This window comes from Musca autumnalis, unplaced genomic scaffold (assembly GCF_047663935.1).
Source record: "Musca autumnalis isolate F117 unplaced genomic scaffold, ASM4766393v1 scaffold_1, whole genome shotgun sequence".
Lineage (NCBI taxonomy): Eukaryota > Metazoa > Arthropoda > Insecta > Diptera > Muscidae > Musca > Musca autumnalis.
The window spans coordinates 300,166,638-300,310,816 of record NW_027411644.1 but is presented as its reverse complement, the minus strand read 5'-3'; the positions used below and the strand labels follow the sequence as shown (position 1 = coordinate 300,310,816).

At 37.7% G+C, this 144,179-nt stretch overlaps 4 protein-coding genes across 8 annotated transcripts; 2 read left to right on the top strand and 2 right to left on the bottom strand.

The window, feature by feature from the left end:
* The first annotated feature begins 31,489 nt into the window (after window positions 1-31,489).
* Trc8 (TRC8 ring finger protein) lies at window positions 31,490-67,375 on the top strand. Of its 2 annotated transcripts, none has more exons than XM_073961972.1 (7): window positions 31,490-33,010; window positions 44,534-45,104; window positions 45,177-45,717; window positions 60,834-61,008; window positions 62,293-62,489; window positions 62,562-62,756; window positions 66,624-67,375. In XM_073961972.1, the coding sequence occupies exons 1-7, from the start codon at window positions 32,620-32,622 to the stop codon at window positions 66,954-66,956; spliced, it is 2,403 nt and encodes an 800-aa protein (XP_073818073.1). In that variant the 5' UTR covers window positions 31,490-32,619; the 3' UTR covers window positions 66,957-67,375. The 2 variants fall into 2 exon arrangements, with proteins under 2 accessions (XP_073818073.1, XP_073818074.1); XM_073961973.1 differs by having other exon boundaries at window positions 31,491-33,010; window positions 62,308-62,489.
* An 8,484-nt stretch (window positions 67,376-75,859) lies between these two features.
* FipoQ (F-box/LRR-repeat protein FipoQ) lies at window positions 75,860-110,854 on the bottom strand. 4 transcript variants are annotated; one of them, XM_073961976.1, is made up of 9 exons: window positions 110,505-110,841; window positions 110,283-110,426; window positions 96,847-97,276; window positions 84,509-84,833; window positions 83,825-84,443; window positions 83,598-83,765; window positions 83,211-83,318; window positions 76,251-76,346; window positions 75,860-76,180 (listed from the first exon to the last, which is right to left on the bottom strand). In XM_073961976.1, exons 3-9 carry the CDS (start codon window positions 96,928-96,930, stop codon window positions 76,045-76,047), a joined length of 1,536 nt encoding a protein of 511 aa, XP_073818077.1. In that variant the 5' UTR covers window positions 96,931-97,276; window positions 110,283-110,426; window positions 110,505-110,841; the 3' UTR covers window positions 75,860-76,044. The 4 variants fall into 4 exon arrangements, with proteins under 4 accessions (XP_073818077.1, XP_073818078.1, XP_073818076.1 ...); XM_073961977.1 differs by having other exon boundaries at window positions 96,847-96,905; window positions 110,505-110,788; XM_073961975.1 differs by lacking the exon at window positions 110,283-110,426 and having other exon boundaries at window positions 110,505-110,854.
* An 11,803-nt stretch (window positions 110,855-122,657) lies between these two features.
* On the bottom strand, window positions 122,658-129,065 carry Rnb (BTB/POZ domain-containing protein Rnb). Its single transcript, XM_073961947.1, has 9 exons — window positions 128,988-129,065; window positions 128,628-128,909; window positions 127,592-128,530; window positions 127,318-127,524; window positions 127,119-127,260; window positions 126,736-126,951; window positions 124,079-124,283; window positions 123,941-124,016; window positions 122,658-123,872 (listed from the first exon to the last, which is right to left on the bottom strand). Exons 2-9 carry the CDS (start codon window positions 128,883-128,885, stop codon window positions 122,892-122,894), a joined length of 3,024 nt encoding a protein of 1,007 aa, XP_073818048.1. The 5' UTR covers window positions 128,886-128,909; window positions 128,988-129,065; the 3' UTR covers window positions 122,658-122,891.
* Window positions 129,066-136,341: 7,276 nt separating this feature from the next.
* LOC141392345 (uncharacterized) lies at window positions 136,342-141,795 on the top strand. Its single transcript, XM_073965296.1, has 3 exons — window positions 136,342-137,191; window positions 138,347-139,468; window positions 140,603-141,795. The coding sequence occupies exons 1-3, from the start codon at window positions 136,342-136,344 to the stop codon at window positions 141,793-141,795; spliced, it is 3,165 nt and encodes a 1,054-aa protein (XP_073821397.1).
* The last annotated feature ends 2,384 nt before the right edge of the window (window positions 141,796-144,179 follow it).

Below are 144,179 nucleotides of genomic sequence, written 5' to 3'. Positions count from 1 at the left end.
CGAGAAATGGGAATCAAAAGCGATTGACATTGCTGTTATCAATTCCAGTGAGTTGTGTAGCCATCTGTAACCAAAATGTGAAACTATTATCATATGTTTTTGGCAAAGACATAGAACTGTAAAGATTGGACATAGTGCATAATGCAGTTCAATTTTGCATTAAACCATAGAGGGTGTTTGTGTATAACATGCAACTAACAGAACACGACGGCAACAAAAACAAGTATAACATAATTTTATGTCACCATATTGGAACATAACATTATGTTAGACCTCCAGCACCATCTGCCGATGTATAGTAGCAATGTAAATGTCCCATCTTGTTATATTTTATGTCTTTGTTTTTGGAAAATGCATTTGTTCGAGTCTTTATTGCTATACGTCTTTGTTCGTCACAAAGATGTCAATATTTGGTCTGTTCCTTTACTTTGAAAAATGGTAACAGTGGCAAAAAATGGTAAAAGTGGTGAGCTGCGATCATATAAATTGTATGCTTTATTAAGTAAGGGAACACTTTGCGGGTAAAAAGTGGTAAAAACTGGTAACCTCTGGCACGTAAAGGAACACGACTATTAAAAGATAGGAAAAGTCAATTGTGAAAAATTAACTGTAGAGGGAGTTAACCTCTGTTGCTACGATATCATAGCAACATTCTGTTAAACGAAAACTGTTACTCATTGGAATATTGACAAGAAAAACATTGATTTTTTCATTGAATGAACAATAAAAAAAGAAAAGAAATAAATTTCAGCCACAAAACACGACGTTAATGTTTTCTGCCGCGAGAAATGGGAATCAAATACGATTGGCATTGCTGTTATCAATTCCAGTGAGTTGTGTAGCCATCTGTAACGTCTTTGTTCGTCACTAAACAAAAGAGTATCAAAGACGTATAGCAATAAAGACCCGAACAAATGCATTTTCCAAAAACATATGGTAATAGTTCCACATTTTGGTTACAGATGGCTACACAACCCACTGGAATTGATAACAGCAATGCCAATCGTTTTTGATTCTTATTTCTCGCGGCAGAAAACATTAACGTTGTGTTTTGTGGCTGAAATTTATTTCTTCACTATTTTTTATTTAATAAAAAAACAAAAGTCAACGCCGTAAAATTTGAGTTTTAATGTTTTTCTTGTCAATATTCCAATGAATAACAGTTTTCGTTTAACAGAATGTTGCTATGATATCGTAGCAACAGAGGTTAACTCCCTCTACAGTTAATTTTTCACAATTGACTTTTCCTATCTTATAATATTGACATCTTTGATTTTGCGTTCCCGTACACAAAATTTATATGAAAATCGTTTACGACTTTTACCATGGTATAAGTAAAGAGGTAGATTTAAATGAAAAAAATCTATAGAACCCTTGTTTTTCTTGAATTCCTAAAACTTCAAAATAAAAGCAACAAGTGGGTTTGTTTACAATGCATTTTTTGAGCATTTTATAAAAAACGCGAAAAATGAATGAAGAGTTAAGTTTTCTCCACATAATCAAGTTGTGAATATGATATACTGATTGTTTCAATGCAAATCTCAACAATTTCTTCCATGGTATAAGTAAAGAGGTAGATTTAAATGAAAAAAATCTATAGAACCCTTGTTTTTCTTGAATTCCTAAAACTTCAAAATAAAAGCAACAAGTGGGTTTGTTTACAATCCATTTTTGGAGCACTTTATGAAAAACGCGAAAAATGAATGAAGAGTTAAGTTTTCTCCACATAATCGAGTTGTGAATATGATAAACTGATTGTTTCAATGCAAATCTCACCAATTTCTTCCATACAAATGGTCTAAAAACTATTTTAAAAATCATTGAATTCGATTGTTTTTAAAATTGTTTGGGATATTATTCAAACATTACACACACATAAGGCCTCGGCACATACGGCGCGTTGAGCGTTGCGTTACAAAAACCACATGAAAACTTCAAGAACAAACTTGGCATCACTTACACATTTTTCATGTGGTTGTTGTTTTCAACGCGCAACGCGTCGCACAACGTACCGTATGTGCCGCGGGCAATACACAGTTTGGTTATATTGATTTGAAGTTTTAGGCATACTCGAATGAAAAAATTTAAATTGACAAAAAGCTTTGGCTAACCTTTCTTATTAAACCATGATTTCTTCCATACAAATGGTCTAAAAACAATTTTAAAAATCATTGAATTCGATTGTTTTTAAAATTGTTTGGCATATTATTCAAACTCCACACACACATACACAGTTTGTTTATATTGTTTTGAAGTTTTAGGCATACTCGAATGAAAAAATTTAAATTGCCATAAAGCTTTGGCTAACCTTTCTTATTAAACCATGACTTTTACAACTTTTACGACTTTTACCACTTTATAAAGTACGGGAACAGGCCAAAAATAACAAAATTATAAAATAAAAGTAATGTTTGGTTTACATTCGGCGTCTTTTCGTGATTTCGAAGCTGTTTCGTGATTTCGCGCGAAATCATGCAAAATTTATCATGATTTTGCATACAAAAATGAAATCATCTCATTTCGTGATTTCCGCGAAATCAACATCGAAATCACAGTACACATGATATACAACCCTGTTTTTGCCTTAAAAGTACCAAAAGTTGCAACACTTTTCACGTATCACAATAAACAAGGTGGATGCTCAATTACTACAACAACAAAAATTAATATCAAAATTTGTAAACAATGTGAAACAAATATTAAATTAATTTGTTACAATGCTATTTTTCATTGTGTTTTCGTACTTTTTTAATGGTAATGTAAGAGAAAAGAGCGATTTGTCAAAAATTGCTTCCCCATACAAATTTTAAAAAAATACGGGAACGAAAAAATTACGGTAATTGCAAAAACTGCAGGAGAAATGTCAAAATCAACGTATCAGCTATAGTATTTAGATGATAATGAAAATGTTGCTAGTGTCTACTATGCCAAAATTGTATGGCAGAAAACAGGAGAATAGGGTGTTATTCGGCGCTATTTTTGTTTGAAGAGAAGTACAAAACTTGCTAGATTTCGGAGTACAGGAACGCATTTTTAGCACTAAACGGGAAAATTGCTGCAAGTATTAATATTTTGCAAGTTCTGAACACAAATTTTATCTATCAAAAAATTTTATTGTGATGTCTCATCGATAAAATCAATTTGTATTTTTTCATTTGTTAGTACTATACACAATTTATACGATATATAGATAATTTTACGATAATTTTCGAAATAAAGTTGTATTTTTGTTGACTAATTCAATTTACAACAACTTGTTTTGAAAATTCATGTTCGATCAGCTGCACATATGCATCTACCTTGATTATTGTGATATGTTTCAAATCAACAAAAAATTAGTATAAACACCGGGGTGTATTTCAGGATTTCGTGAAATCCAGTGGATTTTAGAGCGCAAGTGTAAACTTGGCACAATTTACGAAATAAAAATACTTAAAGGAGTGCATTTGCATGTCGAAATCTGAACTGGTGATGGGAAGATAATAGAAAAAACCTTTTGTAAGATGAAAGAATATCAGTTGCGGAGAACGGAGGAAGTAATCTTTTGCGTTTCAGCGGTGGTGATTACATTGCAATTTTGGATGTAAACTTTTTGCTGATCAATTAATTGTAGTTATTTCGTGAATTCGTTTGAATTAATAAAGAGTTTTGTTTGTCCATATTTCAATAGAGCATTTCCATTTTCCAAAGAAGACATGAAAATGTCGTGCCAAGGGGTTGGTGAAAATGACATGTCAAAGCCTTAAAAAATCCGACATCGATTTGTTCCCTTTGAAGAATAACCAGCCCAACGCTACAAATTATAACAAAGAAAATATTGAATATTACATAGAACGTCTGATATTTTATCAAATTTTATATTTTTGCATAGTTTAATAATAAAAAAATTTTATTGCAATATCATACTTTTATACCCTACACCACACTGTCGTAAGAGGTCTCGATAACACAATAATCTGCTAAAAATCGACGTTAAACGGACAACTATCTTAATTTAGAACACTTTCAACACTTTTCTAACATTAATTGACAATTTTAAGACTTTTATGACGATTTTCGGCCAAAAACTGTTTGTATATTTTGCATATTCTGCATATTTTTGCATATTTTGCATATTTTTTGCATGTTTTGCATATTTTTTGCATATATTTTGCATATTTTTTGTATGTTTTTGATATGACCCCAAATATCGAAAAATTGACCCCTAAAACGCCTAGATCCAAAATTTGAGTCCAATCAGATGAGAAATAAAAAACATGCAAAAATCCGATGTCTAATAATAACTCTCGAACGGATCAACCGGTTTGAACCCAATTGTAATATAAGGTGCAAACTAAAATCAAATTCGAAGATGGAGCGATCTATTCGGGTACCTCCCCCACAATCCCACGGCAGCGGGTTCTTCCGGATTGACACGAAACCACACAACATCCGCGTTCCGTCCAACGATTGCCATCTCAATGTACAAATGTTTGTATTTGTATCGGTTTTCTGTGTAGAGGGAAGCATATCACTGAATGCCTGCTCCGAATTCTTTTTGTTCGTGCCTGGAAGGAAGAAAACCCAGGACCAATCTATATGTACTCAGTTTTTCATATCAGCATCCACAACACTCAAACTTCGGTGAGATGCAATAGATGTCGGGAGTGGATGCATCTCCGAGGTGAGATCGAGGAAATATGGGAATCTCATGATTCGCAACATTATCCCGGTTTTGGAAGGTCATAACCGTCTGGTCTTGGGGGACTTTAATGCTGATCATGAGTTGTGGTATTCGGTCATCGGAAACGACCAGAGGGCTATAGTGCTGACTGAGAAGATTGATAGCTCTATGTTTTACACGGTCAATGAAGTCGCCCTAACCAGAATTAGCAGAGAGTGTTAAAGTTCGCCAGACATAACCAGCATGTCACCTTGTCTGACAAATGACATCACCTTGCAACCCGTCATTTCTATGGGGTCAGACCATCTCCACATGATTGTCTCTAGCAGCACACCACCCAATTTCACAAGCTCTGAATGCCTCCGAATCTTCTGAAAAATTGCAACATTGGAGCCGAAATAAATTAATAGTGGACAGGGACGTACGCAGGATTTCATTTCGGGGGGGGCCCAACTTGACCAAAAATCATGAAAAATTCAAATGTTGTGTAGCCTTACGTAAAGCTATTTTAATGGTTTATGGCCACTTATAAGAATCAGAAAAGCCATTTTCATGCAGTTTTTATAATACCCTAGACAGACGGCAGATTTAATTTGCATTAACAATTTCCTAATTTGAATTAATTTTTCACCCTGACAGACGATAGTTTCTGCATTTATGAAACAGCTGTTTGTGTTGTTTGTTTGTACCCAGCAGACCATTTCATAAAGCTTTACAAAAGTTCGCCAAAATATACGAAACAAATACACTTTCTATCATTGACATTTTCACCACGATGAAGCAAAAATAAATTTAATTTTTTCGCGATGTTTTTGAGTCTTTTTAATATTATAAAAATATTGCAAAACTTTAAAAAACATTTGAAGAAGATATAATTTTCGATAGAATTGGTATGGTGGGTAATGATATTTTTTGTTAAAATAAAAAATTTAAAAAGAGATTTGTTAGAAGGCGCGAAAAACGATTAGCTGCTATTCTACTCACAAAAGACCACTACTTATTTTGAAAAAACGCGAAAATTGCTGATTTTTTTCTTTTTTATTTTCTTAAACATGGAAATTTGACAAAAGACAATTGATTTTCAACAGCATTGCCATATTGAAATTGCTAAATTCAGTTTAAATTTCCTTTGATTTTGTGCATTAAGAATGTGGATAATGCACGAATTAATTTGAATTAAGGCAGTTAATGCAAATTAACGCTGCCGTCTGTCTAGGGTATAAGAAATCTATTAAACCTTGAGTTACCTTCCATTTATTTATTTTTTTTTTTTTTTTTTGAAAAATCGTTCAATACCCACGTATAAAGCACTGTTTTTACTAAAGCAGTTTGCGGTACCCACTGTAGTTTGAAAAAGAGTTAACCGATCAGCATATATTTTTGTGGGATCATTACGAACATAGTAATCTTGTCCATTATCGAAACGGAATTAAAAAAATAAATGTTTAAACATTTTGAACAGCTAAAATCAAAATTTAGATTTTAACAAAAAAAAAACTGTAAAAAAATGATATTTTTGTCGGACTCCGTCAGCAGTTATTTAAGGACTGTCTCGGTTAATCACATGCTTTATGTGTATAATAGTCCCACAAAAACATATAAAGACCGGAGCATCTGGTTTCGAGCACCGCTTTCAAAAGTGCCTCTTCGAGGAAAAGACGTTTTAAGATTCTATGCTACATACAAAGCTCGAAAGCTCATATCTCAGTAAATTTTTGTCCGATGGACTGGAGATTTTGGCACATATTCTAGTCTACATGTACTTTAAAATGAGCCAACAAAATTTAGATTTTTCGAATTTTATATGAAATATTGGTACATAGTATATAAATTCAATAGAATGAATTCATAATATTTAGGATACAATTTTAAATATTTGCAGAGTAGGATATTTAGAATATCGAGCCACGTTGGTACAGTTTTTAATCATACAGGTCCACGTTATGGTTTATCGCAGAATTTTACAACTACAAAGAATTGCCGTTGTCGTTGCTATAGCAACATTTTCATTATTTCGATGATCTTAGCTTAATTTTTAAGAATATCGTCTGTCGTTGTCGTTGATATGTTTCCAAATGAACACATTAAGAAAAATTTAACAGATTTGGAGATATGGTGCGAAATGTATACATGAATACAAATTATGGAATTTTTAGATATATTACTAGCTGACCCGGTCCGCGTTACTGCCCCGTTTTTGAGGTCCCGGTATAAACATTTACAACTACAACTTTTTTCTACAACGGATTTCTACTACCAACACAACAACTAATGATGTAGACCACAATACCAATGTCATGTTTACCAATGGTCAAAACAGCTGTGGGGGAGGTCACCCGAGACCACTTCCTCCCGTTATACTATGAGAATTTGCAATGAAAGCTGTTATTTCGATATTTTGAAGAACTTTGGCTGATTTCCCAATCGATTGTTTTGGAATTTTGGTCAAGTGCCATTTCAAATTATCGGAATTTTACTGTGAAAATTGTGAAGTTGACCGCAATGTCTAACTTATTGAAGCCAGTGTTTATAGCGCTTTTAAAGACACGCGTACTAACATTAAGGATATTATCTGCAAATATACATTTTTGAAAAAAAAAAAATTGTGGACCGCGATATTTCACTTCCGCGATGACCATTCAGGGTCAGGGCAATAATTACCATAGCATTCCAAACAATTTTGAAACAATAGGTTGAAAAATATCTTCGATTTCACGTTTTATTAAAAAAATTTGTGTGGGAGGTACTCTGGTCACTCCACTGACCACTATACAAAGTAGTTAAAAACCTATTCTCAGACCTACAAATTCCATATACAAAATTTTATCAAATTCGGTCCAGCCGTTTCGGAGGAGTTCAAAGCCGAACACCGTGACAGGAGAATTTTATATATATACTAGCTGACCCGGTTCCGCGTTGCTGGCCCGTCGTTTTGGATTTCCGTGTAAACCTAAGTAATCTATCTACAATTTATCTATCTAATATTGATCCTTCAAGATTTTCGAATCGAATTTACAATAAGTCGATGTTTTGGTATAACCCTCATGAAATGGTATAAAAAAAAACAAATTGCGTTTGAAAGAGAAAAAGTTAGATGATATCGAATCCGACTCACAGCCGATATGTCTGAGGAACCTCTACTTAAGGCGAAACATGTCATGTCACATAGTGGTGGTTGTGTGGGTTCGCATCGTCGGCTTTCCTTTTTCACTCGCATCATTGGTCATTAAGCTCGTTTCTAACGAAAAATTAATTAAAAAAGAAAAGTACTTTTATTATAGCCTCGACCATAAGATGTGTAAGGGTATAATTAACTTTATTATTCTGTTTGCAACACATCGGAATATTCGTCGGAGAACCTATAAAGTATGTATATATTCGTGATCAGCATAAAAAATAAATCGATATAACGATATCCGTCTATCTGTTGAAATCAAGATGCAGCTCGCGATTTTTAACATAATTTAGTACAGAAGTTTCTATTTATTACTTTGATCATGGTTGGTATTAAAAACTGGTTGCCATAAAATGGCAATAATTTAGTATTTAGTCTCCCTTAGAGGCATAAAACATTTCTGCAAAGAATTATAGGCATATGCCCACCTTTTGATAGAGCTACCCTACAACGGTATCTCCTGAGTTTCGATATTTTGGAGGTTTTAGTCTCATTATCCCACCGAAATGGCTACAATTTGGTATTTAGTATTCAGTGTGGGTATAAAACATAAAATATTTGGTACAGTTGCAGGTTTTCACAATCTTCATGTAACGGTAGCTCTCTATCTTCGGTATTTTCATGTTTATATCCACATTATTCATACGAAATGGCTATAATTGGTACTTAGTCTCCCTTGGAAGTAAAAACATTTCTGCAGAGAATTATCGGCATTATCCACGTTCTAACACAGCTACCATAGATAGGACGGTACCTTCCGAGTTTCGATATTTTGGAATTTTTAGTGTCATTATCACACCGAAATGGCTACAATTTGGTGTTTAGTCCTCATTGTGGGTATAAAACATTCCCGCAAGAATATTAGGTAGACGTTTTGTATGTAGCCTCCATTGAACGATACCTTCCGATTCTCAGTATTTTCAAGGTTTTAGAGGCATTATTCAACAGAAATGGTTATATTTGGTATTTAGTCTTCCTTGGAGGTATCAAATATTTTAGCAGTGAATTGTCGGTATAAATACACTTTGGACATAAAACGATTTTGGCGATTTTGAATGTTTTAGCCACATTTTTAAACCGAAATGGCTGAAACCTGATTTCAATATAACTTATGCTGGTGGGTATAAAAGTTCGGGACGATCAAACTTAACGTCGTCAAACTCGTTGTTAAAAAAGTGCTGTTTCATTGAACATGTTATTATATAACACTCCTAATCATCAAAACATCAGTGATTTATAAAAATGACTTCAAAATGATGGTTGGATTTATCTAAAATTTTAAAAACGTGGTCTTGATCGAGTTATTCCAAGCACTGAAGTCAATGTTCATGCCATGTTTGCTGTCTTCTTCTTTATTTGCACATCCGGTATTCGGATATAAAGCGATCATACAATATAATAAATATATTCTTTATACATTTTATTTTATATACTTCATTATACCCTACACCACTATGTGGTAAGGGGTATTATGTGTTAGTGCATTTGTATGTAACATACAAAAGGAAGCGAGATAGACCCATAGTTCCTTCTAGGGATATACATAGAATCACTTTCTGAGTCGATTTATGCATGTCCGTCCGTCCGTCCGTCCGTTCGCAACATGCAGGTCGCATTTGTTGACCGATTTCGCTGAAAATTGGGGTATACCATTTTTTTAGCCGTCGGAAGATCAAGTTCGAAGATGGGATATATCGGTCCACGTTTTGGTATAGCCCCCATATAACGGTACCCCCCGATTTACGGTATTTTGACTTTTTCAGCTACATTTTCAGACCGATTTGGCTATAATTTGACATTTAGGGTTCTTAAGTGTCAATAAACATATATAACAAAACTTGTGGACATAGGTCCACGTTTTGGTATAGCCCCCATATAACGGTACCCCCCGATTTGCGGTATTTTGACGTTTTTAGCTACATTTTCAGACCGATTTAGCTATAACTTGACATTTAGGGTTCTTAAGTATCAATAAACTTATATAACAAAAGTTGTGGACATAGGTCCACGTTTTGGTATAGCCCCCATATAACGGTACCCCCCCAATTTACGGTATTTTGACGTTTTTAGCTACATTTTCAGACCGATGTAGCTATAATTTAACATTTAGGGTTCTTAAGTTTCAATAAACTTATATAACAAAAGTTGTGGACATAGGTCCACGTTTTGGTATAGCCCCCATATAACGGTACCCTCCGATTTGCGGTATTTTGACGTTTTTAGCTACATTTTCAGAACGATGTAGCTATAATTTGACATTTAGGGTTCTTAAATGTCAATAAACTTATATAACAAAAGTTGTGGACATAGGTCCACGTTTCGGTATAGCCCCCATATAACGGTACCCCCCGATTTACGGTATTTTGACAGTTTTAGCTACATTTTCAGACCGATTTAGCTATATTTTGACACTTAGGGTTCTTAAGTGTCAATAAACTTATATAACCAAACTTGTGGACATAGGTCCACGTTTTGGTATAGCCCCCATATAACGGTACCCCCGATTTGCGGTGTTTTGACGTTTGTAGCTACATTTTCAGACCGATGTAGCTATAATTTGACATTTAAATTTATTAGGTCTATAAATAAATGTACCAAATTATATCGAAATCGGTTCAGATTTGGATATAGCTCCCATATATTTTTCCGCCGATTTGGCGTATTTGCTGCACCAAACACGCTATATATGTCCGATTTTGATGAAATTTTGATTGTGTAACTGAATTCGGTCTCAAAATAAATGTCCCAAACTACATCGAAATCGGTTCATATTTGGATATAGCTCCCAAATATATTTTCGGCCGATTTGACGTATTTGCTGAAAACACGCTATTTACGTGCAATTTTGATGAAATTTGGAATGTGTGACTGAATTTAGTCTAGAAATAAGTGTAACAACTTATATCGAAATCGGTTCAGATTTGGATATAGCTCCTATGTATATTTTCGCCCGCTCTGTCTAATTTTGATGAAATTTGGGATGTGTATATATATGTATATAAATCAGTTCAAATTGATACATATCTCCTATATTTTACATATTCACAGTGGTGTAGGGTATCATATAGTCGGCCCCGCCCGACTATGATCCTTTCCTTACTGGTTTTATGTTATGTTAGTGATATTAATTCTCTATTTCTTGCAGCGTGTATTAGATTTCTTTCATTACTGTATCCAGTCCAATCCTGGATGTTTTTAATCCAAGATAAATCTTTTCTGCCTCGAACTCGATTTCCTTCAACATTGCCTTTAATAATGGTCTGGAGAAATTTGTACTTATCGTTCCTCATGAGATGTCCTAGGTATGCAATTTTGCGGTCGATCCAAATTCATTTTTCTTAAGACTTCTTCATTTGTGACCCGCGCAGTCCAAGGTATTTTCAAAATGCGACGGTATACCCATATTTCGAAGGCTTCAAGTTTTTTCTCATCAGCTTTTTTTATTGTCCACGCCTCTACTGCATATAATAATGTGGACCAAATATAACATTTTACGAATCTGGTCTTTGTCGAGAGACTCAAGTCATGGTTAGTAAGAACTTTCTTATATTTGTAGAAAGCACCTCTGGCTAACTCCACACGACGTTTTATTTCTTTTGACATGCTGTCTTACTTACTAAATTTGTAAATCTAATCAGTCTAATCTGTCTCCAAAACACCCATTAATGGCAGAGGCCACAAATGCAATTGTATTAAGTACCAATACGTCTAATAATCTCTGATATTTAGCGATTTGTTAAAACCCGATGTTGGGGAGGTCCCCCGCACCCTCCATTTTCGGTATTGTACCACCTTTTGAACCTACACACAATTTCATCCAATTCGGTCCAGCCGATTCGGAAGTTTAATTTAGAAAATCATGTCAGTCTTAAAGAACCCTACATACATTTAGATAAGCTCTAGATGCACCGCATTGCTGTCCCATCGCTTTAGTGACTAATGTAAATTTTTTAGACGTTCTAGTTATTTACCCATCTTTGAAATTATGTTTTGCCTGATTTCTCAATCGATTTTTTGGAATTTCGTTCAAGGGACATATAACGTTATTTGGGTTGTACTGTATTCCAAAATGTGGGGTTGATCGCGCTTTCCCAATTATTGAAGCCAGTGCTTATAGCGTTTTTGTAGTCACGCTTACTAAAATTAAGGATATTAACTATAATTATACATTTTTAAAAAATTGGGCTGACCGCGATATTCCACTTCCGAGATGACCACTCAGGATCAAGACAGTTATTACCATTGTATTGCAATCAATTTTTAACCAATACGTTCAAAATTATCTTTGATTTCACGTTTTCTTAAAAATTTGTGGGGGAGGTACCCTGGTCACTCCACTGACCAGTATAAAAAATAGCTAAAAACCTATTCTCAGACCTAAAAACTCCACATACAAAATTTCATCGAATTCGGTCCAGCCGTTTCGGAGGAGTTTAATTTCGAACATCATGGCAGTCTCGAAGAATTTTATATATATATAGATAGATATAGATAACATTTGAGGCAATAAATGTAGTTTTTCCAGTTCATTATTTCTCCAGAGATATAGCCCCGAGTTGCTTTAAAAAGTCAATATTTAACAATGTTTAGATGAGGCCATAAAATCCAAGCTGGATCTGACTCAACAAAACGCAACTAGGGCTGTTATATTTTGGGTCTGTACTTTCACAAAATCCTCACTTCGAATTGTTTGCACAAGATTACCTTAAAAATGTTGCACAAGCTGGGGGTGAATTTTTTTTTTTTTTGGTGATGAATGTCGATTAAGATAATATAATATTTGTGGTAAATATTTTAAAAGCACCCCAGATGTCAACATAAGCAATAACCAATTGTTATGTCTACATATCTATACATAACCAATTACGAATGTACAGAAAAACAAAACATAGTTTAATTCTGAACCAAGTCCGAATAAATGCCAAAAATGGCAATGAAACGGGACAAAATCGATTAGCTGCCAAGGAAAACCGTACCTAAAATATTCTGAGGAACATTTTTGTAGAATATTTGGATGCTGAAAAATCTTATCTTGTGGTACTTTCACTACGGTTCAGAAACAATGGACGAAAAGGACATTAAAGGCATTGAGTTAGAAGAATGAAATGCTCTACAAAAAGATTCGCCAATCGATTTGACTGAAGACATGTCACCTCAAAACGAAGCTATGCCAAACAAAGATATGGAGCTATCTTCCCAAGTATTATAGGTTAAAAATCAAAAACTTCATCGCGCAATATCTTAGAAACTTGACCTATGGCGAAAATTCCTTTTCGGTTCTTAGTATACTCATTAAGGGCTTTCATCTCCAAATGAAATTTTCCACCCCCCAAAAATGCTGCTGTACAGTGTAATAAGCTAATTAATGTTTGAAATGGATCTTATTTTGAGAGACACTCCTCTCGATATTTATCGCGTCCATAAGTTATTTTAGTTGGTCACCGTAGTATTTAGAGCTTTGTCAGAAAGCATTAACTTGTCCACGAAAAATAGGATATCGCTGTAAACAAGACTACAAAATGTTTAAAGGATCCTCGAACAGTATTTAAACTGCAATTATGTTAGACTTCTATGAGGGACCTGAAGATGTTGTCCAAACATATTCTCTTGGAACTTGATCTACTTTTGGAAGTAATTTTGCGAGTGGACCGAGATAGTCCATATTAGGTTCGATTTTAGACTGAATCGGTTTGTCACTTCGACCATTTTAGTTTGTATTTTTTAACTTTTATGGCAGAGGTACCGATATGACTTAAATTTAATTTGGACAAAACATTACGAGATCCATATCTTGGACCAAATCGGTTGATCCGTTCTAGAGTTATCATGAGTTCCAACCTGCCAGAAAAACAGAGATACAGACGGACGGTGGTAAGTACTTCCATCTTGTCTGAAACGAATTTCGTCCAAACATATGTGGAGTGTAAAATCATAATTTTGATGAGACATATTTGTATCATATCCTAGTGTATATAATCTCGTAACCTTAAACTCTGTGGCTACAATTATACTTCGGTGATGATAAGGAAAAAATAAAGTGAAGCACAAAACACACATTTGTCTTCATAATTTTCTCGTACTGTTTAGCAGTCAATTTGTCTAAAATAGAATAACAAAATATTTGCGATGGCAGTAAAACAAATGTTGTTATAGAATGAGTTTTAAGCCTTGAGAGCTCTATATAGTTCAAATATGACATAAACTTGGAGTATATTTATTATGGAATTCGCATTTGATAGTGGAATGATATGACATGAAGAAGTAATTCAGATTTCATTGGATGTTTCTCTCAAAAACAGCACACAAACAAATTTTTTTAAATATTTTCTTACAAAACTTGTTAATGATGAACATTTTCTGCTCAGAAACTTAAGAAAAGTGTACGTTTTAATTTTAAATCTTCAAACATACAAACATTTTTATGAGAAAAAATATAATAACTAGCTACAGTAGCTTAACAAATTTTGTTCGGCCAAACCATTTCGGGGGGGGCCCGGGCCCCCTGTGCCCCCCCCCCCCCCCCTGCGTACGTCCCTGATAGTGGACAACGGTTGGTCACGTCGCTCTGTTGGATTTCATATCTAAAAATATATCATTATGATTGACCATTTGATTGATGGGTCTGGTCTCCATAAATCACCAGGTGGCCTGGTGCTATTATCATAATTAATACAGTGCTGCCAAGTTTAATGGGCACTCGGCAGAGCGAAGATGGACACTCGGCATTCTTTCTATTCTTTTGGAGCCTTTTGAATTGTCAACAACTCTACCTCAAATAACAACGCAAAGACTGTTTGTTTTAAACCGCGTTAATTTACTTAAATAAAACCCTGAATGTAACAGCATAAATTGGAGACCAACAGTGTTTCACTCGAATAGAAGTGGGTTTAGGCCAGATTTGTATTTTGGTGTGAAAGAAACCATTTTCTTTGTCTTTGCCATTTCACCAAAGGCTCCTGGCTAACAAGCATTCGTGGAGTGCCGTGGTTTGGGACGTTGTAGATAGTGTTGTTCTTATCGTGGCTGTTTGGTTCAGCGCTATCTGGTACTAGCTGTGTGGTGACAACGGTGTGCCGGCCTGGAAGCGTGAAAACTTTTACACCCCAAATTGAAGTAAAAGCTGTTGAACACTTCTTGATCGTGCTGTTTTTGGTCGCATCTGATTGGCGTGAGCATAATCTGTGTGTGGACAATTGTGTGCCTGCCTGCAGCGTGCAAACTATTATTCCCCAAGTTGGGGTCAGAGTTGCAAGACCTACTGATCGTATTGGGACTGATCATCTTTCTTTGGAGTATCCGACGTTGAGCACGAGTGGTGTGCCAACATCTGTGTGTCTGTCTGGAGGTGTGCAACTAACTATTCCCCAAGTTGGGGTCAAACCTGCGAAACCTTTCCTGATTTTGTTGTGAGGGCGTGCCTGTGTGTGGCCAGCTTGCCAATTGTACCGTCTGGTAGCCGAGAGGACGGCCAACACCGAGTGGGAGATCGAGCAAAGGAAAATGGCAGGTTAGAGAACATTCAACGGTTAAGTCATTCTCGAACCCTGGAAAGCTGTATTCCAGGTTATAGATAGGCCAAACATTAGCCCACTTTTAGAAGGTCATAACCGTCCGGTCATGAGTTGTGACATTCTATCCACGGAAACGACCAGGGGGTGTAGCTCTCCACAATTATCTCCATCTGCAGACCGCCGATTTCATCAGCACTGAACGCCGCACTTTCGTCAATCATGGGAAAGCTAATTGGGCGAGTTTCAAAGAGTTCACTAATCACGGCTTCAGTGATATGCGCAACCCTTCTGACGTTCGAGACATCATCACTGATGCAGCCACTTGCAATATACCTGCTGGTCGAATACCCAAAGTGAGACCAAAGATCCCAGCACGGGCGACGGGATAAGGAAATGAGCGTGATGAGCTTCGTCGAAGAGCTGACACTGGAAGTCATGAGCATAAGCGGAACAAGTGTTGAAATCATCTGAAGAGCTGCAACATTGTAAGCGGAATAATTGAATTGTGGGCAACGACGTTACTCTAACTGATCTGAAGAGGTTAATTAAGTTAATTCATCGGCAGTTCGTCTAGCACCCCGGGAGTGACAGGGTGAAGAGAAGAGTACTACGTCGCATTATATCTCTTCCTGCCGCAGATGAAGCACCCGAAACAGATCGCCGGGAATCGAGTATATTACTATAGTTCTCAACATCGCTCCCGAAGTCTGGAAAATGGGCAGGGTTGTCCGGCTACTGAATTCAGGCAATGTTGCCAGCAAAAGAGAATCATACAGGCCGATTTCGCTTTTGACGCCCGTAGCAAAGACCCTTGAGGCTTTAGTCATCCCCAGCATCAGAAAAAGCTATATAGTTGCCGATCATCAGCATGGGTTCCGAAAGGCAGCACAGCACGACAACAGCGCTGCAGGCCATCTCCACCCATATTAGTAGAGGACTCAACCAGAGCAAGCTGTGTGATAGAATAGTGACGATGACTTATCAAGAGCCTTTCATACTACCAAGCACTCCACGCTCCACGCTGTTTGAGGGTATCGAGCATACTATCTTCCATACATGTTTGAAACTTTGAGTAATCAATCAGTCGTACGTGGAATACAGGAACAAGCAGTGAAACAGGGAGTTCCCCAAGGTGTTGTGATATTTCCAGAACTGTTTAAAGGCCTAGGTACATAAGCTGCCCGCCTGCTTGCCTTACTTGCTTCGGATAAAAGAATAACAAAGAAAAGGGCAACCCACTTCGAAATTTTCTCGGCCTTCTTTATTCTTTTTTTTTTTTGTTATGTCAGAAATGAAGCAGGAAAGCAAGGCGATCAGGCAAGGTTGCTTATGTACTCAGGCCTTAACCCATACCTCTCCTGCCCCCTCCAGACGGCATTGAGATCTAACGAAAGCGGATGATTGTACGATCTTGGCTTCGGGTACCTTCCCTGATGTCATTTGTGAAAAGCTGAACTCCTATTTGACTGATCTTAGCACCTTTTTCCACGCGAATATCCGCCACTAAATCTACGGTTACTCTGTTCACCACATGGACGGCAGAAATGAGAACAGAGTTGAATGTCGTAGTCAATGGTCGCCGAATTCCGACTACAATTCTGGGGTAACATTCTACACCATGTTCATGTCGTCCGCGCATGCCATAGCTATCTGCAACAAGCTGAGATATAGGAGTAATCATTGTTGACCACATATAATATGTAGGTTTGTGGTAAGCTATGCGGCGTCAGTATAGTCCGCGGTAGAAAAATATTTAAACTTGACAGAATGCCGCTCTGCAACAGGGTGCCTCCTCATGTCTTCATGAGGAGAGAAAGATTCGTCCAGTACAGCCACACAATGGCATGCTTTCTTTACAGTACTTCCTCGAGTGTTACCGTGAGAGCTATCCTAATCACCATATATTTTTATGATCTTGAAAGAGAGGTACGTTACAAAAGAGAACCCCTAGATCAAGAATCCTAGCAAGTAGGTTTAAATCAGTGTTAATCACCTCTGGGCTCGCGAGCCGTGTCTGTGTGAACACACACAATTTAATTGTGGTGAGTTTGAACGTTACTCTCACCACCGATTATCTTCTTTGTTTTAGCAATGAATTAACGCACACGATGTTTATCTAGAGAGGGATAGATAATCTCGTGTGTGTGCCCAACACAAACGGAGCGGTTGCATTTGTAGTTGTTGGTGAACACTGGTTTAAAGAGCATTCTCACGGATGTAGTCGCAGATGCCATAAACAACTATTGTGTGAATGCCGTCCTCGGAGAACAACCCCATCTATCGCAGCTGGGGAGTGTCAGGTGCCACGACAAACCAGAGTAGTTTTGGTTCATCTACGCTCGAGTTGTTGGAGCCTTCTAAATTCCTATGCGGAACTAACTCCAGTAACTGTGGTTACATCCCATTGAAGCAGCCACATTCCTAAAACTGGAGATATACGCAGAGCCCTCCTCAAGTGTAGCCTGTTGTTTCAAACATTCCATTATTTACTTCGACCAAAAATTGATTTCCCGCCAACTCAAAGTTTACCAAAATCAGCGTCGCTTTTTTAACCAGCATAGAGCGTGATTCCAAAATGTGACCTATGAAAAATCGTTGGTAGAAATTATGTTGCAGCACCTTCCCATGTAAGTGCCACAACTGTGCAGTGGTGGAATATTTTTTCTTGAGTGTTATTCTAAGCTATTGAAATGTTCTCTTCATTCGACGACCAGACACAGACGCTGCGGATTCTCTCGACATAACACTTAATACAGTGGTTGGCAAAAAAGCAGATGCATTTTCTGCAAAAACATCAGACGAAAGAAAAAGCTTCTTGTCTGGCAACCTATCCGTTGGGTGAGAGATGAATTTAAAACAAACAAATTCTCAATTTTCTTTTTTCAACATCCCCAACACCGATGTTTTCTTTTTGTTTCTTGAGCATGGCTCAACGAATTGCCAATGCACCTCTGCAAACGATTCACTTGAACATTTTCCTTTTGGACGAGACGACATATTGAATGGTCTCGAAACGAATTGATTGTGACTGGGCAAATACGAATTGGAGTTTAGTTGTTGAATTAAGAAAACGACAGATTAAACATTTAAAACGTTGTTGTTGTTATTGCGATTGTTCATTTGCCTTTGCAACACAATTTCCAATTTCATTTGAATTGGCAATGGCATCGGATATAGGAGCCTAAGCCAAACTGGCCAACCATTCCAACCAACTGCTCGCTACTATTTCGACAAGAGCGATGAATGATTTTGATGTGTTTTCTGAATTAATGTAAAAATGCTTAATTGTTGTTGTTCGCTCGTTCGCTGTTCTCAATGCCAAATTAATGGTCAATCTGTGTTGGATTAACATGGAAAGATTGAATTGGTAACAGGAATACGTGTATACCAGTAGTGCATGGTGGTGACCTTTTTCTTTTCCATAATTAGAAAATTAACTGGAATTTGATGTGATCGAAAACAAAACAAGAAACATCGACTGGAACAATGTTCTGCATAAATATATTTGGGTATGTAATTTTTTGAGGATGGCCTTAATTGTTGTTGGTTTTATATGGTAACTGAAATTATCAAATTTAAAATCCTTCGAAAACTTGCTTATGAGGTTTTACTCAAACAAAGGGGAAATTTGTTCTTCCATAATGGCATAGTTCGAGTCTTATAAGTTCGGCTATATTTGAGATCCCACACAAGATAAAGCCCCCAATCGGCGGACTTTGGCATCAATTGTTGGCTTCATTACTAAGCATGCTGCCAATATCATCTATATTTTATATTTATTCATATTTCATAACTTCGAAGTCCGAGGACCACATAAACGGAATTAAGTGACCATTAACAATTCAAATATACATAATAATTTTAAATGGAAATTACAGTAATCTAACAACAAAATGAATAATACATGACAAAAAAAACTTGCCGGACAGGATAAGACATTAAAACAAATATGCATTGGAATAACTATGTATATTAACTACTACAGCTTACTAATGGCAGCCCAATTAGCGAAAATACCAGTTAATATTACAACAATACAAAAAAACTACTAAGGCCGTCGGTAGACATCTATCTACCCATGCGACGAAAGAGTAGGTGATGGTGATGGCCCGGATCACATAGTCCACGTGCCAGCCACGATATTTCATCCAGTCAGAAGTTCCTATGATTTCATTACCTACTTCTGGAAGCTTTTGGCTGCTGACTTCGATTTTCCCTTAAAACCAAGCAGTCGCATTTTCCAACGTTGACGTTGAGTCCCCATTTGTTGAAATAGTTGTGAAGTGTGTCACACTTTCAGATGTCTTTCTACTGTGTTCCCAAAACGTCTTTGCATCGCCTAGGAAATCAGCATTCCTCCTTCATGTGGTCCTGGTATATCGCTGATTAAGTACTGGTCCTAGAAGTGATCCTTGCGGCACTCCTGCCTTGAGGGGCCGTTGTTCAGACATCTTGTCATCCACTCTCACTCGAAAGATTCGATCCTTCAAAAAACTAGCTACCATGCGACAAGTTTGATGATCTAAGTCAAAGGTTTACATTTTGTACAAAATGCCATTCGGCCAACCTGTATCGAAGGCTTTGGCGAAATCGAGGCTCACCGCAAAGGTTTCTTTGTTCTTTTTAAAACATCCCATATGAGTGTTTTGCTTGAAATCCAAATTGTCAATCTCTCAAAATTCTACTGATCTCGATGACCCAGTTGATGCGTCGCACCAGGAAATGTTCGAAAAATTTCCGAAAGGGAAAATAGAGAAATTGGCCCATAACTTCCACGCCAACGGGCATCAGCTCCAGTTGTCGGGTACGGTACCACAAGTGCCTCTTTCCAGGCTATCGGGAAATAACCAATGTTCAGACAATGGTTCAACAAAATAATGAGGAAAAGAATGACGGCTTTTCCTGCCTTCTTTAACGCGAAGTTCGTAACTTTGTCGGTGCCGCAAGACTTTTTTGGTGTTCGAAGTGCCATAGCACTGAGGATGCATTTGCATGTAGTCCGTTGCTAAATTCAACCATCGGCGTGTGATTTCCTACCCTGCTGACCATCGAGGATAGGTCAACTAGTCTCTTCACCTCTCCGTACGTGCGGCGATTATCTCCGCAACGCCTTATATTATAATGTGATGGTGGTGAACTGTCAACACATTACTGATGTCAGCCGACAGATCGTTTCTGTTAGGAGAACGCATACATAGTTTAGCTATCGATACTTGTCGGTAATTCTGTCGTTAACTAGTTACAACATCGCACTACAGAGCACCTTGCATAAGGTCAGACATGGTTGATAAAACAGTTTTCCTCATGTAACTCTCTCCAATCCGCGAATTAAACATCCTACTTTTCAGCGTCTCATCAATCCATACTCCTAGAATGGTGGTAATTCCTGTGTTGCGTGGATGGAGCGTGGATCTATGGAGCAGAAGCTGAGAAAAGAGGGTACAAATAGCAATTGTTTTGCTATTTTGACCATTAAGACCTGTTCCTTCAGGGTTCGTATATTCTAGAACGATGTTTATTGAGATCTGAGGTACATTTTTGTAGTTGGTTGTTTGCTTCAAATTTGATCGGTTTAATAGCTGTATAACAAAACTTGAGGAAAAATTTAAAAGAAATTTAACCATGGCGATTTTGACCCTGCAGATGAAGTTTGATGGGTTATATGTGTTCACAATTGTTGTTATTTAAGGCAAGAGCTACAACTTTGCCTCTGAGATAAATTCAAATTTCCTAATGGTTTGGAAGATATAGTCCTGACTAAATGACACCCTTTTTACATCAAGGCCTCAAACCTTTGGAGGCCTATAACCGCGAAAGTTGATGAGATAGGGAAAAACGGCGAGACACGTGTCTTCTCATTTTTAGTGTTCTATCACACTGTGGAGTCAGAATATGGTTAATAAAACATGACTCAAAAAAATTACACACAGTGTTATTCTATGTACATATTCTGAAAAGTTGGCACCTTACTCCTATTGCATATCTTAAATTATACTTACTTAGTTGGTCCATTACAGAACATTTGTTCCATAACCCGACCTAAGAAAAGATCTCCGAATCTCTCTGTTTGTTGTTCCGCTGTTTGGAATACCGCCCCTTTTCATTTCTTCATCCACTTGTTTGCTCCACCTAAGCTTAGGTCTGCCAATTCTGCGTGCACCGCAATGTAGGACGTATTTATACGCCTTTTTAGTCGGTTCATCATCGCCCATTCTTATGATATGGCCTACCCAACGCAATCGTTGCATTTCGATACGTTTATCTATACTGATGTTGTTGTATACCAGATACAGCTCACATGGTTCATACGACTTCAATATAGATCTTTCAAAGAATTTTTCTATTTTAACAGAGGACTGAGTATCAATTAATGTCATTCTACAAAGCCGAATGAACTTTGCAGGGATATCAAATTCAGACACGGCTTGGAATACCTTTGAACGTAGGTGGCTGTCGAAGGCTGCCTTATAATCGACTAGAAGGTGGTAGGTATCGATCTGCATCTCTTGGGTCTTCTGCAGGATTTGCCGCAGGGTAAATATGTGGTCAATGGTGGATTTACCAGGCCTAAAGCCGCATTGCTATGGCCCAATTATTTCGTTGACCATGGGGTTTAGTCGTTCGCACAGTACCCCTGACACTATCTTGTAGGCAATAGGGAGAAGACTTATCTCCTATCTTGTGGACAGGGCACAGGATGCTCAGGTTCCAATCGTCGGGTACTCATTCTTCCTGCCAGATGGTGCTAACTAGCTGATTATGGTAAGCCATCGGCTCCTGCTGCCTTATTATTCTTCAGCCGGTTTATAGGTGTCCTTACCTCATCTTGGCCAGGCGGTATACATTCAATACCATCTTCTGGGATTGGATTTGTGGTATCTTGTGGTTTGGGAAAATGTTCTTTCCGTATCCTGAGCACACTATCAGTATCAGTTACCAAATTAACTTGCTGGTCTCTACAGGAGGATGTGCCTGTACCAAAGTCATCAGCTTGATGTGCCTATATGCCGCATTTTTCTCATCGGTAGCAGCACGACACTCCTGGTCAAAACATGGATTCCTTTGTGGAGGTCTCTGGTATCCAAGTATGGATTTTGCGGCTGCTTGCATGGAGTGGAGTAGAGTGGAGCACTAATATGTTACCAGGACGAGGATTGTTTTCTTAAGCAATTGAGCTAGTTGAATGGAATATCCTGTGATTATCTGTTGTGTCCAACGATGTCAAACTTCCGCGTTGTATCTGTTCGTGCTTTATTTGCAACAAGGTAGCGTTCCGAATCTATGTTTGCTCCTCGGAACGATCGTACATCCAACGCTCGATGAATGTCTTCCATCTATCACAACGTAATCAAGTTGATTTCTTGTTCTTTGATTCGGAGACCTCGATATTCAAATGCTTAGATCTGGTACTGCTAACTACGATGTTTTTTTGCCGCTGCGAAGTCTATCAACCTCATTCCATTGTCAAATGGATATGGAGACTGAATTCCCCGACTGTTGGGCCATAGATATTCTCCTTTCCAATTTTAACTTTAAAATCGCCTAGAATAATTGTAATGTCATGGGTAGGGCAACGGTCATAAGTTTCTTCTAATCGCTCGTAAAATATATCTTTTGTCTGATCGTCCTTGTCTTCAGTGGGAGCATGATTTTGAAGAATTTTGCTTTTAATAGAATTGTAGCGGGTCTTTCATTCACTGGGGTGAAGGGTGACAAAACAGGGAGGTCAGTGTCCACTTGAGTGAAAGAGGGATCAAGATAAATCCCAGGCTTTGCAATGTTAAAGCCGGTCAGGACCGTCCCTTGGTATCTTTCACCCCCTACGTCACCCATATCTTAAATTACACTATGCAACACTGAAAATGCAAACAACTTCTAGTATGAATTTTTTGAAAATACATATTTAGACTACAAAAACCCTAGTAGGGTTTTGTCCTGTCAGATCCAGTTCGGATTTTATGGTCTCATCTAAACCGGGCTAAATCTACACTTTTTTTGCACTTATCAGGGCTTTATCTCAGAAACGAATAGGAATTTGGCCTTGCTGTCTTTAGCAATATTGTAGCCCTAAACTGGTAGAACTTATCTTTTGATAAAACCACATAAGAAAAACTCCATCTAGGGCATCAAAATCTATAAAATATAGAAATTTTTACATAATTGCTGAAATTCTGGTCAGTATCGGCTAAACTATTGGGAGTTGAACCAAGTAACCTTTTGCAAAAATCTTCCAAATAAAGTTCTCAACAATTCTTTAGAACATTCTGAAACTCTAAAATGCTTACTTCATGTTGTTTCAGCGATATTCTGCATCATATCTTTTACAACAAGTATTTCAAACACAGTTCACACCAACAGTTTATTCTCGCATTTCGGATTTCACTACATTATTGACATTTTTATTAAATCGTCGTTGAAAAATGTACCCAGCTAGCATTTGGATGATTACTTTTTCAAAAATCACATTGCGGAGTCTTTTTAGAGTCCTTTTTGTGATCAAAAACTGATTAAGTCACTTGTATGATCAGAAAGGGACTCGAAAGTGACTCCCTGTAATGATTAAACAGAGTTCAATTTTATATACAACAACAAATGTGTAACAATCACAAATGAATCATTGAGGCGTGTAAAATGTGACTACTTTTTCGTTATTTATTGTCACATTTTGATCATCATGAAGATTGAAAAATGCTTCATCAAAAAAGGGCCATGCAAGTGTTTGAAAAGTGATTATAATTATGTATCTTCTGATCATATTTTGAACAGTTAGGTGATTAAAAACTGATTGTTTTGTTTTACTTTTGTTAAGTTGTAAATAATTCTTATATACACTTTGTACAAAACTTTGATATAAATGTAACGTATAACATTAAGAGTATAGACAAACACAACACATGTTCAGGTTTTGCCAAGTAAAATGAAGAGACAGTACACTAATCACCGCGCAACAGAAAGGATAATTAAAAGGAATAACAAAGCAGAAAAGACAACAAACCAAAGGAAAGAAACAACAAAACAAAAAAAGAATAAAAAGAAAATTTTTTTTAATTTATTTCGTCTAATAAAAAGACTCATAAATGACTCCATAAAGACTCATAAACGATAATAAACATGACTCTAAAAAGACTCGAAAAAGACTCCCAAATTAATCAACAAATCACCAATAAATGATTTAAATACGACTCGAAAAAGACTTTATATACCATCAGAAAATGGTCAAAAATTACTCGAAACTAATGCAGAGGAAGACTTAATTGTGATTTGTGTAGAAGAGTCGCCTGATGTTACGTTTTCCTCCCGACAAAGGAGTCATTTATGATCAGAAAATGAGCTCTTATTCCAGTTTTTTAATCGTTCAGTCGGATCAAAAAGGACTCGAATTTCATTAAAATTTCCACAAAATGCTGGCTGGGTACTGAAAACAATGGGATAGAGGCATTTTACAACAATGACATGTTCTGTAGAGTTGTGTATTACATTCCAGGGAATATTTTTCCAAACGAAAATGTCCAGAAAAAATTAACGGTTTTGGAGATACGGTGCGAAATGTATAAAAATTGTGTCATTTTTGCATATATTTTGAAATTTGAGGCAATAAATGTATTTTTTGAGTTCATTATTTCTCATCTATAAATTTGCTCAGAGGTCAGAAGAAGATTTGCATTGGTTTCAGAGATATAGCCCCCAATTTCTTTGAAAACTGAATATTTAACCATGTTAAGATGGGGCCATAAAATCCGAGCAGGATCTGTCGTTTGGGTCTGTACTTTCAAAAAATTTTCAGTTCGAATTGTTTGCACAAGGTCACCTTAAAAATGTTGCACAGTTTTACATATACTTTACATAAAGTTGAATTAGGCCGGGATGTCCTCCCCGTCCACACCTACAGTCCATTTTTGTGTCACACAGGAGCTTGAACTCCTGTAGTAAGGAAATAGTGGTAAATGACAATTTTTGTAATAATCCTTGGAATAGCCTCCTTACCACAGCAGGTACCTGCTACTCTTTCAAGAGTTAGGATAGCTTGACACAGTTGTACATATACGCTATTCTATATGTTTTTATTTTGACGCATTAGACAACCCATGGCTTAAAGCTCAGTTGGTAACATTATTTAAATATTATATGTGTGCAAAATAAGGAACGCAAAAGGACACCGACAGAGATAATAAAAAGTATAGCAAAATATAAAATTATAACAAAATATCACCACAATTGTCTAATGTAGATATCACAGTTTATACAGTTGGCCATTCAGAGTTCTGTTAACAACATTTGACAACAAACATAATAGATTGTTCATTATTGTGATTTGATTTCCTTTGTATTTTATGTATTTGACAGCAAACTAAATAATCAGGGCTAACTAGTTTGGGCTGTATGGCCAACTGTATAAACTGTGGTAGATATGGACTAATTATAATACAAATTTCAAAATATATAAAACTTGGGATAGCTTTTGCAATAACTATGATGTGTGACCACCAATATATTTGGTTTGGTATTGACGCTCTACAAGTTCACGTTTTCTTGAACAAGCAAGCACTTACGTTGTTAGCGGCATCTTGCGAAAATTCAATGTTACTAAACGTTACGTACGTCACGTTATACGTACGTAAATGTTACGTTCTATTATTGCGTACTTAGATAAAAACATACACTCATTTCAAACACCAACCATGTTATACTACTTGCCGCTAGAGGGATATATATCAATACTGAAAATCATCCAAAGATGGCTCGTGTATATATGTGATTAACAGGGTGAACATAAATATTGAGCAAATAAATGAAGATGACAAGAGGCCTGTTAAATAACTTCGCAAGTAAAAAGTACTTGCAACTACTTCTCATTTCTCGTTTACTGAACAAGTTTGTTATCGAACAGCATTTTGTAAAAGTTTGTACAAGGCCTTTAGGATTTCACTACAACTTTCAATGTAGTCCAACAGAGTTATGAAATATGCACTGCGTTCGATACATTTTATAAGCAGTTACTTTTTCAGTAGACAAACGTGCAAAATTTGCTATAAGAAAATTGAGTTTTTGGGTGAGAGCGGGGAGAAAAAGTAGAGAAATGAGATGATTTCATTTTTATAATGGGGTTTCTACACGGTAAGTTTTATGCATAACGAATGTCTTGTTTTACAGATCTAAATTTTGTACACATGATGTGAACCATACAAAAATTTCTATCCATCAAGGTTATATGGCATACACTTGTACATTTCACGAACAGGCGGTCTATTCTCGCCTGTACAACAAAAGGAAAACAGCTGTTTTATTTGTTCACAATAGCTGTGTTCCTTGACTTACCTGAGGTTACCATTTGTTACCATTTTTAACCTGCAAAGCGTTCCTTAGTCCCGGACCACACTATAGTAATTTCACTGAAATTTTGATATGAAATCATGCGTCTCTAGATCGACGTACATAATAGAGTAAAATCATAAAATTGATGTAGTGGGGAATTCGATTTAAGAACACCTAATTTCATGAAATTTTTTAATGAAATTCACGCTAGTGTGGACCGGGACTTAACCGCTAAAAGTGGTAAAACTGGCAGCAATTTTTAAGAGAGTGAGAGAGGAGAGAGAGCGCATTTGCCTTTCTCTTCTACCATAGGCTACCAGACAAATTTCGCCATGTAAAAAATGGTAGAACTGAATTTTCGACATTTGTTTGACGATTATTTCACAATAAAGAAACAAAAAGAACTAAAAACTGAAGAAAAAAGCGAACGCTGTTAAAACACAATTAAAAACTGTGAAATAAAAGAAGAAAATTGAATTTTTATGTTTCATTGCTACCAGATCTTACATTTCTGTCGTTCCTTTACTTTTCTGGTAAAACTGGTCATTTTGACAGTTTTCTCTTTTACCACCTTTGCCATTAAAAAAGTAAAGAAACAAAGCTAATGCCAAGTTTACACTTGCGCTCAAAAATCCACTGAATTTCACGAAATCCTGAAATACACCCCGGTGTTTACACTTATTTTTTGTTGATTTCAAACATATCACACTAATCAAGGTAGATGCATAGGCGCAGCTGATCGAACATGAATTTTCAAAACAAGTTGTTGTAAATTGAATTAGTCATCAAAAATATACGACGATATAGAACTTTACAATTTTATTTCGAAAATTATCGTAAACTTATCTATATATCGTATTAATTGTGTATAGCACTAACAAATGAAAATATAAAAAATGATTTTATCGTTGAGACATCATAATAATAAATTTTGATAGACAAAAGTTGTGTTCAGACCTTGCAAAATATTACTACTTGCAGCAGTTTTCCCGTTTAGTGCTAAAAAAAAGCAAGACTTGCACTACTCTTTAAACCAAAAAAAGCGCCGAATAACACCCTATTCTCCTGTTTTCTGCCATACAATTTTGGCATAGTAGAAACTAGCAACATGTTCATTATCATCTAAATACGATAGCTGATACGTTGATTTTGACATTTTTACTGAAGTTTTTGCAATTTCTGCCATTTTTCCGTTCCAGTATTTTTTTTAGAAATTTGTATGGGGAAGCAATTTTTGACAATTCGCTCTTTTTTCCAACATTACCATTAAAAAAGTACGGGACACAATGAAAAATAGCATTGTAACAAAGTAATTTAATATTTTTTCACATTGTTTACAAATTTTGATATTAAAATTGTTTTGTTGCAGCAATTGACCATCTACCTTGTTTATTGTGATACGTGAAAAGTGTTGCAACTTTTGGTACTTTTTCAGTCACAAACAGGGTCGTATATCATGTGTACTGTGATTTCGATGTTGATTTCGCTGAAATCACGAAATCAGATGATGTCATTTTTGTATGCGAAATCATGATAAATTTTGCTCGATTTTGCGCGAAATCACGAAACGCCTTCGAAATCACGAAAAGACGCCGAATGTAAACCAAACATAATATAGGTATTGTCCAATCGATGAAAACAGTTTACCAGTTCTTTGTAGTGGCTAAACAAGTAATCCTACAAAAAAATTTGAAAATCGGGTCAGATTTTAATATTAGCTATATAAAGGGCCCATGGAAACTTTGAGGCCCCCGTGGCACGTGTTAACATATTACGATTGAGCTCAAACTTTGGCAAAATCAGACATCGATTTTTTCCCTTTGAGTTGAAACTAGTCTACTCCACATGCACAACTTCCCGCATTTTTGCTGGGTATCATGGTATAAGTAAAGGGGTACATTTAAATGAAAAAAATCTATAGAACCCTTGTTTTTCCTGAATTCCTAAAACTTCAAAACTAATACCCCGGTTACACTATTGAAGGTTAACCCACTGGGTTTAATAGATCCAGTGGGTTAATCTTTGCTGGTTACACTTAGCTTTTCGAGGATATAAACTGTCAGCTGATATTTGTTTACGTATACATACAAAATAACTAATAAAGTCGTGTTTTACACTTTTGCAATTTCTCGTATGACAATTTCTCATATTGGTATATTTTACACACAGGGATACATTTTTGTATCATGGTATCAAGTGTACTTTTTGTTTAAAAAAGTGTCTAAAGTAAAAAAAATAAATAATTTTATGATTTTCAAATAACTTTAGATTTATTAACTCCATAAAATCTCATGCGACCAATCGTAAACGTGTAAAACACGACTAACTCTGTTGCAAAAACAGTTGCAACTTTTGGTACTTGTTGAGTAGAGTTGGATTTTTTTGCACAAATACCGAATACAACACTGTATTTTTGGTGGATTTGTGCCGGATTTAAAATAAACCCAGTCGTGAGTGGATTTAATTTTTGTATGGCAAATCTGGTCAGATTTGACCAGATTAAGCAATAAATCCTCATGAAGTGGGTTAACCCGACAAAAAGCTGTAGTGTAACCGTGATATAAGCAACAAGTGGGTTTGTTTACAAAACCAACTTTGAGCATTTTTATAAAAATCGCGAAAAATGAATGAAGGACCAATGTTTATCCGCATAATCAAGTTGTGGATATGATAACATGTTTGTTTCAATGATAACCTGACGAATTATTTCCATATAAATGTTCCAAAAATAATTTTAAAAATCATTGAATTCGATTTTTTTAAAATTGTTTGACATATTAGGTCTGTCTGGTTACCCTAAAATTTGTAACAATTTGTACTAATTGTTGCTGGAAGTCGTCTGTTAACACAAAAAACCAGCAAAAGAGAGCGATTCGAGAGAGACATTTTGACAGTTCTTTCACTGAGAGCTTGCAAATTCTTGCTGGACAAATTTCTTCTAGCAAGCACTTGCAAGCTCTTCTTCTTCCTGAAAACAATCAATCACCTGTTTTTAGTTTTTTGTTTATTTATGTTTGTGAACATTAAAAACAATTTTATTGTGGAAATAACATAGTCTAATTGTATTGTTTTATGGAGAATAAATTTGTAAAGTGGAAAAATACTTTTTTGTTTCATTTTCTTTTTTATTTTTAATAAAATACATCGTGTTTGCTTCCTATCTTGGCGGACAAATTGTTCTGTTTTGGCAAGTCAGCTGATTGCTTGCTGGTTTTTGCTGGGAAGGTGTCTGTTTACTTTTTAAAATTTTCTAGCAAAAGAGAATAAAAACCCCTTACTCTCTGAGAAAGTTCTTGCTGGACAATTCTTGCTGGGAAAGTAACCAGACAGACTTATTATTCAAACATCACACACACACACACAGTTTGTGTGTATTCCCAGTTGTTCAAGAAATAGCAATTGTCTACATTGACATAGTTATGTAACTAGTTACTCATTGATCCTAGTTACTTTACACCCAAAAATGGCACACAAAATAGCATATAGCCTGCTTTTGTCACTGGAAATGGGCTTCCCTGCCTACCATGTTAATTCACTAGTTACTGGTAATGCGGAGTGTAACCTATTGAATATTTTATAGACTACCGATGGATAGTGTAATCAACAATGTTTTTCTCTTGTATTTTTTTTCAAAATTATTATTTCTCTTTTTGAAAACAAAATAGAAAAAATGTCAATTTAATTTAATTTAATTTTTTTCTGAATTTATAAAAGACGTATTTTGATGCGTTGATGTGCAAAAAGTTGTTGTTAAATAAAGATTCGTACAACAAACGTGAAGAACAGAAGAATATTTGGTAAGTATCGATATTTTTGCGACAATAGATTTTTTTATTATCTCATTACATTTTGTACATTTTATTTCAGGTACTTCTGAATTATCTGAAGGACACTTGGGATGAACATTCCCAGGACCAAATATACAGTTCTAGTTCATGGATTCACACACAAGTTTCAATAACAAGAATCAAAAGATTAACATTAAATTGTGCTTTGTGATATATGTATGTATGTATGTATATACACGTTATGTAATTAAATAAAGCGTGGTTAGCGCATATACAGATTAACTGTTATAATTATATTTTTTAAACTGATATAATATCCTTTACACGTTAAGCATTTACACATTTAGCTGATCAAAACATACTAGTGAATTTGGCTATCATTTCTAACTATCGATTTAACTGGTTACTGGTAATGCAATGAAGGGACAATTGAGTTTCCCAAGACTATCCAATTGCCTGGTTACTGGTAATGCAATGAAGGGACAATTGACTTTCCAAGACTATCGAATTGCCTGGTTACTGGTAATGCAGTGAGGGGGCAATAGACCCCTTCCTATGACATCCCCATGTTAAATTCACCAGTCTATAACATTGCGAGTAGATTGGGCGGTAACTAGGGGTGTTTACCAGTAGCCAGCAAAATTGCTAGTTATTCCCTAGTTACCCGAACAACTGGGTTGTTTTGAAGTTTTAGGAATACTCGAATAAAAAAAAATTTACATTGACATAAAGCTTTGGCTAACCGTTCTTATTAAACCATGCTGGGTATTTGTATGGAAAAAAATCGATTTATCGGTCTAACTGTAGGTATGTTCGTTTACTCAATAATTTGTACAAATTTGTACAAGTCCAGTAACTTCTTGTAATCGACTAAGGTCTTTTGCATGGTACTGTAGAGTAAACGAACAACATCCAGTAACAATTTGTAAAAATTGTAAGTAAACGAACACACCATGTAATAAGCCGACAAAGTCGTTCGAAAAAAACTAAAAAGTCGTCTTTGACATTTCGACTTCAGTATCCCTGCAAAATTCTCCTCATTTTCGATTTTCAGATCACTACGAAGAAGAAGAATATTAAGAAAGGAGAAACCGAGAAAACTTTTGTGGAAATTAGTCAAAAAATTAAAAGAAGAATTAATTATTAATATCGAAACGACTAGATCTAATTAATTACTCACGAAACGATACTAATGAAGATAACGAAACAGAGAACAAAATAAAATGAGCAAGAATTAAAAACTAAATTTGCGAAAAATGTCTTGAAAAAATATTCAACATTAAAAAGTGAAACAAAAAAGAAAAAACACAATAAGAACGTCGAGTTAGTTGACTTGGCTGGCGACGTTTTGATAGACGTGAAAACAGCGAAACAGGGAAATAACTAAAAACAAAAAGTGTAAAGTTCGCACAACACAGTGTCTGTCGGTCGTAGAGGCACAAGGTGTTTTCGGTTTCTTTTTGTGTGTTTTTTTTAGGCAAACGAAAGTCTCCTTTTTTGGAGGCCTTTAACCTCTGCTAGCATTTGCCATTTTGGCGTTTTAATTATAGACCAATTCCTGGGAATTGGAATGTTTGTGTGGATTTATTGCCAAACAAATTGGTGGAAGAAAACGGGAAGTGCCAAGCACTCACATTAACTCCAACAAACTTCGACCAAAGACATACCCCCTAAACAGCCACGAGAAGAAAAAGAAGCACATTCCACACATTGAGACTGCACTGAGAATAGAATTCCGACACTGTCCATAACTAAATACTATCATTACTACGACTACTCATCGCTGCTGTTGCATTAGAGAAGGAAGACCTTGAGAGAGCTAGCTTGGCAAATAATCGCTAAAACGCTCTGATTGCCGTCTGCCGTTCATTTATGATTTTGCAAAATCACCATCACCAAACAACTGCCTAAGCAAGATAGCTGCTGCGTCGAGACGACGACGACAACAACGACACAGCATATTGGAATTGTGTTTTGAAATCCATTACTATTCATATAATTGTTGTTGTTGTTGGTGGTTATATTGCACATCTAGAAGTTGATCAACAATCAGCTGGAAATTAGTGGCAGCAGAAAAGCTGAGTTGGCCGGAAGGAAAACTGAAATAGAAACTTGAAAATATACAACTATTTGGAGAAATTACAATAAATAATACCGCAAGCAGACACAATGTCAATACGAACCAAAGTTCTGGGCATGGTGGATGTAATGATGCGTGTTCCACCTATTTTAATTATAGATGAAATTCTTAAAATAGATATGGGACTACCCAGTAGTAGTAGCACAAGTAGCAGTAGTAGTAATACTGCTGGCGTCGGTGGCGGAGGAGGAGGTGGGGTAATGGAGGCGGCATTAGACGCCATTGATAACAGTACAGCCGGTGTGATGGCATCCGTAGCAGCTGCTGCGGCAACTGCAGCTACTACCACAACAACCGCCACATCTAGTGGAGGTTTTTTAAGTCAAACCCTTGGTGCCCTAGTCGATGATTTTGCAAGTGATACTTATATCTCGGACCTGCTTGCCCTTACATCAGTGAGATTCCTAATATGCCTGCTGGGTGAGTATTTTATCTGTATTTTGTAGACAACAGCAATATTTGGGGTATACGTCAGGTTTAAGGGCCCCTTGCGGATCATTTGGCATTTTTTTTTTGCCAGGCGTAGTCCATGATGTCCTGATTGCAACAAAGGCCCAAATCAGGAGATTTGTTGTAGATTTACGCAAGCAAAAACAAATCTTTGTAAATCAGGACCCCATGGGCAACTTGTCAACAATATCGGCGAGGCGGTCAAAAATCAGACATGTTCCATATTTTATTAATTAATCTTCTGGAGCAATTTGAATTTTTTCATTAAGCTTGCATCGGTTCCATTTTCTCACAGGTAGGTCTCGTCACCCTGATATAACATTTATTGCGGAAGTTCATTGTTCGGCCGGGGATTTAAAAATTTCTCCTATGGACCAGGTGCAAATCTCAGGAACGGTTACAAAATTTTCTTTGAAATCAGAAATTTTTCTCTGAATAGGGATATAAATAAGACTTTCTCCTATGGACAGGTGCTAATCTTGGGAACGGAAACGAAATTTTCTTTAAAATCATTATTTTTCTCTAAATAGCCGGCCTTTAACAAGGGAATTTTCACATCTTCAGCTGCCCATATCTCGGGAAGTATGGACTTCCGCAATAAATGTTACATATATATTTGTGATCTGAGCGACGAGGCCTACCTGTGAAAAAAATTGGCCCCGATCCGAGCTTAATGAAAACATTCAACTTAAGCCAAACTTGTTTTTTCGGCCCAAGGTTAAAAAGATTTTAACATTAGGTACTTTAATAATTAATTTGCTATTAAATGCATCTTTGTTTCGTCTGGGAGATTGCTTTTTGATCATTTCTTATCAGCATTGATACAAAAGAATTTCAGCACATTATCAGTTCTTTGTTGCTTTGGCAGTTCATCACGGATATGAATGTGTAACTTTTTGATTCTTCTTCCACAAGGAACGCACTTTAAGGGATCACTATAAAAAGTTTCGAACAAAGTTCTATTTTGTAACTTTGAAAACCAACTCTGGTGTATTAGCAAAAATTGACTCTCATATTCAACAATAGCCTCTCCACAATGTAAAAACTAATCCTACCTTTTCAAATATGGTCAATATTAGGTTAATTATTTACCTCATCTGATATCGAAGTGTAGATAAGATTCGACCAGATCGCAATTTTTGCCAATTTTATTATTTGCTTATTTTTCTGCTGCTGTGGCTGTTTTTATTTAACCATAACCCATAACAGAATGAAAGATTAAAAGAAGGAAAAAAAAAACAGCAGCAACATTTGCTTTGTTTTTAGGGGCACGTAACAGCAGCGGACCGACCACCAACCTGTTAAGTGACTCAACGGAATGCAATAAAAAATATAAACAAATAATATTGGCATCAAACAGCAGTCGTATTCTTGAAACACCATGTTTTAAATAATTAACACAAACACATATGTTTCATCAATCTACTTTCGTAGAAATAAGATCTGGAGAATACTGAACTCAAGGCAAAAAATCGAAACGACCTGTTTGTTGCGTGCAAAATGAGAGTTTAGAACTGGTATAGAAGATTCAAATTAGTGTTGGGCAATTGTAATGAAAGTTGATTTTCAGTTCAGTTCATTGTATTTAACAATTGATCTGTTTATTCTTCTATCTCTAACCTACATTTTTAATGAGTTTTAGATTTAGAAAGATGACTGTAGATCTTTCGATTAGTAATTATATTTATCAACAAACATTTTGCTAGCGAGTAAGGATTCGACAAAAAGTTTATGACGTATACGGAAAAGCAGAAATATGATGCCAATAATGGCTTTAGTAGGCCTTTTTTGCACTTTGCACAAATTGAGAATTGGGAGTTTTTAAGCCTTCTAGATTTGTATACCCTCAGCCATAGGGGAATATACAAAATTGCACCTCATCGAAATAATTTTAAGATAAAATCAGTTTCAGTCAATTTGGAGACAGTCGAGCTATGTTCCGCCGCAAATCTGGCATAAAAAGTTTACCATTTTTGATTAGGCGTTGTCGATAATCGGGAAAAGAAGTCGGCGGAAGATATCGACATGAATGCCCTAAAAATCGATTAATAACTAATCGATAATTTGTATGATCACTTTTGAATAAAAAGTAAAAGGATTAAGTGGTGAAGTGATCGACTGATCAAAATTTATATGTTTTTTCTTTGAATTGTTTTGTTTTGAAATAAATTGTTGACCGCCAGCGTCAAAGTGTTGAATTGAAATAAATTCTCTCTTTCTTGAATAACAATAAACAACACGTAAGTATCTGCAGTATACTTGTGTTGTGTGTGTACTTGTGCTTTGTACCTAGAATTTCAATTTGTTGTTTGTCGCGCCGTACAACAACAAGTCAATCTTGGTTCCTGAAATATCTTTATTTTTCTGGAACCTTATAAGTCCTTTCGCCTGGAACGGAACTTATACAGGCGTAGTTTGAGGGCTGTTCGCAAATCGCTTTGAAATTTTTACCGAAAGAAGGTCCTGTGGTCCTAATTACAAAGGAGTAACTTTTTTTGTGAGCAAGTCCAAACTTCCTGAAATAATAAAATCTTTAAAAAAAGACAACTTTCGAAGGAATTACCTGATTTGGTTTTATAGTTGTACCTAAATTAGATCAAGTTCGGAGATGGAGAATATCTGTTGAATACTTAGGGTGTCTCCCAAAGATCCAAAATAGTTGATTAAGTGTTGTTAAGGTCTGTTCGAAAGTAGTCATTGTAGTCTTGATAGAAAAGATACCACATTTTGCTCTTGATAAAGTTCATACTTTCTAAGAAAATGACCTAATAGCTACTAAAATTCCATGTGGGCACCAAATAAGATGATTGCTGAGCACAAACATATGAACATGCTTTCGTTGCAGTACTTGCTCGGATGTTACAATGAGAGCCATCCTAATGGATAGGACCCCCACCCAGGCATGTACGGAGGGATCTTCATGATTTAGAAAGAGAGATCCAACGTTACAAAAGCCAACCGCTACATCAACAAGCCTTTCGAGCAGCATTCACATGGATGCAGTCGCAGATGCCATAAACAATGCGGTCCTCAAAGAATATCCCACCTTCTATAGCAGCTGTGGAACATTAGCTGCCACGACAAACCAGAATAGTTTTGGGTCAACCGCCTAAATTCTTGATCACACCGTGCAGAACATCTGCTCTGCAAGCGGCTCAGGTCTGCATTGCACACTGCATCTTTTCAACTGCCCTGGCAATCCTAGTCAACTAATGGGATTTATGTTGGGATACAACCACAAATCTACTGGAGGATTTGTGGTTACATCCCATCGAAGCAGACACATTTCTATCAGGCATGTCACAGATTCCGATCGGAATGGTTGCAATTCCGAAATTTCATTTCGATCGTTTTTGTCTTAGCTTCTTTAGATTCCGATCGATTTTGTGAAGTCAAAAAACGTAATTATTTATTTTAAATGCGAAATTAAATGTAAATTTGTTAACAAAACAACATTTTAATTATTTCTAAGTGTTTTTAGAGTGTTTTAAAGTGGCAGATTTAAACAAAATAAAAATACAATTCCGTTTGCAAAATCAAAAGTGGTTTCATTCCGAAAAATTCTTCGTTTTTCGTTTTCTGAAGAAGCTAAATACGGAATCAATTCCACTTTCGATCGGAATTCGTTTCTGTGACATGCCTGTATAACTGGAGATAGATCCAGAGGTAGATTAAGTAGAAACACGAACATACAAACATATATAATGGTGTTACAACAACAGATGAGCACGATAACTCTCGAATCAATCCCACGGCAGCGGGTTCCTTCGTACCGGATTGACCCGAAACCATTGTGTTTCGGCCAGCGGCTGCCAACCCAGCATCAAAGCAATGCATCCACGTAGGTTTTTATGCTGCTACAACAGCAACATAACTCTCGAATTGACAGCTTTGAAATTTATACGGAAGGTAGTCCTTGCGGTCCCGGTTTCCTCACTGAAGAATGATTTTGGGGCCCCCATGTATGTTTGAACGAAATCCCTTTTAGTCAATTTAGCCCTGTCCGTCCGTCTGTTCAAACTTTGCTAATCGTAATATTTTGACGGAACTGAAGATAGACTAGATATTTCTTCTAGACATAGATTAGGTTCGAATATAAACTTTATCGGCCCACTCCTTCCTCCCACATAAAATTTAAAAACTTGTCGCAAAAGTGATGTGTGCTTTTGTGGTGGCGGCACCTATTACGTTTGTCATTTTTTCCGGGGCCAGTCTAAACTTTATTGAAAAACCTCCAGTAGCAGCTAAAAATTCCTGATGAGCCCGACAATTTTCGAATTAAGTATCTGAATTTGCGGAAACTTCGATCATCGTTATATTTTCCCTCACTTACTCTAAAGCCACACCGCTCTCTCCAAAGTGCTGTGAAAGTTTCGTGTAAAAGTTTCAACGTGTGGCTTTAGAGAAATATCCTAGAAATGTTGAGCAAACGAAATTGTGGCCGATTTAAGGTTATCGAATTAGAGATCCTCTAATGCTAGGGTGTAATCCGAAAGCGTTCCTATCGGTGCTCTGTAGTTGATATCTAACTGCGTCGACGCTGTAGAAACTTAGTTGTCAAGGGAGTACCATGGTAATGGAAGGCTATACCATGGTGGACTTCTATACCCCCATAAAAAATTACCCATGGGTTCCGAAAAAAAAATAAAACAAAAAGTAATAAAGAAGTTAATCATCCAAATTATGACAACAAATTAGCAACGCTGATAGAAAACAAGTAAAAAAGTGTCAGTCGGCTTTGCCGACCGATATATACCCTCAGCCAATATGAAGGGAAACTTTCACATACGGACAGATCGAATGTATTTAAGGTCTCTTCTGAATTGTGTGACCCTTTTTGGACATTTGAACTTGCCGACAAAAATGTGGATTAGGAATTAACTGCACTAAGACACAAATGTTGAACTTTTGGGGGGAGGTGTTAGAATTTAAACTAAATTTTGACAAAATATTTGTAGATCCAAAGTTTGGACAAAATTGGTTGCCCCATTCAAGTGATATCGTCCTAGCATTTTAGTGACATGTTTTAAATATTGGGGATAAGTACCGGAAGTTGTGGACTGGTATTGTCCCATGAAACTAAGTTTGGATATAATATGACAAAGACCAAATGTTCGACCAAATCGGTTGAACAGTTCGAGAGTTATCGTTGTCTCCAACCGCCACATATGGTGATATATGGGTTTTTACACCTTTCGGGCTGTTTTCTCAAGAAATATGGACTCGCCCTTCATAAAACGTTTACCGTCTAATGGAGGTAGCGAATGCAAATCGCTTCAAAACAAATCAAAGTGATTCGAGAGCAGGTCTTAAAGTGAACTTATCCGAAATTTTGGTTGAGAGGTACCAGAAGGAGGAGACAGATATAGTCCATATTCGAACCTGATCTATATCTGGTAGATATATTAGGATGTGCAAAGTATGGATTACATCGGTCACTCCCATCCAGAGTTATCGTGCGCACAATTTTCCGAACATTTTTCAACTTTTGTGGGGGAGGTACCTGAAGGAGTGGACCGATATGACTTATCTTCGAAATTGAACTATGTTTGGACAAAATATTACGAAGGCCAAATTTTGGACCGAATCTGCCGTTCGCCGACCGTTCGAGAGTTATCTTGCGATCCAACTACTACACACGGTGTCTTAGGGGCTCTTTGCAACTTTTAGGCTATTTTCTCAGGAAGAATGGACTTGCCCCTGATGAAACTCATCTCATCTAAGTTTGGTAAGAAATGCCACGATGTGCGAAGTATGGACCAAATCGGTTATTCCCTTCTAGAGGTATCGTGCGCACAAATTTTCCGAAAATGTTCGAACTTTTGTGGAGGAGGTACCGGAAGGAGTGAACCGGTATAACCCATCTTCTAACTTAAACTAAGTTTGGACAAAATATTGTGATAGCCAACTTTTGGACCAAATCGGTTCATCCGTTCGAGAGTTATCGTGCGCACCAGTCAGCCAGACAGACGGACGGACGGACATTGCTAAATCGACTCCAAATTGTCTGAAACACATTTCGTCCAAACATACTTGGGGTCTACAACCATTATTTCGATGAGGCACATTTTGCCCGTATGAAAGTGTATATACCCTCTTTAGCATAAATGCTTAGGGTATAATGATTAAACCAGAACCGGAGAGAACCTGTCTGGAACAAACGGTGGCCTTAAGCTTCAGTCAGGCTAATGATTCTGCTGAGGCAGAGGAAAGTTTATCCGAGTTTGAATTTGAGGCCACAGTCGTTCCAGCGACTGTAGTCGTCGCCTAAGCAGAAATCGCTAACCCTATGAATTCCGAGGTAAGACACACGGCAATCATGAATAAAAAATCCGTCCGGAATTTGTTCTCTTTCCCCAATTTCACAAATTGTTATTTCCATATTTATGTCTAAAAAGTTAAAATTTTCGCCGATTCGTCAAAGTAAAAAGAGATGAAGCAGCCCCATAACAAATCGAGGATGCAGAAGGCTGGAAGGCTGGCTCTTCAATGTAAAAATTTCAATAACGTAGCGGTTAAACAACGGAAGTAGTAGTACTACATAAGTGGGTTTCATTACATTTTAGTTTTTGTAAACCAAATTTTCCTTTCCTGCTACAAAAATGTCTTTGTCATGCTAGATAACTTTTTGGTTTTGGTCATAAGTATTATACATTACATCTCTGATATTTGATAATTAAATTTTCACAATCATTGAAAAGAAGTTCAATGAAGAGCGATTGTCCAGGGATAGTGGTATAGGGTATCCCATGGTCGGCTCCGTCCGACTATAGACTTTTCTTACTTGTTTTTATATTCATTATTTATTTCCTCAAACCAAACTTACACAATTTTAAGACTTTTTATTGAGAAGTAACCTAATAAAATCTCATAAATATCAAAAAACGGGCAAAATCGGGTTTTGAAACCTAGTAATACCAATGCAGAAGACTTTCAGTAATGTGTTCTAGGTGGCAAAATCACGGCCAAACACGGCCAATTTAGTATAAGTCTATATGAAGTGAGTTTAAGAAAAATAAAATAATTATTTCTGACTTTTTGTGTTTTTTGGTCGCTACCCAAAATGTTTAAGCTATATTATATATGAAATAAATTCTTCTCACAATTGCCAATCTATTCCATTTTACATATATTTATATTTGGTTTATTTTTCCGCGGTTCTAAGTACATTGAAATATGCCTTACAATATATATTTTTTTAGTTCTTCTTCGAAATTCTCACTTTGACTGCTATTTTAACCGCGATAATGACGCTATTTTGAAAAATGACATTCATATTAATAAATTTTGACATATTCTTTTTTCAATGCCAACTAAAAAATTATTATTATTAAAAGTTGCAAAATCGACTTTTTGCCTCAAAAACAGGGCAAATTACCTATAGTGCAGCGAAGGGAATTATCAATTGGCATCTCAGCTTTTTGAAATAATGCCTTTTTAGCAAAAACCGAACTCTTTAACTGTCTATTATTCTCAAATAAATGAGAATCACACTCACTTTTCGGCTTTCCCAAAACCATCAGAACAAAAATATTTGCAAGCAACTGTCAGCACGTATCAACTAAGAACTCATCGAGTTCTGTAAGTTTAAAAAACATCACCACAGTTGCTTGTGAGTGAGTGTTGTTGGAATTTCTTTCAAATTCCCCTGTGCATGCCATCCGCTGTTTTTTGTTTGTTTTATTTTGGTTGAAGTTTCAATCTCATTTGATTGTTTTTAACTCTGGAGTATTACCACAATAGCTTAACATAGTCATTACTTTCTGTTACAGACGAATGTTTTTCAGAACGAACTGACAGTGTTGAAAATGTGAACTGATCGCTACCAATATCATGATTCCCTTTTCTAGCCAAAAACCGAACTCTTTGCAAACAACTATCAGAACGTATCAACTAAGAACTCATCGAGTTCTGTAAGTTCAAAAAAATATCACCACTGTTGCATGTGAGTCGGAATTTATTTCAAATTCCCCTGCGCGTGCCATCCGCTGTTTTTTTGCCCTGTTTATGAATTCTAAAGTCATGAAATGCTCAGAAAAGCTCAATATGGGGTGATCTTGATCGAATTTTAGCTTTCTTGAAAGAAACCCATACTTTTGGGGACATTGTCCTTTTGAAACATTTAATAACACTGTGCAACATTTTTAAAGTAATCTTGTGCAAACAATTTGAACTGTCGATATTTTGAAAGTACAGACCCAAAAGTCAAAAACCCCTAGTAGGGTTTTGTTGTGTCAGAAACGGAAATTGAGGTTCTCCTACTATTTATTTTTGTTGGGAATATGAAACGGGGCACAATTTGTGAGAAAATTAACTCAAAAGGAAAGTCCCTATGTGTAAGGATTAACGTCCATATTTGAAGTTGATCTATTTTTGAAAGAAATATTACGATGTGCAAAGGTTGGACCATATCGGTTTCTAAATTCAATAGTTCTGGTGCGATCCAATTTAGTAAAAATTTTGAACTTTTGTGAGGGAGGTACCGAAAGGAGTGGACATGTATGGCCCATCTTCATTCGCTTTTGATCTAAATTTGGGCAAAAAAAAATAGAAATCGGGTAAAAAATTTTGGAAATCGGTTGATCCTAAATCGACTCAAAATTGTCTGAAACGGATTTCGCCCAAACATACTTGGGGTGTAAAATGGAACATTTTATCGTACCAAAGTGTATGTTAGTCTAAAGGCTGATGGTATAAATACCCAGCAAAATGTTCGATGCCAAAGATGACATTCAATCATGGGTGCAAGTGATCTAGCATGTCATCTTTTTAGCATCTTCATCGATGAATTTTATATGAGCGTGGACCCCAAAAGATGACGTTCTTTTCTGGATCCTAAGCATGTCATTTTAACCAATGCGTTGACATGTCATTTCCACCAATGCTTTGGCATGTCATTTCCACCAATGCTTTGGCATGTCATTTCCACCAATGATTTGACATGTCATTTTCACCAATGCTTTGACACGTCATTTTCACCCATGCTTTGACATGTCATTTTAACCAATGCTTTGGCATGTCATTTTCACCAACCCCTTGGCATGAAATTTTCATGTCTTGTTTGGAAAATGGAAATGCTGTATTGAAATATGGTTTTCATGAAAAACAAAACTCTTTATTAATTCAAACGAATTCATGAAATAGCTACAATTAATTTATCAGTTTAGTTTTTCAAAAGTTTACATCCAAAATTGCAATGTAATCACCACCGCTGCAACGCAAAAGATTACTTCCTCCGTTCTCCGCAACTGATATTCTTTCATCTTACAAAAGGTTTTTTCAATTATCTTCCCATCACCAGTTTAGATTTCAACATGGACTCCAAATGCACCCTTTAAGTATTTTTATTTCGTAAATTACTCTTATTTTATAATTTTGTTATTTTATAACAACATTTTGGTAATTTATACTCTTTTGTTTAGTGACGGAAATATGTAGGGATCTACAACCCGGCTTGCTTTAGGGATCTCTAAGAACAAAATGTATTGAACGGGGAGGAGAGACTTTTTATGGAAAATACCATGTATGCTTATTTAATTTATTTTTAATTGTTTCTTTCCAAAAGTAGTTTCTTCTTTATTTTCAGGGCTTAACTGGAGTTTAGCCGCTCAGCTCCGATTTTGATGAAATTTTTTTTACAAGTAGATTTCACTTCCCTGATCACGAATGTACACATAATTTTTTTGGGAAGTATATACTTCCCGAGATATGGGCATTTGAAGTTCCAAAAATTCCCTTGTAAAAAGCCACTTAATAAGAGAAAATTTTTAAATTAGAAAAAAATTGTGTTCCCTTGCCCTAGATTTGCTCCTGTCCATAGGAGAAAGTCTTAAATCGCCGGCCGAAGGCCGGCCAATTAAAAAAAAAGCTGTAAATTAAAAAAAAAAATTGGGATGAGCGGCTAAACTCCAGTTGCTCCATTTTCAGATTCTTGTTCCTTTTCGTTTCGGACTTTTTTTCAAATTCCAAGAAGCGAGATTTGATTGATTTCATTCTATGTCAGATTTAGAACAGACAAGGGAACTTTTAAAATAGCAATGTGTGCAGTCCGATTCTATTTTTAGCTCGATGGTTGGGACTTCATATAATACCAATTGTTTAGAAGTTTTAGTTGTTTGATATGCAGGAAATGTGAGACAACATCACGACGACAGTTCTAACAACTTTGGTCTGTTCCAGAAACTGCAAGAATCTACTTATTTTTACTACGATAACAATTTTTCCTTTATGTTATCGGAAAAAATAGTAAAAATTAGTAGATTTTTGCAGTACTGGAACATACCAAAATGAAAATAGACAGGTGTGTAAATAAAAACACAAACATCATCTCTATTGGATCGATGGAATGGGTACAAATGCTGATGAAAAGATCGGATCTTTCACGACTTCCTTTGCATTGGTTCAAATCCTAATGAAAAGATCGGATCTTTCACGACTTCCTTTGAACCAATGCAAAAGATGACATGAAATCACGTCATCGCAAAGAACTCCTTCCGTCAAATTTTGCTGGGTATGTTTAATATAAAAATAGTACATTTTTCAATAAAATTAAAATAATATTCCAATTTTTGTATCGCATTTGCTTTGCATATTTCTTTGACAAACAAATGTTTTTTGAGGTTTTATCTTTAATTTAACCACCGTTCCTTTCACATAAATATTCCGCACATTCATAGAAATGTACAATTTGAACAATTTATCTATTTTGGTTTTGTTTATAAACTATGGCGATACGCTTTCATTGTTTATTTTGTGGTTTTTCGAAATCGGATGTGATTGTTTAAGATTTTCTTAAATTGATAAAAAAATGGTTTTCCAAACAAAAGAGTTGTTTGTTTACAAATAAATTGAATTTGTCACCTCAAGGAGTTTCCCTTGTCTTAAGCAGCTAATTGTATATATCGACATTGCATGCATGTGTATGCGTGTATTTTACTTGAATACAAATTAATTTATTCTTAAATTTAAAGTTACAGCAGTGTCGTTGTTCAAATGAACAGGTATACTTCCCTCTTTGAATGAATATTCTTAACTCGTGTATAAAGTATTTTTTTTGTTTTATAATAACAATTTTAACGAGGTGATTGTTTTTAGTCAATAATTTAAATGTTAATCATTATCGTAAACGTAATTCAATTCGATAGATATATTTATGAATAAAAAATGAAAATTCGTACGTTAGTCATGGCGTTGCGGTAACACTATATTCCAAAAGTACGATTTGATGTAGGGAAGGTGTTTCCCTAATGATATTTAAGGCTATCTTTATAAAATGCTTCAATAAATAAAATAAAATCGTAAAGGGAGACAGAGAGAAAGGACATGTACATTAAAATATACAATTTCGGCAAATCTTTCCGTTTTTTACCTTCTACCAATAGCGTTGTCTCTAAGGGACGTTCTTTATAAATCAACACTTTTTAAACTATATAACGTATCCATCGTATCCATTATATCGAATAAAATTCCATTATTTATTTTCTCCCACCATAGGTCTAATATGTGCTATTTGTGTTGTTATGCTATGGACAAGGCATTTGGTTATGGTGTATATGTTTGTGATATCACTGGGCTTAACTTTCCTCTCACATTGGTCAAATGTAACGGCGCTGGCGATAATAGAAAAAAGTCCATGCATACTGGAGGATGTACTGTCGATGAATACAACGCGACTTATGGATACGGGTAGCGTTGTTGTGGCCGTTGCTCCGCATGTTGTTGCTCAATGGTTTATGGGAATGTTATTTGCCTATATACATTTGGGACCACGTTATAAGATTCTGCAAAAATCAATGCCATTGATATTCGCCAGTCCCATCATATTAGCCACTCTCCCACTGAAACCAAGAATTATAAAGTTTTTGCCACTCTTGGCTGATACGGTACCGCTGATGTTAACAAAAATCACCCTACTAACCAGTGCCATGGATGCCGGTAAGACTGTATATAATGGCTATCAGTATGCCATGAATTTTGTAAGTAATTTTGGTTTATCGGCGCTGATTGAGAATGAATGGCAGCGTCTAAATGTGCCAAGTGTTTTGAGGGTATTTTGGACCATAAGGTAGGTGTTTTCTGTGTTAATTTTATTATACATTTTAATGAATTGTTTTCTCCTTTTCTCTTTGTTTCTTAGAATGACTCATGAATTTGTCACAATGATGTTGCACAATGAGGTTAACTCTGCCAATCTTTTGCCCACCATACAAACCCTGCTAGTCGATGGCTGTGGTACCTTAACCGCCGTTTTGGGCATGACATCTGTTATATCGGTGATATGTCATTATATAGGCAAAGCTTTCCAATGGTACCTCTTAACATTCGACAATGAAGAAGAAAAATCATTGGGTACCGTATCGGCAGTTTTGTTCTATATTTTGGCTCTACAAACTGGCCTAACATCATTGGCTCCCGATAAACGTTTTGTGCGTCTATGTCGCAATTTAAGTTTGCTAATTACGGCATTGTTGCACTTTATCCATAACATTGTCTCTCCCATACTGATGTCATTGAGTGCTGCCCGCAATCCTTCACGTAAACGGCATTTCCGTGCCTTAACAGTGTGCGCTTTCCTAGTCATTGCTCCAATTTGTCTGCTAATCACTCTGTGGAGACGTCATTCTCCATCAACTTGGTTGTTGGCCGTGACAGCTTTCTCGGTGGAGGTTGTCGTAAAGGTAAGTTAGTGAATGTAATTATATTTAAGTTGATTAGATAATAGTGTATTATTATATACTGTACTGTAACGTGTTAAGAAGTATTGTCGTGCATAGTGTTGAAAAGAGAACGAAAGGCATCCTTAAGATGCAATTCGGTACTCAAGTTGTCAGCATGTATGAAATTTTTTTTATGAACGGGGTCTTCGCAGAATGTGTTGAAAACATCATCATATAAGGTCAGGTTTAAGGATGCTCGGCTACCGTAACAGCGGTACCTTCACTCCGACATTATTCAAACTGAAAATATAAAATTCTGACTATGTTTTAGAAGACCTTTGATCTTTTTATCAGTTAAAAAATATACGATACAAAATAAATATAATTCAAATTATATTTTAACAGACCATTGACCTTTTCATTTCATTTATTCATCAATTGCAGACAGATATATACCCTCAGCCAATGAGAAGTGAAAATTTCACCTACCGACAGATCGAATGTATTTAAGGTCTCTTCAGAATTTTTGGGCTTTTTGGATATTTGAACTTGCCGACAAAAATGTGGATTAGGAATTAACTGCACTAAGACACAAATGTTGAACTTTTGTGGGGGAGGTACCCTTAGGGAGGACCTATATGGGCCATTTTAGAAGTTAAACTAAATTTTGACAAAATATTAGAAGATCCAAAGTTTGGACCAAATTGGTTGCCCCATTCAAGTGATATCGTCCTAGCATTTTAGTGACATTTTTTAAATATTGGAGAGAAGTACCGGAAGTTGTGGACCGGTATTGCCCCATGAAACTAAGTTTGTATATAATATGACGAAGACCAAATGTTAGATCAAATCGGTTGAACAGTTCGAGAGTTATCGTGCTCTCCGACCGCCGTATTTCGTGACATTTTTTTAGATCTTTCGGGCTGTTTTCCCAAGAAATATGGACTTGCCCCTGAAAAAACTGTTACCGTCGTAATGGAGGTAGCGAATGTAAATCGTTTCAACAAAAATCAAAGTGATTCGAGAGCAGGTCTTAAAGTGAACTTATCCGAAATTTTGTGTGAGAGGTACCAGAAGGAGTAGACAAATATAGTACATATTCGAACCTGATCTATATCTGGTATATACATTCCCAGCAAAATGTTCGATGCCAAAGATGCTATTCAAGAATGGGTGCAAGTGAAATGGAATGTCATTTTTTCAGCATCTTCACTCATTCTTTTTACAAGAGCGTGACCCCCAAAAGATGCAATTCATTTTCAGATCCTAAGCATGTCATCTTTACTAACTCGATGGAATGGCATCTTCAACAATTCTTTGGCATGGCATCTATACCAATCCTTTGGCATGCCATCTTAACCAATTCCCAAGAATAGCATTTTCACTAATCTTTGGCATGTCATTTTCACCAACCCTTTGGCATGTAATTTTCACGTATTGTTCGGAAAATTGAAAATGCTGTATTGAAAAATGATTTTCATCTTTTTATTTTATTAATTCAAAGGAATTAATGAAATAACTATAATTTATTTATCATCATAAAGTTTACATCAATAATTGCAGTTTCTTCTCGTTGTTGTAACAGTAGTTAATATGTTTGTATTCTCATTTTTCTGCTTAATCTAATGGTTTGTAACCACAAAGCTGCAAACTTAAGTTTCTTAGCAGGATTGGTAGGGCAATTGAAAAGGAGCCTGTGCTGTATGCTGGGCAGATGTTTTCCACGGTGTCATCAGTACTTGCCCTATAGGAATTTTGACGTCTGCACCATCCCGAGCGTATTGACCCAAAACTAATCTGGTTTGTCCTGACAGCTGGCGCTTCTCAGCTGCGATAGATGGTAGATGTTCTCCAAGGACCGCATTCACACGACAACTGTTTACTGCATCTGCGACTGCATTCGTGTGAATGCTACTTAAACCTGGTTGAAAGGCTTGTTGATCTAGAGGTTCTCTCTTGTAACGTTAGACTTCTCTTTCTAGATTATGAGCACGGCTTGCTCTGAGTGAGTCCTCTGCTAATATGGAGATGGCCTTCAGCGCAGTTGTTGTGCTGCTTACGGATCCTATGCTATTGATCGGCAACTGGATGGAAGAACTATAGCCACAAGGGTCCTTGCTACGGGCGACAAAAGCGAAATCGGTTTGTAAGATTCACCTTTGCTGGCATCCTTTTCGGGCTTCAGTAGCTGGCCTATTTTCCAGACTTCGGGAACGATGTGTTTGGCAAGCGACAGGTTGTAAATTTAAGTGAGAAACTTGACTTCCGGCCGTCCCAGCTGTTGCAGTCTAAACACCGCCGATGCACGCAACAGAGTTTACTTCCTCCGCAACAGGTTTTGATTCACCTTACAAAAGGATTTTACTTCCCATCAGTGCAGTGTAGATTTCGACATTGACTCCAACTGTAGATTACTATTTCGTGAATTTTATTTTACAACGTTTTGGAAATGTTTGTTGTTTTGTAGGGATCTACAAATCGACTTTTTGAGCGGGGTTCTCTAGTGCATGCAAGGAAACTTTTATAATTGGTCTGTTCCTTTACTTTTAAAAATGGTAATTGTTGCAAAAATGGTAAAAGTGGTGAAATGCTCTCATAGCATACAATTTATGCTTTTAAAAGTAAGGAAACACTTTGCGGGTAAAAACTGGTAACCTCAGGCACGTAAAGGAACACGACTAATACCAAAGAGCGCAGTCCGACTCTACTTTTAGCTCAATGATTGGGACTTCCTAGCATAATAAATCTTACATTGCTTTAAACGTACATATTTAGATAAATAAAAGAAGAAATATCTACATGTGTAAAAATAAAAACACAAAATTCATCTCTATTGGATCGATGGAATGGGTTCAAATGCTAAGGAAAAGATCGGATCTATCACGACTTCCTTTGAATTGGTTCAAATGCTGATGAAACGATCGGATCTTTCACGACTTCATTTGAACCAATGCAAAAGATCCAGTGAAATCATGGCATCTCATGGAACCACTTCCATAAAATTTTGCTGGGTTAGGATGTGCAAAGTATGGATTACATCGGTCACTCCGTTCAAGAGTTATCGTGCGCACAATTTTTCCGAACAATTTTGAACTTTTGTGGGGGAGGTACCTGAAGGAGTGGACCGATATGGCTTATCTTCGAATTTAAACTATGTTTGGACAAAATATTACGAAGCCCAAATTTTAGAACGAATCGGAAGATCCGTTCGAGAGTTATCTTGCGCTCCAACCACTACACATGGTGTCATAGGCGCTTTTTGCATCTTTCAGGTTTTTTTTTAAGGAAGTATGGACTTGCCCCTGATGAAACTTGTACCGTCGTATGGGGGGTAGTGAATACAAGTTGTTGCAACAAAAAATCAAAGCGATTCGAGATCAGGTCCTAATCTGAACTTGAACGAGGTACCCGAAGGAGTGGACTGATTGAATACTTACTTACTTACTTACTTAGCTGGCCCATTACAGAACATTTGTTCTATAGGCCGAACTAAGAAGAGATCTCCATTCCTCTCTATTTGTTGCTTTGCTCTCTGGAATACCGCGCCTTTTCATCTCAACATCCACTTGTTTGCGCCATCTATTCCTTGGCCTGCCAATTCTGCGTGCACCGCCATGTGGCATGTATTTATACGCCTTTTTAGCGGGTTCATCATCGCTCATTCTTATGATATGGCCTAGCCAACGCAATCGCTGCATCTCGATACGTTTAACAATATTGATGTCGTTGTATAGCAGATACAGCTCGTGGTTCATGCGACGTCGATATTCACCGTCAACGCAGATTGGTCCGTAGATCTTTCGAAGAATTTTTCTCTCAAACACACCAAGCACTGCCATGTCTGCTTGCGCAAGTACCCAGGCTTCGGAGCCATACATCAGCACGGGTAGTATCAGTGTTTTGTAGAGCGTTATTTTTGTTTGACGAGATGTGGCTTTGTTTTTAAACTGCTTACTTAATCCAAAGTAGCATCTGTTGGCCAATACAATTCTTCTTTTTATTTCACAACTGATGTCGTTTGTTGTGTTGACGGAGGTGCCGAGGTAGACGAAGTCTTTTACTACCTCAATATTATAGGAACCAACTTCCACAGTCGGTCCGAGCTCAATGGACGCATTGCGCGTCGACACCATCAACTTGGTCTTCTCACCGTTTACCGCCAGACCCACTTTAGCAGATTCTCCTTCGACCTTTATAAAGGTATCAGTTACTTCTTTTACTGATCGACCCATGATGTCTATATCATCAGCATAAGCAAGTAACATGTGACTATTGGTGTAGATTGTGCCACTTCTTTTGACGTTTGCCTCTCGTATAACCTTTTCTAGGACTGATTGAATCCATATTGGAATCTCATCTAAGTCTGATAGATGTGCAAAGTATGTATCAAATCGATTACTTCCTTCAAGAGTTATGGTGCGCACAAATTTTCCTACAATTTTCGAACTTTTGTGGGGGAGGTACCAGAAGGAGTAGACAAATATAGTACATATAAGTACATATAAGAGTTAAGAAGTATGGACTTGCCCCTGATGAAACTTGTACCGTCGTATGGGGGGCAGTGAATACAAGCTGTTGCAACAAAAATTAAAGCGATTCGAGAGCAGGTCCTAATCTGAACATAAACGAGGAACCCGGAAGGAGTGGACCGATTGAGTCCATATTGGAATCTTATATAAGTCTGATAGATGTGCAAAGTATGTATCAATCGGTTACTTCCTTCAAGAGTTATAGTGCGCACAAATTTCCCTAAAATTTTCGAACTTTTGTGGGGGAGGTACCGGAAGGAGTGGACCGATATAGCCCATCTTCGAACTTAAACTATGTTTGGGCAAAATATTACGAAAGCCAAATTTTGGACCGAATCGAATCCATTCGAGAGTTATCGTGCGCTCCCGCCAGCCAGACAGAGAGACAGACAGACGAACGGACATTGCTAAATCAACTCCAAATTGTCTGAAACGGATTTCGTTCAAACATACTTGGGGTCTAAAACCATTATTTCGATGAGGCACATTTTGCCGTATGAAAGTGTATATAGCCTCGTTAGCATAAATGCTGAGGGTATAAACTAAAAAACATAAAATATTAAAAAAATAAAACACGGTGCTATTGAATCAAATTTAAATGGAAGGTGCTTACACCTGGGAAGTTTTTGCGGATTCTGAAACTACAATGTTCATAGATGAGAAAAATCAAAAAAACAAAAAAATCGCCGGAGCGCTTTTTAAATAAATCGCGATTCAAGTTGACATTTTTAGGGGTTGTTTAGGTTTGTGCGATTTTGCTTGGAAACCGCAAGTCCTATCAAAATGGGAATAAAGAAAATGTTGTAGATATCAAAATTCTCTACAAGATTGACCGTAATGATATTTTCTTAGGTTTTACATTTGTTGAGATATAGAAGTTGAAATTGGGACAATTCAACTTCAATTCAATTCTGTATCATCTCCTTAAAAAAACAATGTCATGACTGCAATTTCCCAACTGAAACTTATATATCTAAATCTAGGAAAAATTACATAAGCCAGTCTTGTAGAGATTTTTCACAGCTATAAGATTTTCTCAGGTCCCATGCCGATAAGACTAGCCGTATTCAATCAAAATCGCGAAACCCTAACTAAAAAACCTAAAAATGTATACTGAGCTTCTTTATCTCAAAAATGGTACAGCCTGAGAACAAATCATAAAAGTCAATCCTCTAGAGAATTTTGACAGCTACAACATTTTCTTTAGCTCCATTTCGATTGGACTCGCGATTTTCAAGCAAAATCGTAAAAACCTAAAAAACACCTAAAAATGTGAATTTTGACCGCGATTTATTTAAAAATCCCTACAGCGATTTTTTCTTGTTTTTGGATTATTCTCATCTATGAACACTGCTGATTCAGAATTCACAAAAACTTTCCCTGTGTAAGCGGTTTTCATCAAAAGTTAGTTAAGGCGCACCCTACATGACATTGTTTTATAAGGGGGCGATACAGTCAGTGCATTGTCCCAAGTTGAACTTCTATATCTCAAAAATGGTAAAAAGTACGAAAATACCATAAAGGTCGATCTTGTAGAGAATTTTCATAGCTACAATATTTGTTTCAGTCCCATTTTGATAGGAAATGCGGTTTCTAAGCAAAATCGCGAAAACCTAAACAACCCCTAAAAATGTCAACTTAAATCGCGATTTATTTAAAAAGCGCTCCGGCGATTTTTTTTGTTATTTATTTATTTATTTATTTTGAACATATTTTATAAATTAATTTATAAAATATACTAATTAAGGCGCCGGGTTACCAAGACCATATGCGCACGATATAATTCAATGGTATATAATTAGATTGAGATCAATGTAAAGTAACAATGTAAATAAAAATAAATTTTAATACATACAATTAATTATTAATAAATTTTAAATTACATACAATATATATATATATATATATATATATATATATATATATATATATATTATGAACAATAAAGCATATACATAGGTTTAGATTTAAACATCACGGATATTGTGAACCAAAAGCGCTGATCGAATAAAATGTAAGTGTTGTTTTGTGGAACAGTCAAGAATTTGCTCAATGTTTAGCTCAGATGCTGAAGACGGACATTCCACTAAAATATGGGATACAGTCAAGCAAGCACCACAAAAAGAACAAGGTAAAGGTTCGGTGTTTTCATAGTAATGGCGGGTATTAAATATGCCTTTCCCAACCCTAAGTCGAGCAAGGAAAATGCATTCACTTCTACTGAAGCAAGGATTGTATCGTTTTCTAGGAATTCTTGGATTGGAAAGTCTAAGAAAGGTAGAAGACGATTGCCAGTTCAAATACTGTTGTTCCTTTTGTAATAATTTAAAAACGCTCTGCAGGCTGAAAGCAAAACATGGCATCTCAGAAATAAGTAACAAATTCTGAGCATCTTTTGCTGTTCTATCTGCAAATTCGTTTCCTTGAATACTCGAATGTGAAGGTATCCAGAAAATGCAAACATCACAACGACTTGGTATATTAATCATATCATTAAAGATTCCGCCTTTGTTTTTCTGGAGAGCTCTAGCTACTCCTAAATTGTCAACGCAAATTAGGGTTTTAATTTTATCTTTGGCATGATCTATAGCATTTTTTACAGCGCAAAACTCCGCTGTGAAAATGCCAGTACGATCTGGCAAGCGTGATTCGAATATAGGTATATAGCTTTCTTTTGATACCTGTTCCACAACAGAAAAGGATGTGGATTCTCCATTAAAGGATCCGTCAGTAAACAATATCGTGCTCGGATTATAATTATTAATTTTTTCTTGCAATAGAGCTTGGTAGCAAATGTTGCTCATGTTGTCTTTTTTGTATCGACTCAATGATGTATCAATTGAAATGGTATTGGCACTCAGCGAGTTTTCAGTAGGTTTGGAGGGCAATGGAATTTCATAGGATGAAAAAAGATTAAAAATCTGATATACAGAAGTCGTACTTAATGCAATGTTTGTATTGACATGACTCCAAAAAATATCGTGAAGTCCATGCCAGCGTATTGTTAATGCTTTACTACCCAAACTAATGGAACGTTTTTCTAAAACGCACCGAAAGTCATGATATTTACCCTCTACATGTAAAGCTTCAAGGGGTGTTGAACGTAATAAACCAGTGGCAGTTCTGAAGCACTTGTTCATAGCAGTATTTAATTTCGAAATATTTCTTTTGGAAGTAAATCCATAAACTGTTATACAATGTGAAATTGTACCAACAACTAAGGATCTACAAATATCAATAGCTACTTCAATATGTGGTCCTTTTGTCTTAGAACAAATGAGACGTAGGAGGTTATTGATCTTGCCCAGTTTAGCCTGTAAACCGGTTATGTGGTCGTTCCATGTCAAGTTTTTGGTGAAAAAAAGACCCAAGATTTTCATGCGTTGTTGTACGTTTACTGTATGTTCGTTTAAACGAATAGAGGAATAATGACATCTTTTTTTACGACATACATGGAGGCACTCTATTTTATTTGTTGGAACAACAGCACCAACCTTTTTAGACCAAGTTTGCACTACATTGTTGAAAGTATTTAAGTTATATTCAACAGTTTGTATATCACCGGAAGAGACTGCAAAAATATTGTCAGCAAATATTCCAACAAAATCAATACCTGGTATTTTTTCCAATGCTCTGCACAGCGAATTAGCATATATATTATAAAGTATAACGGAGAGGGGCGATCCCTGAGGTATACCATTGTCGAGAGGTAAAGCATCAGAAAAATGTCCATCGACCTTTACAACCATTCGTCGATCTGTCAAAAATGATCGCAACAGCATTAAGAATTGATTTTGTACTCCCCAACTATGGAGTTCGTTTAATATGCTAGTGAATACCACTCGATCAAAAGCCTTTTCTAAGTCTTCCGAAATTACTATACTGTGCTTTCTATGGTGTAAATTCTTTCGTAATGTAGATTCGAGGAGATGACATAGTGTGTGAACCCCGTGATGAGGAAGAAAGGCATGCTGAATAGCTGATAAACGAGTATTGGAAAATAGAAGAAGACGTCTTGATATAATCTTCTCAAGGACTTTTGAAAGAATAGGGAGCAGAGAGATGGGTCTATATCCATCCAACGTGCAAGGATTCTTGCCTTGTTTTGGGATGGGACAAAGTATTGCCACTTTCCAGTCATGTGGGAAGACTCCTTTTTTTATAATGTTGTTGTAGAGTTTGCAAATACGTCTCTTTATTAAAATTGGTGAATTCCGTAACATGGAATATGTTAATTTATCTAAGGAAGGCGTAGAACCTTTAAGAGAAGTTAGGGTTTCGTTAAGTTCGTGCATATCAATTAACTGTGTAAGAACTTGGTTACTACTATTTATTGGGTTGGAGTTGGAAAAAGAAAAGCATTGTTTAGCCGAGTATACCGAGTGCTCAAAAACAGAATCGGAACTTATGGAGCTCCACATGGAAGAGAAAGCGTTTGCTATAGCTTTAGGGTGCGTAATGATTTCATTATTTGAATTTATGCTTGAAAAACTGTTGAACTTTGGGTTTTTAATGTTATTTACCTTATTCCACAGATGCCGGACATCCATGGATAAGTTTAGGGAGTTGAGAAACCGGTTCCAAGTTTCGCGTTTTGCTTTCTTGCATTCCCTTTTTACCAAAGCACACTTCTTTCTATAGTTAATACAATTTTCTTTGCTCCTGACTCTCCGGAAAATCCTCCATGCTCGTTGCCTATCTCGAATCAAACTTGCCAAATCACTATTGAACCATATAGGTCTTCTTTTATCTTTTGGTTTACGGCTGATGGGAATGGATTCATTTGCTGATTTTCTAAGAAGTCGCTTTAATTGCGATGCCTCTTTGTTGACATTGTCGGATTCAATATAGTCAGAATTGTACCTTAGTAATTTGGACTGAAAAAGAGACCAGTTAGCTTTTGTATCAAGGAAACGAGGAATAAATTTTTTGGCTGGGAGGGGAATGTCATTAGAAATGACGATTGGAAAGTGGTCACCAATATCGGGCAACGGTGAAGTTTTCCAAGATAATAAAGGGGCCAAATCCGAGTGGCACATTGAGACATCTATAGATGTTAAGGTATGACGAGTGCTTAATAAAGTTGGGGATCCGTCGTTAAGAATCACTAGTCCATTCGCATCTGCAAATTCTTCCCATATGTGCCCACCTACAGAAGTGTTGGAGGAGCCCCATAATGTATTCTGAGCATTTAGGTCACCCAGCAAAAGTGTTTGGCGGTCAGATGGAACGATAATCCGGTTAACCATTTCGCTTGTTATTGAGACATCATATTCTTTGTATACATTTACTATGTGAAGTTGATAACCATAGTCTAAAAATAGTGATTGAAAAAGGAGATCTCCTGTAGAGTTAACAACATTTGCTACATTAATATTACTTTTAACTAAGATAGCTATTCCTGATTTCGAATACTGGTAATTTTTGTTGTGGTGATATGATATATAGCCTGGAAGATGTAAAAGGTGTTTGTTATGATCTGTTATATGCGTCTCTTGTAAAACTATGATACTGGGATTGTGTAAGGCTGTTAACATTTCAAGGGCAAATTTGTGAGAAATAAAACCTTGAATGTTCCACTGTAAAATAGTAATATTAGAATCTAAATCCATGATATAAATAATAAAAATTAAAATTAAAATAGATTAATGTTGTGAAAAATGTTTTAGGATGACATAGATTCGTCAATGTCGTTGATGTCGTCGACTGCATCTCTTCTCGAATGTATTTTGGCTGATGTGGTTGGTGCTGTAAGTGAGTTTTCTGCTACTGTTTCGTTTGTTGTTTGTTGAAAATGCTGATGATGAATACTTTCTTTTGCTTTAATAATAGATAACCGCTCGTTTAATTTCTCCAATAGGTGGTCGTTATTGATGGTAATGTTTGATGAGTTGTTTCTAGTTTGCTGATTTGTTGTGTTGTAATAAGGAGTATGCTTATTTGATTCATTTGTTTGTGTTGATGATGCTGGTTCTGTGTTTTGCTTTGTCGAAGTCGTGGCACATGATTTTGTGGTTGGCAAGGTGCATGATGATGATGGATTGTCAGAGTTTTGATTGGTGATTGTATTAGGCTGTGGTGAATTTGTTTCTGTTCCAGAAGTGGTACTATTTTGATTAACGTTGTCATTGCTTGCAACTTTAGAGTAAAGTTGTTTTTTGGCGGGTGGTTTCATAAGGTGACTTTCCGGGTCACTTCGGAAAATTCTCCAAGCCTCCCGAGCTGTGCATCTTTGTTTAATTTTTATTTTATTTACAGATTTGTGGGTTATAAACGTTGGGCAAGTATTGTCGAACGAAGTATGAGTCTCTACATTACAGTTTACGCAGAACTTGCGGTTACATGTGTTGTGTGGTGGTGGCAGGCCACATTCCTTACAAACTTCCGTACCTTTGCAATGATTTTTTGTGTGACCTAACTTTTGGCATGTTTTGCACTTTAGTGGGTTAGGTATGTACTCTCGAACTGGTATAGTACGCCAGCCGATGTCGATGAAGCTTGGTGGATGTATTAAATTAAAGGTTATTACTGCTCCACCTGTGGCTACCAACGTGTTTCCTTCTAACTTCATAAATTTTCGAACACCTATTACATCAAATTCGGTGAGATCTTTGAGTATTTCTTCTTCCGATATTGATTTAATTTTATCACAGAAAATTAATCCTTGTGAAGAGTTCAAAGTTGGGTGTGAAACTATTTTGACAGGAACTACATCAATATATTTAGCACCGAGGAATTTGTTAAAGGCTCTCAGGTTGTTGGCTTTGATGAGTAGATCTCCGCTTCTAAGTTCTGATACTTCAGAGTATTCGTGAGAAATGTGCTTAATACCTCGTCCAATCTGGAATACGTTGTATGATGCTAATGGTTTAACCTCTTTTGAAGCATCTGTACTTGCAGCTGAGGCAATTAGAAATCTTGGCACATCGTCATAGTTAGGTTTTTTTGTTGGCAGCGGCACAAAATCACTTGCTTCTAAACGAGATCTCTTATGGACATGTGGTGTTTTTCGTTTATCTCGATCCGGATCAAGTACCGCGTACCTGTTGTAATTCGGGGGGTACACCCCGTTCATAATTATTTTTTTTTTTTTTCAAGAACTCAGTCAATTGAAAAAATTCCACACAGAAATATATCTAAATCAAGAAATTATTTGTTTTTTTAATGACAACAGTACACACGTGCTCTCGAAATAAATCAGCTGTTAGCGATCAAACGATGTTCGCTCATCAACCGTCAGATGAGAACTGTGCGATTTTTTTTTGTTTTTTGATTGTTCTCATCTATGAACGTTGTAGTTTCAGAATCCGCAAAAACTTCCGAGGTGTAAGCACCTTCCATTTAAAATTGTTTCAAGAGCACCGTGATCTCTCTCTTTTTCCTGCGGAAAAGACGTTTCTCCTCTCTCCTTTTCTCCCGATACCTCTCTCGTGCGCTACGCGTTGCCACTGATTGTAAAGTAGCCCTATATGCCGCATTTTTCTCTTCGGTAGCAGCACGACAGTCCTGGTCATACCATGGATTCATTGGTGAAGGTCTCTGGTATCCAAGTACTGATTTTGTGGCTGTTTGCATGGAGTGGGCAATGTTTTGCCATTGTCCTAATATGTTATCGGGACGAGGAGTGCTTTGATTAAGCAGTTGGGACAGTTGAGTGGAATATGCTGTGGCTATCTGTTGTGAATGCAGCTTACCGATGTCCAACTTTCTTGTTGTGTCTGTTCGCACTTTGTTTGCTACGTTTAAGCTGGTACGTACCTTTGCTGTAACAAGGTAATGGTCCGAGTCTATGTTTGCACCTCGGAACGATCGTACATCCAACACGCTTGATGCATGTCTTCCATCTATCATAACGTGATCAATTTGATTTCTTGTTCTTTGATCTGGCGACAGCCAGGTGCCCTTATGAATATCGAGATGCTTAAATCTGGTACTGCTAACTACCATGTTTCTTGCAGCTGCAAAGTCTATCAGCCTCATACCATTGTCAGATGTTTCACTGTGGAGACTGAATTTCCCGACTGTTGGGGGCAAGTCCATATTCATTGAGAAAACAGCGCGATAGGTGTAAAAATCCCCTATGGCATCATATGGAGAGCATGATAACTCTCTAACTGACCGATTGATTCAAAATTTGGCCTTCGTCATATTTTGTCCAAACTTAGTTTCAGTTCGAAGATGGGCAATACCGGTCTACAACTTCAGATATCCCCCCATATTTCAAAAATTTCACTAAAATGGTATGCACGATATTTTTTGAACGGTGCAACCAATTTGGTCCTAACTTTGGATCTCCTAATATTTTGCCCAAATTTAGTTTAACTTCTAAAATGGCCCATAATGGTTTTCTCCTTAGGGTACCTCCCCACAAAAGCTCAATATTTGTGTCTAAGTGCAGTTTAGGATCTGTTCGAAGATCTTTGGAAAATGTATACCGATGCTGTTCGTTGTGGTCCTATTTAAAGCGATATTATATTATCCGTGGACAAGATATGACTCCCGAAATAAGATCCACTTTCATAATGTACTATGTCGATCCATTCCTTTAAGTACCTCCTCCGCAACATTTTTGAACTTTAATCTTTAATTAGATATAACACTGTGCAACACGAAAATTATTAACCATACTCTGATACCGCAGCGTGATAGAGGCTTTGATGTAAAAAGGGGTCATTTTTCATGACTATATCTTCCAAACCGTTAGGAATTTTGAATTTATCTCAGAGACAAAGTTTTTGATCTTGTTTTAAGCAACAAAAATTGTGAACACATGAAATCTATTCAACCCCATCTTCAAGGTGAAAATCGCAAAGGTCAAATTTATTTTAAAATTTTTCTCGGGTTTTGGTCTGCAGCTTTTAAACCGATCAAATTTGAAACAAACAACCAACTACAAAAATGTACCTCAAATCCCAATAAACATCTTTCTAGAACATATGAACTCTGTATAGACGGTTCTTAAAAGTCAAAATAACAAAGCAAATGGGATTTTTATCCTGTTTTCTCTGGATCTGATCCACAGATACTGAACTGTTCAATATTCAAGAAAACAAGCAACTGCAATAATGTAGCAAAGACATCAATGAACAACTTTCTGGACCATGCGAAATGTCTATGAACGGTTCTTAAAGGTGAAAATAGCAAAAGACATTTGAAAATATTCAATTTTTACACTGTTTTCTCCGATTCTGGTCCAAAGATACCCAACCGCCCAAAGATTAGAGATACCGTCAACTACAAAAGTGTACCTAAGATTTCAGTAAACAACTTTCCAGAACATGTGAGGATTCTAGGAATGATTCTCAGGGCTTAAATTCAAGAACAATTAAATTATTTTTTATTTTTAACATTCCCCCTGCTCAGATTTGGGAATAACAAACTGTTAAAAACTCAAGTAAATTTGAAAGGTTTAGTATTTACGGACCTGAACAGGTAAGAATGATCTAAATAATCGAATTATGAGCTTCAAGAATCGTCCTAGAATCTTCATATGTTCTAGAAAGTTGTTTATTGAAATCGTAGGTACATTTTTGTAATTGACGGTATCCTCAATTTTTGGGCGGTTGGGTATCTTTGGACCAGAATTGGAGATAAAAGTGTAAAAATTGAATATTTTCAAAAGTATTTTGCTATTTTCACCTTTAAGAACCGTACATAGACATTTGGCATGTTCCAAATAGTTGTTCATTAATGTCTTTGCTACATTATTGCAGTTGGTTGTTTTCTTGAATATTGAACAGTTTTGTATCTGTGGATCAGATCCAGAGAAAACAGGATAAAAATCCCATTTGCTTTGTTATTTTGACCTTGAATATTGAACGGTTTAGTATCTGTGGACCAGACCCAGAGAAAACAGTATTAAAATCCCATTTGCTTTGTTATTTGGACCTTTAAGAACCGTCTATACAGAGATCGCATGTTCTAGAAATATGTTTATTGGGATCTGAGGTACATTTTTGTAGTTGGTTGTTTGCTTCAAATTTGATCGGTTTGGTAGCTGCAGACCAAAACCCGAGAAAATCTTTTAAAAGATATTTGACCTTGGCGATTTTGACCTTGGAGATGAAGTTTGATGGATTATATGTGTTCACAATTTTTGTTCCTTAAGACAAGATCTGCAACTTTGCCTCTGAGATAAATTCAAAACTCCTAACGGTTTGGAAGATATAGTCTTAAAAATTACCTCTTTTTACATCAAAGCCTCGAACCTTTTGAGGTCTATAACCGCGAAAGTTGATGAGATAGGGAAAAACGGCGAGACACTTGTCTTCTATTTTTTGGTCTTCTATCACGCTGCGGTGTCAGAATATGATTAATAAAACATGACTGAAAAAATGACACACAGTGTAATTCAAATTATATTTTAGCAGACCATTGAACTTTTCATTTCATTTTCATTTATTCATCAATTGTAATATAATCTTTTTAACATTTTTGTATAAAAATATTATATATTAATTCTAAATAAAGTAAAAATATTATATATAAAATATAAAACATAAAGTATAAAATATTAAATATAAAATATTAAAAAATAAAATATATATTATACAAAGTAAAATGTGATCTATTTAATTGTAATCAAATCCATTTTTTCTAATGTTACAGGTCCTCGTTTCCTTGGCTACCTATACTCTGTTCCTTTTGGATGCATGCCGTTCATCATTCTGGGAGAAACTGGATGACTATTTGTATTATGTCCGTGCTTTTGGTAATTCTGTTGAATTTTGTTTTGGTATTTTGCTATTCTTTAACGGTGCCTGGATATTGGTCTTCGAATCGGGTAAGTCTGTTCAATGCTTGTTTGTTTATTATTTAGTATCATTTGTGCTTTTTGTTTTCATTGCTTTATAAGTTTGGGTGTGTGTATAGTCCACTTTTTGTTTCATATTTTTTGGTTGTTGTGTTTTTATTATTAAATTTTCATGTCATCGCAAATTTCTTGTATATTCGAAAATGCAAAAAAAAACCGATCGGAAATGAAAGTCTAAAATTTCAAATTGGTAACCCAAAATTTTATCAAAATTTCAAGTTTGTTTGATCAACGAAATTTATAACCCCCCAAATACGTCCTATATTTCTCATTTCGTTAATACACTTTTATTTAAAATTGAAATACCTAAACACTTCCTCTTACGCTCGTCTTAGAATTCTCCAGCATTTAACGTGATATGGTGAGGTGGGTTACACTTGAGAATAACTTCTCAGTTGCGTGGAAAGCATTGTTAATGTCTTCGATTATTATCGGTATACGTACTGTCCGCTATGGGACTGTATGAAAAGTGTGTGCTACCAAAAATTATTTAGTTTATATGGACATTTATCACTATTTCAATATCCCATTCTATGTATGTTTGGAAAAAAATTGAATTAATTTCCATGAATAGAATGGAAGATAAAGTTTTTCTTTCCATAAACAAGAATTTATCAGATTTTAGAAGTAATGAAGCGTTGTGTTCTTTCGCTAAATGCCCACAATATTACAATTTAGCTTCAATTACGAAGCAAATAAATACAAATTAATAAAAATCGAAAAGTTGGGTACAGACATATAGCGTTCTTTATTTGACTGTTGCGTGCCAGGAGTGGAATATAATGGCTTAGAACCACACGGGAAGAGTGCTGCGACTAAGTTTGCCGAAAGAGTGCAACAATATTTGAATTTGCTTGCTTTGCTTAGTGCTCAAAATATTCATAAGTGCTGTTCTTCATAAAACATTTATTTGTGTTCTTGAATGTTAGCAGCAAATAATTCTCATTAACTTTAACTGTTGCAAGTTTATAGGCTACAAAAACACTTATCCAACATCTTATCCCATCCATTCCATAATCCATAAATCCCATCATTGTCCAATCATCATTCATTCATTGTCATTACTCTCCATCCACATGTCTCAAAATGCTATACATTTTGCAATCTCAATTCCCTCCTGTCTCTCTCTCAAACCAACAAACAACATAAAATCAAACAAAATTTATCCTCCTTTCCAAAAAAATACAAAAAATTGCGTGTGCATGTAAATTTTTTTTATTTGGTTGATTGGTACCGTATAATATAACTTGATAGCACAAAATGCTACAGGCGGCGCCATACGTGCGATTATGATGTGCATACATGCTTACTTCAACATTTGGTGTGAGGCTCGTGCCGGTTGGTCAGTGTTTATGAAGAGACGATCAGCTGTACATAAAATATCTACGTTGCCAGAGGCGACACCCGCTCAACTGCAGGCTTTCGATGATGTCTGTGCTATATGTTATCAGGTAAGAGGGGGAAGATATACATATAAATGCGGTACAAACCAATAAAAAATTTGAAATTTTGTTTTCTTTTAGGAAATGCATTCTGCTAAAATTACACGCTGCCGCCACTATTTCCATGGAGTATGTCTGCGCAAATGGCTGTATGTTCAAGATAGATGTCCATTGTGCCACGAAATCATGATGTACACCGATAGAACGGATGATACAGACAACAGTGTGCCACATCAACAGGATATGGATGCTCCATTAGTAAATCGTAATAGAGAGGTACGTTTTTTTTGCTTTGGTTATGGTGTAATTCCATGAATGTGCGGCATGAGGTAAATTTTAGGGTTAACCAATTTATCAAAATCTCAAAGACAAGAGAATTGTCGTAAAACAAAGACCTGCTGATTGAAATAGAAACATGGACCCTGTATTTTTTGTAGTCCCTACAAGGGTTTCATGAACGATTTTAGTGGAGAGAAAATCAATTACAATCCACAAACATTCCCGAAGGGAGATATTTCAATGAGTGCACTCCGATTCATATTAGCGACATGATACTTCTTGTCGCCGAGAAATTTTACGTGGCTGAAATACTCAGGAAATGTTGCCAACATTACGCTGAGGGGTATTATTGCCACCCTGGCCTGGGAATATGTAAAGTATTTGGGTTATTGGTAATCGGAAAGGGTGATCTCATGCCATCTTCCCATATGCATCTATGGTGATAGTGCGAATAAATACTAAGGAAAATCCTGTGCTGGGAGCCACATATCCCTGGATGCATTTTTCAGATTCTTTGGACTCGTAACAGAACGGAGGAAACCCCAGGACCAATAAGGAAGTGATCAGTTTGTTACATCTTCATCTAACACACTCAATCTTTGGTGAGATGCAATAGACGTTGGGAGTGGGTGTTGCTCTGGATTGCCGCGTGAATACTACATCAAAAGGTCTGTTTCTTTACTTTTGAAAGTGGCAAAAGTTGTGAACTGCTCTCATATGAATTGTATGGTATCTGAAGTAAGGGAACATATATATAATTGTTCCACAAACATCCCATACGGGACAAGGGAGACTTCTCGCATACCAATGAGTGCACCCCGATTCATATTAGCTCAATGATAAGGGACCTACTGTCGATTGTCCGAACGGCGTGTCCTAAGACACCACTTGTTGAGAAGTTTTACATGGCTGAAATACTCCGGAAATGTCGCCAACATTACTGAGGTGTATTTTGCCACCGTTGAAATTTTTGATGTTGCCTGGCCGGGGAATCGAACCCACGACCTTTAGTGTGCAAGGCGGGTGTGCATACCATTGCACTATGGTGGCACCCAAGTAAGGGAACGCTTTTCGAATAAAAAGTGCTAAAACTTGAAGATTTTTGCACGTAAAGGAACAGTGCAAGATAGTCGCCATCTTCGCCAGAATACGCGCCTTCGCTGATGTTCCCCCAACAGAAACCGCACAAGAAACACCTAACACCGTGATCACGGCGGTGCAGGAAACCAAGCTCAACAACTGCAGATTTTAGCGTTGTGATGGTTACAACGGACTGAGGAAAGATCGCGCTAGAAGTGGATGGTGGGAACTAGCTTTCTGTTGCAACAGTCTGTCCAATACAAACCTACCTCGCTTAAGCCTGACTCTAATGACCCGTACATGAAAAGTCAAGAGTGGAAATGCCGAGGTAGAGTTTCTTAACGTAGGGTTCATACGACAAATTGTTTTACTCCAGGTTATAGGCTCAACACTAGTCCGCATTTGCAATTTCAAATCCGATTGGTCTTAGGGGACTTTAATGCACAACATGGTCCTATGTAATGACCAGAAAGGTATAGCGCTGGCTGAGCAGATTGATAGCTCTATGTTCTGCACGGTCAATGAGGACGCCCCTATCACAATTGGATGACAGTCCCATAGTTCGCTAGAAATACCAATCGTGTTATCTGGTCTGGCAGATTAATTCACTTGTCAAGTGTACTGTCACTTGGAGCTGTACTTCAGATTATAGACCTAACTTTAGCCCGCTTTTGGAAGATTATAACCGTCTGGCCTTGGGGGATTTATTTTAATGCTCATGAGTTGTGGCATTCGGTCCTCGGAAACGACCAGAGGGGGACAGTGCTGGTTGTGCAGATTGACAGCTTTACGTTTTGGACGGTCAATGATGACCAGAATTAGCGGAGATTGTCACAGGTCGCCAGACATAACCATCGTGTCACCTGGCAACCCGTCGTTTCTCTTGGATCAGACCATCTCCCCATAACTGTCTCCACCAGCAGAATATAATCAGGATGTTGCTGTTGATGTTATCAGGAACGTTAATCATCGAAAGCGTTGGATCCTGCTGGAATCTCCATAGTAATGCTGAAACAGCTCATTTCGCCAAAGCTCTCAACCTGTTGCTAGCCACCTACATCTTTCCCGAAGTCTGGAAAATGGACAGGGTGGTGCCACTACTGAAGCCGGGCAAGGATGCCAGAAAAGGTGAATCGTACAGACCGATTTCGCTTTTGTCGTCAGTAGCAAAGACCTTTGAGGCTTTAGGCCTCCCCATCGCACGACAACAACGCTGCACGCCATGTCCACGCATATTAGTCGATAACTCAACGAGAGCAAACCGTGTGGTAAAACAGTTATGGTGGTTCTTGACTTAACAAAGGCCTTTGATACTGTCAAGCACTCCACTCTGTTTGAAGTTTGAAGCGTTAAATAATTAATTATTTGTGTGGACGTCAGTCGTACGTGGAATTCAGGAATAAGAAGTCTAAGCCCCGAAGAGTGAAACAGGGAATTGGCCAAGTTGGGGTGGTATCTCCGGAACTGTTTAACCTCTAACTCTTCTGTATTCCAACCCCTCCAGACGGACGGACGTCATTTGTGAAAGGCTGAACTCCTATTTGACTGATTTCACCACCTTTTTCCACTCGAGCAATATCCAAATATCAGCCACTAAATCTACACCCAGTCTGTTCACCACATGGACGGGGACGGGTGAGAACAGAGTTTAATGTATTGGTCGATGGCATCAGAATTCCGAACACAAACTACAGCAAAATTCTAGGGGTCACATTCGACAGCATGCTCATGTCGTCCGCCGTCATGCCAAAGCTATCTGCCACAAGCTGAGATGTAGGAACAAGGTGTTCAAGTTCCTAGCCGCCAGCACCTGGGGTGCAGATAAAGAAACCTTGATGACCTTGCTGAAAGGTCGGACTGTGGTTAGATATGTGGCGCCAGTATGGTCCGCGAATGGAAAAATATTCAAACCTGTCAGAATGCCGCCTTGAGAACTGCGATGGGGTGCCTCCTCCTGTCTTCAGTGGACCATCTATATGAGGAGACAAAGATTCTTCAGATACATCAACACAATGGCATGCTTTCGTTGCGGTACGTGCCCGGATGTTACCGCCAGAGCCATCCTAAACACCATATGGTGGATATGACCTCCCCAGGCATGTCAAGAGGGATCTTCATGATCTAGAAAGAGAGGTCTAACTTTACAAGAGAGAACCTCTAGATTAACAAGAATATCAATCAAGTTTAAATAGCATTGATACGGACGCAGTTGCAGATGTCATGAACAGCTATAGTTTGAATGCGGTCACATCGCCCATCTATCGCAGTTGAGAAGCGTCAGCTGCCACAACAAACCAGAGTAGTAGTAGGCAAGGATTGATGACACTGTGAAAAACATCTGCCCAGTATTCGGCACAGGCCCGCACGATACACTGCAACACTTCAACTGCCCTGGTTGCCCCCATCGAAGCAGCCTCATTCCTGGAACTGGAGATAGACCCAAAGCAAGATTAGGCAGAAGAAAGAACATACAAGCATAAAATAAAACACTGTTACAACAACAATTCGAAAATGTTCAGATGTGTCGATCTGATTTTCTTGAAACATTTTACGGATCTGCATTAGTACGGTCAGATTGTTTCATTACTGAAACTTACTGTACCGTTTTCTTTCTTGAGCGCTGCTGGACTTAAAAGTCTAAAGTTTCCAGGCCATCTAAGCTTATCGCTTTTTTACCTCCTATTGTTTATTTTAAATTTTAAGATTTTAGGAAAATCACATTCCTGGCTGATAATATAACAAGAATTGGTTCCAATGTCATTAACATTTATTTTATACTTTCAGGATGTAGCTATAGAAAATGCTCGTAGCCGATCAACAGCTGATGCTGATAACACTACATCGTCATCAACGTCGTCGTCGTCTGCGACAACGTCAACAACACCAGCCAGCCTCCTGGCTAGTGCTAGTGGTGTAGCTAGTGTAAGCTCTGGCCTGGTAAGCAGTAATTTTGGTACGGCCAGTGGTAGCAGTGGTTCTTCACATGTATCATCACAAATCAACACCACAGCACCGACAACATCGAGAACAGCAGCTGTTGCTGCCACCGCCACAGCGGCAGCAAGTAATTCAACGCATAGTTTTCGGTTTCCATCCGATTTTGATGTACAGGATTAACTATAACTTTAAGTTAATGTAACTAAAAAAAAACAAAAATAAATCTATATATTACAACTACTACTTTAGGTGTACTTATGTATAAATGAAATTTAAAACAAAACACAAAACGCATACAAACCACATACACAACCACATTACGTTTATTTTAGAAATTTAATTAAATTAAGTTACGAACCCATTTCTGTGCAGAAAAATTTATATCACATTTTCGTTTCGTTTATTTTTTCTATTCATCGAAATATGTCTTTTTTTCTGTATGTTTTTGTTTATATAATTATGCATAGATATGTGTTTGATAATAATAATAATAATGTGTTGAGTTTTATGATAATAATTTGTTTTAGAAAGAAGAAGGGAAAGCTTTGCTTGATTGTTTTTTTTTATAAAATAAAAATATACATACATATAAAATAAAATTATTAAAAATTATTGATTATAATTTCTATTTTAAAAGAAAGGTATTAACCTATGATACACATTGTGGTACAGGGAAAAAGAGGCGTTTTAGGTGTTATTCCTCGTTGTGGACATTTAACGCTATAACATGAAAAGGGTTTCCAAGGACGTCCACACGTTTGATTGATTAAAATTCGACATTTTATTTTGTAAATCTGTATTCACTTTTAAAATTGTTGATCTTCTAGCCAATATGAGCAAAAAATATTATAAAAATGGAGTCAGCGAAGGTAAATGTTTTGTATATAAAACTTCAAATTGACTCATAAATATCTCAGAGAATTTTCCTCTAGTATACTGTCTTATCACAAGTTCCCATTTCTCAGATCCACATTTTATTAGTATCTTCTAGATGGAGATTTTTGTTAGGTGAGAGGTAAATTTGATTTTGAACTGCTTACTAAAGTAGCATCCATTGGCTAATGTTATTCTTATTTTTATCTCAAATTGACACACGAAAGAATTTTTATTTCGTCTAATACTAAGTTTTATACGTTTGCAAATTCATTTACGAGAGGTTGTTTTTTATATTCTCAGAATTATGCTTCAGCCTTTATGGAACAAAAAAGGTGCGTTATCGAAATAATGTTTTAGACCCCGCATATTTTAAGACCAAATCCGTTTCAGACAATTTTTTAGTCAATCTAGTCTGTCGGTCTGGCTGTGGTGAACGATAACTCTCGAAGGGAGTATATTTGTTCCAAACTTTGTACACGTAATATTTCTTCAGTTCAGTCCTTTGGGTGGTTACGTCCTTATGAAAATTATTACTTTCTTAGATAGTCGCCCGAAAGTTTTAAAAAAGGTCTAAGATTACCAATCAAAATTATTGAAATGCACAATAACTCTAGAAAGGTGGGGTAACCGATGTATTTGAAACTTTGTGCATCGTAACATTTCTTCCAAACGTTGATCAATATCGACGATATATTATATTGGCATACTACAAAAGTTCAAACAATTTCGATTAAGTACAGTCAGTTTACGTAGGTAGTCCTTGTACTTCTCGTTGTAATGGATATTTTTTTAGTGACCTGAAAGATCATGTTGTAGAAATATTTGATATGTTTGTATGTTCGTTATCTGCTTAATCTGGCTATGGGTCCAATTCTAGCAATGTGGCTGCTTCGATGGGATGTAACCACAAATCTACCGGAGTTAGTTGAGTAGGCTTGGCAAGGAAGTTAAAAAGGTTCAGTGTGTCGTGCGGGCCTGTGCCGTATGCTGGGCAGCCAAAACTACTCCGGTTTGTCGTGGAAGCTGATGCTCCTCAGCTGTGTTAGATGGGATAGTTGTTAATGGCATCAGCGACTGCATCCGTGATAATGCTATTTAAACCTGCTTGATAGGCTTTGTTGATCTAGAGGTTCTCTCTTATAATGTTGGGCCTCTCTAGATCATGAAGATCCCTCCTGAGATGCCTGGGTGGGGTCCTATCCATCAAATGGTGATTAGGATGACTCTCACGGTAACACTCGAGCAAGTTCTGCACCGAAAACATGCCATGTGTTGGTGTATTGGAATAATCATTGTCTCCTCATTACATAGTTCACTGAACACACGAGGAGGCACCCTGTTGCATTTCTCACGGCGGCATTCTGACAGGTTGGCGTTGCACTTATATTCGCTTACCACAGACATATCGCGTTATACGTGGTTGTTGTTTTTGTAACAGTGTTTTATTATGTTTGTATGTTCGTTCTCCTGTTCAATCTGGCTCTGGGTCTATCTCCAGTTCCAGGGAGTTGGCTACTTCGATGGGATGTAATCACAGATCCACTGGATTCAGATGAGTAGGCTTGGCGGGGCAGTTGAATACGTGCTTAGTATCGTGCGGGCCCATGCCGCATACTGGGCAGATGTCTTGCACGGTGCGATCGATTCCCGCCCAATAGGAATTTAGGCGACTGCAATATCCTGAGCGTAATTGAGCCAAAACTACTCTGGTTTGTCGTGGCAGCTGACGCTCTTCAGCTGCGATAGATGAGGGATGTGCTCCGATGACCGCATTCACACAATAATTGCTTATGGTCTTAGCCACTGTGTCCGTGTGAATGCTGTTCAAACCTGCCTGATATGCCTGTTAATCTAAAGGTTCTCTCCTATATTGTTGGACCGTCGTCTCTATAGCATGAATATCCTTCTTGATATGCCTGGGTGTATCGGTGGGCAGCAGATGGTGATTGGGATGGTTCTCACGGTAACACCCGAGCAAGTACTGCAACGATAGCATCTCATTATGTTGTCGTACTGGAAGAATCTTTGCCTCCTCATGTAGATGGTCCACTGTAGATTTAAGGAGGCACCCTGTTGCTGTTCTCAGGGCGGGGTTCGGACAAATTTGAATCTTATCCCACTGCGTGTCACATAAATTCGGGGACAAAACTGGCGCCGCATAGCTTACTACGGACCGACCTATCGCTTTATACGTGGTCAACAAGGTTTCTTTATCTGCACCCCAAGTGCTGCCGGCTAGGGACTTGAGGACCTTGTCCCTACATTTCAGTTTATCGCAGATAGCTGTGGCATGCGCGGACGACGTGAAAGTGGTGTCGAATGTGATCCCTAGAATTTTGGGGCAGTTTGTGGTCGGAATTCTGTTACAATCGACCCTGATATTCAACTCTCTTCTATACTGCGCCGTCCATGTGGTGAACAGAGTGGCCGTCGATTAAGTGGCGGATATCTGCATATTCCTCGCGTGAAAAAGGTGGTAAGATCGGTTAAATAGAAGTTCAGTCTCTCACAGATGTCATCAGGGTAGGTACCTGACGACAGGATCGTGCAATCATCCACATACGTTACGATCTCAATGCCGTCTGGAGGGGGCGGAATACAGGAAAGGTAGAGGTTAAACAGTTCCGGAGATATCACCCCTCCCTGTTTCACTCTACGGGGCTTGGATTTCTTGTTCCTGAATTCCACATACGACTGGCGACCACACATACTCGTATAGTTGATTGTCCAACGTTTCAGACTTGGCCGGAGTGTTGTCTGCTCGATGTCCTCGAACAGCGTGGAGTGCTTAACAGTATCAAAGGCTTTTTATAAGTCAAGCGCCACCATCACTGTTCTATCACACGACCGCTCCTGGTTGAGTCCTCGACAAATATTTGCTACTCCTACTCTACTTATAAAAGAAAGCTTCTTCACATTTTGCTGAAATTGAATTGAATAATTGATGTTTAATTTTTAGCTTATATTCCACTCGTCACGTCGACTAAACTGATTATCTGTATATTAGGTTAGGTTAGGTTTAAGTATGCGCAGCTACAATTCATCATAGCTGCTTCACTCGGAGACCTTTTGGTCCATTGTGTTCATCCTGAAAATATATAAGAGATTGGAAACCGAAAGATTCCCAGCAGGAGAAAATAGTTTATAGAGTAGGGAGATTGATACATATAAGAAAGGGGAAGAAAGGAAAATGATTTTGTTAATATATATATATTGTTCGACCTCATAATAAATGAGTCAGATTTGCGGTTGTGTCGCATAGTTTTCCCATAGCCATTTACAGGCTCTGGTAAAGTTGACAATAATCACAGGATCTATTGAGGAGAGACCGGTAAGAGTAGGGATTTCGTAATCACCCAGTAGTCTCCGCCTCATGCTTCTAAGCATAGGGCAACGACATAGCAGATGTTCGATCGTCTCCAACTCCTCCTCATCCTCACAGAGTCTGCAAAAATCGACATTGGTTCCATCCCACTTACAGCTTCTGGATCTGACGCGACAGTGGCCGGTGATCACCCCTGTAGCAATTCTGATCTCAGGTTTACTGAGTGAGAGTAAGGATGAAGTTCTACGTCTCGAAATGGTTGGCCATATTAGTTTCGCTATCCTACATTTGGGTTCATTAGACCAAATTTTACCAGCTTTATCGGAGAAGAAGCTCGTGAGCTTACCAATAAAATGACACAGCGGCGGTTTAACAAGGCTTTCTGCATGAATGCTATCGGACTGTGAGCCTGTACGTGCCAGTTCGTCAGCGATTTCGTTTCCTTCGATATTATAATGTCCGGGCGCCCAACAGAATACGATTGCATTTTGAATATTCTCAAGTTGGTGTCTACATTTGCTAACGATCTCAGACTTTATTGTGTATGACGTAAGTGCCTTCAGGGCAGCCTGACTATCGACAAAGACAACTATTTGTCTGTCTGCGTCCACTTCATCGCTGCCGATCAGATCCAGAGCCTTCACTATGGCGAACATCTCCGCCTGGAAGACACTACAGTTGTTGTCCAATTTATATGCATGCCGGATGCTGAGCTCCATTTTCCTCCTCCTCCATTTTCGAGCCATCTGTGTAAATGGCTAGCCTATCTGAGATATGTATATTATGTGCTTCTTTTTTGCGAAAATTGTTATAAATATTTTCCACTATGAGTAGGCAATAAACGGGTAGCTATGAAATAATGTAATGATAGACGTTTCAAACAAAAACTACATTACTTATTAAAATTATTCAGACATTATAAATAATACTTCCTTTCTATAAGTAGGCTATATAGCCGAGTAGTTATGAAATAATGTTGTGCTAGTTATTTTAAACAAATTTGAATTTAATTCTTTAAAATCATTAATGTATATCGACACCTCCAAATAATAGTATGCTAAGTCTGAAAAGTCAGTTTTGCAGGAGAAGCTCTCAAAGTTTACAGTTTTCTTTGACCTTCACTACTATTCTGAGTAAACATTTGTTTATAACTTCTGTTCGGATTGACCGATCATTACCAAAATTTGACAGAATTTAAGTTAAAGGACGTAAAATGTAAAAATGTAAAGAACTTGAAAACATGCTATGTCGACTTAGCATACTATTGTTTGGAGGTTATTAAAATATATGTAATTACTTAATTATATTTTCGAGTAGCTATGATATTCATGTGGATTCTTTGTAATTATATTTAAATTGGCCATAGAATTGTAAACTGGCTTCAATTGCAAAGTAAATAAATAAATAGAAAAATAAATAAATAAATATGTGTGGAGATGGTGTGCAGCGCTGTTGTAGTGCTGTGCTGCTTACGGTAACAATGCTGATGATCGGCCACTAGATAATTATTTCTGATGCTGGGGAGGAGTAAAGCCTCAAGAGTCTTTGCTACGGGCAAGAAAAGCGAAATCTGTCTGTAAAAATCACATTTGCTGCATCCTTGCTTGGCTTCAGCAGCCTGCCCTTTTCCCAGACTTCGAGAAGGTGTGGGTGGCTAGCGACTGGTTGAGAATTTTGGTGAGATTCTCGGCTCATCTAGCTGTTTTAGCATTACCATGGCAATTCCATCAGGGTCCAACGCTTTCGTTGACTTAGCGTTCCTGATGGCATTCGCAACATCATCCATTGTGAATTGTGGTGGTTCCTCCTCGGCAGAAAGACATCTAATGCGACATAGTACTTTTCTCTTAGCCTTCCACTCCCGGTGTGCTCGACAAATTGTCGATTAAAAAAACTTGCTTAACTCCTCGGATCCGTCAGCGTAATCGCGCCAAACGTGATTAAGGTCCTATTTTCCTTTTTAAAGCGTTCGAGAGTGACCTAATCGTTGCCCATAATTTACCAATTCGACTTCAATGTTGTAACTCTTCAGATGATTTAACCACTTGTTCCCCTTATGCTCGCCGACCAACCTGTTAACTTCCAGTGTGAGCTTCCTGACTCTGGGGTCATTGGGGTTGGCTCGACGAAGCTCATCACCCTCATTTGCTAATCCCGTCGCCTCTGCTACGAAGTTTGGTCTTACTTCGGGTATTCGACCAGCAGGTATAGGTTAGGTTAGTGGATGTGCAGCCACTAACTTGTGACTGCGCCACTCGGAGACCTTCCGGTCCATTGTGATCATCCAGTAGAAAAAAGAGAAAAAATGCAAAGAAAAGAGGAGATGGAAAAGAGAGGATAGGGGGAAGAAATAAAAAGAGGAAGTTGTTAAAAAAGTAAAGAACGAATAAATTACAAGAAAGTTTAAGAGGGGAGGAATAGTTTTAGAGAAGGAAAAAAGTTTTATTTTTAATATTTGAAACATAATTTACGCGTTCACGGTGCGCTGTCTCAGCCACTTCAGATTTTTGATGATGTTGTAGATCACAGCAGGTTCCACAGTTAAGTAGAAAGTTAGATACGGTGGAAAGTGAACACCTACTACCTATGCCGTCTACGAGCCAGGGCTGGACAACGACACAGGGTGTGCTCGATCGTCTCTAACTCCTCCTCATCCTCACAGAGTCTGCAGTAGTCAGTAACATCCTCATCCCATTTGATGGTAAGGGCCCAGATATAGCAGTGTCCAGTAATGACTCCCGTCGTTACTCTAACTTCAGCTTTACTCAGGTTCAACAGAGAGTTCGTTCTTTTGACTGACAGAGACGGTCATATGGATCTTGCCACAATGCACCTAGGATTATGCCACAATTCACTGGCTCTTTCGTCAGAGAACGCTTCAATTTTTTGGAAGAAATTACAAATGGGTGGTTTGATAGAGTCAGCGATAGCTAGATCTGTAGACTGCGATCCTCGTCTAGCTAATTCATCTGCTCTTTCATTACCCAGATAGTCGCGGTGTCCTTGTACCCAGCATAGCCGGAAGCCGTTAGTTAGCAGGTATATGGCGAGCGGTTGTAGCAGTCAGTAATGATGTCTCGGAACGTCCTTTCCGCTACCCGAACATCAGAAGGATTGGGCAGTTCTCTAAAGCGGTGATTGGTGAACTTTCTAAAACCGGGCCAATCAGCTTTCCTGCGATTGACGAATGTGCCGTTCAGATGTGATGAAATCGGGTGGTCTGCTAATGGAGACAATTATGGGGAGATGGTCCGATCCAAGGGAAATGACGGGTTGTCATGTAACGTCATTTCTCAGACCAGATGACACGATGGTTATATCTGGCGAACTGTGACAGTCTCCTCTAATTCTGGTAGGGGCGTCCTCATTGACCGAGCAAAACGTAGAGCTATCAATCTGCTCAGCCAGCATTATACCTCTCTGTAGTGCGATTCTCTAAATCACTTTTTGAGTTATCGCCAAAAATGGGTAACATTAAAATGCTAATAATTTCGGTAATTAACGATATTATTCGGTAAGTTAGCGACCAATAAAAAGTAGTCGAAAATTCTGCCGATAGCAACAGTATTGTTGTTGTTGTAGCAGCATATAATGCTGGGTTGGCAGCCGCTGGCCGAAACACTTTTGGTTTCGAGTCAATCCGGTACGTAAGAACCCGCTGCCGTGGGATTGCATAGCAACAGTGTTGTCAACTTTTATTTGAATTTTTCATTCAAAATTTTGCGTTTTAATTTTACTGATTTTTGTCGGTGCATTAAAGTTCTCTAAGACCAGTCGGTTATGAGCTTCCAATTAGACCGCTATTGGAGTTTCCAATTAGACTGCTATTGGAAGCTCATAACCGACTGGTCTTAGAGAACTTTAATGCACATCATTAGTTGTGGCATTCGGCCCTTGGTAATGACCAGTAGTGCGATTCTCTAACTAATTTTTTGAGTAACCGACAAAAATCGGTAAAATTTAAACCCAAAATTTTGAATGAAAAAATTCCAATAAAAGTTGAAAACACTGTTGGGCCTGTAAGGTGGAGTACAAATTTTAATCTGCGGCATTTATCTCTACCTCGACAGTTCCACACCTGACTACTCCCACATAATTCTCGCAGCATTACTTTATTAGTATGATTGCCTGCAGTTATCCTCTATAAAAATTATATCAATATCTTTTGTAAATATTTCTCATGTCTTAGGATAATTTACATTTAGATTTTATTAATTCTGTAGTGTAGGGTAGGATTTTTTGAACTGAGCGCAGCTAAGTTTTCTATTTGTCTTCAATTTTCTATTAGAATTTTGAAACTGTAATTATTTCAAATTATGTTTTCAATCTTTGGATTACTTTATTATCCACTTAAAATTAAAATTTAAAAAATTCCCATTTAAATAACATTGTAATAATGCAGTTGTTTTAAATGCATAATATAATAAAAGTTAATGAATTTAGATATCTATCTATGTATCCTTTCTTAATGCCACTGTTCAAAAACTATTATCATTCTAATCGAAGCTTTTGTTATATCGAAAAATCCATTTCGACGTGAATATAGTAAAGATATTAACACCTAATGTGAAGTCTGATTATGATGAAATCTGATGCAGAACATAAACATTAGAAATGTATGCGAATTAATAACCACAACATAAGTTTAAATCCAGAGTTAAAAATATTCTAGGTTAATTTTATATAATGGAAATAAATATAAATACTATTACTCAATTAATAACTCAAAAATGCATAATTTTTAAAACAAAGCCACAAATATACAGCAAAAGAACAAAAAAACACACATCCATAAATTACCCTATAATTAATAAAACATTGTACATTGGACAAGGATAAAGATACCTATATGAAAAAATAAAACAACAGAAATATTAAATTATTTTTAAAAACAAATAAAATTGTATACTTTTAATTTAACTAATTCTTTTCTTTGGTTTATCAACAACAATTTCTCTTTTTTTACAAATTGGTGTTAAATTTTATTTAAAGGATAAAAATCGCTCATCTCTCCACTTTTTGTCTTCTTCTTCATCTGTCTCCAAGGCGTTTTCGCTGCTTTGGGATTCAATTGAAAATCAAATCATTATAATTACTTAACAAGTGATACGGTGATACACGGCAACATGTTGTGGTGCGCACCACTGTCACACGATCGGCACGTTCAAAGTTTGCCTTAACAGTTTCATAATAGCGGCCATCACTGAAATATAAATATTACAATTTTAGTAAAAAATTTCTTCAGAATTGAAAAAAGGCGTAACGTTACATACCTCAATACCATGCATCGCAATTTTAAACATTTTACACGCAACAAATCGATAGCCTTTTGACTTTTATCGGAGAAACGTAAATTGTCGGGATCCCATCTGTAAAAGAAAGTTTACATATAAATTTAGTTTCTGTTTTTCAAGGTAATGTTTTTGAACCAAGAAAATAATTGTTTGTATTAATTTATGAAAAGTGACTAGTAATTGTGATAACAAGTTTTGGGGGTTCGCAGAAATCAATCCCACGGCAGCGGGTCCTTTGTACCGGATTGACCCGGAACTACACAACATCATTGTTCCGGCCAGCGGCTGCCACCTCAGTGTACATATGTTTGTATTTGTTTCGTTTTTCTGTGTTGGGAGCAGCATATCCCGGAATGCCTGTTCCGAATTCTTTTGGTCCGTGCCTCGACGGAGGAAAATCCAGGACCAATATATCTGTGCTCATTTTGTCACATCCGAATCTTCACCCACATCCAACCTTCGGTGAGATGCAATAGATGTCAGGAGTGGGTGCATCTAAGGGGTTGCTCTGGACTTGTCCAAGTGAAGGACTACGACAGGGACTATGTTGCTGCATGCTGTGTGAATACAGGCCCCAGAATGTCGTCATCGGATTACGAAACTCCCTCGTCGTCTGATTATGAGACTCCCCCGCAGTCCCCTCGACAACAACCGCACATGCAGCCTTTAACATCAGCCGTTGTTGTCCCAATCCCGGAAAATGCATCCTTTTTGCAATTTAATTGCAATGGACTCCGAGGTAAGATCGAGGAAATAGTAGATTTCATGAGTCGGAGGAATATCAAGGTCGCTGCGGTGCAAGAAACCGAGCTCAACAACAACTTTAGCTTCAGGTGTGGAACTGCCGAGATAGAGTTGCTGAACGTATACATCCCGCCGAGAAATAGCTGTATCTCAGATTACGTGCCTAACATTAGCCCGCTTTTGGAAGGTCATAATCGTCTGGTCCTGGGCGACTTTAATGCGCATCATGAAATGTGGCATTCGGCCCTCGACCAGAGAGGTATAGCGATGGCTGAGCAGATTGACAGCTCTACGTTTTGCACGGTCAATGAGGACGCCCCTACCAGAATTAGAGGAGCGTGTTACAGTTCGCCAGACATAACCATCGTGTCACCTGGTCTGACAAATGACGTCATCTGGCAATCCGTCATTTCCCCTGGATCAGACCATTTCCCCATAATTGTCTCCATCAGCAGACCACCCGATTTCATCACCTCTGAACACCGCACATTCGACGGGATTAGCAGATGAGCTTCGTCGAACCAACCCCAATGACCCCAGAGTCAGGGAGCTGACACTGGAAGTTAACAGGCTGGACGGCGAGCATAAGCGGAACAAGTGGTTAAATCATCTGAAGAGTTGCAACATTTGATCCGGTATAAGTGAATTGTGGGAAACGGTTAAGTCACTCTCGAACCCTGAAAGGATGGAAGATAGGACCTCAGTCACGTTTGACGACGTTACGTTGACTGACCCGAAGATGTGTGCAAGTTATTTCAATCCACAGTTTGTCGAGCACCCCGAGAGTGACAGGGCGAAGAGTATTACGTCGCATCAGATCTCTTTCTGCCGAGGATGAACCACCATAGTTTACAATGAATGATGTTGCGAATGCTATCAGGAACGCTAAATCATCCAAAGCGTTGGGCCCTGATGGAATCTCCATGGTAATGCTAAAGCATCTAGATGAGCCGGGAGTCGAGTATCTCACCAAAGTCTTCAACTTGTAGCTAGCCACCCTCGTTGTTCCCGAAGTCTGGAAAATGGGCAGGGTGGTCCCACTACGGAACCTATTTCGCTTTTGTCGCCCGTAGCAAAGACACTTGAGGCCAGTATCAGAAATAGCTATCAAGTTGCCGATCATCAGCATGGATTCCGTAAGCAGCACAGCACGACAACAGCGCTGCACGCCAACACCACATATATTTGTCAATGACTCAACCAGAGACCTCCGTGTGATAGAACAGTGACGGTGGCGCTGGACTTATCAAAAGCCTTTGATACAGTCAGGCGGCACTCCGCGCTGTTTGAGGACATTGAGCAGACGACTCTCCGGCCAAGCTTGAAACGGTTGATAGTCAACTATATGTGTGGACGCCAGTCGTACGTGGAATTCAGGTACAAGAATTCCAAACCCCGTAGAGTGGAACAGGGAGTTCCTCAAGGTGGGGCGATATCTCCGGAACTGTTTAACCTCTACCTCTACTGTATTCCGCCCCCTCCCGACGGCATCGAGATCGTAACGTATGCGCATGATTGCACGATCCAGGCGTCGGGTACCTATCCTGATGACATCTGTGAGAGACTGAACAACTATTTAACCGATCTTACCACCTTTTTCCATTCGCCACAAAATCAACAGCCACTCTGTTCACCACATGGACAGCGCAGTTTGGAACAGAATTGAATGTCGTGGTCGACGGTAGCAGAAATCCGACCACAAACTGCCCCAACATTTTAGGGGTCACTACTTTCACGTCGTGCGCGCACGCCTGAGCTATCTGCGACAAACTGGAAAGTAGGAACAAGGTCCTCAAGTCCCTAGCCGGCAGCACTGGGATTGGAGATATAACGCGATAGGTCGGTCTGTGGTAAGCAATGCGGCGCCAGTATGGTCCCCGAGATTATGTGATACGAATTGGAAAAAGATTCAAACTTGCCAGAATGCCGCCCTGAGAACAGCAACAGTGTGCCTCCTCAAATCTTCAGTGGACCATCTACATGAAGAGGCAAAGATTCTTCCAGTAAAGCAACACAATGAGATGTTTTCGTTGCAGTACCTGCTTGGATGTTACCGTGTGAGCCATCCCAATCACCATCTTGTGGATAGGCCCGACACATTCAAGCAGATCAGGAAGGATATCCATGCTCTACATAGAGGGAGAGGTCTAACGATACAGGAGAGAACCCCTAGATCAACAAGCATATCAAGCAGGTTTAAATAGTATTCACACGGATGCAGTTGCCAAGGCCTTAAGCAATTATAGTGTGAATAAAGTCCTCGAAATACATCCCTCATCTATTGCAGCTGAGGAGCGTCAGCTGCCACGACAAACTAGAGTGGTTTTCGTTCAACTACGCTCGGGATATTGCAGTAGCCTAAATTCTTATTGGGCGGAAATCGACCGCGCCGTGCAAAACATCTGCCCAGAATGTGGCATGGGCCCGCACAACACAAAACACCTTTTCAACTGCCCAGCCAAACCTACTCATCTAACTCCAGTGGATCTGTGGTTACATCCCATCGAAGCAGCCACTTTTCTGGAACTGGAGATAGACCCAGAGCCAGATTGAACAGAAGAACGAACATACAAACATAATAACAAACACTGTTACAACAACAGCAACAACGAATCAACCAGATCAAGCCGTGTGACAGAACAGTGATGGTGGCGCTTGACTTATCAAAAGCTTTTGATACTGTCAAACACTCCACGCCGTTTGAGGACTTCTATTTGACTGAACCTACAATTCTATGGGACACATTCGACATTGCGTTTACGTCATCCTACAGCAATCTGCGACAAGCTGAAATGTAGGAAAAAGTTTTCAAGTCCTAGCCGGCAGTTAAAAACATCTTGTTGACCACATATAGCACGATAGGTCGGTTAGTTATGCGGCGCCAATGTGGTGCGCCTATATAAGTGCAATCCGATGGAAAAATATTTAAACCTGTTAGAATGCCGCATTAAGAACTACAACAGTTTGCCTCTTCATGTCTTCGGTGGACAATCCATATGAGGAGACAAAGATTCTTCCAGTGCAGCAATACAATGGCATTCTCTCGTTGCAGTATTTGATCGGGTGTTACCGTGAGAACCATCTTATCCACCACATGGTACTCCTTGTGGCCCTGTTTGCACCGATATAATATTTTTTGTGGGCAAATCTATTCTTCCTAATATAATGGGCTAAAAATTTCGAAAAAAAATCTATAGTGACAAAAAATCGGCAGTATAACTATTGAAAGAAGTGTCTGATCCACAATATGCCTATCGTAATATTTCTGTATAACTTAAATCAAGTTCAAAGATAGTCTATATCGGCCCGCTTTCTTGGTACGTCCCACAAACAATTTCAAAGACCACCCATTGTTGTGGCCATGTACAAGAGTCATAGAAGTGTTTGTTTCCTATCGCACACAGAGACTTCGGTCTCCTGTACCAGACAGAGGCTTCGGATTTCTGTCCCACACAGAGACTGCTGCCAACCGAATCATCAATAACCTTTTTGCGCATCGTAATATTTCTCTCTAACTTAAATTAAAGTACGTAGATCGTCCATATCGGTCGGCTTCTTCGGTTACCTCGCACACAAAATTTCAAAGACCACCCATTGTTGTGTCCATATCCATACATGTCACAGAAGTTTTTGTTTCCTCTGCCACAAAGAGATTGTGGTCAATAGAATTATCAATAGAAACATTCCCCATGATGGTTAAATCGTTGAACCCGATTTTTCAATAGGCTGCGTCGCTACGGCTCGAAGGACCAAATGTTTACGTCAATATAAATAAAAAGGAAAAAAGGGGAGAAATAAAAATGCAGTATTTTCGTTTTGTAATTTGTATGACTAGAAGTCAAATGGTTTTTATTGAGTAAATAAATAAGGGTTTTGGTAATGAGATCGATCGACAGCTTGACTTGCAAGCACATCACACGCGCTTTATCGCAAGCATTGTACATATCGTTTTTTGGAAATTTTTAAAATTTTACAACGCACGTGTGCTGAATCGTGTATAATGTCACCATACATAAGCCCATTTAAAAGTACATGTCAGAAAAATATTGAAAAATTCTTGTATAAATAGGTGTTCATTGATCGTTTTGTGTCATTGAACAAGTATCGAAAACCCCGAAAAGAATAAATATAAAAAGTGAATAGCGAAAGTGAAGTGAAAAGTGAATTATAACATGTTATTCAAGAAGAGTGCTTCCAACGCGGAGAAGAACAAAGAAACCTGGACAAAGAATCTAGTCCAGTTTCAAGCGCCATTAGGAAAAGGCATAGTGGCAATTGTGGAAACAGCACTGATTGAACGGAGTCGCATGCCCCTGAAGATACACGTTATTGGTCACATCAAATTTCTTCAGTCCATAGCAAAAGGGCGGACAGAGAGGATCGCTCTAATTGCTGTAGAGCTTAAGGTTCTATGGAGTAAAATATTAAACTTCCCGCACATATCGGACCAAGCCATTCAGGCAAAACTAAGAACTCTTCTGAAAGACTACGAGCGCTGCAGAAGAAAACGAAACTTTGATCCAATGTGGGAACTGTTTGACATCACTAATGTAAAGGGCGAGTGGATGTGCAAAGAAGACGAGAAACTCTACAAACTGCAAATTGAGAGCAAAGGCCGCGTTGGTTATTCAAGCGGCAAACCTGCTGGTGTCAATACCATTCACCCGACCAAACGAAAGAAAACAATAGAAGCGAGTGCGCCCATATTTACCAGTTCAGCGATACCTGATTGTTCTGAAAGTGGCATAAGCATAACCAAACAGGCATTGCAAGAAGCCTTGTTACAAGTTCAAAGATTTCGTCCCATAAAGCAGCTACGATGTTCCAGCAGCTTTCCGCTGAAGGCATAGGAATCCCAATCCCATGTGAGTCAGGAATCCTTAAGGCTATCTGCAAGGAAGCTGTTCGGTTGAAGAACCACTTGGTAAACACGAATTATCTGAAGAAGTGGATCATGCATTTTGACGGCAAACACCTTGATAGCTATGAATATCAGGCAGTGGTCCTCAAAGTGGCAGTGGTCCTTAAAGAAATTAGATTGACTGCGCTCAAATTGAAAGATGGGAAAGCTAAAACAATCGGAGAAGGTCTCCAGAATGTGTTAGAGGAGTTCAACCTCTGGGGATAAATTGTGATGATTGTTGCCGATACAAGAAGCGTGAATACCGGCCAAAAGACAGGCGTTGTAGTTCGACTGCAGCAAATGTTTGAAGCGAAAGGTTACACCGCATCCAAGTTCATCATTGCCAGCACCATGTGCTGGATCGAGTTCTGCGGGTTGTCATGGACGATGAACCTCATGCGTCTACAACATCACCAAACATCGAATACTTTTTTGTGAAGGATTTGATCAAAAACTATGCTCAATTGAAAGCAGCCTTCAGTAATGGTACAACTTTGATTAAGGAAAAAGGTGGCTGGAGAGACGACATGAAGTTTCTCTTCCACCTTACTCGTGTTTTCCGCCATTTCACTGAGAAGAGTGAGATTCCTTTTGTAGATTTTAAGCAGATCCCAAACATTTGCAATGCACGCCGGAACTATCGTGTCATTTTAGCTCTACTTGCTTTTATACTGATGCCTGAAACACGGAGCAAGTTGCGTAAAATCTGTTTATTCATTTCTTATTCATGGGCTGATCATTGGTTCAGTAGTCAATTGTTCCGCTCTGAAGATTTCGAAAAACTATCTGCAGCTCTGAATGACTACCCAAACGCTCTCAACAACTCTTTGGAAAAAGATGAATCTCCAATCAACATTGCCCGAAGCAACCAGTGTTGTGAGCGCGCGATCAAAGATATGCAAGACTTATACAACTCCTGCCGTAACAAGGACAACCTCCCACTGAGATTCGTCCTCTCCAATGACAATGTGAATATTTAACTTCCTTTTGTGTTTTATGATCCTTGTTATTTTAGTATATTTATTTTGGTTATTATTTATATATTTATTAATATCTACTTATAGTGACTCAAAAAATTTCAAAAATGCATAATTAAATTTTTTATCCAATCACGTTAAAATTAAAATTTTGTGTAATCTTATGTAAAAGTTCATCCCAATATTATACAGGGATATGAGGTTGTAAAAAAGTCATAACCCTAGTATTCAGTATTTTTTCACCATTGGGTGAAGGTAAAATGTGATCCGAAAATTCGGTAAACTTTCTTCTTTATTTGTTTTTTTTTTACTCACCTTAATTCCAAACGTTCCAAATTACCGCAACTTGATGCAATAGTGTCCATCAACTGATCAACATGAATATTGACTCCCAATTTTTCTGAGGTACCCATGACAAGGATCCTGTAAAATCGTTAATAATCGTTAAATAATCAAATAATTAAACAATCAAATACGTAAACAAACGATGTCTGTCAACGGTAGTAGTTTGTTTGGAGATCCTCCAAACCAAGCATATGTTTATCCATGTCAGTTATAGTATTCACTTCATATTGCTATAGAGCTTGAGTTAAATATAAAGTTAGTTCGGTTAAAATTAGTTTAGATTTAGAGTTTGTAGGCTTGTGTCACACAATCTGAGCAGCATTGAGCATTTATGTCTGTCTGTACGAAATAACTCACTTAGCATTTGTCAAAACGGGTAAAATACTCATCCAAAGTTGATCGGTAATGTGAGGCATGCCCGACAAGCAGCATGCACTCAATTGTTGACCATGACGGGTCAAGAACTTTTGCAGACCATCATCGGATACATTATCCGAGGAATCCAAATCAATGGACATTAAAGATCTAAAAAAGGAAGGAAAAATTAAAATCTTAACTTTGATTTTAGATCTTTTTACATTTACCTTGTCATACCCGATTCCATCCACTGCTTCAATACCGTATCATTAAAGCCATTGATTTGCCCGGCCGAGAGGAAACGTAAATTCGGTATGCGCGTCAACATATCTACCAAACATTCGGTAGACAAATCCGTAGCTGTTATGTCCAACTCTTGCAAGGCACATTTATCCCAGTCTACTTGCATGACAAACTCAGATTTCAAACTCGTGCCATTCATTAGCAGACAGGTTAAACGTTTCGAGCGTTGGATCAATGTTTTCAATGTTGAGCCAGTGACTTTATTGCAAAAATTCACGGCCAAACATTCCAGCTGAATACAATTCGAACTGAAGGCATCGATGTGCGAGTCATCAATAAAATTGATGCCATACAAATTGATGACCCTCAGATTTGGTGTTGCCGATTTTAGTTTGTGTACATTAATAACTTCGTAGATTTCCTCCTCTTCTTCTTCGCACTTCTCATAGGTACCAATTAGGTGGAGTACCTCCAGGCCGTTGATAAAGTTATAGATTTTACGCATAAAACCTTCCATAAAGATGACCTCCGACAAACAGATGCACATGTAGCGCAGTTTAGTGGGGAACGCCTGCATTTCACTGAAATCGTGCAATTGCATGGCTGGAAAGAAATAACAAAAACCCCGTGAAACTTCTTTAAGAAGGTGTAAAAATTGAGTCACTTACCAGTTGAGAAATCCAACAGCATATGTGTCAAATTGGGACATTTGGCGGATAATTCATGCAGCACTGTGTGGGTAATCAACTCAATCGGTAGCTCAATGTAACGTAATGTTGGTCCAAAACGCACAGCTATTAAGGAGAGCAGAGATTCCAAAGAGCCAACATGTAAACCAGACACTTCGGGACGTAGCGAAACATTTTTCCACAGTCGCGTATCGTAGGCAATTTGACGCCAACGACGACATACTCTGGCCAAGCGACAAATTTCACGATGTGACAAATACGAGAAAATTTGCAATATTACCTTATCCGGTAACTTTTCAATTGTCTGTAGGAGAAGGGGAGAAAATTGTGTTAATTTTAAGAACGATAAAGAAGAGGTGTTGATAAATATAATTGATCTAAAATGATACTGAAGAAAAGTGTATGTAGAATAAAAATTCCAGAAAAAGCTTCGTGGTGAACGTCGAATTCCGTTTAAGACTATTTAAGTCGATAAAGACCTGTCCGTCCGTCTTTCTGTTTATCATGCTGGCATGATAACTCTCGAACGAATCTAGCGATTTTGTCCAAACTTTGCCCTCGTACGATTTTTACCAGGCATGGATCACGTGCGAAGTTGGGCCATACAGCGTCCTTCGGGTACCCCGTGTAAAACTTCAAATTTTTGGAGTAACCTACTAGGTCCATACTTTGCACATCGTAATATTTCAAGCAGATACAGATCAGGTTGAAATATGCACAATGTCAGCCTGCAACTTCGGGTACCTCCCACACAAAATTTCAAAATATTTCGCAAAAGTGTAGTTTTAGGACATATCTCCGACTGTCCCTATTGTGACGCTATATTTTAGGCCGTACTTTCCGAGATAATTACCCTCAAGCTGCAAAAACCTACGACTAAAAGCGGTAAAAAAAACTTTCGAAAGGAGTACCCGATTAGGTCCAAACTTTGCGCATCTTAATAATTCTTTTGGACTTATATCACATTCAAAGATGGGCTACATCGCCCACAAAAGTTCAAATATTTCGTCCTAAGTACAGGTTGAAACCTGTCAGCGGATTAAAAGTTTATGTCGGATAGTTCTCTCGGTTCTTATTACAACAGTATAACTTGTTTCTATTGGAATTGCATGCGTCCCTAGAAGAATATACATGACCAAACACCATGAAGACCATATACATGAAGGATAACGATAAGCCCTACATCGCGTCTAATTGTTATAACACCATAAACAAATTGCTATGTCTTCAGTTTATCATAGCGGACTACCCCACTCGTCCCACAGTGGGGCTGGAAAACATCTAACATCTGAAGGTCTGACATCATAATAGTCGTTCAACCACAAACGCCAACATCATTGGCTGCACACGAGCGCAAGACATACCTTGTTGGGAATCTCACCGAATTGTTCCGGCCAGAGGCTGCCTTCAGGGTACATATGTTTGTGTTTTTATCGTTTTTATGTATTGGGAGCAGCGGCATTGCAGGAAACCAAGCTCAAACACAATTGCTGCTTACAGCGTTGTGATGTTTACAGCGTACTGAGGAAGAATCGCACCAGAAGTCGAGGTGGGGGATCAGATTTCCTAATGTACCAGTATGTTCAATACAGACCTATCTCGCTTGGGCCCACCTCTAATGACCCATACATGGAATGTATGGGGGTACCAGTCAGCTGTGGAACTGCCGAGGTAGAGTTGCTGAACGCTGTACTCCTGGTTATAGGCTCAATATTAGTCCGATTTTGGAAGGTCATAACCGTCTGGTCTTTGGGGACTTTAATGCTTATAATGATTTGTTGCATTCGGTCTTCGAAAACGACCAGAGGCCGAGCAGATTTATAACTCTACATCCTCCCCTACCAGAACTGTCCGCTAGTTCGCCAGACATAACCATTGTGTCACTTGGTCTGACAAATGACTTCGCCTTGCAATCTGTCGTTTCCCCTAGATCAGACCATCCCGCCATAATTTTCTCCATCAGCAAACCGCTCAATTTCATCACATCTGAACGCCGCACTTTCATAAATCATTGGAAAGCTAATTGGCAGAGTTTCCGAGAGTTCACTTATTACCTCTTCTGAGAACTGCCCAACACTTCTGATGTGCGGGTAGCGGAAAGGACGTTCCGAGACATCATCACTTCTGCTGCCGCTCGGCGAATACTCGAAGTGAGATCAAACTTCCCAGAAGAGGCGAAGGGATTAGCAAATTAGTGTCGTACCGACCCCAGTGACCCCAGAGTCAGGGAGCTCACACTGGAAGTTTAAACGTTGGTCGGTGAGCACAAGTAGTTAAATCTGGAGAGTTGCAACATGGGAGCCGGAATAAGTGAATTTTGGGGAACAGTTAAACCACTCTCTAACCATTGAAAAATGAGTATAAATGAGTATCGACAATTTGCCGAGCATCCCTAATTTCATTTGACTGATCTTACCACCATTTTCCATGCGAAGAATATGCAAATATTGCGCACTAAATATAAGCCAACTCTGTTCATCACATGGACGGCAGAGGTGAACTTCATGGTCGATGGTAGCGGAATTCCGCTCACAAACTAAACCTAAATTCCAGGGATCACATTCGAAAGCATGCTAATATCGTCCGCGCATGCCACAGCTATCTGCGACAAGCTGAGATGTAGGAACAAAGTGTTCAAGTTCCTAGCCGGCAGCACTTGGGGTGCAGATAAAGAAACCTTGTTGACCACATATAGCGCGATAGGTTGGTCTGTGGTAAGCTATGCCACGCAACGCGATGAAAAAATATTCAAACCTGGAAGAATGCTGCCCTGAGAACAGGAACACGGTGCCTCATTCAGTGGACCATCTACAACGTTGCAATAGGGAACCCCTAGATCAGGAAGACTATCAAGTACTCACAAAGCTGCAGTCGCAGATGGCAGGATAAGGAGTGGCAGGATGTCATTGATCTCACTCTAGTATTCGACAGACGCAAATAAAAATAGATAATTGGATAGTATCCGATAAGAAGTCTTTTTTCAGATCACAGTTAAATGTTTCCGCAGCTCTGAACAAACGAACTGAAGGATGTTTTGAAATGTAAACATCTCAATATTCCACACAGGAATGGAACTACAGCAGATATAGAAAAATCTGTATACATTCTAGAGAAATCCTTAGATGCAGCTTTAAACAGGCATGTCACAGATTCCGATCGGAATGGTTTCAATTCCGTAATTTCATTTCGATCGTTTTTGTTTTAGCTTCTTCAGATTCCGATTGATTTTGTAAAATCGTAAAACTTCATTGTTTAGTTTAAATATGAAATTTAATGTAAATTTGTTAACAAAACAACATTTTTATTATTTCTATTAAAGTGGCAAATTAAAAAAAAAATAAAAATGCAATTCCGTTTGCAAAATCAGAAGTGGTTTCATTCCGAAAAAGTCTTCGTTTTTCGTTTTATGAAGAAACTAAATACCGAATTAATTCCGCTTTAGATCGGAATTCGTTTCTGTGACGCCTGTAAAAGTTTCACGTCAACTGAGGCGCTCGAAGAACCACTAAGTTTAAGCAGTACAAAAAAGGTATATAAAATAATTGCAAATCCCACTTATAGTCCAAAAAACTATTGAAATTATTCTTCAAATTTCCGTACCTCAAATTTCCAAACAGGGTTAACACTCCAAGATGTACACTAGGGGCATAACCAAAAAATACCATGCCAGTAGCATTGTACGGAATATTGACCTGAGCACGAAAACGCGGGTTTTAGTTCGATTCGGTGAAAAAGTTACCGTACCGACCAAGATTTCTAAATGCCTTTGGAAGTATGTTCCATTTTCTGATATTGAAGATTATACTCAATTTTAATAATAAATAGCTTATTAAATAATGATATGCTATTATAATGGAAAACATATAAGAAACTCGGGTAAAAGTGATAATGCATTTCTTAATATTTGTCCATGCTCCATACGACTATGTGGTGGTATTTTTGATATCTGCAAAAAATGCAGAAAAGTTGTAACCCTAGTGTACACCTTGGTATTGCGACCAGTCAGTGGTGGCCGATTATGAAGCTCTAAGATGAAGGAACCATATTCTAACACGGATCCTAGGTCATTCTCCAGAGCATCCTCCTTTAACGAACTCCCAAAGACTTTAGGTACTATCATAAGTATAGATCATAAGAACAAGACTGAAGCATATATAATATCAAAATCTACGTGGCCACATTACAACATCAAACGTACAAAGTTCCTGATTAGGCAAAATCGATGGAACTTGCTAAGACTTATAGCAGTACAAACCGGTCACTGGGCTATTGGTAATAATAAACCAAAACCATACCACACAGCGACCACTGCCGGCAGGAAGAACGCGTACCCGACGATTGGAACGTGGGCATCCTATGTCGCATCTACAAGAAAGAAAATAAGACAGTGTGCTCCAATCACAGGGGTATAAGTCTGCTCTCTATTGTCTACAAGATAATGGCAGTGATATTGTGCGAACGACTAAAGCCTATGGTAAAATAAAATAATTGGGCCATACCAATGCAGTTTTAGAACTGACAAATCCACTAATGACCAGATATTTACCTTGAGGCAAATCATGGAAAAGACTGAAGAAATGCAGATCGACACCTATCATATTTCGTCGATTATAATGCAGCCTTCTACAGTCCTATACGTTCAAAGGTATTCCATGTCTGTAAAGCCATGTCTGATTTTGGTCAGGGTTTAAAATCCAGCATCTAAAAACATTAGCATTAGCTTTACACTTTAACTGCTACATAATATTGACACACACGGCTAAATAAGCAACCGAACGCATATTTTTTTGTGCATTTTTGCTTATTTCGTTTTTACGCCTAATCTTCTTTTCGTTAGGCATAATCGACGACCACGCTATATATTTAGCAGTCGGCTGACCATTCGTCGCAGCGAATTAGCAACCGAGGGTGGTTTTGTGATTGGAGTTGCCAACGCAGTAATAAACAAGTAGGAAAAGCGTTAAGTTCGGTCGGGCCGAACTTTTTATACCCTCCACCAAAAATTTCAGACATTTCGGTGGATTAATGTATGGGGGGCTATATGATGGCGTAGACCTATACCTAAAAATTTCTGGGGGAAAGTTTTATACCCCCAACGAAGACTAAATACCAAATTTTAGCCATCAAAACCTTCAAAATACCGAAAATCGGGAGATATCGTCCTATGGGGGCTATATCAAAACGTGGACCTATATAAACACTTTACGGTGGAGATGTTTCTTATACTCTGGAAACACAAAATACAAAGTTACAACCGATTCTGTTGTCAAATGGGACTAATACATTCAAAATATATTAAAATGACGCGTACTTTATATGGGGCGTTATATGGGGGCTATACCAAAACGTGGACCTATATAAACCAACTTTGGTAGGAATGTTTTTTGGCCTCTGGAGACACAAAATACCAAATTACAACCAATTCGGTGGTAAAATGGGACAAATATCTTAAAAATTCCTTAAAACGACGACGCGTCATTTTGTATGGGGGCTACACGAAAGCGTGGACTTACATAGCCCACTTTCAATAACAAAAGTCCTACGTTCATATAATAGATTTTCCCAAAATTTCATCCACCTAGGTCAATCCGTTCGGACGCTAGAGTGATTTCCACAGACGGACAGACGGATGGACATGGCTATATCGATGTAAAATTGCACGCTGATCAAGAATATATATAGTTTGTGGGGTCTACAATGATTGTTTCGAGTAGTTACAAACGTAGTGACAAACTTAATATACCCCCATCCTATGGTGGAGGGTATAAAAAGGTGTCATTTAATGTCAAAATGCCTCCATCATATGGTAGAACCTATGTAAAGAATACTAATTATTATTGTTTAAAAATAAAAAAATATATTTTGAACGGCTTCACCAAAAATTCACATGTCCTTTGAACGAAAAATTGGAATTAATTATATCGTGATCTTTAATGCATTACACTGGTAACCCTGATCTCAAAAACAATTGTTTGTTAACCAGGTTAGCCGTTGAAACTTTGTTGCTTATTCTCTTTTCTGATATGTGTTGATCATGTGTGCTGCAAAATATGAGTATGCATGTCCGATGCTATTTTATTATAGCGACAATATCAAATAGCATCAGCATCGCTAGCAATATTTTTGTGAAATTTGTTGCTACATATGTTGCCGTTGTTCAATGCTGCTAAACATATTTCGAAGAAATTTTAGCAGGCAAAGCTGCAAAAAGTCGTTGCTTTTGCTAATATGGCGTTAGCATTTTAAAGCCTGATTTTGGTATCTCCGCCAAACTCATTCGTGTTTGTAAGATGACAGCAACTGATACTCGGTCCTCAGTTAAAAAAGGAAAGAGCCTATCTGAACAATTTACTGCCAAAATAGGTTTTATACAAAGAGACAGCCCTTCGAGTGATCTCTTTAATAGTCTGCTGGAAAAGGATATACGATATGCAAAAGAAATGACACAATTTACACAAATAGCCATACTTTACTTGCTTATGCTGACGATATTCACGGTGCGCCTTAACTAACTTTAAATGGAAGGTGCTTACACCTGGGAAGTTTTTGCGGATTCTGAAACTGCATTGTTCATAGATGAGAAAAATCAAAAAACCAAAAAAAAATCGCCGTTTTTAGGTTTTTGTAGGTTTTCACAATTTGGCTTGGTAACCGCAAGTCATATTGAAATGAGACTAAAGAAAATGTTATAGCAGTGAAAATTCTCTACAAGATTAACCTTCAAGATATTTTCGTAGGTATTACCGTTTTTGAGATATAGAAGTTCAAATTGGGACAATGCACTGACTGTATCGCCTCCTTATAAAACAATCAGCCTTATTACGGTTGCCGTATTCGTATCCAAAATTTCAAGTTGACGTGTCGAAATGACTGATAGGTCTTATGAATATACGAGGGCGGTTCGGAAACTTCTTAGCCTATCAATGAAAGAGAATAGTTAGTTTTTCAAAAATATTTTTATTTTTCAATATAATCTCCTGAAACTTCAACACACTTAGTCCAACGCTTTTCTAGCAATTCTATCCATTGATTAAAATAGTTTTCCTCAAGGTCTTCAAAATAGTGGTTTACAAATGTAATTGCATCTTCATTTGAGATAAAACGAATTTTTTTAGATTTGGGAACAAGTAAAAATCACTGGGAGCTAAATCAGGAGAATAAGGTGGGTGGTCAAGCAACTCGTACTTTAATTCGTTGATTTTAGCCATTGTTAAAACATTCTGGTGCGCTGGTGCGTTGTCTTGATGAAAAATTATTTTTTTGTGTTGTAAGCCAGGACGTTTTTCTCGAATTTGTACATTTAATTGATCCAAAAGATTGAAGATAGTACTCTGAATTTATTGTTTTACCCTTTTGCAGATAGTCAATCAATAAAATACCTTTGAAGTCCCAAAAAAACGTTGCCAGCCGATTGAATTGCCTTCTTTGGGCCACTTCCTCCATTGTTTGGATTTTCTTTTGTCTCTGGAGTATAGTGGTGGATCCATGTCTCATCAATAGTTATGAAACGACGCTTAAAATCCATTTTATTTAGCTTAAAACGATCCAAACAAGCTTGAGAAATTTTCATTCTTATGCGTTTTTGATCGACTGTTAACAAATGCGGCACCCATCTTGCAGAAAGATTTTTCATCTGTAGTTCTTCATGCAAAATTAAATGGACTCGATCATTTGAGATGCCCATGATATTAGCAATTTCACGCACTTTTATTCGCCGATCATTTAATACCATATCATGCACTTTGGCTACAATTTCTGTTGTTGTTGCTGTTTTTGGACGTCCACTACGTGGCTCACCTTCAATGCTTGTACGACCACGTTTAAATTCGCAACCCTATTTTTTACTGTTGCATATGAAGGAGCACTTTAACCTAACACATTCATCATATCATTATGAATTTCTTGTCGCAATAAAACTTTTTTAATTCAATATTTAATGGCAGCACGCATTTCTAATTTTTCCATTGTAAAAAAATTGCGGATGCGTCTTTTTTGAACACCTCCCTGTAGGAAGTGTGGGGTCATGTGTTGACATGTCGCCACTTTGTCTACTAATATGGCGATAAAGTCAACACTTTGTCACCAGGTTGTCAACTATTGATACCTTTACCTTAATAAGAAGAAGCATTGTGTATATTGACAGATGATAGCCCAACGAAGCATCCTTTTTTAATTTTCTTAATTGTTTGGCGTAAAATAATTTTTGTGGTTGGTGAAAAAAGTGTTTTTGAAAAAATCAATAAAATATCGTGAAAACTTAAAGCATATAATTTCAATAACAAGTATGAGCAAAAGAAAATATAAAAGACATGTGAAAAATAAACAATTCTATAGTAAAGTACGAATTCTGAGGCGACTAGCAACATTTGTGGTGAAATTTCGACAATTAGACATTATGTGGAACCTTTAGAGAAGATTGTGGAGCCTGATGTACTATATATTGTTCCGTCTCGCTGGAAATGCTGAATGCAACTAAACATAATAATGAATTACAATGTTGGATAATTATTTGGCAAAAATCGATTGTGAGATTTTTCCAATGTTATACAGCTGTAATAGGCAAGCAAATTTAAGGACATATTTTTTATTTATGTTTATTTATACATGTTTATTCTTTTCAATTTTTCAATCGCCTGATAAAACGTTAAGTGCAACAGAAGAAGAACTATTTTAAGCAGACAAGTCATTGGTGCGACTTGGCCAAGAAAATAAAACGAAAACGTTTTTTTTATTATTTTTTATTATTTTTATTTTATTATTTTTTATTATTTATATGTTAAAATGTTTAAGCAGCCTGAAAACATTGTCTTTATTTACTAATTTTTACTTATGTGGAATCTTTGGCTTAGCCATTTAAAAAGATAAAAATACTGTAATACGCAATTTGTACATTTTTACCATTTTCAATATTATTTGTTTTATTCTTTAATGAAATATAGTATTTAAACAAATGTGTAGCTTCATCTTCTTATTACTGTTTTATCTATGAAAAGTTCCAAATAAGCTAAAAAATTTTGTATTGAAAATCTGGTACTATTAACGCACTACCTCCAATGTCTATACTGACTCACTACCTCCATTGTCTATACTGACTCACTACCTCCAATGTCTATACTGACTTACTACCTCCAATGTCTATACTGACTTACTACCTCCAATGTCTATACTGACTCACTACCTCCAATGTCAACACATGGTTCCTCAGGAACTACTGACTTACTATTGACATACTAGTTCCATTGTCAGTACTGACTTTCGAATGACACGTTCATACAAAATGTCTATAGGAAATTACATTAGTTGTCTACAGTTTGTCAGTAGTACTGTTGACAATGTCAGTAGTAAGTCAGTATAGATTCACTATTGACATTTCCTACAGGGCTGTTTCTATATGAAGGAGTTGCCAGATCGAAACAAAATTTTACATGTGTTCATAACAGAGATGGAAGTCTCCAAAACACTTAACTTTTTTCTGTTTATGACGCGCTTTTTGTGCTAGGCTAAGAAGTTTCCGAACTGCCCTCGTATTCGTCCTTAAAAGCTAAAATATCAATATCGACGTTTTATGAACCACGAGGCCATGTCTTGAGATAACGCGATGATGACCCCCACTAAAAAGGCGTATGAATTCGGGCGGCTATGGCGACCATGGAAGGCCAAGTTTTAGATGGAGTAAGCAAGTGGAAGACGAAGTCAGAAAACATGCTATCTCAAATTGACAAAATAAAGCAACAAACATACAAAAATTTCTTATATTTTCTTATACCCTAGACAGACGGCAGCGTTTATTTGCATTAAATGCCGTAATTCAAATTAATTCGTGCATTATCCACATTTTTAATACACAAAGTCAAACTGAATTTAAACAGAATAATATGGAAATACTGTACAAGAGAGCCCATATTCATGTAAGAGAAACAATTTGCATTGCAAACAACAAACCAGTTGTTTACCAATCAATCAGCTGTTTCATAAATGCAGAAACTGTCGTCTGTCAGAGTAAAATTAAATGCGGATCTTAATGCAAATTAACGCTGCCGTCTGTCTAGGGTATTAGTTCGGCTTATGGAACAAATGTTCTGTATATTGTCAGCTAAGTAAGTCATATTTTGTCAAAACTTAGTCCCAATTTACATTGGGCGAGTTTACTTGCGGCAATTGTCATTTTGTAGGAGAGAGAGGTGAGGCATATGGTAACCCTTTGCCTCTCAGCACCCTCTCTCACCGACAAACTGACAATTGCCGCAAGTAAACTCGCCTAATGTAAATTGGGACTTAGTTTAAGTTCGAAAATGGGTCATATCGGTCCACTCCTTATGGTACCTTCTTCACGAAAGTTCAAATTTGTTGTTAATGTGCAGTTTAAGGTCTGTTCGACAATCCTTTGTGGTCCTGTTTATAGCGATATTATACGGTGACCATCTGAAATGACTGGTGGTAAAATAATGACTTCCAGAATGGAAAATACGGTCCATTCTCCGCCACAGCTTTAATCCATATCCTTATTTTTTCGGCAAGTTCATACGTCCAAAAAGGTCCACAAAATTCTAAAAAGGATCTTGGTTGTGTAGCCGGTACTCGATCTGTCCATAGATGCAAGTTTCAATTCACACAGGCTAAGGATATTGTATCTCTGTCGACGAAGCCGAATGATACTATTTTATTTGTTTCTTCTCCTTTTGGGTTTATCGACATAAGGTTCGTGTTCGTTCATTGATTATCCTAACACGACTTCGGCATCGAAATAGTAATTCAATGCGTTTAAGTAGGTCGATGCCTGTTTACAGCTGGGACAGTTCATGATACATACATTCGTCGTCAGCACAGATTGGCCCTTGAATCGATCTAAGAACTTTGCTCTCAAACATACAAAATATTGTCTCATCTGCTTGCACAAGTATCCACTCTTCTGAAGCATATAATAACTTGGGTACTGTCAGTGTTAACTTTACTTACTGATAGTGCGGTCTTTGTACGATGAGTGGTTTTTCTAACTGCTTGTTAAGTACAAAGTATGTTAATCAGTCATGTTATGTTATTTCAGTTTTAAAATAGAATAATACTGGTAAATTGCCTTGATTCTGTTCTGTTTATGTGTCAACATAAAATGAATAATTTCTTTCTTATCCTTAGATATAACGGTATTTATTTCCAGAATTGTAGTTCTAACATGGTAAATGGGAGTGTGTTTCCCAAAAAATTCTAAAAGCCTGAGGAACATTTCTTTATTCACTAAATCAGTGTATATTGTTACATGCACTTCTTCATTTGTTTTTGATATGTCACATCATGGCATGGGATGGGGATGTTTGATTTTACTTGTTTTTTATTTTTCTACAATGCTTTTATACTTTTACACATTTTCCTCTGGATTTTCAAAATATTCAATTCTCTCTATGATGTTTTGTTTTTCTTTCTTCTTTTCTAATTTTCTATGTCGCGGGTGTCAGTTTTTTGTATTGAAAACGTTCCACGATTTTTGTTTTCTTTTTTCTACATTTTCGTTTTGGCTTATTCTATATTTAGATTTTGAAAAAAGGAACACACTTTTTTTCGGAAAATATTGACTTTTTAAAGTGATTTAATTATTGTGGGTGATTTTATTTAATTTCAATGGCAATAATTTGGGATAAGTGCACTTTCCAGTTTCTATTTTTTAATAAATATTTTTCAATATTTTATTTTTTCGAAATATTTTTTAACTGTTGAACTTGACCCGATTATGTTCATACAAAACGTACCGTATCTGCAAAGGGACTACGAACTGTACCATCGGATAAATACACTTGGGATGCTTCCACCGCCAATTGTCCCCAGATATCGGTAGACAAATCCATTTTTTCAGATTTCAGAAAATACTAAAAAATATTTTTTTCCGATATCCGATAAGAATCTTATATAAATTTTGTCTTTTCTTCTTGAATTTCTGATCAACCCGACCGTAAGCAATCAATGCGCTAATGTTACTGTGAAGGAATCTCCAAAAGACAAAAAAACACTTTGTGAGTGATGTCGAAGAGGGTATCTAAATTTAGTATCTCTGAGAGTGTTGTAGAGCATAGAGAGGGTGGTAGCAACGCATTGAAGATGTTAAGATTTGAGATCAAAACAATGATGCGTTTGTTGGTGAGAAATTACTCAGGTGTGCTGCAGTAAATTGGACAAAAATCAGCTGTTTTATAAAACTTTATGTGAGGAAAAAAACGAAAACATATTCTGATCGAATAAAGAAGATTTTGTTTAGAAAATCGTGATATGGTATAAAGTGTAAAAATGAGAATGAAGTGTGTATTACTATAAATTTCTTAAATACTCACCAATTTCTCTTTGGAAACCAAATTAATATCATCCCGACCGCCAATGGCCGTTTGGTGGGCTGTCAAAACATTCCAATTATCCATGTTTTAGGTTGTTTTTTTAGTTTTGGTATTTTGTGTGCGTTGTTTGTTTTCTTGTGCGTGAGTAACGTAAAAGCAATCAACTCAAAAACAATTGGTTTCGTTTTGAATTGCAGTGATTTGGTTTTGGTTTTCTTTTTGTTTGCTTTTTACAAGAGTTCTTTTGTTTTATGTAAATGTTAAGGTGGGTGGAACGAAGCCAAGAGAACAATTTGTGCCGGAATAGCAAACGATTTTTTCCAGTGTATTGTTTTTTTTTATTTCGTATATTTTGTGCCGCTAAGGTAGTTCTAGCTATGCAACATTCATTTAAAGCTTGCTCGTATAGGGTGTAATTTGGATGTGGTACCTAAAAATATTCAAACAGAAAATCCGTTTTGTTTGGTATTGTGAAATTATTCTTATAAATTTCAGTGTTGAGTTTAGAATTTTATAAGAATAAAATACAAATTTATTGAAATCATGCCGTTCATAATGATAAAAGGATAATTTGATGACTTTACTTGGCATTTGCAAATGGGATAAACATAAAACTATGATTGAATGAGGTTGAAAGCATAATATATATTTGGGTGATCGAAATTTAATCTATATCATACACAAAGGTGCATAATTTGTATAATAATGTATGTTTGAAGATATGCACAGTGTCAGGGATATTTCTGTGGCAATACCGAGCGTATGAGTATTGACTTATAACGAATTAAGAATAATCATACGCACATGAACGAAGTTGTTGTTAGAGCTGGCAAACTATCAATAACACTGTGAACACAAAATTTGGGGAAGAGATAATTCCTTTTGGAGATGAAAGCCCTTGGTGAGTATATTAAGAATCCCGTGGGACAGATCCGCCGTGAGTCGAACTGCCGCGTTATCGCGTGATGAAGTTTTTGCTAGAGACCCTGTAAGCCATCAGGAATTAACGTTACATCTTTGTTCACTGTTGCTTTAGCTTATTTTTGAGATGACATGTCTTCAGTCAAATCGAATGAGGATTATTTTCGTAGAGCACTTCGACCTTCTAACTCGCTTCCTTCAATGTCTTTTTCGTCCTTTATTTTAAGAGCCGCTATAAAAGTACCACAAGATTACGTTTTTTCAGCTTCGAAATGTTCTGCAAAAATGCCGCTCAGATAATTTTAGGTATGGCTCTCATTTCTTCCCCAAGAGGAATTTTCCGTGCCCCAGACTTTCACCTCCATTTTGTTGCACAGTGTAATCTGACTATATTTTTGATTACTGTCGGAAAACAAAGTATTCGCCGACGACCAAAACATGTTTTTTGATTATTTGTCGCCGCGAATTATTAAAAAATAAATGGTTTGGAATATTCGAATATTTGGATATTCGCACTATAGGCATTTAGAGCCCCTGCGACCGCATCAGTGTGAATATCTCTCAAACCTGCCTGAACGTTGATCTAAGGGTTCTCTTTTATATCAGTGGACATCCCCTTCTAGATCACGATAATCCTCCCATATGATGATTTGGGTGGTCTTGCCTATAGCATCCAAGCAAGTCATCATCCTGTTGTGTCGATGTATTGGCAGGATCTTGGTATCCTCCACTTAAGACATGAGGTGGCACTCTGTAGCTGTTCTCAGGGCTGCATTCTGGCTGATTTGTAAGTTATCCCATTGCGTATCACTTACGTTAGCAAACCATGCTGGCGCCGCATGGCTTACCACAGACGGACCTATCGCATTGTATGTGGTTAACAAGGTTTCATTATCCTCACCCCAAGTGCTGCCGGCTAGGGACTTGTGGACCTTGTTCCTGCTTCCCAACTTATCGCAGATAACTGTGGCATGATCGGACGACCTATACATGCTATCGAATGTGACCCCCCAGGACTTTGGGTAGTTTGTGGTCGGAATAATTGAACCGTCGCACAGTGGTTCAGAATCGTTTTTTCCTGGTCAAAATTCTGTAACTTTTAAACGGATAGAGTTATTTTCATAATTCTTTTTTGTTAGACTGATAACACAGTCAGCTTTCCGGTAAATTATAAGCGGTCAATTTCGGCCTGGTAGTTGCAGAGGAATTCAAAGTTAAACGTTTGATTTTTTTACTATTTTTCATCAAAATATGAGTGTTTTTATGTTTTTTTATATATTCCTCAGTAATGCTGGCGACATTTCCTGAGTATTTCAGCCATGAAAAACTTCTCTACAAGTGGTGTCGTAAGACACGCCGTTCGGACTCGGCAATAAACAGTAGGTCCCATATCATTGAGCCAATATGAATCGGCGTGCACTCGTTGATATGAGAGAAGTCTCCCTGGTCCCTTTGGGGATGTTGTGGGAAAATATGTATGTATGTATATATTAAAGATGGTCAAACGCCACTAAGCAAACTATAAAAACACCAAAAAACCAAACAAAAAATGTTTCTAAAAATTGTTTTTTTTCAAAAATTTGTTAAAAAAATTTTTACAAAAAATTTAATTTTTTCAAAATATTCCTTGGGTTTTCATAAAACTTATAAAACTCATATAAAAACTCAATTTTTTTTCAAAAATTTGTTAAAAAAAAATTTACAAAAAATTTAATTTTTTCAAAAATTAAAGAAAATACTCCTTGGGTTTTCATAAAACTTATAAAACTCATATACTCCAAAAAATTTTAATTTGTGTAAAAAAGCTGTAATTCATATGGGAAATGGTATGGAAAATCACACATTTTTAGCCATGTAATTTCAATAAATTTTAAAAAGTACATATGGGCTGAAAGAGGAGACTCTTGGGCATTTTTCTGTGAAAAATAATATTGTTCCATGTTGTTCCACAAAAGTTATAGTCCACTAAATTTGGAATTTCATAAAATTTAGTACCTGAAGCAAAATAAAATAGCTCATGTAGTGTAAACGATACGGTAATTTGATTAAACTATTTTTAAAGGCCACAATCCTACCTACCTAACAAAAAATCAATGAACACAATATCTGTTAAAATTTCCGAGAAATATTCGCCAGAAGTTTGTAAAAGTTACGTATTTCTGAAACATGGGAAAAATGTTCGTCTTTAGGGACACCCCACGGCCGCACCTTCCAATATTTTGACCTAATTTTTTGTTTCCTTACAGTGTTTACTATCGAATCCCATATACAAGTTAAATATCTGTGACAAAACAAAATGTGAATTTTTGGCCTGGAAAATCGATTCTTGAACCATTGTGCGTCGACCTGCACATCCAGTGGGAGCTTCATTTGCGCCATGGTGAACAGTGTGGCTGTTGACTTTTTTTTAATTCATTTTATTCAAAATTTTAGTTTACAATACAAATACAATACTTCGTGGTGGATATTTTCATAATCCTCGCGTGGAAAAACTCTACAAAGTCAATCAGGTAGACGTTTAGCCTGTCACAAATGTTACCAATGTTGAGACCAATGCCGTCGGGAGGGCGTGAAATTGTAGAAAGGTAGTGGTTAAATTCCGTCAGGTCCAAGCGCTTTGGATGACTTTGCGCCACGGATAACATCTGCAACATCCATCCATCGTAAATTGTGGCGGTTTTTCCTCGGCTGGAACAGATCGCAAACGACGTAAAACACTTCTCTTCTGCTCGATAAATTGTCGCCAGAAATAGCCCGCACACCTCTTCGGATCTGTCACAGCCACTCCGTTAAACATGACAGATGTTGATCGTCCCAGGGTTCGATAACGCCTTAACCGTTGTCCACAATGTATTACAACTGGCTCCAATGTTGCAGCACTTCAGATGTTCCAGCCACTTTTTCCGCTTATGTTCACCGACTTATCTATTGTCTTCCACTGTCAGTTCTATGACTTTGGGGTCATAAGGGTTCGTGCGGCGAAGCTCATCACGCTCATTAGCCAATCCCGTCGTCTCTGCTGGGAAATTAGGTCTTATTTCAGGTATTCGACCAGCAGGAATATAGCGAGCGGCTGCAGCAGTAATGATGTCTCGGAATTTCCTCTCTGCTACCCGAACATCAGGGTGATTGAGCAGTTCCCTGAAGGTAGCTTTGGCATGCGTGGATGATGCGAAAGTGGAATTTTTGGGCAGTTTGTGGTCGGAATTCTGCTACCATCGACCCTGATATTCAACTCTCTTCTATACTGCGCGGTCCATGTGGTGAACAGAGTGGGAAAAGGTGTTAAGATCGGTTAAATAGGTGTTCAGTCTCTCACAGATGTCATCAGGGTAAATACCATCCGCATACGTTACGATCTCAATGCCGTCTGGAGGACTGGCATCATTGCCTGGCTTCAGCCAGCCCATTTGCCAGACTTCGGGAACAATGTGGGTGGCTAGCGACAGTTTGAGAACTTTGGTAAGATACTTGATTCCCTGCTCATGCAGTTGTTTCAGCATTACCTTGTAGATTCCATCTGGGCCCAACGCTTTTGTTGATTTAGCCTCCCTGATGTCATTCGCAACTTCATCTTTTGTAAATTGTGGGGGTTTCTCCTCGGCAGGAAGATATCCAGTGCGACATAGTACACGTCTCTTCACACTTTAAATCGCGGTGTGTTCGACAAACTGTCAATTGAAATAACTTGCGCAACACTTTTGGGGTAGACAGCGTAACGTCACCAAACGTGACTGCGGGCCTCCCTACCTTCTTTCCAGGGTTCGAGAGTGATATAACCGTCACAATTCACTTATTTCAGCTCCAATGTTGCAACCCTATAGATGATTTAGCCACTTGTTCCGCTTATGCTCACCGACCAACCTATTAACTTCCAGTGTCAGCTCCTAGACATTGCTGCCACTAGTGTTGGCATGACGAAGCTTATCACGTTTACTTACTAATCCCGTCGCTTCTGCTGGGAAATTTGATCACACTTCGGGTATTCGAGCAGCAGGTATATGGCGAGTGGCGGCAGCAGTGATGATGTCTCGGAAAGTCCTTTCTTCTACCCGGACATCAGAAGTGTTAGGTAGATCTCTGAATCGGTGATTAGTGAACTTTCTGAAACTAGGCCAATTATATTTCTCATGATTAATGAAAGTGCGGCGTTCAGAGGTGATGAAATCGGACTGTCTTCTGATGGAGATTATTATGAGGAGATGGTCTGACCCCAGAGAAACAACAGGGTGCTTGGTGACGTCATTTGTCAGACAAGGTGACACGGTGGTTATATCTGACTAACTGTAACATTATCCGCTAATTCTGGTAGGGGCGAGTGCCATGCGCTTTTGGTCATTACCGAGGACCGAATGCCACATCTTACGATGAGAATTAAAGTCCCCTAAGACCAGTCGATATTGACCTTTCAAAAGCGGACTAATGTTGGACCAAGAATTAGGAGTTTGTCTATTTACCAGCGGGATTTAAACGTTAAGTAACTCTTCCTCGACCGTTCAACACCTGTCTGCTACTGAAGTTTTACATGGCGAAATACTCAGGACATATCTCCAACATTACACTGAGGGGTATTTTGCCGCCGCACAGTGGTTCAGAAATCGATTTTTCTGGCCAAAACCTCAACTTTCTGTTGTCACCGATTGTTAATTTCTATATGGGATTCGATAGTAAACATATTGAAACTAAGGAAAGCAAAAAAATATTTGACGGTGTGGGCGTGGCGTGCTCCCAAGGACGAAAAATGTTTCCCAATTTTGGAAAATGTGTAATTTTTGCAAATTTCTGGAGAAAAAACTGCTATTTCTCATAAACTATAACAGATATTGTGTTCATTGTTTTTTTTTTTTGATAGGTAGGTAGGATTGCCTTTAAGAGTCGTTTAAATAAATTACACTATGCAACACCAAAAATGCAAACAACTTCTAGTATGCATTTTTTGAAAGTACATTTTTAGACTACAAAAATCCTAGTATGGTTTTGTCCTGTCAGATCCAGTTCGGATTTTATGGCCTCATCTAAACCGGGCTAAATCTACACTTTTTTGGATTTATCAGGCCTTTATCTCAGAAACGAATAGGAATTTGGCATTGCTGCCTTTAGCAAAATTGTAGCCATCAACTAGTAGAACTTGTCTTGTGAAAAAACCACATAAGAAAAACTCCATCTAGGGCATCAAAATCTATAAAATATAGACAATTTTACATAATTGCTGAAATTCTGGTCAGTATCGGCAAAACTATTGGGAGTTGAACCAAGTTACCTTTTGCAAAAATCTTCCTAATAATGTTCTCAACAATTCTTTAGAACAATCTGAAACTCTAAATTGCTTACTTCATGTTGTTTCAGCGGTATTTTGCATCATAGCTTTTACAACACGTATTTCAAACACAGTTCACACCAACAGTTTATTCTCGCATTTCGGATGTCAGTACCTTATTGACATTTTTATTAAAACGTCGTTGAAAAATGTACTGAAAACAGCGGGATAGAGGCATTTTATAACAATGACATGTTCTGAAGAGTTGTGTATTACATTCCTGGGAATATTTTTCCAAAAGAAAATATTGAGCAAAAATTAACGGTTTTAGAGATACGGTGCGAAATGTATAAAAATTGTGGCATTTTTGCATATATTTTAAAATTTAAGGCAATAAGTGTAGTTTTTCGAGTTCATTATTTCTCCAAATATTTTATTCTTGTCCTAATCTACAAATTTGCTTCAGAGGTCAGAAGAAGATTCGCAATGGTTTCAGAGATATAGCCCCGAATTTCTTTAAAAACTCAATATTTAACCATGTTTAGATGGGGCCATAAAATCCGAGCTGGATCTGACACAACAAAACTCAACTAGGGTTTCTTGCCGTTTAGGTCTGTACTTTCAAAAAATCTCTAGTTCGAATTGTTTGCACAAGATCACCTTAAAAATGTTGCACAGTGTTATCGTAGCGTTTACACGAAGGGAGTTATTTTATTTTTCCCCAGGAACTAAATTTTAGTGAAATTCCTAGTTTAGTGGACCAGAACTTTTGGGGAACAGCTTGAAACAAAGTTCCGTTTTCAGAGAATGGTGCCCGAGAGCTTCCTCTTTCAGGACATATATACTTTTGTACCCGTCCCATTCCGCCCCTTTAACACTTTTTTAATTCTTTTGAAATTACATGGGTAAAAATGTTCGTTTTTTACATACCGTTTCCCATATAAATTATAGCTTTTTCACACAAATGGGATTTTTTATACCCTCAGCATTTATGCTAACGAGGGTATGTACACTTTCATACGGTCAAAATGTGCCTCATCGTAATGATGGTTTTAGACCCCAAGTATGTTTGGACGAAATGTGTTTCAGACAATTTGGAGTTGATTTAGCCATGTCCGTCCGTCTGTCTGTCTGGCTGAAGCGCACGAGACTATCGAACGGATCAACCGATTCGAACCAAATTTTGGGTATCGTAATATTTTGTCCAAACTTAGTTTAAGTGTGAAGATGGGTCGTATCGGTTCACTCCTTCGGGTACCTCCCCACACAAAAGTTCAAAATTTGTCTGTAAAATGCTGTGAACGATAACAATCGATTTGGTGTAAACTTTTCACATCGTATTATTCCTTCCAAATATAGATTTGGTTCGAATATGGACTATATTGGTCCACTCCTTCGGGTACCTCCCCCACAAAATTCGGATAAAGTGAAGTTTAACAGCTCCTCTCGGATCGTTTTGAAATTTGTTTCAGTAAGATGTCCATGCGGTTCCCTTTACGACGGTACAATTTCTTTCTTGCGCAAGTCCATACTTCCTGATTTATTGGGCAAAATGTTCCAAGAAATAATTCTTGGAGGGAGTTTCTGATTGATTCAGACTTTGCACATCATGTTATTTCATCCAGTCATGTATCAGGTTGGAATATGGACTATATCGGTCCACTCCTTCGGGTACCTCCCACACAAAATTCGAAAAAAGTGAAGAGCTCCTCTCGCATCATTTAGATTCTTTTTTCGCTCCTCTCGCATTGTTTAGATTCTTTTTTTCAGTAGGTTGTTCTAGTGGCCTCATTTAAAACGGTACAATCTTTTTCCGGAATGAGTCAATACTTCCCGAGATAATGGTCCAAGCTCCAAAACCCTGCCGGTACATACTCAAATAGCTATCGTGCAAGATAACTCTAAAGGCCTCGACACATAAGCGGCTGGCTTTCTGGCTGAAGTCATTCCTGGGAAAGGAATAAAGAAATGTCAGAACCACATTTGAATTAGGTCGAACTTGGTCTTTAGTCTTTTACCAGAAATGACTTCAGCCAGAAAGCCAGTCGCTTATGTCTCGAGGCCTTAAAACTTTTTCAAAAATTTCTTCCAAACCTAGTTTAATGTAATTTAATATTTCGAGTCCTTTATGAAGAAGTTTGGTTACATAAAATGTTTGGTATATGTCGGTGATTTGGTATAGCCCCACATTACGGTCCATACATATTTTAAAGCAAACTTGTGATATAAAATATATTTTATATACGGCATAATTATTGTGTGGGTGACGTAGGGGATGAATGATACCAAGCAACGGTCTTGACCGGCTTTAACATGGCAAAACCCAGGACCTCCCCGTGGTGTCACCTGACCTCCCCGTGGTGTCACCTGGGGAACTGCCTTTAACACCCGTTAAAGGTAGTGAGCTAACATGTGCCGCGCGTTCACCCATAAGAACGTTAAAAACTTGGGTTTGGGCGTCGGGTTAGTAACCCTCCCCTAGAAAAAACATCCTACTATGAAAAAACGAAAGAAAAGAAAAACAAACCCCTCTAAAGTTGACGAACCCCGCAAACGTTTTAAGGACCATGATCTGCGAATCTGCACCTGGAATGTTCGCACTCTTTATAGAGAAGGTGCAGTCTTCGCATTGGCAGACGTACTTGAAAAGTACAAGGCCGATATTACTGCCATACAGGAAATACGATGGATTGGGAAAGGCGTCACAACAACACCTAAAGGTGACGCACTGTATTATAGCTGCCATGACGTAAAGCATGAGTTTGGTTGCGGATTCGTAGTTAGTCGGAGACTAAAACATCTGGTATCCAGCTTCACCCCAGTGAATGAAAGACTTGCTGCAATTCGAATAAAAGCTAAATTCTTCAACATCAGCTTTATTTGCGCTCATGCTCCCACTGAAGAAAAGGACGAACAGACCAAAGATATATTTTACGAGAGCTTAGAAGAAACATATGACCGTTGCCCTGCCCATGACATTAAAATCATTCTAGGCGATTTTAATGCCAAAATTGGAAAGGAGAATATCTTTGGCCCAACAGTCGGGAAATTCAGTCTCCACAATGAAACATCTGACAATGGTATGAGGCTGATAGACTTTGCAGCTGCAAAAAACATGGTAGTTAGCAGTACCAGATTTAATCATCTCGATATTCATAAGGGCACCTGGCTGTCTCCAGATCAAAGAACAAGTAATCAAATTGATCATGTTGTAATAGATGGAAGACATTTATCCAGCGTACGATCGTTCCGAGGCGCAAACATTGACTCGGACCACTACCTTGTTGCAGCAAAGGTACGTACCCGTCTAAACGTTGCAAATAAAGCACGAACAGACTCAACGCGGAAGTTGGACATCGATATGCTGCAAACACAACAGATAGCCACAGCATATTCCACTCAACTAGCCCAATTGCTTAACGCGAGCTCTCCTTGTCCCGATAACATAACAACACAATGGCAACATATTGCCCACTCCATGCAAACAGCCGCAAAATCCATACTTGGATTCCAGAGACCTCCACAAAGGAATTCAGGAGTGTCGTGCTGCTACCGAAGAGAAAAATGCGGCATATAGAGCTACTTTACAATCAGTAGCAACGCGTAGCGCGCGAGAGAGATATCGGGAGAAAAGGAGAGAAGAGAAACGTCTTTTCCGCAAGAAAAAGAGAGAAATGGAAAAGCGGGAGTGTGAAAAAATCGAGATGTACAGGAGCCAGAATGAAGTCCGAAAATTCTACCAAAGAGTGAAACATCAAACAGATGGCTTTGGTACAGGCACATCCTCCTGTAGAGACCAGCAAGGTAATCTGGTAACAGATACAGATAGCGTGCTCAGGATATGGAAGGAACATTTTTCCAATCTGCTGGTATCCAATATTAGCGAAGACGATGATACCACAGATCCAATCCCAGAAGATGGTATAGAATGTATACCGCCCGGCCAAGATGAGGTAAAAACAGCAATCAACCGGCTGAAGAATAATAAAGCAGCAGGAGCCGATGGCTTACCAGCCGAGCAGTTTAAAACCGGAGGCGACGCGCTGATAAGGTGTATGCATCAGCTAGTTAGCACCATATGGCAGGAAGAACGCGTACCTGACGATTGGAACCTGAGCATCCTATGTCCCGTCCACAAGAAAGGAGATAAGACTGTATGCTCAAACTATAGGGGCATAAGTCTTCTCCCTATTGCCTATAAGATAGTGTCAGGGATATTGTGCGAACGACTAAAGCCAATGGTCAACGAAATAATTGGACCATACCAATGTGGCTTTAGACCTGGCAAGTCCACCATTGACCAGATATTTACCCTGCGGCAAATCCTAGAGAAGACCCAAGAGATGCAGATGGACATATTTCACCTTTTTGTCGATTATAAAGCAGCATTCGACAGTCCCATCCGATCAAAGGTATTCCACGCAATGTCTGAATTTGGTATCCCTGCAAAGCTCATCCGGCTTTGTAAGATGACTTTAACTGATACTAGGTCCTCAGTTAAAATTGGAAAGAACCTCTCCGAAGAATTTTGTACCAAAAGAGGTTTCAGACAAGGAGACAGCCTTTCGTGTGACCTATTCAACATTTTGCTGGAAAAGGTAATACGAGATGCAAATGTCAAAAGAAATGGCACAATTTACACCAATAGCCTCATGTTACTTGCCTATGCTGATGACATAGACATCATGGGACGATCAGTAAAAGAAGTAACAGATACCTTTATGAAGGTCGAAGGAGAATCTGCTAAAGTGGGTCTGGCGGTAAAATGCGGGAAGACTAAGTTGATGGTGTCGACGCGCAATGCGTCCATAGAGATCGGGCCAACTGTTGAAGTTGGTTCCTATAATTTTGAGGTAGTAAAAGACTTCGTTTACCTCGGCACCGCCGTAAACACAACAAACGACATCAGTTATGAAATAAAAAGAAGAATTGTATTGGCCAACGGATGCTACTTTGTCTTAAGTAAGCACTTCAAAAACAAAGCCACAACTCGTCAAACAAAAATAACGCTTTACAAAACACTGATACTACCCGTGCTGATGTATGGTTCCGAAGCCTGGGTACTTGCGCAAGCAGATAAGGCAGTGCTTGGCGTGTTTGAGAGAAAAATTCTTCAAAAGATCTACGGACCGATCTGCGTTGACGGTGAATATCGACGTCGTATGAACCACGAGCTGTATCTGCTATACAACGACATCAATATAGTTAAACGCGTCGAGATGCAGCGATTGCGTTGGCTAGGCCATATAATAAGAATGAGCGATGATGAACCCGCTAAAAAGACGTATAAATTCGAGCCACATGGCGGTGCACGCAGAATTGGCAGGCCAAAGAATAGATGGCGCAAACAGAAAGCGAAGCACTAAACAGAGAGAATTGGAGATCTTTTCTTAGTTCGGTCTATGGAACAAATGTTCTGTAATGGGCCAGCTAAGTAAGTAAGTAAGTAAGTAAAATTGTTAACATTGACCTTGAATTCCTCTGCAATCGCTAGACCGAATTTTGTGGCATTTGATATGTCGGAAAGCTGAAAGTAGCTTCGTTCCAGAACTTTAAAGTTTTCACACATTTAACACATTTTTCCCCAAAATGCGTTCCCCTACACCAAAAAAAGTTGCAAAATGTTCACTTCTCTTTGAACAAAAAGAAGAAGAGAAGAGAAGCTGAGAAGCTTTCTCTTTAGAAACTTTTTACACGACAAATTTGGGCGAGCAAAAATGTGCAACATGTTTGCCGGCTTCTGATTGGCTGACATGTCGACTTTGACATTTGTTGCAGATTTGTTGACGTTTCTGCCATTTTTCCGTTCCTGTACATTTTGGAAAAATGTGTATGTTGGGCTCATTTTCGACAGTTTGCTCTTTTGACACTTTTATCGTTAAAAAGTACTGGAACGAAGCTAGTGTTATCTGTCAAACAAAAAAAAAAAAAAAAAAAAAATTATGAAAATAAATCTGTCTGTTCAAAATTTACAGAGTTTTGTCCAGGAAAAAACCAATTCTGAACCACTGTGCGCCGTTGAATATTTTATGTCGCCTGGCCTGGGAATCAAACCAAGGCGGGTGTGAATGCCAATGCACTACGGCGACGCCCTATTTTTTAACGTTCAACTAATATCTTCTACATTCTTCATTGTCCCTCGATTTCTACCATCTTCAGTTTCCTCTTCTCCTTCCCCATCCCGTTTTTTCCCCTTCTTTTCTCTCTTCAGGGTGAAAACAGTGGACCATCTCATACAACCTTACCTATAAATTTTAAAATTTTTATAGTTTAGTTTTTATGGGATATGTATATTATTAATATATAAAAATATGGAACTATTTCGAAAAAATGCACGGAATTATGCTACCCAAATATAAGTAAAAACTGTTAATAAAGGAGGCTAAAATCTTCAATTACAATACCTCAAACTCGCCCACGATTATATCGTGGTTATATCCCAATATATACCAATAATGTTGATCCTATCAAATGAGTCTAAATCCTTCAAAGTATTTCACATACATAACTTAATCATTATTTTTGCTTAATTATTTGAAATCCACTGTACCAGTGGAACCACTGTGCTTTCCTTGGAATCTATTATTGGGCATAATGACAGATGAATGAAATTTAATGGCACACTGTGCATATCTCAAACATTGTTTATTTTGTCATGCTAAGAAGAAAATTTGTTGAATCATTTTCGATGCCGGCTGCCATGAAAGGTACTACTGTGCCGCCAATTTGTTATTGGTACACAATAATTTGTTTCTGTTTCGTTTTTCCCCTGCCCTCTCAGCGTAGGAACAACTACAACAGAACATACGAATTTCGAAAATAATTCTCTGAATATAAATTGTCGTTTACATGAAAAACTAACATACAAAAATTCTCTTCGAAAATCGTATGCAATTTCATGTTCTCAGGCTCTTCTCCTTCGGTGTGGCCGTCGCGGTGGTGATCCATCAAATTCAATAAACATTTCTTTTTCTTCATTGAGAAAAGCAAAGCAAGTCAAGTGTGCCGTCCGTGCCACATGGTTTTTTTTTCTTCGGAACACATTAATTGTGATCTGTTTCTTTTTTTCTTGCCGTTCACTATGGATGGGGGAGGTGATGGGGCTAACCAACCAAGCACCCAAAAGACAAGACAACAAACTCTACACATTTGCATTGGCAAGGGCAGCAGCATTGGAAATTTAAAAAGAAAACTCAACTATTGCGGCTGTATTTCTGTGTATTATTTTATTTTTAATATTTTTAAATTTCATATTTACCCATTTTGGATTAAGATTTGTTAGAATTGATTAGATTTGTATTATTAGTGATGACAATAAAAAATTAGTTGTTAATGATTTTTTTTGTTAAACATTTTCCACCATGATTTGAAGAATTTCACATTGCTTCTTAAAATTTTGCTGCTAAAAATAATAAAATTTCAAGGGGTTTCTTTTAGCTGATTCTGGGTTACATTTTATTTTTTTCACAGTTTAAAATACCTTTTTTTTAAATTAATTTGTTTTATTTTTTCTATAATATTGTTAGAATATTTTTTCCAAAATATATTTCACTCTGCACTTGGACCTTTTTTCTTTAGAACCTAGACCTTGCATAAGTTTGGTGGTCTAGTTATTAAGGCCTTGTTCCTTCGTTGTTCTGATGTTTTTCAATCGACCCGTCGCGTTTAATTTTTAATGTTCGTTGTTCTCATTGCAATCCCCGTACTAAACTGAATAAAAGTTTTCGAATTTTTGTTGGCCGAAACAGCAGCACAGAAGTCATTACGAAGAAAACATATTTCCGTTGTAAGACCCACCAACAACAATTGTCTGGTATGTCTGTACATCTCATCTCTCATATGAGTACTTGTTGTATGTATGCCATTAAGTACAATTTGTTATATATGAGCAATTCCACATTAGATGGTATTTTATGCATGCCCCTGTTTCCGTCAATGCTGCTTATTTATGTCGATGACTCTAAATGATGATTTGTTTCCTATGCTAAGCATTGAATACAAATCTAAACGCATCATGTTTGAGGTTAAATGGGCGATACACTAAAATAGGGAACTATTTTGCTTCCCACTTATGGAGCTAAATCCTAATATGGACCAATAGTGTCGATTTTTTTTGGAAATCGCAGTCTGAAGTGAACAGAACTCGACTTCGAGTGGCTCGGCTAAAAACTTCAGAACGATCGATGAACAGCCCTTAAACTGTTCTTAAGCGGACATTTTGAACATTTGTGAGGGAGGTACATGAAGGTGTTGCCCGATAATTACCTTCTTGTAACGTTATGTTGTTTGGAAGAAATTTTACGACGAGGAATATCGTAAACAGGACTAAGGTGCTGTCTATCAGGCTCGGGTCTCGTGCCTCTCAAGAAAAGGCATTATTTATATACCCTAAATCATAGTATGGATGGTATACTAAGTAAATTAAGTCAAGTTCCAAGGTGGTCTATACGACGCACGTTTTGGTATAGCCCCCATATAACGGTACCTTCCGATTTTAGGTGTTTCGAAGTGTTTAGCAAAAATGTTAAACGTAGATAGCTGTAATTTAACATTTGAGGTTCCCAGTGACTTCGAGTTTCTTGGGTAAAAACTTCAGAGCGATCGATAAACAGCCACTAAGCTGCACTTAAGCGGACATTTTGAATATTTGTGAGGGAGGTACATGAAGGTGTTGCCCGATAATAACCTTCTTGTAACTATATGTGTTTGTATATGTTGTTTGGAAGAAATTTTACGATGAGGAATATCGTAAACAGGACTAAGATCCTGTCTATCAGGCTCGAGTCTCGTGTCTCTCAAGAAAATGTAATATTTATGTACCCTCCACCATAGTATGGAGGGTATACTAAGTAAATTAAGTTAGCCAGGTCAAGTTCCTCGATTTGGTATGGCCCCTATATAATGGTACCTTCCGATTTTAGGTGGTTCGAAGAGCTTAGCAACAATTTGTAACGTAGCTAGCTGTAATTTAACATTTGAGGTTCCGACTGGTCGCTAAACTTCTACTCCAAGAATTGTTAACATAGATCCATGTTTTGGTATTGCTCCCATATAACGGTACCTGTCAATTTATGGTATTTTTAAGATTTTAGCTACAATTTTCCACCGAACTAGCTGTAATTTTCTATTTGAGGTTTCCTGCAGTCACGAAACTTCTCCACTAAAAATGGTCAACATAGGTCCATGTTTTGGTATAGCCCCTGTATAACAATACCTCCCGATTTTAGATGTTTTGAGGAATATAGCCACATTTAATGAGCGAACTATCTGTAATTTGGCGAGAAGACCAAGTTGATGGTGTCCACGCGCAATGCGTCCATTGAGCTCGGACCGACTGTGGAAGTTGGTTCCTATAATATTGAGGTAGTAAAAGACTTCGTCTACCTCGACACCTCCGTAAACACAACAAACGACATCAGTTGTGAAATAAAAAGAAGAATTGTATTGGCCAACAGATGCTACTTTGGTTTAAGTAAGCAGTTTAAAAACAAAGCCACATCTCGTCAAACAAAAATAACGATCTACAAAACACTGATACTACCCGTGCTGATGTATGGCTCCGAAGCATGGGTACTTGCGCAAGCAGACATGGCAGTGCTTGGTGTGTTTGAGAGAAAAATTCTTCGAAAGATCTACGGACCAAGCTGCGTTGACGGTGAATATCGACGTCGCATGAACCACGAGCTGTATCTGCTATACAACGACATCAATATTGTTAAACGTATCGAGATGCAGCGATTGCGTTGGCTAGGCCATATCATAAGAATGAGCGATGATGAACCCGCTAAAAAGGCGTATAAACACGGACCGCTTGGCGGTGCACGCAGGCCAAGGAATAGATGGCGCAAACAAGTGGATGATGAGATGAAAAGGCGCGGTATTCCAGAAAGCGAATCAACAAATAGAGAGAATTGGAGATCTTTTCTTAGTTCGGCCTATGGAACAAATGTTCTGTAATGGGCCAGCTAAGTAAGTAAGTAGGAAAAGTTTTTAACTACCTCAAAATTATAGGAACAGTTGGTCCGAGTTCTGTGTACGCATTGCGCGTCTATACATCGACTTGATTTTGTTTTGTCACCGCTTACGTTTACTACCTTAAAGGTATCAATTACTTATTTTACTGCTCCAACAAGAAGAAAGTGAAGAGATCACGCTAAGGACTGTCTCCTCGTCTGAAACCTTTTTTGGAACTAATCTGTTCGGAGAGGTTCTTTCAATTCAACTGAGGACCAGGTATCAGTTAGTGCAATCTACATGTTTATCCTACCAGATGATGCTAACTAACTGATGCATACACCTTATCAGCGTGTCGCCTTCGGGTTTGAACAGCTCGATTGGTAAGGTATCGGCTCCCGCTGCCTTATTATTCAGGTGGTTTGTTGCTGTCATCTTGGGTGGTATACACTCAATACCATCTTCTGTGATTGGATCTGAGCTATCTTCGTCGTCTTCCCTAGTATTTATCCATGAGCACACATCTGTGTCAGTTACCAAATAGTCTCTACAAGAGGATGTGCCTGTACCAAATCCATCAGTTTGATGTTTTACTCTTTGGTATACATTTCCAACTTTATTCTAGCTTCTGTATATCTCGATTTTTGCACATTCCCGCTTATCCATCTATCCCCTAGCGAAAAGACGTTTCTAGCAGCACGACACTCCTGGACGTACTATGTATGGGTTGCTTCGTGGAGGTCTCTGGTATCCAAGTATGGATTTTGCGGTTGTTTGCATGGATTGGGAAATACTTTGCCACTGAGCTGATATGTTATGGTAACGAGGAGTGCTTTGATTAAACAATTGGGTCAGTTGAGTGGGATATGCTGTGGCTATCTATTGTAATCGCAACCATGTGATCCGAGTCCATGTTTGTTCCTCGAAAGGATTGTACATCCAACACGACTCGATTAAGGCCTTCCATTTATCAGAACGTTATAAATTTGATTTCTTGTTTTTAGATATGGGGACAGCCAAGTGCCCTTTTGAATGTCGAAATGCTTAAATCTGGTACTGTGAAGTGTATCAGCCTCATTCCATTGTCAGTTGTTACACTGTGGATACTCAATTTTTCCGACATTTGAACAAATGATATTCTCCTTTCCAATATGGGCTTTTAAATCGCCAAGATAATTTTTAATGTTATGGCCGATGATATCGTCCTTGTCTTCAGGGGAATCATGAAGACTAATGTTGAAATCTTCTTTCACTGGGATGAAGCTGGAGACCAGATGCTTTAACTTCCGACCTGCAACTTCAAAACCGCGCCTAAATTCATGCTTTATGTTACGTGGCCCCTAAACCATTTGGCCCTTAAAACGTTTACGGGGCTCGTCGACTTGAGAGGGGTTGGTTTTGCTTTTTCTTTTTTTTGTTTTTCTGGATGGGTGGGATGCTAGCTTAACCCACGTTTTAACGTTGGTATGGGCAAAGGCGCGTAACTTGTCAGCTCACCACCTTTGACGGGTGTTTAACGCATCTCCCCAGGCGACCTCAAGGTGAGGTCAGTGTTCACTTGAGATGTAAGAGATGCCAAAAAAAGGCCTGAGTTATGCCATTGTAAAACCGGTCCAAGTCGTTGCGTGGTATCTTTCATCCCCTTCGTCACACCTAAACGAAAATTGTAGGGTTATATTTAGACGAAATTAAATGGTGAGCATGAATGCCAATTCTAGGACGATGTCTAAATTATGCAATCGACAGAAAGCCCTCGACTTGGTTTATTTTCATTATTAAAGAGTGAGGGTTTATCTCCGTGGGAAAAAACCAAAGTATTCATGTAATTGTCCTTGTGCGAATACCTGTTGGAATACCGGTTAATCGTTCCGGGTCATTAACATCAGTCGAGTTCTCGATCGTTGAGACTCGTCAACGTAAATTGGTTTTCTCGAACAGAATTGAATATTCAGCAATCAACACGGTTCCGAATAACCGATCATCGATCTGTACATCTTTTGACTACAGCCGTAAAACGTTGTTGTCGATCATCCTACTATCGGCCAAATAACCTTTACCTAACATACATATCTAAAATTCATGTTTAGTTCAATACACCAGCCATTGACCATGAAGTTTGCCAATCAAATCACTGCCATGGGATCTTCAGTTAGCCAGAGTCGAAGAAAAAAGTATAAAAATTGGATAATTTCAGAAGATTTTTGCTATTTTTACCATTAAGAACGGTTCATAGACATTTCGCATGTTCCAGAAAGTTGTTTATTGATGCCTTTGCTACAATATTGTGGTTGATTGTTTTCTTGAAATTTGAAAGGGTTAGTTTCTATGGAGCAGAAGCCGAGAAAAGAGGATAAAAATCGCAATTGTTTTGCTATTTTGACCATTAAGATCCGTTTCTACAGAGTTCGTATATTCTAGAAAGATGTTTATTGAGATCTGAGGTATATTTTTGTAGTTGGTTGTTTGCTTCAAATTTGATCGGTTTGATAGCTGTATAACAAAACTTGAGAAAAATTTTTAAAAGAAATTGGACCATGGCTATTTTGACCTTGCAGATGAAGTTTGATGGATTATATGTGTTCACAATTTTTGTTCTTTAAGACAAGAGCTACAACTTTGCCTCTGAGATTAATTCAAATTTCCTAACGGTTTGGAAGATATAGTCCTGACTAAATGACCGTTTTTACATCAAAGCCTCAAACCTTTGGATGCCTATAACCGCGAAAGTTGATGATATACGAAAAAAGGCGAAACACGTGTCCTCTCTTTTTTGGTCTTCTATCACGCTGCGGTGTAAGAATATGGTTAATAATTTTCGTGTTGCACAGTGTAATATCACAGCCACTATTTGAGAACAAAAGTTTAGTAAAATGATATTTCTACATTCTCAGCATAAATATAGAAAACTGTTACTCACGAGTATTCGCGAGGGACAAGGAAGACTTTACACAAATCAATGATTTTAAAAAGACTTAAATTTTAATACAAAGCATTTTTATAAAGATGTTATGCATGGCAGAAATGTAGAGAAAATGGATTTTAACCACCGCCAACATTAAAATTTTAAAAATCTCATACACCGGTATCTGTAACCAAGTACAATACACGGTAATGACATAGCACTTTTAACTGCAACATGAAAAAAGCTGAATAATATTGTCCTTTAGGCTAAGAAAGCACGACTAAAAATAAACTTAAAAACAGAACTTAAATTATGAGGATTCATAGAAGAATGAATTTGAATGTCTAGGCAGCATGTTTACAAAAGATGTTGATGTCGGAAATAGAATTCAAAATGCATGATGTGATATGGGAAACGCTAAATTAAAAATAATAAACAGATAAATTCTTTAAAATCACGGGAATGGTGTCGAAATGTATTTCTGACTAAGTCTGCGAACATGATAAAGGGCTTTCTTGACTATGACATTGAAACTGTTCTAGGCATGTTGGTCAAAAAAAGAATGAGATAGACTATAAATTTGTGATCCTAAACATAGCACATCTTAATTAAAACCGATGCGATTGAAAAGAGAGCTGTATTTTATTTAAAAATATATTCTGTTCAATTGACTATCTTCAATTTAATGCACCTTTTTAACTTACGTCCAAAATACACTTTTAAAGACCAGTCCAATTCTTCAGCTCGGGCGCTACCACCGTTGTCTCGAAAATTAATTTGGAAGCAGATGCTCTCATAAGTTTCGCAAATATAGCGATTATAAAAGAATAGGCACCCGTAATTCGTCTACAAATACATAGAATTTTGGAGCAGGGGATATTCCTGATCATTTTGTGAAAATTGCATGAAATTAGGTTCAGTTGTTTTGGAAAATAATGTAGTGAAAAGAGTGGGCGTTGTCATCAGTTTTCAAGATATAGCATATTTAAACAAAGTGGTCGTGGTCAAGTCTTTGGATCGTATAAAAGGAGGTAAGGTCGGAGACACAACCACAATTGTCTCGAAAAATAATTTCCTAACCGCCGATACATTCGTAATTATTTTAAATATAGTATTTTTTTAAAAACTAGGGTATATGCGAAGTATCCCGCACCCCCCGAAACTAAATTTGTAGCCTATTTTTACTGGGGGCCATCCCTGTACATTCCATGACAATTTCACGAAAATCAGGTCAGTAGTTTTATGTAGAAAAAATTAAAATCAAAAATTGAAAAAAGTGGGCGTGGTCCAATTTTCTTTGCATAAAAACCTAAGTTGGGTTATGACGAACATTTCAAAAAAAATAGCTATGCAAATCGGTCCAACCATTCTCAAGTGATACCATTACCAACGAACGACATTTGATTTTTATTTATGTATATCGATTTCTAGCAAGCGACGATTTATATTATTAAAAATTTATTATATAAAATTTAAGTTTTTCCAATATCATCTTAACGGATACTAGAAAAGGAGGGCTTCTTGAAAAACATGGTTCATATGCCAATAAAAGTTGTGAAAATAATCTTTAATCATAAAATAGTTGAATAGGGTTATATAAGTCAGCATTCCCAGCAAAATGTTTGTAGCCAAAGAAGTAGTTAAATCATGAGTGCAAGTGATTCCGGACTACATCTTTTTACGTGAAAGAAGTCATGATTTTTACAAGGGCATGGTGCAGTGAGGATACTGTCTAATTTACTTCTTAAGCACACATTTTGCATTAGTTCTTTGTAGTGAATAAATCACAACAACATATGATTCAACTACTTCTTTGGCTACAAACAAAGATGTAGTTCGAAATCACTTTTATTATTTTTTGTATACAAATTACTTTTTATGGATGCAAACATATTGCTGTTATTATAATTAACAAGAAACAAATTAAGTTCTTTGTCTTTTTAAGTTTTTTTTTGCAAAATTTTGAAATTTCTAAAATGTGAAAAATTTATGAAATGGATTCAAATCGGACATTGTCAAAATGTGAAGAACGGACTGCATTTTTCATGACTCTGCGTGGACTGCTTCAAAAAAAGCTATTCAATCACTACTTCACAAGGAACAACTTCAAATAAATTTTGCTGGGCTGTTTTGCCAAGGCATTTGAAGTAAGAGATATTTTGCAAAAGCATTTGAGGTATGGTTTGCTAAATATCTATATCGTATTTACTTAATTAAACATTAATTTATCGTAAATAGGCAAGAATATTTGACTAAGGAATAAATCTACTTATTCAAAAATGTCTATGTTTCTGAAAAAGTTTCCATTGATATGTCGACGACTGTATGTATGTGCAGTTTCTCGCATATTTGCAATGAGTTGAGCTCTTCAAATGTTAATAAGTTTTAAAGAGGCAAGCAAACAAATGTAGCTAAATCTTCTACAAGAAATATTTTTGAAGAAGATTTTAATAGTCCATGTCTGTGCAGTGCACTATAGGTAATTTTGACAGTTTTTTAGGCAAAAAGTCAAGTTTTTCAATTATAAAGAAAAATAATTTTTTAGTTGTTGTTGGATTTACAACATGTCAAAAAGTATTCAGCCCAATTATAAACATCATATCACCGTGAGATTTCTCACACTCGCCTCCTCCCTTATTATAAACATCATATCGCCGTGAGCGCTGTTGTGTTCTCACTCTTCCCTTACTATAAACAACAAAGGGGTGAACAAAACTCACGTTCGTGAGAAAAGTAGCTATTATAAATGTAAAAAAGTGCGAAAAAGAGGCAATTTTCTGGTGAGAAATCTCACTTAAGAAATCAAAGTGAGTTGAACAAAAAAATGTAAGGATGGACATTTTTTACAAAAAAAGGAAACGAAAAATACGACAAAAATGAACCGTTTTGTATTTGTAATGATAATTAATTGTGTTTATTTGTGTTTTAGGTTAAAAGTAACAAATAAACAACTTTTAGAAATTATTTTGGCATTCATGCAGGTTCATACGGATCTTGCACGTGGTATGTACATACATATGTATCAATGACGCAAGGAAGACCACCATAAATCGAGTTTGGCGTAATTTGGAGGGGGAGCTGAACTCATCGCTGAGTGGATGAAAGCATGGGCGTTCCTGCAACTTCACTGCAGTTGTATGTAAAAAAAAATCGTCTAGGTGGTGAATAGTGTGGCAGTGGATTAAGCGGCGTATATTTTCATATTTCTCAGACGGAAGATCTGTACGAAGTCAGGTATAACAAGTATAAACGAATCGGCCGGCTTTGCCGACAGAGATATACCCTCAGCCTGTGTGGATTGAAATATTTTTTTTTCAAAGAAAAAGAAATGTATGGGCGGAACCGACAGAAATATGGATTGGATTAAAGCTCAAACATTTGCGGGGGATATCGATAGATAGGGCTTTTGTACCATTCTAGCTTACGAAATGCATAATATCGGGCCACTAGGGAAACCTTCAGTAAAAATGTCCAAAGCATCCTCAGACCCAGACCCTCAGACAGACGCTTATCATTTTAGCAAATATTTTCAAACATTTGTGGGAGAGGTACCGGAAGCAATGGACCTAAAAGCACTACCATCGAATTTCATCTAATATTCAAAGAAATATTACGATATACAAAGTGTGGACGAACGCAGAATTCGGTTCGAGCTCTACAGCCACTACATATGGTGCCATAGGTGTTTTATTTTACAACTTTCGGGCTGTTTTCTCAAGAAGTATGGACTGAAAAAACGTTTACTGTCGTAATTGAGACAGAGAATGCATGATGCGTCAACAAAAATCAAAGTGATTCGAGAACAGGTCTTACAGTGAATTTATCCAAAATTTTGTGTGGGAGGTTCCCGAAGGACTGAACAAAACAAATATAGTCCATATTCGAACCTGATCTATATCTGGTAAATATATTAGGATGTGTAAAGTATGGACCAAATCGTTCACTCCCATCGTTATCGTGCGCACAATTTTTCCGAACATTTTTGAATATTTTTGGGGGAGGTACCTGAAGGTGTGGACCGATATGGCTTATCTTCGAACTTAAACTAAGTTTGCACAAAATATTACGAAGGCCACATTTTGGACCGACTCAGTAGATCCGTTCGAGAGTTATCTTGCGCTCCAATTACTACACACGGTGTCATAGGGTTTTTTTTGCACCTTTAAGGCTAGTTTCTCAGGAAGTGTGGACTTGCCCCTGATGAAACTTGTACCGTCGTATCAAAGCGATTCGAGAGCAGGCCTTAAACTGCACTTAAGCAAAATTTTGTGTTGGAGGTACCCGAAAGGGTGAACCAATAGGGTCCATATTGGAACCTCATCTATGTCTGGTAGGAATGTCACGATGTGCAAAGTATGGACTAATTCGGTTACTCCCTTCAAGAGTTATCGTGCGGACAATTTTTTCGAACATTTTTGAACTTTTGTGGGGGAGGTACCTGAAGGAGTGGACCGATATGGCCAATCTTCGAACTTAAATCAAATCTGGACAAAATATTTCGATACCCAAAATTTGAACCGAATCGATTGATCCGTTCGAGAGTTATCGTGCGCACCAGCCAGACAGACAGACGGACAGACAGACGGACGGACATTGCTAGATCGACTCAAAATTGTCTGAAACGGATATCGTACAAACATACTTGGGGTCTAAAACCATTATTTCGATGAGGCACATTTTTGGCCGTATCAAAGTGTAAATACCCTCTTTAGCCTAAAGGCTGAGGGTATAAAAACTGGCAAATTCGTACAAAAGAGCATCGAAAACTAGTTGATGAACAAAAGAAACGTATCCAAAAGTTTTTTTTTGTTTGTTTTTTGAAAAAATGGGTCTACATGTGGATAAACCAAAATCTGGCGGTCTTGGGAATAGCAATGATGGCAATACTGAAATAACTGGTATTAACGTTGGGTTAATATATAGTTCAAAAATAATTCTTATTGCAATTTGTTGCCAATTTCCTTTGAATATTACGAAATTACAAGCATTCTGTCACAATACTGCCAAACAAATCCTTCAAAAATATCCTTGGCTTCCAATGACTGCAACAATACATAAATTGTTAATTCTTTCTAAAGAGATAATTGAAAATACAATTCTTCCGGTAGGCTGTTGTGGAGGAGATGCGGCTGAGTCGCGCAATAAATTATACAAGTCGGACAGATTACATTATACGCGCAAAAATAGCAGAACAAATAATCTTTCGGACGTTTTCCATAGAGCCTTGGATATGTCCGATCCCATAATCCCATTCGAGGGGCGGTACCCAGCAAATGTTGTAATATCTTTCCAGTTTGAACTCACCGTCCATGTAGAAGTTGATGACTTCGGACTTCTTCTAAACTCCACGTAAGACATCTTGAAATGGCTACCATTATTGTTCCGTGACACAGCCTGACACAGTGGTGCAATGGATAATGAAAATTTCAGGACATTAGTACTCGAAAAGAAATCGTAGACATTTCGCTGATGTGACATGGTCGTAGATAATTTCTTAGCAAAGTAGGTTCTTCCGCAACAAAATAACGACTATCTTCCGTTACGGTTTTATCTCTTGGACGACATTTTTTGGTTCAAGATACTCTTTGCTCCTGGGACTCCTTTGGTCTTAAGTTCGGCATGATGATATGATATTTCAGTCCTCTAAGCTACCAGAGAATCTGAGAGAATGGAGGTGGTCTGTTTACGGAGACGATGATCGGAAGAGCCAATTTCTGACCAGAGGCCTAATAACGGTATTCGATTCGATCGAGTATTTGCTGAAATGCCCACAACGTAACCCTCACGTCTTTCGGGATTTCAGGTGACGATATGTATGTATATCCGATAAAAAGAAAGACTTTTGCGCCCACTTGTTTTTTACAAACATTATCAACATTATCTCAAAAATCATGTTTAGGCAAATTCATTTGAAATAGCTCAACATCTCTCTTGTATTTCAGCCAAAACGTTATGATGAGAAATTTTTTAATTTCTTGAATACTTTTCTGTTTCTTTGTTTCAAAAACCTCAATATACAATGTATTAGACTTGAATGCAATAAGGTTTTCAAATCTGTTTTATATGTATGTATGTATTTTTGCAAATATAGTATAAGAAATACATACATACGTATTTGTAAACAAAAAATTGGGATAAAAGCCGGCAGCGATTGAACTATTTGTTGAACAATAGAAGAAATGAATGAAAATAATATGTATGTACATACATTCATTTGCCGTACACGAGTAAACAGTGGAGACTATAATGCAAATGATTTCAATGAAAAAAAAGTAATATAAGGTCAAGTGTACAATATTATTATCCAACGCAAAACAAGTACGAATTATGGCTTTTATTCTAAAAATAATATTGATATCAAATGCAAAATTGTAAATAGAGACCTGACTCAGTCCACACAATCCTATGTATTAAGAGAAACACGGAATCAGCCCAAACATTGCGATTTGAAACTAATATTACAGATCGTTGGTATATTTTTTGTCATTGAAAATTAATATGTCAGTTTAAATTTATGTTGACTAACCCCCTGTTTTTGTAAAAATTTTTGTTCTTCTCACACGAATTGTCAAATTTTGTAGTTCGACTTACTAGCCTTAGCGCAAATGGAGAGCGCTGATTTCTAAATGATGAATTCTTAACTATATGTATATGGAACTCATCTACGAAAAATTAAGTATATATGTCATCTGTGGGCTGAGCTATGGATGCCTAAATTATAGACGAACGAACAAAAATAAGTAAACAGGGGGTAAGAAAACGAATAATGCATCATAATTGCATGAACATGTTTACAAACATTTATTTTAAATAAACTTGTTTTCACTCAATTCTTAAATATCTAACAGTATCTTCTACTAAATTCTAAATACTTTCTAATATTTAATTATAAATAGTAATCACACATTTAAATTTTAACAGTAGAAAAATAATGAAAGTTAAGTAGTTAAAGATAGTAAGAGCGAGAGCGAGACATAGCTGCAGAGAGTGAGAAATAGTGTAATAAGAGCATTAAAAACCAATACGACATCTGGCCAAAATAGCTTCCATAATCATTTGAAACCATTCGGTAGAGTATGTCGAATAGTCAGCGGTACGAAAGAGATTAACTTTAGCTTCAGTACTTAATGTTGAACACAAATAATAATTAATAGCCATTTCAGTTAACTCCACATGATAGTTTTTCATTGACCATTCCAAAACATTGAGGCAATTGGTTTCATCCAATAATGCAATCAGTAATTCCAATACAAATTGTTCCATTTCGGGTATAATATAGATGCGTGACATTTCAAAAGCTTCCAATAGGGCATAATATTGATTTGCTGGAGGTATATTGTATTTCAGCTTTTTCGATTGCCTTACAATTAGGTTGAGGAAGTAACGTAGACCACTCACTGAATAGTTGCGCAAATGTATTTCACCTTCTTTGCCTTCACGAAAATCACTATTCAACATGGTATTGAAAACTTCACTGGTTGAACAAAGCATTGCTTTGCTAAAAGCAATGGCAGTGATTGTTTCGGGATTATCAGCAGCAATTGAATTGGGTTTCTCATTTACTTTACTACCGGTAGTTGTGGGTGCATGTACCACAAAACGCATATCACAGTCTTTTTCTTGTAGACATTGTCCGGCATTGTCCTCTAGAAATTCTTCATATTCATCTAAACGTTTTTCCATATCCAACTGTGGCACGTGGATACCCAAGGTATAGCGTGACATGCATGTAAGGGCATCCACTGCCTCGTCAGTAAATTCATCTTGTTTTGAACTTAATATAATGCCCAGGAGAAGCGTGAGGGCATTGCCGTCATTAAGGAACTGATAGAGCAAGGGTTTGCTGCGTATTAAATAGCCAACGGTGATGGCTGCACGTTTTTGTGATAGCTCATCATCGCTGCGCAATAAACGGGCCAACTCCTCCTTGCCATAATTGCACTCACTGACAGAGGTTAATGTTTCCAAAAATCCAAAACCATCTTTACTTGTCTGAAATGAAAAACGAACAATATTTACAATATTTTTATTTCCGAAGAAATCTCCATTTGCAGTCTTACCTCCTTTACTTTTGTCAATTGATACAATTGATGAGATATACCCTGTTTTATGACATTGCCAAAGAACTGACTTTCCCTGGAAAAATAAGAACATATTTATTACAAAATTTTGCGAGCAATGAATTTTGCACAACTTACAATAAAATATTTGTTAGTGATCCTGCAAAATCGGTATTGACCCCAAACATATTCAATGCCTTTATTAGGGTATTCATAGTTTCCGGTTTACCCAGGTCAATACTTTTCTTTGTCAAACATGTTACCCGGAATAGTAAGTTGTTAATAACGTCTATGGTGTTGTGAGGTAAATGTCCCAGTTGAGGCAATTTTACGGCAGGTACATCTGAAAAAGAAAAACATTTCAATTTAAGAAGGAGGTCCTTATATATGACCAGATTGGATGTTTAAATGCCATATCAATGAAGAAATATAAATACTAAGACAGTCGTGGAGACGCTTATTGTCGACCAGAAGGAAGTCTTTATAGATAATCCGAAAGGAGATTTAGGGGAGTCTTTATAGACGACCGGAAAGATCCCATTCTGGTCAGTCTTTACAAACTACCCGAAGGGAGTCTTTATGGACCATAAAGACACTTTGTACACCAAAAAGAGGGTCTTATAGACGACTAAAAGAAAGGTCTTTACAGACGACCAGAAGGAGGCTTTATAGGCGACCTGATGGGACTTTTTATAGTCGACCAGAAGTGTGTCTTTATAGATGACCAGAAGGGAGTATTTATAAACAACTAGAAGGAAGTCTTTATAGACGACCAGAAGGGGGACTTCATAGAAGAGTAGAAGGGTGTCTTTACCGACGACCAGAAGGGTGTCTTTGTAGACGAACAGAAGCGTGTCTTTATAAGAGACAAGAAGGGAGTATTTATAGACAACTAGAAGGGAGTCCTTTTAGACGACCAGAAGGAGGCTTTATAGACCAACAGAAGGGAGTCTTTATAGTCGACTAGAAGGGAGATTTATAGGCGACCTGAGTGGAGTTCTTATAGACAACCAGAATGAAGTCTTTATAGATGACCAGAAAGGTGTTTTATAGGCGACCTGATATGAGTTTTTAAAGACGACCAGAAGGGAGATTTTATAAACGACTTGAAGGGAGTCTTTACAGACGACCAGAAGGAGGCTTTATAGACCAACATAATAGAGTCTTTATAGTCGACTAGAAGGAAGCATTATAGGCTACCTGAGTGGAGTTTTTATAGACAACCAGAATGAGGTTTTTATAGACGACGAGAAAGGTGCTTTTTATAGGCGACCTAAAGGGATTTTTATAGACGACCAGAAGGGAGATGTTATATACGTCTTGGGCGACCAGAAGGAAGTCTTTGTATGCATTATAGGCTTCTGGTGTACTTAGAAATGATCAGAAGGGAGACTTTGTATGCTACCTGAAGGAGGCCTTTATAGATGATCAGATGTCAAGTCTTTATAGGCGACCAGGATTGAGTGTTTATAGACGTACAGAAGGGGATCTTTATATTTGACCAGAAGGGATTCCTTATAGGTAACCAGTAGAAGGTCTTTATAGAAGATCATAGTGGAATCTTTGCAGGCAACCCTCGATTAGAATGGAGTCTGTACAAACAACCTGAAGGGAGTCTTTAAAGGAGAATAGAAGATAGTTTTTATGGACGACCAGAAGCGGCGACCAAAAATCGGTAAATTTAAAACGCAAAATTGTGAATGAAAAGTACCAATAAAAGTGGACAACACGTTGCTATCGGTAGTACCTAGCGACAACTTTATTTTGGTCGCTAACTTACCGACAAATTTGGTTAATTACCGAAATTGTAAGCGTTTTAATTTTACCAATTTTTGCCGGTAACCAAAAAATGCGTTAGAGAATACCACCACAGAAGGGAGTTCTATAGGCGATCTAAAGGATTTTTTATAGAGGACCAGAAGGGAGTCTCTTTATAGGTGACCAGAAGGGAGTATTTATAGGCTACTAGAAGGGAGTCTTTATAGTCGATTAGAATGTCTTTACAAACAACCTCAAGGGAGTCTTTATAGGCAACCAGGAGGGAGTCTTTATCGACGACCAAAAGAGATTTTTTATAGATGACCAGAAGGGAGTCTTTATAGACGACCTGGAGGGAAACTTTATAGGCTACCAGAAGGACGCAAAAGAGTTTTGTATATCAATTGAAGGTTATCCATAAGACCACAAAAAAGTAGGAGTTACAGACGAGCCCAAGGGAAAATTTCCTGTCGTAATGTTTTTAAAGGAAAGGAATAGAACGGATTTCTTATTATCGACCAAAAAATAATCCCATTTAGTAGCTTTTTCGACGGACAGTAACGTGTTTAACAGAGGACCGAAAGCTACCTTTATATGTCACAATACGGGAATAATAATAGACGTCTAGAAATCAGTATTTATGGACGACAGGCAACCTTAAATGACGACCATATGTGATGTGAAGCGAACGCTAAAACTGTTTAGTCAGCTACGGACTTGTTGCCTGACTATCACCATCTTAGGCTCCAACCGTACAAATTTGTAGAGCATTGTTTTGCGGCATATGCCGAATTCTTTGTTGTGGGACACCAAGGAATGACGTTGTAGACGTCAAGATCTATGAAGGAAAACCGCATTATATTTTGTTAATTTGAAATTTGCGGATTTTTGGCATCGAATGTCAATGAAGACTTGCCAATTGATATCAGACATCTGCAACGTCTTGGACAGGCCAACAGTTGGCACAATTGTCCTTTAGACTCAATGTCGGGACATACAACTTAAACTAAATTATAAAAAAAATAAACAATTCTCACCTTGGCTAACTTCCTCTTCATCCTCTATTAAAATACTGTCTTCTTCGGAACGGGCTGCCAAATCTAAGAGGTTCATTATTATTGTGTGGTCATTAGCATTTGCATTGGGATTGTTATATAGATGGCTAGAAGTATCTCTAGCGGTTTCATTTTCTTCATCATCGTCTTCCTCTTCATCGCTGCAGACTGGAGAATATGACTCTTCATCGGAATCACCTAAAAAGAAGCAAACAATCATAAACATGCATCTCTAAGATAATTGTTTTTTTGTTAAGTTAAATATCCCGTTATTTTGTCAACTTCTTAAATGAGGTCTTCGGACTTGGAATTGGGAAGAATAAATAAATTAAATATATAATGTATTATTCCCCAAAGCATACTACCATTATTTGGCTGATACATGTGACCACCGCCAACTGGTGACATACTGCGAGAACTACAAGGACTTGAGGGCATATTATACGATTTTGGTGAACTACTAGGCGAATCATAATCCAAATAATTTTCTTCTCGTACTTTGGCAAACTGAAAGTGAGAACAAATATTATTAAAAGTTATCTGTCCCTCAGAGATTTTGTTTACCTTGCATTTAGATTCGTTAATCAATTCTGGTAACTTTCGTTTCTTGTTTTCCGATTGTAGTTTTTCTTCTCTTTTCTTTTTGTAATAGTCTTCATCGCTTGCCAGATAATTATTTAACTCCTTGACTAGGATCAAGACAAGTCCTTCACGCAGCAGTAGATCCATACTCATGTCGTCATATTGGAAGTTGAACAAGACATTTAAAATCTAGGCAATATTGAGAAATTGATGAGGTATTATAACAATTCCACAAAAGTGTGTAAAGTTTACTCACCGAAGCCTTCTCCGCTGGTGACACAGTATCCTTTATCATCACAATAAATTTCCTAAGTGCCCCTGAACGTCTAATCTTGGAACGATTACATGCATCTGTCGATAAAATACTTATAATATGAATACAATGTCTACGTTCACTTTCGCTGAGATCTTCATCGGCCACCAACAATTCACAAGCTGCCAAAATAGCATCGGCCGAACTTAAGATATAAAATGCTCCTTGATTCTTGGAAAAATTCGAGAGTATTTTCAAAGCAGCACTACGATGTTTACTTTTCTTTTCGTCGGTAATAAAATGAACAATGGGAGCAAGAGTGCAATGAGCGCGATTTAATGAATCCCAAACCAATGAATTTATTTGCAATTCCGATATTACCAAAAGACATTTTAAAATTTCACAAACCAAATCAAGTGCTGCCTGTTCCTGAGGTATAACGTAGGCGTTGGAGTTGCGTGTTGAATTTTTCAACATTTCATGATCAAAAATATCACTACGAACACCTTCTAAATTGCGGGCAACTTCTTCGAAATATTTTTCACGATGTTGATTACGTTTTAGGCCCACCTTCAATTGGGCTTGGGCATCGCAGAGTAGTTTTTCCTCAGCATCAGCATTCGATTCATTTTTCATAATCGCTGTCAGTATGCGCAAGAGAATGGTAAAACCGGAGGATTGAAGAAAATGTTTCATAAACTGTGGATTTGCCAAAAGGAAGCGACATGAACGAAAAGCCATCATCCGCGTCTGGACATCGGAGGTATCTTCAATTATGCGACACAAAGCCTGAGCTATGGCAGGACAATGGGTAGACAACAGTTGATTGGCATCCACCTTGGCTAAGTTACCCAATAGACGACATGCTCTACATTGTATAACTGGATTAGGTATGGATTTTAAAATAGTGGCCAAAGGTATAGCAATTTTATTCTCCAATGCCTGCAAAATAAAGGAAACAAAAACAATCATTGTATTTTGCACTCTCTCCCCTCTCTTCTCATGCACTTTGTTGTTGTTGATGTCAACAGCCACTTACTTCTCTACAACTTTGTTCATCGGTGCAACAATTACCCATTATAGATAAGGCCACTTCCAAAATCTTTTCATGGGGCTTACTTAGAAACCTCACCATGGGAGCCACACCTCCCGCCTCCCGAAACAAAATAATACCATTTTTATCTTTGACAACATCTGTTCGCAATTTCGTAAGGCCCTTTACAATTACTGCCTTGTCTGTCGATGTCTTTATAACTCCCAGAATATTTTCCACCAACTGGCGATTCATTATGGCCATGCAAATTCTACAAATTCATTTAGACTTTTAAAAATATGAGAAATAAAAAATTTTCATCAGAATAGAACCAATATTAATATCGTTTTTTTCGTTTTCACTCACATACAACAAAAACCACAATAACCTAATGATTTTCGACCGTCTCCCAACAGTTGCCAGAGCCGAACTTAAAACGACGGCGGCAAAGTTCGAATAAGGAACGCAAAAGGGAATCAAGGATGAACAATGAAAACAAAGCAAAATGGCCGACTTGCTCCTTGTTTACGAAGGAGGGTGAAGCAAATTGATCGATTTGCTCTTTTGTTTACGAATGAGAGAACGACGGAACATATGAAAACGAAAACAGCTGGATAAAAATGGTAAAATTAGCTTCTTCTTTGTGATCACATTCACTGTGAATGGTTAGCCCAGATGCAATTTTGTGGAACAGTTAGTGGCGTAACGTAACGGTATGTTGGCGGTACTTTTTAATTTGAAATTAACTGAATATTAAAAAATCAATGGGTTTCAGGGCATGGATTCTTTAGATTCTTGTTCTATGAAAATTTGAAATGAAAAATATTTTCTTTATAATATTACCAGTGGAACCCGGTGCATTCTAAAGCACTGCCAATAATTAAATTAATTTTACTGCTTAACCTAAATAACGACGGGACGTACACAAATATTTCACCTTTCTACCACAACAACGCTCTCTGAGGGTCCGTATTACCCAAATACGTTGAGTACAAAATCACATTTAAAAAACCAAATCCGCGACCAAAACATATTTAAATGTTTTCATTCGTAAAATAAATATTTTTTTGCAATTAATTGGATTTCAGGTTTTGTTGAGCTTTTGTTTTCAAAATACAAAACACACACATATGTACATGCATACAAAACGTTCTGTCATAGTTGAATTTGTTCAACTTACAAAAAGTATACGCTCGACGTATTTCGGTAGTTCTCATAAGAATACATGTGTTCTACTTTTTTTACCACACACGCCCTGGGTATACGGACGTATATAGGTATGGGCCTTAAATGCAACCATTATGCCCGTTACAGAACCTGCAAGAATCTGCAAATTTTTACTACGATAACAATTTTTCCTTTATGTTATCGGAAAAAATAATAAAAATTAGTAGATTCTTACAGTTCTGGAACAGACCACATTTTTTAAATATTTATAGGATGGAGGCGTTTTCTAACCGTTCAGTGCTGTGCATGGAGCTTATGGCACGGTATTTTCCCATTGGATGTACATTTTTCCCTTTTAAAAAGAGAATTAAATTAGGAATAATAATCTTTGAAGATAGTTGTAATTTATTTTACTAATGGGAGTAATATTTTCCAAGTACGATAGGAAATGGTAGATTTCATGAGTCGGAAGAACATCAAGGACGCGGCGGTTCAAGAAACCAAGCTCAACAACAACTGTAGCTTACAACGTTGTGATGGATCGCACGAGAAGTGGAGGTGTTGAATTGGCTTACCTATTGCACCAGTTTGTACAATACAGACCTATCTCGCTTGAGCCTGTCTCTAATGACCAGAATGGAATGTATTGGGGTAGCAGTCAGGTGTGGAACTGCCGAGATAGAGTTGCTGAACGTATACATCGGCCGAGAAATAGCTGTATCTCAGATTACGAGCCTGACATTAGCCCGCTTTTGGAAGGTGATCATCGTCTGTCCTAGAGAACTTAAATGCGCATCATGAGATGTGGCATTCAGCCCTCGGAAACCACGCTGGCTGAGCAGATTGATAGCTCTACGTTTTGCACGGTCAATGAGGATGCCCCTACCAGAATTAGAGAGCTCGCCAGATATAACCATCGTGTCACCTTGTCTGACAAATGACGTTACCTGGCAACCCGTCATTTCCCTTGAATCAGACCATCTCCCAATAATTGTCTCCACTAACAGACCACCCGATTTCATCACCTCCGAACGCCGCACGTTCGTCAATCATAGGAAAGCTGATTGGCCGAGTTGTAGAAAGTTCACCAATTACCGCTTCAGAGAACTGCCAAATCCTTCTGATGTTCGGGTAGCGGACAGGACGTTTCGAGTAATCATCACTGCTGCAGCCACTCGCCATATCCCTGCTGATCGAATACCCGAAATAAGACCAAACTTCCCAGCAGAGGCGACGGGATTAGCAAATGAGTGTGATGAGCTTCGTCGAGCCAACTCCAATGACCCCAGAGTCAGGGAGCTGACACTGGAAGTTAACAGGCTGGTCGGCGAACATAAGCGGAAAAAGTGGTTAAATCATCTGAAGAGTTGCAACATTGGAGCCGGTATAAGTGAATTGTGGGTAACGGTTAAGTCACTTTCGAACCCTGGAAGGATGGAAGATAGGACCTCAGTCACGTTTGGCGACGTTACGTTGACTGACCCGAAGAGGTGTGCAAGTTATTTCAATCGACAGTTTGTCGAGACAGGAGGAAGAGGAGAGTATTACGTCGCATCAGACCTATTCCTGCCACCACAGTTTACAATGAATGATGTTGCGAATGCCATCAGGAACGCTAAATCATCCAAAGTGTTGGGCCCTGATGACATCTCCATGGTAATGCTGAAGCAGCTGGATGAGCCGGGAGTGGAGTATCTCACTAAAGTTCTCAACTTGTCGCTAGCCATCCTCATTGTTCCCGAAGTCTGGAAAATGGGCCGGGTGGTATCGCTACGGGAGCCAGGCAAGGATGCCAGCAAAAGTGAATCATACAGGCCGATTTCGCTTTTGTCGCCCGTAGCAAAGACCCTAGAGGCCTTAGTCCACCCCAGTATCAGGAATAGCTATCAAGTTGCCGATCATAAGCATGGATTCCATAAGCCGCACAGCACGACATCATCGCTGCACGCCAACTCCACATATATTTGTCAAGGACTCAACCAGAGACCGCCGTGTGATAGAACAGTGATGGTGGCGCTCGACTATCAAAAGCCTTTGATACAGTCAGGCACTCCACGCTGTTTGAGGACATTGAGCAGACGACCCACCGGCCAAGAAACGTTGGATAGTCAACTATATGTGTGGACGCCAGTCGTACGTGGAATTCAGGAACAAGAAGTCCAAACCCCGTAGAGTGAAACAGGGAGTTCACCAAGGTGGGGTGATATTTCCGGTACTGTTTAACCTCGACCTCTCCTGTATTCCGCCCCCTCCAGACGGCATCGAGATCGTAACGTATGTGGATGATTGCACGATCCTGGCGTCATGTACCTTCCCTGATGACATCTGTGAGGGACTGAACTCCTATTTAACCGATCTTACCACTTTTTTCCACGCCAGCCACTCTGTTCAGCACATGGACAGCGCAGTTTGGAAGAGAATTGAACGTCATGGTCGACTGTAGCAGAATTCCGATCACAAACTGCCCCAAAATGTTAGGGGTCACATTCGACACTACTTTCAAGTCGTGCGCGCACGCCACTGCTATCTGCGACAAACTGAAAAGCAGGGGTGCAGATAAAGAAACCTTGTTGACCACATATAACGCGATAGGTCGGTCTGTGGTAACCCATGCGGCTCCAGTTTGGTGAGATGCTTTCGTTGCAGTACTTGCTTGGGTGTTACCGTGAGAGCCATCCCAATCACCATCTGCTAGGCACGACACAATCACGCAGTTGCTAAGCATAAGCAAATATAGTGTGAATAAAGTCCTCGGAGTACATCCCCCATCGATCGCAGCTGAGGGGCCATGACAAACAAGAGTAGTTTTGGCTCAACTACGCTCAGGATATTACAGTCGCCTAAATTCTTATTGGGCGGAAATCGACCGCGCCGTGCAAGACATCTGCCCAGTATGCGGCATGGGCCCGCACGATACTAAGCACCTATTCAACTGCCCCGCCAAGCCTACTCATATGACTCCAGTGGATCTGTGGTTACATCCCATCGAAGTAGCCAACTTCCTGGAACTGGAGATAGACCCAGAGCCAGATTGAACAGAAGAACGAACATACAAACATAATAATAACAAGTAAGAACAGACTATAGTCGGACGGGGCCGACCATGTGATACCCTATACCACTAAACGCGTCTTCTTGGGATAAAGTTATAAGATGTGCATTAGAAATTTTACCAATTTTCACACAAAAGTTTTGATCAATTTAACCCGCTAAATATTATCCGATCATACCGTTGACTTGCACGCTACTTCTTCATCTCAAACCAAAACTACGTTTAAAATTTCGCGCCGATCGGACTATTACTGCGACCTACAGAGCGGCTACAAAATCGAGCAAAAATTTTGTTTTTGGTCCATTTCATCCCTTTAACATTTCACGATCATCGCCAAAAACTAATCAGTTCTATTCTGGTCCAAACCCGACCTCCATACTAAATTTCGTGACAATCGGTCCATAATTGCGGCCTCTAGCTTGATTACAATTTTTAATGGACGGACAGACGGACGGACGGACGGACGGACACACATCGCTAAATCGCTTTATCTCGTCGAGATATGAAGTTTGGTATACCACATGAGGGGTCTACGACGAATATTTCGCGGCGTTACATGAATTTTTGGGAAAACAAAGTTATTATACCCTTTTCCACATTGTGGTATAGGGTATAAAAATAATAAACACTGTTACAACAACAACAAACAGTGTAAAGGTATATACTACAATGAAGCCTTCAGTCCAGTCACAAGGCTCGCAGCAATAAGAGCTACAATACGGTATAGCTGCAAGTGAAATTTGATATATCAACCGCTTTTTTATGGTCATCTTGAAGAAACTATATTTATGAAGCAACCAGATGGTTTTGATTGTGGCACTGGAAGAGTTTGTAAGCTTAAAAGGAACCTTTATGGATTGAAGCAAGCTCCTCGTTGTTGGAATCGCAGATTTGGGACATATTTATTAAAAATCGGCGTTATTGCAAGTGAAGCTGATCCCTGTATATACATATGTATTTTACGTAACATAAGTGATATATTTTGTTAAGTTGAAGTTAAGCATCAAGTATAAATAGAAGATTTTTTGAAAACAAATGCTTACGAAAATGCATATTGTTTCCAAAATCGTATAACAATAATCAAATATTACGCAAATTGAAATGAAAGTAATGTATTTAATACGTAAAGCTTGGACTTCCTAATTGTTTATTATTATTGTTTCGATTTGTGTTGTGTAAATATAAGTCAATTTAAATATTTCATTTATTTTTTGAAAATATGTAATGTTTATCTCAAATGATGAGATTTAAAAGAAAAAAACAATATTTTGCTTATTAATATTGAAATGTGAAAATATAATGTGAGTTAAAAATATAAAACCGAGGCTAAATGGACATATGTACATATAAAGTGATTTAGTAGTAAATATCGTATTATCTCCCCACACCTTCACATAGAAACCAAAACCCCTTGGAGGATCAATAAATAGAAATGTTAATGGCTTTCTACAAGATTTATAAGTAGATTTTTTTAAAGACTTTTAGGAGGATTTGCACGTGGATGACTTAAGGACACACCCTATTGCTACGAAATAAAAATTAACTTAATTGTTAAAATTAGAAATAATAAATAAAACTATTTTAAAATATGGAAACACTAGCTGAACCCGGTGCGCTTCGCTACCCCGACTAAGATAAAATATACAGGAGTAACTATAATTATATTAACTTTAAATGCTACCATTTTTAATACTTTAATGAACAAATAAAGGAGATAAGAAAGGGTATGGTGCATGAAATCGGCCGAAAATATATATTGGAGTTACACTGCCGCTCATTTGAATAGGACCCCCCTGCAAATTTTTATTCAACCTCGATTTTCTTCCGAATTATACAAGATATGAAGTTTTTAACTTTTATTATATTTTGCTTCATGTGTTTGGAGTAAACTTAGTCATTCATTTGCATTCCAATCCAATTTATATAAGAATGATACAAGAAAAACTAAATAAAGTCAACAATTGGAGTAAAAAATGTGGCTCATTTGAGTAGAACCCCCCTTTAAAACTTGCGAGTACAGAAATATTGTATTAGAATATCGATGCATACTCACTCTATATTGAAAAAGAAGTATTTTAAGTACTATTCAGAAAAAGTATATCCCTCTATTTTACATTATTATTTCTTAAAATTCAGTAGCATTTATAACAGCTTGTTAAATTTTACTTTAATAAAACAATAAAACGACATATTCCAAACACATAAATATCGTTCTAAAGCATTACCTAGAATATTTTAATAAAAATTAATAATTGAAAGCGACCTGTTTCTGAAAGGCAACCAGACAATTCAACGTCATTAAAAATTTAAATCGAAGGACAATTTTGTCTGACGCACGGAAATGATGTACTGCCATTCATTAAAGTCGTTGTTTGTTCTGAAAAATTAAATTCATATAAATTACATAAAACTGGTCCAATATCATCAATATACTCGTAAATTGCAATTGGCCATCAATGTAATTTGATATTATATTGTTTCCAAATTATTGGAATTGTATCATATAACAAATCGTATTGATAATTGTATAAGCTCGACGTCATCTGAAAATATTTAATATTTCTTACAGTTTTGTAGCAATAATAACAGTTTGTTAAATTTTACTTTAATAAAACAATAAACTGACATACATTTCCAAAACACATACAGTTGCGTTCAAAATAATAGGAGCGCCCATACCAAAAAAGAAAATTGTCAAAAAATATGGTTAAACTTACCTGTTGCCGCCGTTTACCTACTTGGTGTCATAAATTTCAGTTACATCAAATTTTATTTTCATTATTTTTTATTTTATTAATTTTCATTTGAGTCATTTATTTGTATGGGGATATCTTCCCCAAGAATTCTAATTTGCGAATATGTACATACATACTTTCAATTTAGAGTAAATTTCATCTTATGTAAAAACATACATATTTATATTTGTATATATTTCTATTTTTCTCTATTCCTCTTTGACCGTATGTATTTGTTATTGTTTTTGATCTTTCAAGGAGAAGTAACGGTCCTTGTTTATGTGTCACGTAGACAAAATGCCCAACGACAGAAATAAGCATAGATTATTAACTTTGTAAATTTAGTCGGTAAAAAGGCACGGTCAAAGACAAAATTGTTTTAAAGCGCTCGCTCGCTCGCTCACTTTCTTTGCTAATTTTATTAATTTGTAAAATAAAGTGAAATATTTGCACACGGAGTGCTCTTAGAAATTTTGTTCTTTTATTTAAAAGCCGGCTCATATTAACCCGTGCCGCAACATTCTTTAAAACAATTTTTATGAAGTTTTAAATAAAACAAATTTAATATCTTCGTGGTTGAACAACAATAAATAAAGAAAATTATAATTCGCTACTACGCTTCGCGCGAATAAACAACAAATAATTGTGCGTTTCATATTTATAAGAAACAAAAGTTCTTCGTGAACAAACAAACAAAATACAAATTAAAAGAGTCAAGAAGACCAACATTTTTTAATATTGAAAATAATTGAAATAAAATTACACAATGTCCCACCAAGAAGGATTAAAAAGCAATTTTAATTGCAACAAGTGTAATGAAGTGGACAATGATGACATGGTACAGTGTGATAAATGTGATAAGTGGTATCATTTTAATTGTGTTGGCGTCAACAGTAGTGTATCCGAGGTGAGTTGGAGTTGTGACGGATGTAACCTCAATAAGGAGACAACATCCATGGAGGAAAATCAGTCCGTAGCGAATACCACAGGTTTGCTGAATGTGCCGCAAGCGACATCGTCCCCAACAAATGCAGGGGAGTTACTGCAAATGGCAAGTAAGACCACAAGTGGAACCGGCGGAAGAATTCCAACAGCTTCCACAACATCGACATCCGTGAATAGGCCAACGAACACTTTGTTTCAAGGTAAAGCGAAAGACAATAGAACAAATACGGTTCCCTCTTCGCTAGTACCAGTGAATTCATCTGCAATCACGGGCACACATTTGTCCACATCAAACATAAATCAACAAAAACCGGTTTCAAGCCAACAAAATAACAACGTTACACTACAAGTGGATTTGCAGCTTAAAATGTTGGAAGAACAGCAGCGTATGCAGCAAGAGTTTTTAGAAAGAAAATATCAGATTCTCTCTCAATGTAGTCAACAAGAACAGACCCATCAAAACTCGTTTAATATGACGTCAAATTGGAATATTTTTTCCGGGCCAACTCCCTCTCAACTTGCAGCACGGCATTCAATTCCTCGTGATCTACCACATTTCCATGGAGACCCGGAAGAATGGCCGCTTTTCATAAGCAGTTTTGAAAACAGTACTGCGGTAGCCGGTTACTCTCACGCAGAGAATTTAATACGGCTACAATCGTGTCTTAAAGGTAAGGCCAAGGAGCTAGTGAGAAGTAAACTTATGCTGCCTGCAATGGTGCCGGAAATTATTCAAACTTTAAGAATGTATTTTGGACGGCCGGAGCATATTCTTGAACGAGTTATAGAAAAAGCGAGGAAATTTCCTCCCCCGAAGGATAAATTAGAGGGTATAATCGAATTTGCACTATGCGTAAAAAATATTTGTTCTACCATGGAGGCATGCAAGTTAGACTCTCATCTGAACAACCCCATGTTGGTGAAGGAGTTATTGGATAAACTGAACAGTCAGTATAAATTAAATTGGGCTACACATCCTAAGGACGATCGGATTCCAATCGTGAAATTATTTAGTGATTGGATTTTCCAAATTGCAGATGCCGCCAGTACAGTCGTATCAACAATTCCATCATCAAGAAGCGCTCCAGTGAATACACATGCAGAAGACGTACAACAAAGCAAAATAGTGTGTTTTTCTTGCAGAAGCAATGATCACAAAGTTTCTGTATGCAGTGAATTTAAGAAACTCTCATTGGATCAAAAGTGGAAGTTGGTGAAGACACACAATTTATGCCGGCAATGTTTAAATAGGCACCGCCGTAAGTGTTTCATTAATAAAGAATGCGGAATTGATGGTTGTGCTGCCAAGCACCATAGATTGCTGCACAAATACGTGGACCAACAACAATCGTCTTCAGGACAAAGCAGAGCTATTTCGGCAGCCAACAATACCAGTGAAACAATTAATTCTCATTCCACTAAAGAGCAAAATCGAAGTTCATTTTTTAGAATTCTACCGGTGCGCCTTTTGAAGAAAAATGGGTTCATAGACACATATGCCTTTCTCGACGAGGGTTCCTCTGTAACGTTGATTGAAAGAGACGTTTTTGATCTACTTGATCTTGAAGGTGTTGAAGAGCCACTTTGCCTAAAATGGACGGGAGATACAACTCGCCAAGAAAATACATCGAGAAAAGCTTCGATTTCTATTGCAAACTCTAAAAATGGTGCAAAGTTCTTTTTAAATAGTGTTCATACTGTTGACGGTTTAGATTTACCTACACAGTCGTTGGAAATGGAGGAATTGATATCAAAATACAAATATCTGGCTGGTCTCCCAATAGAATCTTATTCAAATGTTAAACCAACAATTTTAATTGGAGCAGATAATTGGAAGCTCGCAGTGCCACTAAAGATACGGGAAGGTTTGTGGAATCAACCTATTGCCACAAAAACGCGGTTAGGTTGGACAATTCAGGGGCCCAACGACTGCTACCGGCAAGGTTCATGGCTAAATATACATCATTGTGATTGTGAAGAGAAATACAACGAGTTGCATCAAATGGTGAAAGAAAATTTTAATCTTGAAGATTCATCAGTGAAAACCGTAGTTTCAGCGCAGGACTCCAGGTCAATGAATATTTTGAAGACTTCGTGTCAGAAAGTGGACGGCCGTTATGAAGTGGGTTTATTGTGGAAGTATAATGTGAAACAACTGCCAGAGAGTTACAACAATGCCCGTAAACGTCTTACGTGTCTACAAAAGAAATTTCAGAAAGATAAAAATCTTCGTGATGTTCTCCAAGAACAAATCAACAACTTGCTGAAAAAGGGATATGCAAGAAAATTATCTGATGAAGAGATAAGTAACAATGGTAATCCCGTATGGTACCTGCCAACATTTATAACACTCAACCCCAACAAACCGGGTAAAATTCGAATGGTTTGGGATGGCGCAGCAAAATCTAATGGAGTTTGTCTCAATGACTTTATACACTGTGGACCAGACTTGTTAAAATCATTGGTTGATATTTTGCTGAGTTTCCGCGTAGGAAAAATTGCAATTTGTGGAGATATCGCCGAAATGTTCCATCGCATCAACGTTAGGAAAGAAGACATGCATGCACAGAGATTTTTATGGTGCGATGAAAACGATAATCCTGAGAAGCCGAGTATTTATGTAATGAGAGCGCTTACCTTTGGAATATGCTGTGCACCATGCATTGCACATTATGTACGAGACTTCAATGCTGAGCAATTTAAGAACGAGTTTCCACGAGCCGTCGAAGCCATACAACAATATCACTATGTGGATGATTTCATCGATAGCGTCAACGATGATGAACAGGCGATCGAATTAGCGTCACAAGTACAATATATTCATTCCGCTGGAGGATTTCATATCCGAAATTGGGCGTCAAACAGCAATGCAGTCATCAGCCATCTACAGGATGATTCATCAAAAGATCAGAACCCACGAGATCTTGCTGAAACTGAAAAGGTTCTTGGTATGTATTGGGATCCTAACAAAGACTCGTTTGTATATATTTTCAGATTTGCCAGACTTCGTCGTGATCTGTTTGCCAGCGAATTAATTCCCACAAAAAGAGAACTACTAAAGGTGCTGATGTCAATTTTCGATCCGCTGGGGTTGATATCATGCTACACGACCACATTGAAAATCCTTCTTCAGGAAGTCTGGCGATCTGGAATTGACTGGGATGATGAAATCTGCAACCCTGTACACGTCAAATGGCAGAAATGGAAGACAGCTATCGACTACATATCGTCAATTGAAATTTCCCGATGTTACTCTCCACATATAAATGAAGCGACCGAAGTTGAACTGCACACATTCGTCGACGCAGGCGAAGACGCTTACGCAGCAGTGTGCTATTTACGGGTTGCGTACCAGGGTGGATGTGACGTCACTATCGTTATTGGCAAATCCAAAGTTGCTCCGATAAAACCAATGTCAATACCAAGACTGGAGCTTCAAGCTGCTATTGCGGGTGTTAGACTAGCCAACAAAGTCATAAATATTAAACGTATTAATTTTACATCAAAATACTTCTGGACGGATTCCAAGACTGTGTTGCAGTGGCTTCGAATGGACCCCAAAAAGTTTCAACAATTCGTCATGCATCGTGTTGGAGAAATCTTGGAGACGACTGAGGTGACACAATGGCGATGGGTACCCTCCAAAATGAATCCTGCAGATCTAGCAACGAAATACCAAACGCGCTGGGATGCTGCTATGTGGTTCTCGGGGCCTAAATTTCTTCATGAAAACAAATCAACATGGCCAACTTGTACCAATGTGGGTGAATGCGGACAGGAGGAAATGAGACACCAAGTATTTATTATAAACAAAAGCAAACAATTTAATTTGGAATATTTTTCCAACTGGAGAAAACTCTACCGAGCAGTAGCTACATTTATACTCTACGTGAGCAGATTAAAATCGAGATGTAAAGGAAGGGAACCACCAAAAGATATTTCCTTTGAGATGATACAACAAGCGAAGGTTTTTCTCTTCCGACAAGCTCAGGAGAGCGAATATCTTGGAGAAATTTGTAGTTTAAAAAAGGGTAAGAGTATTGAAAAAAGCAGTAAACTAATTTCCTGTAATATCTTTCTAGATGACGAGGGCATATTAAGGGCCAGGGGCCGTGTATTATATCTAAATCACCAAGATACAATAATATTGCCTACCATGCACCATGTTACCGTCCTGTTAGTTCGCTATGTACATGAGAACTTTCACCACATATCGCATGAGACCGTCATCAACAACATCAAAAGTCAATATTACATACCCAAACTTCGCGTTCTGTACAAAAGCATACGTCGATCCTGTCAACATTGCAAGAATTTATCAGCCAATCCGGTTATGCCACAAATGTCTACACTGCCTAAAGCAAGGCTAGCCAGCTTCGAGCGACCATTTACGTATGTCGGCATTGACTACTTTGGACCACTATACGTTACTGTGGGCAGAAGAAAGGAGAAAAGATGGGGTGTGCTTTTTACCTGTCTTACAGTTCGTGCAGTGCACATCGAAATTGCCTACAGCCTTGATACCAGTTCATGTGTTATGTGCATTAACAATTTCATTGCTCGAAGAGGGATTCCCAACGAGATCTACACTGATAATGGGACAAATTTTAAGGCTACAGCGAAAATATTCTCACCCGAATCCAAAGCTTTCGATCTGAAAGATATGGCCTCTATGCTCGACCACATCAAGTGGAAATTTAATCCACCTGCAGCTCCCCACATGGGTGGAGCCTGGGAAAGACTCGTCCGATCCGTGAAAACAACACTATACAACATTTGTCCAAACGCAAACTTTAATGATGAAACTTTAAGAAATGCCATGGCAGAGGCCGAATTCATAATTAACTCCAGACCACTCACATTTGTTTCTCTGGAATCATGTGACGACGAAGCACTCACGCCAAACCACCTGTTATTGGGTTCATCCAGCGGCTACAAGCCAATAGTCACCGAACTAGCCGACCTGCGTCTACGATGGCGACAAACACAACAGTTCTCCGACCAATTTTGGCGTCGTTGGGTAAAAGAGTACATGCCAACTTTAACCAGAAGAGGAAAATGGTTCCAGAAAACAAAACCACTAAAAGTTGGTGACATCGTAATCATCATCGACGAGAACCTGCCAAGACATTGCTGGCCAAAAGGCAAAATAGTCAACACCATAATAGCCAAAGATGGGCAAGTACGTCAAGCAACTGTTCGTACCCAGCACGGTGTCTTCCAACGACCAACAGCCAAGTTAGCAAAATTAGACGTCGGCATTATTGATCAGTAAAATCGTCCCAGGAGCTCATTTACGAGGAGGGGAATGTTGCCGCCGTTTACCTACTTGGTGTCATAAATTTCAGTTACATCAAATTTTATTTTCATTATTTTTTATTTTATTAATTTTCATTTGAGTCATTTATTTGTATGGGGATATCTTCCCCAAGAATTCTAATTTGCGAATATGTACATACATACTTTCAATTTAGAGTAAATTTCATCTTATGTAAAAACATACATATTTATATTTGTATATATTTCTATTTTTCTCTATTCCTCTTTGACCGTATGTATTTGTTATTGTTTTTGATCTTTCAAGGAGAAGTAACGGTCCTTGTTTATGTGTCACGTAGACAAAATGCCCAACGACAGAAATAAGCATAGATTATTAACTTTGTAAATTTAGTCGGTAAAAAGGCACGGTCAAAGACAAAATTGTTTTAAAGCGCTCGCTCGCTCGCTCACTTTCTTTGCTAATTTTATTAATTTGTAAAATAAAGTGAAATATTTGCACACGGAGTGCTCTTAGAAATTTTGTTCTTTTATTTAAAAGCCGGCTCATATTAACCCGTGCCGCAACACTTACCCATTTTGGTTTATTTTGAATTTGTTTAACATTGTTGACATCCCAACAGGTAATTCATCAACAGAAATGTGGCAATCTGTTTTAAATTATTTACTGTTTACACCAACATTATAAATCGTGTTTAAAGTTTTTGTTCAAAAAAATAGGAGTGTGGAAGAAAAAGGACGATAAAAATAGTTTTAGTTGAGTTTAGGATCAAAATTTTCAATATTTTAGTTAACAGTAGTAAATCCAATAGATTTTATGAGATTTGATTGCTGTTTGAAAACAAAAGTCATTTGGAGGTAGCCAAAAAACATGCGATTGTCCTTGCAGAAATTTTTTCCATAAATTGAGCACTTATTGGGCAACCCAATGGATGTTGTAGACAAAAGCTTTAACGATTAGATTTGTTTGATGCTATGGATGTTATCTTTAACAATATATAATGACTGGTATCCCATAAATTTGTGTATTTTGATCCTCGAGCCAAGTTTAAGACAGTTTACATTAGCCTTTAAGGTAAGGATCGGCCAAAAAAAGCGTATCTGTAATGAATTTGTTCCCCAACCAAATAATATTTGGAAGTCCTTAGCATGCCAACCTTGGGTATGCAATCAATTTCGCTTCTATTCAAAGAATGTTTAAAACGTGAACGGTTGAAATGTACTTTGAACCATTTAGTGATAGGTAGGCTGGGATTGCACTATGGTTGGTATACGCCGTAATATATTTTTCAATATAAACTTACGGTTTTCACTCAAAAATACTTCATTTAGGTTAGTTTCATAAGAAAACTGTTTATTATACGATGCAAAACCTAATAAAAATAATCTTAGGCCAACTTCAAAAGTTTGTCTTTAAAGTTTCCTTTTTAACAAAGCGTTTTGAAAAATGTCTCATATGTCCCAATCATCCAATTATTCAAAATTGAACCATAAAATGAATTCTGCGTGCAGTTAAGATGCTAAGGACCTCAAAACATCACTTGATCGAGAAATTAATGCCTTATAGATACGCTTTTTTAACCGATCCTTACGTAAAGAGGTAATGCAAATCGGCTTTAACATGGCTCAAGGATCGAAATTCACGAATTTCCGGGATACCGATCATTATATATTGTTCGAGATAACAGCCAGAGCATAAAAAAACTCTAATCACTAAAGTTCAGTCTATAAAATACATTGAGTTACCCAATAAGTGCTCAATTTATGGAAAAAATCGCTGCAAGGACAATCAAGTGTTTTTAGGTTACCTCCAAAGAACTTTTGTTTTCAAACAGCCATCAAATCTCAAAAAACCTATTGGATTCACTACTGTCAACTAAAATATAGACAATTTTGATCTTAAACTCAACTAAAAATATTTTTATTGTCCTTTTTCTTCCGCACTCCTATTTTTTTGAACAACAAATTTGAAGGCGATTTATAATGTTGGTGTAAACAGAAAATAATTTAAAACAGATTGCCACATTTCTGCTGATCAATTAACTCTTGGGATGTCAACAATGTTAACCAAATACAATATAAACCAAAATGGGTAAGTTTAACCATGTTTATTCGACCATTCCCCTGGTGTGAATGAGCACTCCTATTATTTTGAACACAGCTGTACATACATATCGTACCAAACAAGTCACATATACAATTACTAAAACTGTTATATAAAAACTAAATATTGAAAGCAATCTGTTTCCCATAGGTCAACATTGTAATTACATACATAAGGCATAGTTAAGTCAATTTAAAGTATAAAACGACAAATGTATTTTCTTGTTCAAATAATTCGTATGTCCTAACTGTTTCTCTAAGAAGATTCAAATTACTATG

Excerpts from the sequence above, each read along its gene's own strand:
- LOC141392345 (XM_073965296.1), top strand. The coding sequence starts at position 136,342 with ATGTCCCACCAAGAAGGATTAAAAAGCAATTTTAATTGCAACAAGTGT. Across the intron at positions 137,192-138,346 it reads GCTACAATCGTGTCTTAAAG|ATAATTGGAAGCTCGCAGTG; the intron begins GTAAGGCCAAGG and ends TAATTGGAGCAG. Across the intron at positions 139,469-140,602 it reads TGAAACTGAAAAGGTTCTTG|ATGACGAGGGCATATTAAGG; the intron begins GTATGTATTGGG and ends ATATCTTTCTAG.
- FipoQ (XM_073961974.1), bottom strand. The coding sequence starts at position 96,366 with ATGGATTTGTCTACCGATATCTGGGGACAATTGGCGGTGGAAGCATCC. Across the intron at positions 84,444-84,508 it reads GCTGTTGGATTTCTCAACTG|CCATGCAATTGCACGATTTC; the intron begins GTAAGTGACTCA and ends ATTTCTTTCCAG. Across the intron at positions 83,319-83,597 it reads CCCGTTTTGACAAATGCTAA|GATCCTTGTCATGGGTACCT; the intron begins GTGAGTTATTTC and ends ACGATTTTACAG.
- Rnb (XM_073961947.1), bottom strand. The coding sequence starts at position 128,885 with ATGGCCATAATGAATCGCCAGTTGGTGGAAAATATTCTGGGAGTTATA. Across the intron at positions 127,525-127,591 it reads CACCAGCGGAGAAGGCTTCG|ATTTTAAATGTCTTGTTCAA; the intron begins GTGAGTAAACTT and ends AATATTGCCTAG. Across the intron at positions 124,017-124,078 it reads TCACTAACAAATATTTTATT|GGAAAGTCAGTTCTTTGGCA; the intron begins GTAAGTTGTGCA and ends TTATTTTTCCAG.
- Trc8 (XM_073961972.1), top strand. The coding sequence starts at position 32,620 with ATGTCAATACGAACCAAAGTTCTGGGCATGGTGGATGTAATGATGCGT. Across the intron at positions 45,105-45,176 it reads AGGGTATTTTGGACCATAAG|AATGACTCATGAATTTGTCA; the intron begins GTAGGTGTTTTC and ends TTTGTTTCTTAG. Across the intron at positions 45,718-60,833 it reads CGGTGGAGGTTGTCGTAAAG|GTCCTCGTTTCCTTGGCTAC; the intron begins GTAAGTTAGTGA and ends CTAATGTTACAG.